Source organism: Anguilla rostrata, chromosome 2 (genome assembly GCF_018555375.3).
Source record: "Anguilla rostrata isolate EN2019 chromosome 2, ASM1855537v3, whole genome shotgun sequence".
Taxonomy (NCBI): domain Eukaryota; kingdom Metazoa; phylum Chordata; class Actinopteri; order Anguilliformes; family Anguillidae; genus Anguilla; species Anguilla rostrata.
In genome coordinates, this window is record NC_057934.1 from 2986811 (window position 1) to 3108677 (window position 121867).

Sequence of the window (121867 nt, forward strand, 5' to 3'; positions counted from 1 at the left end):
AGTGAATTTGCAAAGCCTTTCCCCCTTTTTTTACGCATGGGTTCTGAAAAAGGAGGAGTAAGAAGTGAAGTGAGGTATTTGGAAAGACAGCGAGAAACGCTCACCGGGTCAGTGAACTGAACAGGCTAGACCGTTACTTACCGTTAAGGTATTTCTGTTTGTGTTTGATGCTATCCAGGTTTCTAATTATCAGCTTGTCTAAATGTCGGACGTTAGAGTGGAGGCTCGACTTCTGGCAGTTGGCCAGAAAAGACGCATGAAGTATATGTATGGTTAATGGGCTTATGGGAAAAAAAACAGACTGTGCAACATTGAGAATGGGTAACTTAAACATTACATTTTGCTCATTGGGGAACCTTAACCCACATGTCATGTTGGTCCGAGACAGGGGTGTCAATCTTCAGGCCTGGAGTGCAGCAGTGCCTGCTGGTTCTCCATGTGTTTCAGCACCAGTGACTAATTTAGGTTATTGACTAGCTAAAGAATCCGCACACCTGGTTCTCATGGCCTTATCTGGCCGCTGATCGAAAGGAAATCAGAAATGACAACAGACACTGTAGCTCTCCAGGCCTGGAGTTTGACACCCATGGTCTAAGGGTTGTGTAGCAGGTGCCCAAGACTGCACATTTAGCCTACCACCTGAAAGCCAATGTTACAAAACAATTCTGTTTAGAAAATCTCACCCCCAGCAAGACATTAATTTTCATTTTCACATTGGATTCAGATCAAAACAAAAAGTTATATTCCACAATTCCCAGTTATCAGCATGTGCAGTATCTTTGGATAAACAGTGTCAATAGACTCGCATGATTTTTTCTTTCCTTAATGTGAAGTAGCTCCTAGTCATTATAAATTCCATGACACAATGGGACATCCTCGCCAGAGTACGAAGTTATGCCTACACCTTCAGAACCTATTCCTGGCCATGGGGGACAAGGCCTTCATGGTAAAATAGTTCACGCCAGCTTTTTTGAACGTGTTGTCAAGGCTCCACGTTAAATTAGCACACATGATCGAAGTCACAGAATTACTTTGCTCTCTTATTCTCCGATTGACATGGAACCTTCGGGCCTTCTGCAAGGAGCAGCCTGCATTCCAGCTGAGGGCTGCCATGGTTACGACCCAGCAAACTCCACAGAAAACAGGCGTGGAGAGAGAGAGAGAGCTGACCATAAGTCATTCTCAGAGTTATCGGTCCCTTAACTACGACAGGATTAATCACGTGTGTTATGTAAAAGGAGGCCGTTCTTTCGCGTTGGTCATAGTGCTCTGACTGTACACATGACTCTTCAACTGACGTTCTCCTTCGTCATGCAGAACAATCCAGTTTCGCTGGGTTCAGTCGGAGTCTTCCTAACCCCCCCCCCCCCACGAGGTTAGTCAGAGAGCAATGCACAACTTTCTTGCTCTAACTCAGGGGTGCACAACAATGGCCAATCCATTTCAGGGTTTTGTGCCAACATTTATTTAATTAGCCCAATCATATCTTGATCTGACGTGTATAAGCACCAGCGACAGCCGCAGCAGACTGCATGTGTATCCTAGTGATTTTGCTGTGCTCAAGTACAGGAAAGAAGCAGTGTCTATATCAATGGTAATCTATGGATGTTCTATATCTATGGTAATCGGTTGGAATAAAAACCAGGACGCAGATCGGCCCTCCAGGTCCGGAGTTGTGCAGCCCTGCTCTAACACGAGCGATCGGTTATGGGGGCGGAAAATTAATAATGTAGTTACAACAGATGTGCCTGTGTGGGCTTGCATAATCGGTTTGTGTGAGGGTTTGAGTGCAGAGTCGAAGGAGAAGCACCCTCAGTCGCTTGAGTTAGAGTTTCTGCCCCCCCCCCCCACACGCCGGGGTGTGAGGAATATCAGATGGGCGTGATTTGTGTGGGTCACATGGGTGGGGGGGGGGGGGAGATAGAGGGGCAGTTGGGCATCATTAGTTTGATGAATCCAGTTAGGGATTGGATCCATACTTGGAGGAGGTGGGGGTGGTTCTAAGTGTAGTGGGTAGGTGGCTTTGTGGTTGGGGTGTAGAATATCATTAAGAGTTTGCGTTTGTGGGGGCAACTCTGTTTACTTACTAAGCTGTGCCATTCATCCAGAAGTAAGATGCTTTTTCACACATAAACCCTTTGAGGGAGTGTTAAGTGCATTGGTATACTGCACGCACATATAGAAAAGACACATAGCCTACATTACACAGGGAAACAAGACCAGGTCAAAACCTAGTATATGGCTGGACCGAACCGGCCGACCAATCGTGTAACTTCATCAGTCAGCCACTCAGTCTCAGACATGCAGGGTGTAACTTCATCCCTCACTCAGTCACAGACATTCGCACAGACATTTATAGGGCTGGCACCTATAAATGTTGCGGTCCAGCCAAAAACCACAACTTAAAATAATAAAGGAAAATGAAATCACATAATTTTGTATAAAAATATATCACGAGGTAAGAATGTTAAAAACGTTCATCTGTGGCGATGGGGTCTGCACTGTAAACAACTCATGAAATGCAACCAGATATATTTGTGTGCGGGGGAAAAAAACCTGCGTGCAGTGACATTTTACAGTCACGTGAAAATGACACCCTTGAAAGAGATTTTATTTGGTTGATTTCTCCGTCAGCAGTTTCTTTGTGAATGAACATGAGCAGCATCTCGGCTATTTCCGGTCCTGCGCTCGCGAGTCCCCCGGGGTGTGTTATCAAACAGTAAAACGGTCTGTCTTCTGATCTAATCGAGACGCTGAATTGATGCAAACACTAACCCGGCGTTTTTTTTCTTAACACGCAGCGTGGAAAAACGGCCATGAACATCTCGTAACATCGAAGGAATGTGTTATTAGGACGCAGGTAGAAAACGATTTTTTTATTTAAAAAAAGACTGCAGTGTTTTCACCCTTGCATTGCAGAGTTTACCAATTTACGGTGTAAACTTTTAAAGGGAATAGAGGATTGGGAACAAACAAACAGTCTAAGCAGCTAACTTTCAAAAGCATGCTTGCATTGTGAGTAAATGATTTATTTATTTATTTATTTATTTATTTATTTATTTAGTAATCTTTTTAAAGCTGTTGGAATGTTGCGGTCCGGTGACCCGGTCGGAGGCCGTGAAATGATTATGCGGTTTGCTGAAAAAAAAGACTTAAGCAGCAAGCCACGTAGACCACCGTTCAGAACAATTTCTAGGGTTATCGTTAGGGGTAACAATTTAGCTTTACCCAAATCAGTTCCCCCTTTCAACTGTGTCATTTTCATTTGACTTTAAAACAGGCTACACTGCGTACGGGTTTTTCTTTTTTTTTTCTGGACACAAATATCCTATTCCGTTCCATGAAGCGTGTATAGCGAAGGCCCCGTGGTCACGGATAGTGTTATGTTAATTCTTTCTTCTTTTTTTTCAATGCGAGGCCACTGACCCATCGTAGTTGGTATAACCATGGCCCTTGGGTTATAAAGACAGCAATATACCAAGAATGCGGTAACATGGCAGTGTTAGTGCAATTTCCCGGGCCTTGCTGAAAGCGTGGCACGAGCACAAAAACAGGTAAAAGAAGGGTGTAATGTAGAGGCCAGGGGTGTAGCACAAAATCTATCCCAGGCTTTTTGAGGGCCCTCCCCCCATTCGGGCCCTGGGTAGTCAGTCCCACTCCCCCCCCCCCACTACGACGCCCCTGGTAGAGGCATTAGAGCTGGATGGTGAAGTGGCACCATTTTAGCATGGTTCAGGGGTTAAAACCGCAAATGCGTATTTAAAGATTCGACATCGACGCGTTAAAATCCAGTGGCCTGGCGCACGTAGCCGTTTGGGGCGAGGTACTGAAATGGTTAAGGAGTCTGACGAAAACCAGGCTAATAAACCAGCTAAACATATCCTGAATCTGTAAAGAAAATATTAACAAAAGAAAGGGAGGGATGGTGTGTGTCTATTTTTGTGAAATGTAGACTTCTGTATCTGAAAAACCTGCATCCTTATCTCAAGCTCTTTTATAATGGCAAGGGAGAACGTGTTGACGGATGTTGACAAGTTCAGACCAGGGACAAGAATAAAGATCAGCAGTTGAATCGTGCAAACACACATCCTGTGTGACCTGTTTTTCTTTTTTTTAATGCCCCCTGTGCAGTCAGGACAAAGTGCTACATTTGATCAGGCATTAAGCTGTGTGTGCTCGTATTGGGGGGGGAGTCTGGCATTGTAGTATTTTACCGTTGTTTTGAGACTGGGGTTGACTTACCTCGTGATGAGTCAGTTCATTGGCCAGAACCCAGTGTTGCCAGAATGAATTACACTGAGCCAGGCTAGCCTGGGCAGCCCCCTCGCTCTCTCTCTCACACACACACACACACACACACACACACACAGGCACACACACACACAGGCACACACACACACACGTGCTTCTCCAGGAAACTCTCAGCCCCCCCACAGGAGCTGTCATATGACCTCCATTAGCGCGTGCCGTCTGTGTCATTGTGCCGATACGTTCAGAAAATCGATTAGTGGGTTCGCATAATACACTGATCACACGTGAGTCCTGGCGCCCGATCCGAACGCCGTTCGCTGTCCCCAGACGCATGTCTGGGCCGGGCATTAACGGCCTGCCTGTGTCGGCGTTAGCGAAATGGCTACGGGGTCTGCTGACAGCCACGATGTTCAAGATGTGGAGTCACGGTGAATTCTCGAAGACATAGTATGCTTATTCATACATAGTAGATTCATTCCTCGCGTTGTTAAATCAGCAATGGCCATCATGGTGCTGTTCATTCAATGCTTCAAGGGCTGGTTTGCCACAGCAGTTATCTGTGTATTTTCAGTGAGCTCCATAATGTTTGGGACTAAGAGATACTTCTATTAGTCCCAAACAGGATGGTCAGGTTTCAGTTTGCTGTGAAGTACCTAAAAGAGCATGCAGAGTTCTGGAATAAGGTTTTGTGGACATATGAGATTCACTTGTATCAGAGTGATGGCAAGAGCAATATCTGGAGACCAAAAGGAACTGCCCAAGATCCAAAGCATCCCTTCATCTGTGAAACATGGTGATGGGGGGTGGGCATGTATGGCTGCCACAGGTACTGCCTCGCTTGTCTTAATTGATGAGGTGGCTGCTGATAGCAGCAGGAGGCTTAATTTTGAGGTGTACAGAGGCATCTTATCCGCTTAAGTTCAAGCAAATGCCTCCAAAACTCATCGGATGGCACTTCATCCTACAGCAAGACAGTGATCCCAAACACACTGCTAAAGCAACAAAGGAGTTTTTCACAGCTCAGCTGGAAAATTCTTGACTGGCCAAGTCATTCACCAGATCTGAATCCAATTGAATATGCGTTTCATATGCTGCAGAGGAAAGTTAAGGAAAGTAACCCCTGAAACAAGCAGAAGCTATGTATGGCTGCAGTACAGGCCAGGCGGAGGATCACCAGAGAAGATACTCAGTGTGTCTTGTGGTGTGTGTGAGTCACAGTAAGATGGTGGTGTCAAAGTGCCTCTAAAACACGTATGAAATGTACAAATATTCCAGTAAATTCACTAAATTAACAACAGATATTTCTTATTATTGTGATTTCATCGGGCTCCCTACTTATCCAGAGTCTTCAAGAAAGCCAGATCAACCTTGAAGACCTCAAGTTTGCATGGATGAAACCTTGGTGTGGAGCTCTTTGGTTGACATCGTTGTGCTGTGGAACGTGGACGGGGGGGTGGAGGGGGGGGCGCATGGATGGATCGTCACACGCAGATGTTTCCAGCAGCTTCACGCTTCGCACCGCGGAAAGCTGGCGGACCGCGAGGGATTCGTTTCGGTGGAATTCTTTCTGAGAGATGGAATGCGTCCCTCCAACAAGAAACTCCTCTCAGGAGCGTGGCAGCCCTCTCATGATTACCCGTTGCCGAGACGACCTTAATGCCATTTTTCATACATAGAGAGATTTTCACCACTACTTTCCTCCCCCCAGGCCCCTTTCTCGAAGGGGGGGGGGTGGCGGGGGGCTTCACGCACCGAGCAGATACCCCCAGATGTGTCCTCTTTGACTCCTGCGTATCCTGTCCTCTCATTGATGTTCTCGGTCCTCCTGCCGGGCGTAGGCCTTGCCGCTTCTCTGCCCTTTCTCTGTATGCGTACTCCGCACGTGCTCTTTTAAACGCCGCGCTGGGCTGGACCAATGGGCAGGCGGCGCTCGTGTGCGCGGTGGCGGACCGTGTGGCGGCGGCGGCGGTGGTGATAAGCGCACAGGCCTCAGACTGCTGCTCAGGAGAATATATCGGAGAGAGAGAGAGAGAGAGAGGGCAAGCGAGGCTGAGCCTAGCTCTGGGGCTGGGATAAAGAGACAGAGCTTTTTTCTGAGGTCGGAGAGCATCTCGTACAGAACAGGAACGGGGGATGGCAGAGAAGGGGCGGGGGGGGGGGGGACGGGGGTCTATTTGTCAAAGTGGAATTAGCTGTCAACCTCTGTCCCAGGGAATTAGGGACACAGTGACTGAGAACTTCGCTTTTATTCGAGCTTCGACTTTTTGCCGGTGGGATTTTTCCTCTCGCCGCGGAATATATTTTACGGGGAGCCCTCATCACTCCGCATTAATTCCTAATTCCTCAGTGGTTTTTATTTAGTGTTATTCATCGGTCCTCATGTAAATTATCTGTCCCCCTTTGAGGTCTTCTGTCTGCACTCTTCTGATTTTCAGTCAAGTTTTTTTGTGCCCCTGATGATAAATGTTAACGTCAAAATGTGCATTAATTCTGCCTACTGACAGAAACATTAGGCTCCTTACAGACAGTATTACTGAAAATATGAACTTGAGGCCATAGATGAGCAAGTGTTGTAAGCTGGTTAACTTGCTAGCCCACAAATGTGCTTACTGTACAACACCTGCCTTTCTTTCAGTCCACATTTTCAGAAATCTGCAGCCGATTAATGTAACATTAATTACTGACTTTATAGTCCTATACTGTATGTGTCTTGTACCTTCGTATTGTATGAAGCATTGAAATCTAAAAGGTGTTTTGGGGAGATTTCCAAGAACAAGGAGGAAAACCAGTGATTCACGTTTGGGCAAAACTAAGGACTAAGCAGAGATAACTGGGGATTGAGTCATGGGGCAATGTGTTCTTTACGCCTCTGATAGAGATACTGTATGCTAGTGAGATCACATATATGTGCAACTCATATGATGTTGTTCACCGGGAGCTCAGCTGTGTAAACTGTCCGCTAACATGAAACTTGCAGGGTGCGCTGGCATTCAGCAGGTGCTTGGTCAGCTCATTTCGGGGATGCCCCTTTCTGGAGTTAAAATGTTACATTTTATATACGTGTGTGTATGTTTACTGACATAACTAATCGGTATTATCCATGGTTCATAATTACTAATATTGTAGTTTAGATCATCACAGTAAAGCATGTTGAGCATATGAAAAAGTGCTTTATAAATGCAGTGATTAATTCATTAATTTATTCACAGATGGGAGGGGCCCAGGCTCTCTCTCTCTCTAATGCAAATATAACTTTATTAACCTTATTTGGGAGACCAGTGGACCTAGTGATGATTGGCTGAGTTGAAGGTAAACACCCGGTGATGTGATATGAATGTTATAAATGCTCTGAGGGACTGCCCCTCTGTGTGACCTGGAACACTGTTCCCAAGAGTTCTATCACTTTCAGGACAGGAAACTTGACTTTTTTATTTTGTCCACTGGCCACAGTGGCTGGTGCATCCCAAAATCCATTCAGGCAGTTTCACCGTTTCACCAGACAACTGGATATTCAGAATAGAGCAGGACTTCTGAATGATGGGTGGTTACCTGCTAAAAATCGGCTGGTAGTGTAGACAAACCTATCAGCCGCAAATAAACATTCACCAACATCTGCCTGGTGTTAATTTCTCACCCTTTCCTGTTAAGCAGGAGTAGAATTTCTCAGGGTGTGTCCTACCTCCTACCCCCCTGTCCTCCCTTTAAACAGGTCAGTGAACTTCTACCTCTTACCCCTCTGTCTTCCCTTTTAGCAGGTCAATGAACTCTCTTCCTGTGTCAGCTAACATGTGTGCAGCCTGGCTGTGTAGTGTCATGCTTAAGAAACTGAGCGCTTGCAACTGAGAGGTTGCAGGCTTGGTTCCCGGCTGGCGGCACAGCCGTGGTTTCCGAGGCTGAGCTAGGCACCGCACCTGGTTATTTCAGCAAACATTCAGCCGTTTAAGTTGGCTTGCATGACATAAATATATGCTGTGTAAGTTGCTGTGGACAAAAGCACAAGTGAAATGCCTAAATGTAATGTAACCTTTCAAATTTATACCTGTAGATTAAAAATACAGGGCATATAGAGGGTTTTCACTTTGCCCCTACCGAATTGGAAACTCCAGCTCTGACCTATCACGGATCAGACTTCTGTACACAAAAAATTCAACCCAGTGGTTTTATTGTGTGCTTATTGTGCTTATTAAGTAATTACATTGCTGTCAGAGACCGTAAGGCCACTGCACTTATAAAGGGAATTGGCTTGTAAAACACATTGGCACTAAACTGAAAACTGGTATAGTTTTAGAAAATGGCTTGAATGTTAAAATGCATTGCCTTTTTCCTGCTGCAGTGTATTCGCAAGCAGTACATAATTTGATGGAAAAAAACTTGCATTCTGAGTGTCTAACCTGTGCCCAGTTTACTAGCAATGATATAGCTACCAATTTACCACAACATTTGAGCTTAGCATCTGCTATGTGATTGTAATGACTGCCAAAGCAGTTTGCGACTGCATGTTCCCATCCAAGCCTGTAACTCACTGGATCCTGTTTTCACTAGAATTACTCCACATATTCTCTGAGTGCTGAACCTGATTTTAATGTTTTCTTTAATTGTAGATGAAATTGTTGTCAATTTAATGTTTAATTTTCAGTCATCATGTTCATTTTTATCAAATTAGAAACCATTAGCTGGTGTCGTTTTTCAATATGGTCTTGTGTGGCCTTATCCTGTTAAAACCAAAGTTCTTTTTACTCTTTTGTATTGATTCACAGTTAATTGTCTTTGTCTGTAAATATTTTATAATTGAGTGTGTTTTCCGCATCGTGCCATGGCGATTTATCCTCATAAGGTAGTGAGTGCTGTTGAGTGAATGGAGGCGGGACACATTGGGAGCCCTTTATGCGTGTGTGTAATCAGCATTATGTCCCTGTTTATGTATTTTGCAGCTCATGGGGGGGAGAGGTGAACCTGGCTGGGGACACGTGGCACCGAAACCCGATTTATTTATCGTCTCTGCTCTCAGATGAAACATTTCTAGCGGTTTCAACATTTTCCGTTTTAATGTACAGAAGCCGAGCGAGAGGCAAGAAAGAAATAAAGAAAAAAAAATCAATAGAAGTCCAGGAGGGGTATTAAAGTTACTGCCATCCTCTTACAGCTGAACAGAAAAAAAAGACAATTATCCACCGAGATGACCTTTTCCTTCATAGATGTGACAGGTCCCCTTAAAAAATACACCCTTATCTGAGATTGGAATCTCCAAAGTGCATTATATTTTTTATTTATTTATTTATTTTTCTTTCAATTTTATTTTATTTTTTACTGTTGTTTGCTACCCTCAGGTGAGGGCATTTAAGATGTTAGTTAATGTTACAAATCCTGTGTAAGCACCCACTTTTTTCTTTTAGATATAATGAGTAAAACAAACAAACAAAAAAGATTAAATGAAGTCCAAGGTGAAAGCGCTGAGTTAATTTAATATTTAAACGTGCTTTCTGAAACTTTCGAACGATTGCAAGTGAGGGAGGATAAGTTTACATTCAAAACTCCAAGCAATGTGTTACCTCCACAATTTTTTTACTCGTGTCCATATTTATAATGGCCAGTTGTTCCCTTGGCAACAGCGTTGTCTGTCACTCCGGGAGGTAGAGAAATGGCGGTTCCATGAGGCTTCCCGCCATTTTGTTAATGCTCTCTGCAGCCTGCCACCTGAGGTGCACAGTGACTGTACAGGAGGAGGCCCCCGCACTGTACCCCAGGGGTGTCCTGTCTTACTCGAAAAGGGCCATTGTGGGTGCAGTTTTCTGTCCCAGCCCAGCGGTAAGACACTACTTACTATACTTATCGAGGCCGTGATCGAAGACCACGATTAGTTAATTAGTCGAAACGGTTCTCGTGGCGCTGGGCTAAGGCAAAAACCCACACCGGCCCTTTTCGGGTAGGATTGGCCACCCCTGCTATAGTCTGTGCAGGCAGGTGCCTGACTGACCAGAGGTGGCGCTCTTGTGCAATAAGGCAGAGAATACACTGCTGTCTACTGCATCCCTCCCTCCCTGGGGCACATGTCCGAATCTGCGCACTTGTCTACTATTGAGTATAGTTGCCGAGTACGCTGAACAAGAGCGTTTTTAAGTCTGCAAAATTTTCTGTAAATCTAGTGTACTTAAAATCCTGGGATGATATACGTATTTCAGGGGTTTCGCTGAGTATATTCAGGAGCATACTTTTCAGTGGGCCCTGATTGGCTGGGATGTGAAATCCGGACCACTGTGTCTTAGTAGACTGGTGTTGTTGGACGTGCCACCCTGGAGGACACAAGCTATTTTTAAAAAGCTAACAAAGTGTTTCCTGTTTCTCATCTGAAGGTAATTCCTTGGCATACAGTGGCTGCTGCTTCCTCGATATGTGCTTGAATTGATACGATGTTATGTGATGAATTACGTACATCAGAAAACCTTCAGTGGGGGTCTCGCTAAAAATAGCAGAGCATTAATGGGACATAAATCTTAATACCGTACGCGATGTGTAATGGAATAAAAAAATAAGACCCAGGGACTTCTATCAATCCTCTCTTCCTGTTCTGAAGCCGTCAAAGCCAAATGCTCATTTCTTATTTTCCTAATTATGGGGGGATCTCGCTGTCTCCCATTGTTTGCAGAGGGACTGCTGCAGACCTGATCGTGTTAAGTGTGAGCTTGATTGATGACTACAACTCTAAACGCCTCCCCCGTGGTATATTTTGTGGCATAAATATAGACAGAGACTGACTGTAAAAAGCCGACAGAACTGAAGGCATTATTGTATTTGTAGTTTTTTGCCTCTTTTTCACAACCACAGCTACACTGAGGGTGACGGTGATGGTGAGTGGTGGGGAAGGTGTTGACAGTGTTGGTAATGATCGTGACGATGGTTACTATGGAGACGATGACAGATGACGACAAAAATGGTGATGATAACCATAAAATGCACACTGACAGTGGGACTACCTGTAGCACGTAATCAAAATCGGCTGACAATCGTGTAATCACCGTTGTATTCTACTGATTCCCATTTTCATTATTATTGTCTACACAGTAGTGTGAACTGTCTACACAATAGTGTGAAATTATCACTAGAAACAAAATGTAATTTCACACTATGTTTATTCAAAGAGTCTCATTGGAACCTTCATGACTGTTCCAGTGACCCAGCCAGGTGACTGAAATTATTAGGTTTCTTTTACCTTTAAGTTGCAAAATACTGGGCTGTTTTGCTGTCATTTGTGATTTTAAAATGTCTACAACTTCCGTTTCATTAATAGTTTTACTTGGCCAGATGTACCTTTTTCATACGGGACTTATTCTGCAACATAAAATTTACAAACCTAACACACACACGCATCAGAAAAATGCACTGTATTGACCAGTAATATCAATGGCAAAAATGTCCTTATTCTGAATTGTGTGTGTCACAAAATAATATAAATCAATAAATAAATAAATAACTTTTATTTGTATAGCGCCCCCTTATGTCCAAGATTGTTGAACAGAGAGCGTGGATACATATACATAAAAGGATAAAACAACCATGAATACATTGACATAGCTAGTCATATACACTGGTACTGTATAACTTGTGCTAACACAAATCCTATATTCCCCTGTGTGTGTGTGTGTGTGTGTGTATGCATGTATGTGGCCATATTTATGTGTGTGCATGTATGCATATATATGCGTGTGTGTGATATAGATACAGGATATGCTTTCAGGGGGCACTAACTGTAGTGCTTACGTAGAGGCAGCAGGGGGAGTGAGTTGCCCACACTCGGCTACATGCACACAGAGACAGTGCCCTCTTCTGGCCAGGCTAGGAAATACATCCACAGCCTCTGGCGCTGCAGGGGGGGGCAGAAAGTGCACTGGAGTCCCATGGTCTGAAATAGAAGCAGGGGTTGTTCAGCTAGCGCACACTTTTAAATCTGTATCAAAATAGAGGGAGAGGAGAGGAGGGAGGGAGAGGGAGAGAGAGAGAGAGAGAGAGAGACAGATAGAGGGAGGGAGAGGGGGAGAGAGAGGGAGAGAGAGAGAGACAGAGAGTGCAGGCCTGCTAACTGCCGTGGTGAGACGGTGCTCAGCATGGCGTCGTGGTTGAGACCTCGCGATGCCGCGCGCCTCACACTGTGCGACTGCAGCTGCTCGGCGCTCTTATGTGGCAGTTTGCTCCCTTGTGTGGCGGTAATACGCCGATAAGTCTACGTCAGAAGGCCAAATAAATTAGCCGTGGAAAAAGACATTCCGTTTATTTAGATCTGGCGACGTAAGTTCCCCCCCCAAAAAAAGAATATCCTCGGCACTCCTTTTCTGGGGCTTTGAGTGGTTGCCTAGTACTCACTGATCTGGTCATGTGACAGTACTACGGCCTACTTGAAACTGCCATGGAGGAAGTAAGAGGCTATCGGGTCCGTTTTTGGTCAAGAGAAACGTGAACAGCTCTTGTTTCATTTAAATGTGTAGAGCCCACCATCTGGTCTTTATCGCGTGTTTATCTTTGATTTCGCTCTTTGCTAAAGCAGCAACTCAGTGTGAAGTGTTTTCTTCCATTCAGCATTTCCTGTCTGGATTGTTACATTAAAGGATCTGAGTTTTTTCAGTTAAGACGGGAGTAAAGATGAAAATCATTTGGTTCTTTCTTGCTGGAATATAAATATTAAAATATGTGACTCAAAATCAGAACAACTGCACATAGGCAAATTCACATCGTTGTGTTACACTGGGCTTTAGCCGTTAGTCTGGGAAGATGAAACGAAACCAGTCAGCGCCATTTTGAGGATTCGCAAACTTGTGTTATGAATCCTCTCGCTGTCCGTGTCCACCACCAGCCGAGATAAGTCTTCTGTGCTCTGTATTAGCAATAACTGTAGGATGCACCTTTACATTGCAGCAAATCTTAAGAATTGCACCGTGCAATAAACATAACTCACAAGTGTACACACGAACATTTATTAATTTACCAGAAGCTACATATTAATCACCTTTCTGCCGGTCGTAAAGAGATCGCAGTTCTATTTCCACGATTCATGGGGAGCAGCGGCGGTAATCACACTTCTGCCCGCGCGCTGTATACGGCTGGATGACATCATATATAATACAGCTAATCTATTGATGCTTCTTTCCATCGCGCGACCTCCATGCGTTACGACCGTTTTTTTTTCTTCTTCTTTTTTTTTTTCCTCCCTCCCCTCCTCGGTAACGCGCGCGTTCTGTTACTTGCGCTAATCTGCGTGACCCTGACACCGATGATTACGGGGAATATGGATAGTTGGCGACGCGGGGCCGAGGGTGCGGGAGGGCGTCGGCGGCGCGGCGGCAGTCGCACCGGGCCCCGCGCGGTCATTAGGGAAGCGAAGCAGGCCAAGGGAGCCGGCTGGAGCCTCGCATACATCACTCTGTTTATCGCCTCTCCCTCTAATTGAACGGTTGATCACAGAATGATACCCCCATGTGCTGCCCCCCCCAATCCCCCCTGCCACCCGCCACCCCATCCGGCTGCCATTGGCTGCCGTCTTCCCCAACCCCCCCCCCCCACCCCTGCCCAGCCCCACCGGCTCTGAAAACCGCTTCCATTAATGTGACAAGCCTCCCAAGATGGATTACCCTTGGCCATATTGCCCATCTCCTCCAATCAAGAACTACCCGTGTAAATTGATTGTTCTAATTTGCTCTCTTTATTATTATAATATCAGGACAAAATAACACACACAGCTCACTGTCAGCTCGGCGCAAATCAACCATTAGTTATGGGAGGGCGGCCCGATCGCCGCTTCCCAGCCAGTTGAGACAATGGATGCGAGCGCTCGTCCTAATCAGGTCTGCAAACTGTCCTCCATCTCGGTGATGTAGCATCTAATTATCTCCACTTCAGCGCATCACAGAATGAAAAGGATGAGCATCGATTTCGTTTTTTTTTTTTCTTCTTTCCGCTCTGTGTCGTATTCCGTCGTCCGTCCGGAGCTGGGGCCCCATCTGAATATGGGTGGGGGTGGGGGGGGGGGGTGGGGGTGGGGGCGGTGATATCAATCCAAATTACACAAATAAGCATAGAATTAATGAACTTTATAGTAATTACTTGAAGTCAATTATAAACCTAAAAAATATATATCTGTCTCCACTCTGTTATATGGTTAGTTAATTTATGCTACTTTGTATCTGCCTATATTAATTTCTGTTTTTAATAAGTAGCATAAGGCATAATTCATAAATTCAATATATGTAAAATTAAAAAACTGAAATTATTTTTTACCAATAATGATAATTATTTAATTTTAAAGTCTCAGTTGACAATTAGTGTATTTAACACCATTTTTTAAAATATATATTGTTATATTGTGTACTTAACAATGTCCTGTGCAATTTGCCCAATATTGTAGAATGATAGGATTAAGTGGAATCTTTTTTTTTTTTTTTTTGCTATATTAGACATAGGCCTAGTGCTATTCTTTGTTCTTTACCACCGTCTGTGAGAGCTGCTTTGAAATTGCTGGTTACATCACACCAATAACATTGAGAGTTATTATTCTCTCCTATATTATTGGTGGGCAATATTATCTTGAGCAACATATAATAATCTCATCTTGCTGGGACCCTAATGCAGGTTAAATGGTGTCTTGTAAGTCTGATAAACGCTATGGCACGTCCCGCTTCACACATTAAGCAGTCCTGCTTACTCAGCAGAAGTGCGAAACGCGCGAAGGCGGATAGGCGGTTGGCGGCTACACCGCATGCAAATTACCGCCGGCAGCTCGCGGTAATGTATCCCCGAAGCCCGCGCGCGAGCCGGCTCCAGTGACGTCCATTTCGGGGAAACTGCAGTTTCGTCATTTCGTGATCAATCCCTGAGCGTTTTTATTACCGCATCAGGGGCGCCGTTAAGGGCGCGCAACATGTTTTTTTTTTTTTTTTTCAATAGGGTCAGCCCTGCGTAAATGGACCACAGTATAGAAGGGTTTAGTGTGGGTGGAACAAACCACATCTTCTTTTCCCATTATATGATTGACTTTCTTTTACATTTTTAGTGCTAATGTTTTTTTTTTACGAAGTGTTACTTCATGTATTTTCATTTAGTAATTAGCTGAACTTGACTAATGCATTGAGAAGTCTGTACAGAGAAAGGCCATGTGAGAGAGAGCAAAAGGGAGAGAAAATATGTGAGTTGGAGAAAGAGAGCAGGTATAGGTGTATTTGTGTGTGAGAGAAAGAATAGGTGTGAGAGAGTGAAAGGGAGAGAGAATGTGTGAGAGAAAGAGAGTGTCAGAGGTGTGTGTGAGAGAGAGAGAGAGGTGGGGGGGATCTGAGAGGGAGAATGTGTGCTTGTGTGTGTATAATTGAGAAGGCGGGGGGTGGGGTGAGGTAGAGAGAGACATAATTAAATTCTGAACAGTCTTTTGTGTTTAGATGTTTCTCTGTGCGTCTGATGGCCTCTGGTGCTGGAGTACATGGAAGAGATCCATCCACTCACTCTCCCCCAGCAGGGCCTAATGTGACCTTGAGCCCTACAGGAGAAGTATGCTGCAGACTGCCACTAGTATCCCCCCCAACCCCCCCCCCCCCTCGCCCCCCCACCTCAACCCCCCAACCCCTGCTGTTATCATTTCATCAACCCCATCCTGGTTCTGTCTGACCTTGAGTGCCAGATTTTCAATCACAAGGAAAGCGCTTTTTTTTTTTCTTTTTTACTGTTCGTTCCGTTTTTTTGTTGTTGTTGTTGTTTAGTTTTTTTCTCTCCCTAGGACAGCCTGTTTCACATGTCTTCTTTGACTAGCACTGACTAAGACAGTGGGATGTAGTAGCCTTTTTTTTTTTTTACATTCATACAGGGATTAGCCAAATTGAAATCCCAGACCAGGGCATCAGTGAATCACCTTAATGTACTGCTGTAAGCCCTCCCCAGAAACAACAGCTCGCAAGTGAGCAAAAAAAAAAAAAAAAGAAGCTATAAATTTAAGTTATGAGTCACTTCAAATATTATCAGCTTAATCATCTTGACTCTATTACTGTACTTCAAACCAAATTTTCAGGTGCACCTTGATTTCTAATCTGATAGAATGAATAAGAAAAATCCTCGATGAAGCTGTTCTCTACCCAACTGCCTTTGCCAGTCTCCTGCTATGAAGGGTACGTTTGGCACCAAATTCATTCAGCCCTCGCGCATGTGACCGACAGTATATCTTTTTAATCATACCGCGTTCTGGCAGAGACGAGACTCTCGTGTAGACGCTCGAAAAAAAAACCTCTTTAGCGGTTTGATCCTTGACTGCATATGGCGCCAATTAACATCGCTGGCATCCGAGGTGCCAACGCTTTAGCTTCTGCATGCTTTTTTACATTTCTTTTTTTTTTTTTTTTTTTTTTTTAGTGAGAGAGGCAGAAGGATAGGAGGAGAGAGTGAGTGAGAGAGAGAGAGGGAGAGTTAGGCAGAGAGAGAGAGGCAGAGAGAGAGTGAGTGAGAGAGAGAGGCAGAGAGAGGGAGAGTTAGGCAGAGAGAGAGAGAGGAGGAGTGAGAGAGAGAGGAGAGGAGAGGAGAGTAGGAGAGATAGGCAGGAGATGAGAGAGGGAGAGAGAGAGGAATCAGGCAGAGAGAGAGAGAGAGAGAGGGAGAGTTAGGCAGAGAGAGAGAGAGAGAGGGAGAGAGAGGCAGAGAGAGAGAGTGTATATGTATGTGTGTATATGTATGTATATATATATATGTATGTGTGTGTATGTGTGCATGTATATAATATAATTAGTTTAATTCAGTTAATAGATAAGTATTATGTTCCTATCATTTGTGCTGTTATCATTGATGCTGCTTGTCTTCTTTTTCCTTTTGATTATATATTCTTACTTAGTTGATTGCTGTTGTCACTACGCTTTGGCAATATGTATTTTTAAATATGTCATGCCAATAAAGCATTTGAATTTGAATTTGAATTTGAATTTGAGAGAGAGAGAGAGGGAGAGAGAGGCAGAGAGAGAGAGAGAGAGAGAGAGAGGAGAGTGAGAGAGAGAGAGGGAGAGTTAGGCAGAGAGAGAGAGAGAGAGGGAGAGTTAGGCAGAGAGAGAGAGAGAGAGGGAGAGAGAGGCAGAGACAGAGAGAGAGAGAGAGAGAGAGAGAGTGAGAGTGAGAGAGAGAGAGGGAGAGTTAGGCAGAGAGAGAGAGGGAGAGTGAGAGAGAGAGAGAGAGAGAGAGAGAGAGATAGAGAGTGAGTGAGAGAGAGGGAGAGAGAGAGAGGGAGAGTTAGGCAGAGAGAGAGAGAGAGAGGGAGAGTTAGGCAGAGAGAGAGAGAAAGAGAGGCAGAGTGAGGGAGAGAGAGGCAGAGAGAGAGAGGGAGAGAGAGAGAGAGAGAGGCAAGTGAGGAAAGGGCGAATAAACATTACGACTCTGCGCCGAGGCCAGAGATAAACTCGGAGGATGTGCTGATGCAGCCGCTCTTCCTCGCCCCCCAGCTGCACACTTTTAAAACTCCGCCTTCCCTCCGTTTCCTCAGATTTATGCGCTCGCGCCCGCCGCTCGGCGACGCCATTACAAGTCGGAGTTTATTGGGAAACGGTTACATTATGCGAAGTGTCTAACAAATTGCTTATGCCCCTGTAATTGGGTTACAACAGCCGCTCGCTCCCATCGGTGAGATTAGGCAGGCTAGGATCCCGCCCACCGCCCCACACCGCCGGTAATTCTATTTGTCTTGCCTCAGTCTCTCTCCCCTAACAACATGTCTCACACTGTCTCCTTGCCAGATGTCTGTTGGTGAAGCAGGCTTGTTTTTTTGGCCCCTGACAATGCAATTACAGGCCCGCCAATTGCACTGCCTGCGCATTGAGTACCTCCCCTCCCCGCCCCCCCCCCTCCGCCCCCACCCCCACCCCCCCCACGAATGAGCCTGATTGATGGCCGGCCCCACCAATCCGCCGGGGTTATTTCCAGTGTGTGATTGGAGGAGGCGGGTGGAACTTCCTGGCTGCTGTGCTTCTCGAACTGTCCCTCCTCGCTACACTCCCTTCCCCCACGCCCCCTCATCATTGCTGCAGATTAACGCCAGTTTACACTGGGGGGGGGGGGGGGGAGGGGGTGGGTGAGGGGTGATGGTATGGGTGATGGGTGGAGTTGTGAGGTTCAGCCAACTACTTGAGGTTCACCTGAATCCCCATTGGCCTCAAAGACATTTTGGCATTCACCATACAGACTTAACCGTACAAAAAAAAATTAAATACAGATTACAGGAGAGAATCGTTACCTGAGTAGAGAGATGTTCTCACCTGCTGGTGTGTGATTAAATGTTGTGTGAAGCGTGTGGTCAGATGCATTGGATGCAGACATTCGTTTTGCGGGTTGTCCACTTTTTGAGGAGGTAAAATTATACCCAAATATCGTTTCAGTAATATTTGACCAGCCAGCGTAAAAAAAGGAACACAGTTCTGTAAAAGACGAGCACACCTATAAATTTACACCTTAACACTGGTCTCATAGCAATTATAACGCACGATCATCAAATTTTATTTTAATTCCTGCGGTTGGCATAGGCCCCGGTGCAGAGCAGTTTTACATAGCTTTCATTTTTTTATTACGTGTTTATGCAGCTGTTGGCTTATTTACTGAAGTGGCTCACTGTGTGAAGTGCTTTGCCTAACAATGCAGCAACAGTCTTCTAACCTGAGATGTGAGACCTAACCAGGAAGTCTCCACCGTTCCCAGAACACCTCGCAAGCCAGCAGTCGGTCGGCTAAAAAAAAAAAAACCTTGAGACCCCACTGCAGAGCTGCAATAACCCGATATTGGTTCCATCTGTAATAAATGGGGAAAATGGATGGCTTGTCGAAGTGAAAATAGCAGGGACCACTTCTTAGTCAAACAGACCGGGGGAAAAAAAAAAAAAAACCTGTCTAATTTTGACCCAGATAAATTGAAATGCAGAAGGCGCTGTACGGCACTGAGCCTCTCTGACACCTACTCTGCTTCCACAGCCCTTCTGTAATTAGGCAGCGGTGGAAAAAGATATAATATATGAGTCTAATCTCATTAATGAAATCCGTCCTCTTGCACAAAAGTAATTTTGAGAGGAGAACCGTTGGAGCATTTTGATAATGGTTTAATCCTTTATCGCACCCTGCTGACTGAGATTATCCGACAAAGTAATGGTTAATCAATAGAGACTTAAGTTGTCAGGTGAAACATATAACGCACTAAAAGGGATTGATTGGACAAATTTTCTCTCTTTATGAGAAAGTCTATACTAACAGTGGCAGCGTTAGATTGGTGTGTGGAGGCTTGTTCCTGTGTTCCTGTTCGGGCTAAATTGCGGTCTGAAGGTTGGGTGGTTGGGGGTGGGGGTGGGTGGGGGGTGGTAGCAGTCTGTCAAACGGGAAAGGAAAGAAAAAAAAAATAAATAAATAAATAAACAAGCGAAGGAACTGCTGACCCGCGCGTCTCTTTTGACATTGACCTAATTAAAGTCGCCTGCCGGACCCCTGCGTCCAGCCCCATGCAAAGCAGAATGTTTTAAATGTAAATTAAATGAACGGAGATCTCCAGGTTTCGCCCTCGAAAAAGGCCATGGAGGTGCAAGGGACAGGACGACCGGTCCCTGGCCCCTCCCTCATTAGAATGATCACAGTTACTCAGCTCATTCTCTACCCTTAATAACATAAATTATTTACAAAATACCGATTAAAAAAAAAAATATATATATATATATATGTAAATCTATCATAAATATATATGTGGTATATGAAAATTAGGCTTTCATTATTGGCAGTATGTCAAGAAGTATGCTGGTACAAACATATGTTATTTTATTTTCTGTCATTTCTGTTATGTTACACGCAAAGGATATATAATCTATACATTACATTACATTACATTACTATATAATATGATCATTATGAAATTGTGTCTATTTATAAAATAGAAATGCATGTTTTTGATATGTTGTATACATACCTACCGAGGTAAGGAATAGTGTGTTGTCATATCCAAGTAGTACAACAACCATAGTCGGATATTTCTAGTTCTTAAAGGTTTAGTGAAAGAACACAAATGTTACTTCCTTCCTCTTCTTCAAACTAGAGTTAAATCACAGATAAACTTTGTGTCTTTTTCAATATCTCTGCCTGAGTTGCCTCAGTACATGTTGTAAATCCATTTTTTTTTTTTGCAGTAAAAGCACTTTTATCCCCCGCCCTCCTCTGTGATCCTTAAGGGACCTGTTTTTTCTGACCCATTTTTTTGGTTAACCATAGCAACCAGATATATCCACCTCGCTGTTATGATACCTGGAGGGGACGTGACCCCTGACCCCCCGGCCCCCCCCCAGAGATGTCATTCTCAGCGAGCCAATTACATTTTAAAGGAGTGCTCGTCTGAATGCCACACGCGCGAAATCGGGGAGCAAGCTGGCAAAAATCTGGCAGCTGGTACACCCCCCACCCCCACCCCCACCCCCCTGCCGAGAGGACCCTTCTCTGTCATGTCTGTGACACTTTAAACGTCCGCGCGGACCAGTGTGCCTTCAGACCGCTGAAGAGGAGCACTTTAAATAGTCTGACCCCTTTCTCCACCGGTGACCCCCATGTGTTTCTCCTGAATGGGAGGGAATTGTCTCTTGAAAAAGCCAGATGGCACTCTGGTCATGTCGCCAAGACGAGGAGGACGTGCCCATGCGCCGCGTGCTTTTGTGTTCCAGCCCGACCGCACCTCAGAGGGGTTGGATGTGGGAGGGGCGAAGGGGGTTGTGAACTGCTTGTCGCCACTTCCTGGAGTTCGTCTACTTAGACTTCATAAAATAGAAGAAGAAGAAGGAGGAGCAGGAGGAAGGGAAAAAGCGTCGTTTTATTTGTCATTGTCTCATTTGGCGGGAAGGCGTGTGGTCATGTGCTTGCCCGAGAGCGGCTCAGGGGCGGCCTGTAGCGCCTCCTGTGTTTTTCACGGGAAGTGTCAGGGAGACTCATTTTGTGGTGAAAGAGTGAAGCTGGCAACCCCTCTGTGTCTGCGGCTGACTCTGTCTCCTACAAAACAATTTATATTTAAATGTTGTTCAATTTGGATTTGCGCTAGAAAACGTGTAATGGTGACTCAGTCAAGTTTAATCCAATTTCACATGATTGTGAACATAACTGGGATTGTGTGGTTTGTTAAAGAAAATGAAGCGCTATTAGATAGTAATTCAACAAGTTCAAAAACAAATATCACCATAGGCTCTTAAAAAATAGCATAGCTGTAGATTAAGAGATTACAACAAAATATATTAGACATACAGCACAGTTTAATCCGGGCTCTTTAAACATTATATAGTTTAGAGGAATGTTTTGAATGACTTTGGGACCATCCAGGTAGCAGGTCCTGCTAACCTACTAGTACCTGGTTGTGGTGGTGTGGTCCACAGTCTTGAATGGAGTGCCTGGGAGACTGGTGGGTAGAACTGTAAATTGGTGTTACTGAGGAAGGTAGGGTTTTTATTATTTATTGTTATTTGGCTGTATATTTCCCGCCTCAAGCGGGACATAGCAACTCCAGTGGCCAATAGGGAGCCTGCCAGAAGGTTGCAGGTTCATTTCCCAAGTCAGATGCTGCCATTGTACCCTTGAACCAGGTGGATACCTGGAATTGCTTCAGTATAAATATTTATTTTAAAATTTATTGACATTTGTGAAACTGAGAAAGATGTGTAAGTCGCTCTGGATAACCATGTCTGCTAAATGCCCATAATTGTAATTGTAATGTCTGCCACAACAATGGCAGGTAGCTGCATGTATTCATGCAGGCCTGTGTCTCAGTCTGCACTCTTCCAGTATGGTTGGGTGTCCCAAAAAGTGAGAGAAAGTTTTCAAAAAAAGTAAAAAAAAAAATAAAAAAAACTTAGCTAAAAAGTTCCTGGGATAATCTTAATCAGTATTTGATCAACTCAATGGCAAATTCGCTCAATTGGCTTTTTCATTTGATAGTCAACATTTAGCTAATTGCCGTTGCCACAAATGAGGCATTTGTAAACATAAGATGTGGAAAAGGACATTAAATGGGGGGCTTTGTGAAATTTTATCTTTTCCATCCATACATCTTAAATGGCTTGTGTTGCAAAATGTAGCCATCCCACAAAATGCATGTTTCTGCTTTTAGAAAACTGTTTTCAGCCGTCTGAACAAATATAAGTACTTTTCCTTTCGTGTTTTTCCTCAGCGCATTATCCTGCATCTCTGTTAATGGGGCTTAAGCCTTGTTTTTGTATTCTCCCCATCTTTTCAGTACATGGTTATGGCAAGAAACAGATCATGTAGTACAATTATGTAATGTGGAGTACACAATCATTATTATCCAGTGAGCGACTTCTTCTCCAAAATGAAATCGGGCCATTGCAGAGTGCTCTGTACAAAGCTGGTCTTACCTGACCAGATGCCTAACCTCAATCAGAATTCATAAATTCCCTTTATTATAATAAAATGTCCAGTGTTAATTCAACTCTAAACAGATTTTTATATGAGTCCACTCTGGCCGTAGTGGACTCATATAAACTTGGTAAGAGCTGATTTTAACACTGGGCATATCACTGTATGAGCATCAACGAATATGCTTTGCAAAAAAAGAATAAACTCGGTTCAACATATGAAATATGATAATGATAATCATATAATAACGGTTACCTTTTGAGTGTGTTCTCAAGAGTAATCAACAGCGAATGTTCAATTTGAGGGCCCTTAATATGACCGCTGTGCCACGAGAATCGGCTTTTTTTTTGGGGGGGGGGGCACAAAAGGTCCGGCGCGGGTCCACGTCCTTGAGGGCCTTAAACGCAGGGCGGTGCCAATAACAAAACAGCCCCGACCTCCGAGCTATCGCTTTCCCGAGATTAGGGCAATTTCCTATGCAAATCCCACTCGTTATTGTTGCGGCCTCGTTAATCTCGCCCCCAGAGCCTTTGACAAACCCCCTGTCTGATTGATTGGCCCCTGACAGCTCCAATGTGTGTGTGTTTGCGCAGATTGACATAATCATTAAAGGGTGGGCGGACCCGGAGCCCCGCGGATTTATTCCGAGGAATCCGCCTCCTTTGCTCAACAGCTGAGCTTTCGCTCTCGCGCACAAAAGAGGCAGGCCCTCTCGCTCATCCGCGCGGGCATTAATCATCCTGAAGTTAATTGGTGTGGGCTTTAAGCAAATTTTCCGACGGCATCCTAAGTCACGGCGATGGTGACTGCTGACCCGCTGTCATACCGTGCCTATTGATTAAACGGAAGCGGCTCGCGATTCTGATCGCACGTAAACCTCACACAGAACGGTTTCCGCCATCAGTAGGCTATCCAGGATAGATGGAGGGTAAATATTTCGGCCTGGAGAGAGCAGTTCGTATTGATTTTTTTATTTATTTATTTATTTATTTATTTATTTATTTATTTTTACTCCTTTACCAAATTTGTCCTTATTTCTGCATACCCATATTTTTTGTTTGTTTACTATCCACCTAAAAAAATAACCCATTCACATTACTCATGATATGAAAAAGAACAGCTCTGATTGGATGCATTTTAAATTGCTAAATGATTTAAAATTGTGAGTTATCTGACGAGGAAAAAATCCAACGGCATCCAGAGCTGGGTTAATCAACTGGTTTTTGCTGCAAGATATGAGAGACAGAACTACTGCCTATATAAAATCAATCTGTCCTCTGCAGATCTGCAGATAAAGCGTATGATATTTATGGCCGAAATTAAAAGTAGATAAAGATGTCACATATTAATTCCCTCCGCCCCAGCGCACACAATTCTTCCCCGCGCAGGAAGAGAGCATTATTCTTACCGCTGAATGTCTTTGCAGTCGGTAATGAATTCAAAGCAGTGACCCATAAAATGGAATTTTAAAAAAAGCAATCTTGCGTCGTGGCTTCACGTTATCAGTTTCCCGCTGCCTCCGCGGTGGCGCGCCCAGGTCTCAATCAAGGCGGAATGGGCGCTCGTGACAGACAGCCCACGGTAGGGTTAATTAAACACTTCAGTTTAACACCTTTTCCTGTCATTAAAGGGAACAAAAATACATCATTCAAGCCGCACTTCATCTGGGGAGGGGGGGCCAGACCATGCCCATGTCAGGAAGCCAGGGTGTTTCTGGTCTCCGGTGACAAGAGGTGGGTCTAAATCTTATCTGGTTTATCAATTATTCCTGTGATTACCGGCAGAGATTACTCAAGACCCGAGGCATCGCTCAAATTTATTACCGATCTAGCCATTTACAGTGCGAGGGGGAGGGGCTCCAAAAATTCTACTGAGGTTTACGGTTGAGATGATGCAATCTTCTCCAGTTGAGGCTGAAGTAGCCATTTCTTGACTGATTTCTGTTGTATTTATTACACACATCACAAACGTGTGTTTATTCATGAAGGGAGGTTAAACAGGTATTCATATGTTATGAAACATTGAATCATTTGTGTCTGTTATACATGAGAAAGTCACGTTTTTTTTTTTTTTTTTTTTAAACTGAAGAGCAAGGAAATGTCTGGCACAGGTACACCTGAAGTTCTTCTTCTCTGTTCCAGTCCAATCAGGCTTGAGAATAGAAACAAATCAACCTGCGTACTTTATATGTGAGATGTTGGTCAAGAAGCCTGAAGCATTTCTCGTACAGAAATAGAATATTTATTTTAAAGATGTGGATTTTTTTTTTCTAAACATAAAAAATCATTCATCCACGGCATTCAGTTTGTCTTAATGTATCAATATTGCAGTTTGGTGTTTGGAAGTCCATATTGTTCAAATTGAATTAGACCGAAATATCAAGTGTGACTTTGTGTTTTAAGGTAAGTGTGCATTTCCATTGGAAGCACTTCCTAGTAATTGTGAGACTCTCGCTGTTTAGTTTCATAGTTTTAATTCAATTCAGTTCAATTCAATTGTATTTGTGTAGCACTTTCTACAGAGAACTAAACTTTGAAAGTTTTGCTACAATGCAGGATACTTTACGTAAATGGAGAAGCATTTGCTCTGTGATTAAATTACTGTTGGTTGACTGTTAAATCGAGCAAAATAAATGGGACTTTTAAAAAGAGTATTAAAGGTGTGCGTGCGAGGCTCAGGAAAGGTAGTCTTCTCACTACCTGGATTTCTGGGTGGATTAAGGTGACAGTGTTCAGTCCTGTGCCCGGAGTTGTCAGGCTGGAGGCCGAGAGAGAATTATGAGTCTGATTTGATGCAGACTTGGCGGACATGAGGCCACCGAATAAGGTGTTGAAACATTGTACCAGAAGGAGAGAGACAGTGGAAATGTGAGTTAGTCATTTATATACTAGATAAAAATAAAAAGCAGTCCCCAGGTTTTAGATTTAGAGCTTTGGGTGGATCTGTCTTGTAGCAGACAAAATCTATTTAGCCACTGGAGCTGGGTACACTGTGGGTCATTTCATTTGTTCTCCATTTTTATTGGTTTGTTTTAGCTAGACTTTGCCATCCACTTTTTTTTTTCTTCCACGTGCAATTTTTCATAAGTGCTGTTTTAACTTGCAGACATTTTTTTTTCTTCCTGACGCTTAGTCCTACCACTACACAACCACCACTGCAAACCCTGGGTTTAATGGACAGGTGTAACTTAACCGAAAATGTAGCTGACAGAGAGGTCTTTAAGAGTGCTTTATAGGTTTTGCAGAACGGGCCGCACTGGGGATGTTTGGCATGTTGCAAAATAATAATTTGGGGGCACCCAACAGACGAACCTTAGCCTTACATTATTTAGATTTCTCAGTGCCACAGTAATCAATAATCGTGAACTCTTGTTTACAGTTCCAGTAAGCTTTATTTTAATGGGGCAGTTTAATACCAATTAGCCTACATACATGCATACATACATACATACATAGACAGAGTGATCTCATGACTACTCCTCAGACCAGAGTAATGTTCACTGTGTGAACTGGACTTTTATGTGTTCTTGGCTATGAATAACTGTACAAAATGAGTATTGTACCTTATCAGACCTGTGTTTTGTAGTTGTTCCATTGACCTTTGGAATGCACTTTTGTACGTCGCTTTGGATAAAAGCATCTGCCAGATAAATGTAATGTAATGTAATGCACCACACAGCTCTACCTGGTCATGGTAAATCATACAGTATATATAAGCTCTTAGTTAAATTGTAGCTGGCCCAACTATGTGTGGTAGTGCACTGAACATGATAAATTACTGTAAGTGACCTACTTGCTACAGTTAGTTGTCCAATGTCACATTGAATATATATACAGCATATACTGTACCTTCTTTGTTCTGTGTGGTAGTACCACAACTCTTTTATCAATTCCATTCCCTCCACCAGGATTATTAGCGAATCACATTGTCCGCACAGTGAGCGGTTTAATTCAATGCATTCACTTTGACATTATAAAGAAAAATAGAGTGCTGCCATTTTGCTAAGTTCGTGCTTCAAATTTAATTAGTTTCTTTCTGGCACTACTTTCTTCTGTCATTTTTTTTTTGGAAATATGCTTAAGCTGAAAATCAATGACATCTAGCCAACTGACTATTACTGTTTTAAAGTTAAAATTGAGAGCGTGAACAAGTCTGTCATTTCAGGGATGTGGGGTCTTGCCCGTGTATTGAAGAAGCATTACCACCTTTTCTCACCACATAAAATACTGTTTTATGCTTTCTTAGCACGTCGAAATCTTTACACATTGATTAATAATTGGTGTCACTTTTAACGTGTCATGTGACACTTCTGACTCATCATTGGCAGAAGTAGGGATAAGTATCATAACAGGCGTTCAGCAACTCTAATTCGTTGATTACACATGCAAATTGTTGGGTTTCCATACCCTACTTTATTAATTATTCATTATTTTTCTCATGGTATCTGCATGTTGTTGGAAAATGCCAGGAACCAACACGCAATTAGATTTAAATGGGCGAAACGACGCTCTTGTGTTATAATTAGGCCAGTACATAGCATGCTTTGCTCTGTGGCTGAAGCCCCATTGCCTTTGAAAAGCCTAACTGGATGCTCTCTGTTGGAGAAGAAGGGGGGGGAGAGGGTCATGTGACCAGTGAAGATTCTGCATGCGAATAGAATTCCCAGGCCTGTGCAATAGAGCCAGAGGCCACTAGATAGCAGTGCGTAGTAGTGTAAAGCCTTCCGGACATATTGCAGTGTCACTTTCCAGCAAATTACTGACCGGGCCACCAAAGCTTAAACCAAAACAGAGACAGGGCAAGTCCAGAATCTTGTTTTTTTGTTTTTGTTTTTTTTTTGCCTGTGCTTAATTTTTTTTTAGCACATCGTTTTCACAAGGGAGGAAGAGCGTATTTATCAACGAGCCGCGTTTCTGCGCGGAAACCCGTTAAGAAATCAACAACAACATATGTTTGCTCCCAGCACCGGGCGTTTTAGCTGATCCGACTTAACGTGGTGTGATGAATAAAAGAACACTTCTTTAATATGGGCTTCCAGTGTCAGTCTGCAGGTTCCCATACATGCGTACACAGGCTTAATGTACCTTTCCAAAATCCCATTAGCTGACAGGCTGTTGGAACAGCTTGAATGTGCGAAGCTCATGCTTCGGGGATCAACCCAAACCGAAGACCTGGCACGGTATCAAGTGAACAGAAGCCAGAGCCCTTTCTCCTTAAAAGCAGAAATTACAAAGGTTTCCGCGGACGCTCGTGACATAAAGAAAACGGATAATGTATTGATTCCAGCTGTCTTCGTAATATTTTAAAATTACAATTCGGACGTTCGAGCGTGTCCACCCAACACATTGTTCAAAATGCTGACGCGTGTGCTCGTGTGTGCCTGAGTGTGTGTGTGTGTGTGTGTGTGTGTGTTTGTTTGTGTGCGTGTGTTTTTGTGTGTGTGTGTTTGTGCATGTGTCCACGTGTGTGCGCGTAAGTGTATGAGTGCGTGTGTATGTGGTTACAGTTGTGATATCTTACAAAAAACTGAAATGGAAACTCACCTGTCACTCATGAAATGGCAAATGAGATTTTTTTTTTTGCACGGAGGGAAATGAGGAAAGATCAATCTGAAAGGAACTTTCCACACAAAAGTATTTTTGAATCTGACTATAGGACACAATTAACGGTATGGGTTAATGAGGTGACCCTGGTGAGGGTGGACGGTTTGAATCCTGGATTTCATCCTCTGTTTATTTTTCTGTTTCAGATGAATGTTATTGTGAAAAGATTTTGAATGCATAGATTTTCAGATGAAATCAGTAACACGCTTGTCTTTTTTTTTTGTTTAAGCTAGTTTCACAACCTATCAGAACCTGAATACCTGCTGGAATCCACCCTGGAATAACCACCGCAAGCACTTTGGTGAGAAATTTATTATTATTATCATCCAAGAATATATTTTAGTGCTTGCTAAATGCTATATGAAGGAATATGGAATGAATACTAGCTTGAGTCAGTGTCATGAAAAAAAGGAAACCTAAAACTCATGTAACTTAAAAATGATATCCATGATTGATATAATCAATAATATCACATTGGGATTAATCCTATTTGAGCTGCCCGTGAGGAAAACCTCAGGGTGGTAAAATGTCCAATTTGTGGTTTCAGCACAGGAGGCTAGAACTTACACTGGCAACCTAGGGGGCTGCCATTCCAAATGCCTGCCTAAATTTCGCTGAGCAGATTTGGCTGGTTGGATTGGTCTCCGCTGACCAGCCGAATATTGTACACATATGCTGCCCACTTTGCGCTTCATTTTTTGAGCGGCTGGTTTGGCACAACATTGTAGATTAATTCATTTTTATCACTCGGCCTTTGCATAATGCCAGTGATCACTTTTGCGTTTTGTGCACGGGCCAAGCCATCATCGGTGGTTATTAGACGATGACTTTATCACCTTCAAAATTGGAAACACCCATCAAGGGTGGGCATTAAAGTCAGGTGAAATGATTTTGGTGAGGAGGTTGAATGCTAAATAGAAGCGATGTCAGTGATAACGGGGAGATTTGGTTCTGAAAGTTCACACTGAAGTCGATTCGCGGGGCCCTTTGCAAATAAGTAAACAAAACGTACCTCAGAGGCTCCCCTTCAAGGCCTTGTAAATCAAGCCGGCTGATCTCTCCTTTAGTGAAAGTGTGGTCGTTAACTCGAGTGGCTGAATACATCAAGCGCTGTACTAACTGAACGACTGTGGATTATGCGTCAGTTTTTTTGGCTGAACTTTTGCCGTTATGTTTTTCACTTTGCCTCTTTTTGCATTCTGATTGCTAAAATTCAGCCAACAAAACTGACCTAGGAACCGGTACCCAGGAGTGCTATCAATCTCTAGTCCTCCATTATGCTTTATCTCTGTAAAAATGTTTTTCATTAACCTCACCAGTTTTAATGTTGATATGGACAGTCCTTCTGAGTTTAAGAGAACCACGTGCAATTCCCTCAATGTTGTCCACACGATCACCTTACCACAGATTGCTTTCTTGATTACTTTTGTTACGGCTACAGTGAAACAAAAATTAGATGCTGCGATAAATAAAACAAGATAAAAAAGTAAATATCTATTTTTACCGCCCTCTCAGTCATAGCTTTTTTTTTTGCACGCGTCAGCAGTGACGTTTTCTTAATTATTTTCTTAAGTTCTCTAATTAGGGGACCCGTGCTTCTGTGGTTAATTCGGAATGTCCACCCGATTCGCCAGTTCTGGCGTTGAGAAGTAATGGCCGCAGAATTCAAAAATTCTGTGACAAGCAGTCCCTCCGATCCTGTGCCACAGCTGTGACATATCGCCACGCTAAGCCTCCCAGATTTAAGATCCCATTTACTTTATATTATGCAGGAGGAAGACGACAGAAATGTTAATAAAGAATCTCTGCCTCAAATCATCTCAACTGCAGCCGCCGGCCTCAAGTCATCTGTCATGGAGATAGATGTGCTGAGAGAGAGAGAGAGAGAAGGAGAGAGAGGGAGCATGAGAGGGAGAAAGAGAGAGAGGGGGAGAGAGAGAGATGGGGAGAGAGCGAGAGAGAGAGCATGAGAGAGGGAGAGAGAGAGACAGACAGAGAGAGAGAGGGAGAGTGGGGGAGAGATGGAGAGAGATAGCACGAGAGAGAGAGAGAGGGAGGGAAAGATAGAGTGCTAGAGAGAGAGAGAGAGGGAGGGAGGGAGAGAGAGGAGAGAGAGAACTCGAGAGATGAAGAGGGAAAGGGAGAGAGAGACATCGAGAGAGAGGGAAAGAGAGTGCTTAAATGGTAATACCACCAGCGCCACAATCAAACTACTTTTCATTTGTTTATTTATCTCTTGATACTTATTGAACCCTCTATTAGCCGAGAGATCGTAATTTACGGCTACCACTCGGGAGGAAGTGGGTTTTGATTAAGCCCACCTACAGGCCCACATTAATGTTTTGTGGAGTAAGCACTGTGTTCTGCTTTCCAGAGAACAAAGACTTGATTTCCCCATACGGGGAATCGGCTACATCCTTCCTGATATTTATCTATCCTTATACCTGTGAAAAATGTCAAAACTTTACGCTTTAGCTCTTTTAGGGCGAGTGCACATTGACCAGTGACAACACTGAGAATGTCTTGTTCTCAGTGCACCCCTCCCACCCCCCCACCCCCCCATACTGTACCAGCCAGTTCCTTAGTGGACTTTGCAATATCACAACCCGTTAAAATCTGCAGTGTTCTGTAATTCGGAGGGGCAAGACTGCCACATAAAATGCCAGCGTCCACCATGTCAGTCACGTCGTAGCGTAGCTTAGGGCGATGTTATTTCGATCGATACGGCCACGAGCCGATCTGTCATTTTTTTTTTCAGCGCCGGCCCTGCACGGGGCACAGCGGGATCGTGGCGGGCGGGCGAACGGTGAAATTTTTTGCGGGAACCCCCCGCGATAATAAACGCCGTATTTCTGTCGCGTTGTAATACCGCAGGACGTCGCGCCGTAAATAGCGAGCTGATAATAAAGATAAATAACAGCGGTTTCCAGCCAAGGCTTCAGAAGTGGCAAGAGGAAATGTTTGATTAACGCCGGAGAGACGTTTCGGAACCCGAATGGAACATCACCCCCCCCCCCCCCCCCGCAAGCCCATAAGTCTGGATAAAGGAAGAAATTTTAAAATCGTCTGCCGCAGAAACTTATTCGCACGGGAGGGCTGTAATCACCGCTGCTAACAAAGTTAGCGAGTAGACTGGGATCTGAAAAGACCCGTTGATTATTCCAAACTCTTTATGGCGGGAAGTGAAACATTTTGTATAATTCAGAGATATTTCATTTTTCAATTACGCTCGCAGGACCTCGCGCAAATGAGCTAGCCCAGTACATGTTGTGCTCTGGTTTTTGAAAACGACTGAGGGTAATTTTCTCCCAATGTGTTCTAAATCAGATCAAGGCCGACGATTATGCCAAATTGACAATAATATATTGTGTTAATTTAACTCTTGTAGAGTTTATACAAGACCGAGAAGGAAAGTGTATCAGAACTGAGCTAACTTTGAATTTTGAATGCTTTACTGTGTATGTACTGTACACACAATGAAAATGCAAATATAAACCAAAGGTAACTGTACACAAAACTTCTAGAATCTGTTTCTGTTGCTGCCTCATTATGTCTATATCTGGCACTGTTCAAGGTAGTTTTCGATACGTAGTTTTAAACAACTATTTTATGCTTGTTCCTCCTTTCTGCCTCAGCTTTGAATGACCAATCGTATGTGTGTGTGTGTGTGTGTGTGTGTGTGTGTGTGTGTCAGCGCTCATTTGCTGAACAGGTGGACTTGCAGACACTCATTCGACCAGTAGGGGTCACTGGTGAGCGATGAGACTCTGTTATCCTGGCCGACTGAAATGCTTATCGTTGGAAACACTAGAACCAATTATGCTTAATTATTATTGGGCTCCACTTGACTGCAGGCCAAAGTCGGCACGACAACAGTGGATTCATTGCCAGTCCATCATTTCACTAGAGCGGTGCTTTAACAGGATGACTCACACAGCAGTCTCCTCCAGACAAGCATTTCTGTTTGTTTTCTGATGATTTTGCATGGGCATTTTTCATCCTTTCATACATCTGATTCCCTCCTGTCTCCAAGCTTATTTCGACATTAAAATCGGTTGCAGTTTTGCAGTCTTTTTTTGTAATCTCCCATTTCCATCAATTCACGGTAAATTTATTTTTTAAAAAGTAAAGCCAGAAATGTCCTGCGTATTATAGGGGTCATAAATTCACAGGCGGTGACACACTAAACTTTTTATGTGTAATTGCATTTGCATTTTCCCGCCTCTTTCCCGTATTTATTTATTAAGCTTTATTTAACCGGGAAGGTTAACGGCGAGCTCGTTGCCTGTTTACTCTGTGATGATGGGGATGAAGTGGCAATTGTGAATTTGAACTTTATAGGGGAAAGATTGGGTTGCCAGATTGAGGTCTGGTAATCAATGTACAGGGTTCAAAGCCCCCCCTTAGAACCCCTCCTCTTTGGATGAGCACCATGGGATCTTTAATAAACAACAGTGAATCAGGACCTTGGTTAAATCGCTCATTTAAAAGATGGTGTCTCCAGCAGCACTGCTTCCAGTGTATTCTCATCACAACTGTTCTTGGCCCAGAGATCAGACGGTTAAATATAAATTATTCATTTTATGCTCCAACGCATTGTTTTTTAATAACATATAATGAACTACTTGCGCTTGTTATTGGTTGGTAATCAAACAAAATTTTGTTGTATGTCGTGTTGTGTGTTTGGTCAAATTTAGGTAATTGGACGTCCACCGTCTGCTTGCTTCCATGTCTACTTCCATTGCGCTTAATATTGCTTTCTTTAAACGATCGAGAATAAATTGTTTGTTTGCCCTCATAAGCCTTTATTTACAAGAGAAAAACGAACAATGTATTCTAGATCAATTAAAGAATGCAATATTGTGTCCGATGGAAGCAGACATAGATAAGAGGTTATTTCCAAAGCAATAATACAAATTCCAACCAAACCATGCCTCTCTTTATATGATATGCTTAAAAGCTGCTGCTACACAGGGTTTAGCGAGCAATATAAAAGTAGTAAAACATACACAAAGAAACCAGGGGAGGGAAATAGATTCACATTAATGAGTAATAAGAACCTTGTAGATTTTCACCTGTGAAATTAATGTTTCCAAATGGTTTGAGGTAAAAAGTCACCCCGAGGTGTAGTAACTCTGCCTTTGTGGAAACGTCTCCCTTCCTTCCTCCCTCTCCAGCTTCTTGGTTATTATTCTCTTAATATCTTGCTGTTGTTGAAAATTTATTTTTGAGCAGTACACTTTCAGCCCGTTCCTGGGTGGACGGGCTCCAGCAGAAGGCATTACGGATTCGTCCGTCGGACATGGGAAACATTCAGCCCGGCTATACAACAAAATGTTTACTGTTAGATATGGTGGTGAAGGATTATATCCGATCCCACTTTACTCATGTGAGCTCAGTTAGCGTTGAGTTAATGCTCAGCATTTTACTACTTAAGTTTCTCATTTTTCTTGAGGTCTAAAGCGTATATGCAGGACTGTAGTGTCCAATTTGTTAAACACAATAATTGTCTTTGGATACTGACAGTTTACATCTTGAAGAGAGAGAAAATTTTTTTTTTTTAAAGGATTGCAATGTAAATATTTTGTGGGGAAACTGTTACTTCTTGAAACCCAGTTAGTATTTGTCTGATTATTTGTATGTATACATTATATTTAATACATCCAATTCTTCTACTACTACTACTACTACTAGTAATAATAATAATAATAATAAGAAGAAAATGATTATATTATTATTTTAACATAACATAAGATAATGACTAGAACAGACCATTCAGCCCAACAATGCTCACCATTTTCTTGACTAAATTAGGGAAATGTTGTAATGCATCTTTCTTTGGTAGCCAGCCATCAATAACTGCAAGCAGTTATCATCTTTTTTTTAATATTGGAAAATATGTACCTTCAGAGCCTGCATTTTAAGTGATATCGTTTATATATTGATCTACATGTATGCTGTCAGCAGAAGTAATTCAGCTCAATTCTCATTGGTTGCACAAGTTCAGGATGTTCTTTCACAGTCACTTCCAGTTAATAAAATTGTGCCTTTCTGATTGGGTCATTTTTTACCATACGTTACATGTTAACCCATTGCATTGTGGATGAAATTAGCATATTCGTTGCAATACAAAAGGTCAGCTGGGAGCTTATCATCTTCAGTTGAGCATGTCTAGGCTGGTGTAACCAGCTTAACACCTACCAGAGCCAGTTAGATACAGAAGCTAGCTGGAAACCAAGCTGCATTTTCTTATGCTAGTGTAGCCAGCCTTAGCTTCTTTAAACCACGCGCAGCTTTGAATTGAACGATTTGAATTGATATGCTAGTTGTATTACACTACGACAACTGCTTGATCACTCCCAGCTAGCTACTTCCTCATCCACTCTGTCCTGTTTTTGCCAGGGGATGAAATAGCTACGGTCAGCACGTAATGGCCATATGTTATATAATTACATCGATTTTGACAGTTTTTTGTTGTGAAGGGTTGATCTAAAAATGTTTGTACATCTTCATACATCTGATATTACATAGCATGAGGGTGGCTCAGATTGTTCCAAGTAAATGGTTGGTAAAAAAGTAGATGGCCTAAGACAAGTTCAAAGCTACTGTATAATCCTTGAACTGCTCTTTTAGATTGTTTTCTTCAAAGGATTTTTTTCTCTCATGGTAGTGCACAAACAAACAATACACTTGAATTTCTGGACACAATACAATCCAGTAAAGTTTTTTATAATTACCATTTTTAAGTTGTTTGAGGATGGGTTTTCAGATATGTTGAAACCTGATGACCAAAAACGCTTATTTTCCGAGTGTTCCAGAGTATCTTTAAGTGACGTACTTGGATTGAAATTGTTTGTCTGGTAATCATCGCGAGTTTAAAGTTAATCTATTAAACACAGCAGGAGCATTTTATTGCCTTTTGGCCTATATCCCCAAGCCATTACACAATCTATTGGAGCATTAAGACGGGCAAGAAACTAAAGTGAAAAAGGGGAATTTATTCAGAACTTTTTCTTTTTCCAGGTTTAGATTCAAAACAAGAAACAAAAAACGGAAAAGGCCACTTTTCATCCACGCCGTCGTCCTTCGAATAGGTTTTGTGAGGACATATCGTCATTAATGGACCATTCAGTCGCGCGGTCAGATTCAATTTCTGACATGTTATTGCAGAGATGGAGTTCCATTAACACTCATTGCTTTTCTCCACCAGATGCAACTTTAGGACCACCCTAAGAATTTGAAGACCGGTTGTTGTTTTTTTTTTTTATATACATATTAGTCACGCATTTTGAGAATGGGCAAAATTGGCCCTTGTGCTCACGCGGTAAAGAGGAAATAGGAAATATGGAGTCCGTTACTGGTTTCCTTTCTTCTTCTTTTTTTTTTTTTTTTACCCCACTATCAAATGGTGGTTTAATGAACAAAGGAAAGTGGAGTCCTTCAATGTTATTGCCACCAAATGTATTGTGTTGGTTAGTCGTGCGCACGAAACTGAAAGGGACTTAATTGTCCAATGAGGTAGAACTCTAATGGCCAGTACAAAAGGATCCTTTCTCATTGAAAATGTAAACAAGAAACTAGAAACTTCTAAGGCACAACTAGTGCTCAAGTTAAAAGCTGACTTTTTTTGTTTTCAATTTTGCACGGCTCTGCAAATTCGTTATCACCGATACTTTAAAATGGCGTCTCTGAGACTCTGAAATCTAACAAAATACAATGATTTGGAAACAGCAGGCCTACTTGTAGTGGGTCACATGCGGCATCCATATTACCTTCATGAAAGCTACACAGTGTGTTATAATCTATTTCATAAGCATACATGTGCTATAACAAGCTTAGAACAGCTTGTTTTCACAGGAAATATGATGTATGCCTGAAATGTCATAATGCAAATCGGTGCATAATCGGTGTCATAGTCTTAGATCAACTGTTGTTGATAGTAGTGTGAATATATGCTAGGGTTGCAGCCACTACATAGCGCTACTGACAAATCTTCTGTTGTAATTCGTAACATTTATAATCTCCGTGTGAATTTTCAGCTGTTGGAAGAGTCCAAGAGAGTCCAGGAAGAAAAAAAACACAGATGAAATGAGAAACTGCAGGCAAAGATGGAGGTAAATTTTTTTTTTAAAGACAACATTCCTGTGAAACCTCTTGCAGTGGCACACAGTGAATGAGTCTGCTGAAACAGGTTTGGTGGCTAAAGACACTACACTTGTATTTGCGGACAGCTTACTTAGCCGCAGTGTTTTTTGTTTACTCCCAGCCTCATGAAAACATTATGACATGGGCCTGATAAAGAAGAAAAAAGTAAAAAGTTAGCCATCTCTCTGAGGAAGTTCAGACATTAGACAAATTGTATTTGTCCTAAAACCTTAATTTTGGTTTTATAACCTTTATTAACACTCCGTAGTTTCCTTATAATTCATTAATAAGCAAACACAGCACTGCTTAAAGGATTACATAAGGCACACTATATAAAATGATATTCTTAGATTATTTTTAACATGAACCTTCTTGAAAATGCATAGAGATTGATTGTGTATAAGTGATCTATGTGTTGTGTTATTAAGGTGTTATACATGCTTTATAATGGCTTTATAAATATACTTTGCGTGATGTGTGACCGCAGTGAGGTCCAGATTGTAGCAACACAATGGCTACAGATGGGCTAAATATTTGTCACCAATGGGCAATAATTAATCTGCTCAAAATTTATGATAGCATTTATTCCACATTCTAATGATTCTCGCATTAAAAAGCACATAAAAGTTACACATTATTGAAACCACTCCATGCCCTTTTCCTCAAATAAGTTTTGTTCTCTTCATATATAGTCCACCTGCATTATAGCCAACTTATACCCAGAACATAAAGCTAGCTAGCTAATAATGAACACCATATATTAACATACTGATTATTAGCAAGTTACATTAACATATAACAGGCTAAATATTTAGCATCAGCTAGTTAGCTAACTGGCTGAAAGGGAGTCTAATTCTTCCCTTAAGGTACTGGGGAAAGCAGTAAAAAAGTTATGGCCGTACGCAGTGTAGGGCCAATAACAGCATAGCTCAATTTCACAACTCTGTGGAGTCGTTATGAAGTAATAAAATTCGTATAGAAAATGAATCATATTCATTAACGTACTCCCTTGTTTGTAAGCCCGTTCTGTTTTGTTTTTTTTGTATAGACTTGCCTGCTCATTAATATTTAAACAGAAAAAAAAGCATTCATCAGCATGTATGTTTATGCATTTATATAATGTTTTCAACTATAATTCATAAACCAGTGTATTCTCTGCTGCAGATGGCCATGCTTCAAAGCTTCATATGATGCTGGCTACTTATGAGCCGTTCAACTGTAGTCTTGGCTTCTACACTGTCTGGGACATGCAGTAAAAAAAATCATAAATGTGTCCCTCTGCATTAGAGGATACAAAGTTCTGTTTGGATCAGCGTTTACTTTGTATTATGCATTTTAATCAATCAACCAATCAATCAGTCAGTCAGTCAATCAATCAGTCATCACTTAATTAAAAGAAGTGACAGGTGTTCAATATGAGCGAACCCTGAGGAAGAGGACACCAGTACACCCTGGGCGAGCGGCCCCATAAATGCTGAAAACGTCCACCCGAGCACCTTTCCCTGGGTTTTTTAATTTTTAATTTTCCCCCCTCCGAGGCGGTTCCCCTGGGGTCTGCTGTCATAAGAGCCTTCAGCGTCCTCCGGTCCGATCGGCCCGTCCGTGGCAGGGGGGTCCCGCCGGTCCGGGGGCCGCCAAAACTCGCGCCCGTCATTTGTATGCAAGGCTCGTCTCCACCATGAGAGAGAGAGGAGGGGGAGGGGGGGGGGGGGGGGGACGGAGCATGATCGGGGAGGGGGGGTGGAGGGGACAGAGAGAGGGGGGGGAGGGGGGGGCGCAAAGACAGTATTTTATTCACGCTTGCCAGTATTATGGGGCTGAGAGAGAGATTCACATTATCGTAATGTGAAAGTCAGCGCAGTGCGATGATGATGCCCCGGAGCCAGCCCGCTGATTGGCTGCCGAGCTGTATTTATAAATGGGGTGCCAAGTTCACTCTTAGTTCAGAGCGGGGTCTCGCCTCGGCGACCGCGTTCAGCCGCTGAGCGATGGCACCGCGCACAATCGATCCTGCCTTAACTTCGGTCAGCGGCCGGAAAAAAAAGAAGAAGAAGAAGAAGAAGAAAAAAAAAACGATTAGAGGCACTCAGCGCTCGAGCGGAATTTGGGCATTACTGACCGTTTTGAAAATATTCGTTCATTGCGCCGTCAAAAAAGGGAGTTACACTGACTAAAGACCGACAGGCTCAAATTGTGTAGTAAATATAAATGAGAAAAACACATCAACGCAAAGGAGTGAAATGTGTCCAGCGATAGTAACCCCCCCCCCCCCGTGAGAAATGCGTAATGCCCTCATAAGAGGGGAATTCATAAATGTCGGTCTCTTATGTCTGTTAATAACAAGTGACGCGCTGTTATGTTCCAACTGAGAAAAAAAAAAACAACCATCGCCCTATTACGGATTACGCAAGTTGCCCTGGGTATTGGGTTGGAAATCGTATTTACGAATGCTTGTGAATAACATGGCTACTGGCTAGCACTGGCTTATGTACCAATGAAACACTCAGGCTCCATCCAATTAAGACACGGCAGAGAAGGTGTGGATTTAGATGAAATTTCTCCTGGCAGAGCTTTATGAGAGTATTTATGTGTTTTCTGGAGTCGTTCCATAGATGGATGTTCTGGCTTGGCAACATAAATAGACTAATGCGATATGTAAAACAAGTCCATAAGCCTTCCTGCTGATCACTGACCCTGAGTTCTGGAACTGTTGGGGGTGTCGGAGCATGATGATTGCATTCTGACTAAATAGAGCATGGCAGTTTTTTTTTTTTTTTTTTTTTACACAGTGCCATCCTGAGCCTGTGATCTCAGTGGCAGGAAGCGATCGGCCTATCAAACCCTGAAGACACGTCCTGTGCCTTTCCTTCCCCCCAATGAGGGAACACAGATTCAATTACATGGCAAACAAGCCTTCATCCTAATCACACACTTACACACGCGCACAGAGAGGGCAGAAATAAAGAGAGGGGAAGAGAGAGAGAGAGGGAGAGAGAGAGAGAGAGAGGGGCCCACGTCTATGAGGCTGAGGGCTTGTAGGAGGGGAAGCTGAGAGGGGAAGAGACTGCGAGGGGGAGAGAGAGGCAGAAGCGATCGGCGGCGATGGCTCATTATGTTTGTAACGAGGCCGGTTAACGCCTGCTTGACCGTTTCACCCGGCTCCTGCCGGCGAAGTTTCATCAATTACGCGCGCGACTCCGCACGCGCAGACGCAAACGGGCTCGCGAACGCGCTAACGGGCTCGCGGCTCGCGGCTGGCGGCTGACGGGAGAGGAGAACTCCCGGGTGCCCGCGCGGGGGAAGTGGGGGAGGGGGGGGCGGGGGGAGACCCGGACGGTTTGGCAGGACGTGGGACGCGGTGTGTCCTGACGAGAGCCGCGATGAGCTCGCCGTGTAACCGAAACCAGACACCGAGCGTCGTGCGATGGGGACTGCGCTCTATTCGTGGTCCTACTGTGTGACACCACCGACCGTGACAGACTGAAAGCTAATAGTTACATAGAAACCTTCACATGGTCCCCCCCTTTTTTTTTTTGGTCTGTCATGATGTGAAGTCTCGCATTTATGGGTGCAGTCGCCTCCAGTGGACGTGGTCAGAGCTTCACAAGCCAAAAAAAGTACCGTCATCACTTAAAATGACTTAATAAAAGCGATCGGCATGTGGCTCAGCGTTCCTGCTAATTGCTACGCTGCGAACACTGGAGGAACGGCTGCAGAAATATGCCTCAGCACCTGGAATTAGAAAATATATATATATATAAAATAAAAAGAAAAAACAGTAAAAGTAATGATACAGGAATCTGTGGTGCTGTTCTGTGTCCCACTGAACTAGACTCAGCACTTTTTGTCACCTGTTTGTGGCTGCTGATATATTATTACCTTTAAGTTTTTGGAGTGATGCAGAGCTGCAATTAGAGCTGGTTAATGAGAGAGGACTGGGCGAGCCCGCCTTTCTTCAGCAGATATTACCCCCGGAGATTAGCCCCCCACCCCCACCCCACTGCACTTTATCCCAAAATCAACTTATTTTTTTTTCCCTGACTAGCATCTTCTTCCCCCACCATCCCCCACCCCATGTTTTATTTGCACACAGTTTTGTGCAGAGAAAGTTTCGGTGATTGGTCGGTCGGGCCGTCCACTTCGGCCACTGTTTTAGCACGGGGATGCGACCCCCCCACGATCTGGTGTCCCATCCGAAACGGGCCGGTGCCGACTGTGGCTAGCAGCCTCGCTGGGAAACGCGTAGCCTAGCCGTGCCCAGGGAGGGAGGGATTCGGTCAGATGGGTCTGCCGTTCGCCGTGGCTCTCCAGTGACCTCTGCTGGTCAGCCGGGTGTCAGCGGTCTGGTTGAAGTGCGTTCTTCCGTCTTCTGGTTTCGCAACCTCACCTTATGTACTGTAGAGTGAACAGACACAGAGGTTTGAGATCAGGTGTTTTGGAGGATAGTATGTTCTTGCCTGCACTCTTCCTAATTCACTGCAGAAGATGTGTGAATTAAATTGCATTCGCCAGCCACACAACTGAATGGAATTTGGAATTGTATATAATTGGGAGAAAATGGGGGGGAAAAAAAACATAAAAAGAGGGGAAAATCTTAGGCCACTGTTGTCTCAGAAATAAATGAAGTCGTCCATAGCGTTATATTACAGGGATCTGTGTCTCGTACCGCTGTGTTACAGAGACGACGCGTCTCAGCCTCTCTCTCCGACTCTCTTCGGCCTTCCGCTCTGTCTTACGGAAAGACTCCATAAGAGCCCGGGAAGCCCCGGCGATGTGATGAGCTCGCTGTTCCAGCGCGTAGAACGCCTGCCGTAAAAGACGCGCGGCGGGGTTTAGCCCAGTGGACGGCCGGCGGGACCAGCCGATCTCTCTTCTCATCCGAGGAGAAGTGGGGAGGAATTTCGCCATGCTCCCCCCCCCCCCCCGAAGGGCTGGAGGAGGAGACAGGGTGCTGAGCGCAGCACACCTCGTGGCGCAATAACAGATGAGCTTTTAATTGCCCCCGCGGAACACCTCTCCGTCTCTGCCGCGCCCGCGCTGGAGGAGCTGGCCAGGTTTTCCGCCAGATTGCATCATGTTATCCAGAGCGCCTCGGTGAGCCGCACTCCGCGCTGAAATAAATAAACAAATAAATAAATAAACAAATAAGCACGACAAAATATCGGCATTCAGATGTTTTAATAAACAAACTGCAACAAAAAAAAAAAAAAAGGGGAGAATCCAAAAATATTGATCACATAATTCCACTCGGTGTAGCTGCGTTTTAATTGTGGCCCAAATATTTACACCAATGCCAAGTAAACACGGAGTTATCCTGCAATCGTCAGTGCTTATGGGAAAAATATTCTATAATGTGCAATTATTCCACAGGTAAGGAAACTCTGGCGTCATATCTTGTAATGTTGTGTAAAAAAAATTAAAAAAAAGACTAGCTGAAATAGAGTCATAAATTAGCATCGTAGATTAAAGACGTTCAACCCAACAAAGTACATTACAAAATAAGAAGATTTCTTCGTTTATACACTCCTTCCCCATATGGCTACTGTCACTGCAGCTCGTACAGAAATGTTAATGTTGACCGTGCTAAGGTAGTGGAACAGTGCAGGGTCGTTTTAAATTGTGTTCAACCTGCTTCTTCACTACATCCGAGAAGATTTTTTGTATTTTTTGCCCCGGTTTGCAGTGAAGAAATGTGGTATACCGTAGCTAGGCAGGCTGCATTTTGGAGGCTGTATCAGAAGGACTTTCTTGTGAGCGGTGGTATGTTCAGTGGTGTGACTTTCAGGAAAGCTGTGAGACAATTTTAGCCCGTGGGCCCTTATTTACAAACGTTTCCAATTTGCAATTCATACACATTGAGGGAAATGCTTAATTTCATGGCCGTTATTCAACTCAGTTCATTAATTAAGGAAAAAAAAAACTGCTTTCTAATCTCCACATGCCCACCCTCTTGTTCTTGATGAGCTTTCTTCAGGAGTAATTGAGCCTGTTAATTAGATTGAATTAGAGTATAATTATTATGGTGCCCAAAGCCTAGAGAAAATACATTTTTCACAAGGGTTCCACTCAAACGTTGTCATGACTCCTCGCAGTGTATACCCTCAAACCGTCTTTGATGTCCCAACTGCCATTTACACATAAAACGGATTAAATGGCAGCGCTTTAATTCCCTCCTTTGCTCACCATGAGAACCCTTTTGACATTCTCTCTCCCCCTCCCTTTCTTTCTCTCTCTCTCTCTGTCTCTTTCCCTCTTCCTCTCTCACCCTCTCCCTCCCTCTCTTTCTCTCCCTCCATCTCTCTCTCTCCCTCTCCCTCCCTTTCTCTCTCTCTCTGTCTCTTTCCCTCTTCCTCTCTAACCCTCTCCCTCCCTCTTTTTCTCTCCCTCTTCCTCTCTCTCTCTCTCCCTCCCTCTCTCCCCCTCTCCCTCCCTCTCTCTCTTCTTCTCCCTTTCTCTCTCTCTCTCTGTCTCTTCCCCCCCGCTCCCCGGTCTGGCACAGGCTGCAGTTTAAAGTCGTGTATTTCAGTACAATTAAGCGCCCTTCCCCTCCTTCCTGCTCACACTTCATAGTATATTACTGGAGGAGCGCATTTGTCTTGTTTATACCCCCCTTGCAGTCGGTGGTTTATCCTTTGCTATATCACGTTTTTATGACCTTTCTGTAAACCGCCGTTTGTCAAAAGATTGCCTCGGTTTGAGAAATGTGGATTGTTTTGCTCCTTCCGTTTCGCAGACATGCAAATGCAGGTGCAGGGAAATGGGAAAAAACAAACATGCATGCGCATATGCATGCATAAACATGCATACGCTCACACATACAGAAACATGTATGCGCTCACACACATGCAGAAACATGCATGCGCTCACACATACAGAAACATGCATGCGCACACACATGCAGAAACATGCATGCGCTCACACATACAGAAACATGTATGCGCACACACATACAGAAACATGCATGCGCTCACACACATGCAGAAACATGCATACGCTCACACACATGCAGAAACGTGCATGCGTACACACACACAAACATGCATGTGCACATGCACATCAATGAATATGAGTATGTAACTATGTCCACACATACAGTACACACACACACATAGCTTGTCAGTGTGAAGCTTTTCAACACAGATGGAATCCAACATGCTTGGAATTCCAGAGACTTATAGAGTAAATATTCAGATACACGCGTTTTGTTTTTCATACAGTAATTAAGAATGTCCGGTGAAATCTCATAAGGATGTGTCTAAACAGCAGTAATTAGGAGATGCAATACTTGCTTACACTTACAGACAAAATGCCTTGAATTTCCACTGAACTGATCCCATGTGGGACCGTTCCTGTTGTCTATTATGTTTTTGTAGACGATTAAAAGCTTATACATATAGTTATATTCTTAGTATTACTCTGCATATCAGTGCATCGGTATGAATTGAATCCCTATAATGTAATCTGCTCTGATGGGGAGAAACAGCTCAGATAAATCCTTGCTGTGCCAAGTACGCACCCTTGTCATGCAAACTCTCCCTGCCAGCCCTCTGGCCGATGCCAGTTATGCCCTCAGCGTGGCCCGCCCCGCCCCTCCCCTCCCCACCTGCCCCCCCCCCCCCGCCCCCGTCTGGCAGTAGCGGGGCGTGATAAGACCGCTGGACCAGCGGGGGCCGAGATTCACGGGCGTATTTCACCGTAAAGACGGACGGACGGTCGGACGGACGGAGTTGGCCATCTCCTCTCTGCGCCTGGTCTGAGCCTGAGACTAGGCCTGAATAATTCAGCGGCGCCATTACCGCCGGCGCCCTGTTCTCCTGGATACGGCGGGAAACGCGCGGGCAGGAGGAGGAGGAGGAGGAGGAGGAGGAGGAGGAGGATGATGATGTCGTCGTGACGACGGAAATGAAGACGGCGGCGGGGGAAAAACGTTAATGCGGGGGGGGGGGGGTTGGGGGGGGTTCGGGGTGCAAGACATTTGTCCTGGAGGAGCTCGCCGTTGATTCGCGCAGCTAAATCTTGGGAAATGAATGGATGGAGCCATTGTGGGTTGTGTGTGTGTGTGTGTGTGTGTGTGTGTGGGCGTGTGTGAATATATTATATATATATATATATATTTAAATATGTATAAAAGTGGGTTTCTCCTTGGTTTGGGGCAGTGTGCTAACTGCTGTTTCTGGGCTGCAACATAAAAACAGCCATCAGGTTTGCTCATAAATATGTAAAGGAGGAGGAGGGGGAAAATAAGGCTTGTAAATCATGGTTTTATGAATATGAGGGAGCCAGGGGGAGATCTATCCCTCGACTGTTTAATAACGTTTGGGCGAAAAATTAGGCTTCTGATGCCACTCTCGCCTCGCCTCTCCTTTCCACGGAGAAACGCCGGGAGGGCGGGGAAGGAGGGGGATCGCCCGAAATGAGCCTGGCGCTGGGACGGGGGGGCGAGGATCTGAAAAACCCGCGCGTCTGAGCCGTCTGCCGCTCGCAGCCGGAAAGCAGGGGCGGCAGTGTGGTGTAATGGGTAAGGAGTCGGTCTCGTAACCTGAAGGTCGTAGGTTCGATTCCCAGGTAGGACACTGCCGTTGTACCCCTGAGCAAGGTACTTAGCCTGAATTGCATTCAGTATATATCCAGCTGTGTAAATGGATGCAATGTAAATGCTATGTAAACAAAAAAAAAAAAAAAAAGTTGTGTAGGTTTGAGGTGCACTCGTACCCTTAGTAGAAGGCCAGGTTGGTCAGTTGTTACTCAACGGGAAAATGTTCCCTCCACGAGCTCCTCAAGACAGGTGTCTTTCAAGACGGGTCTACCCAGTGTATTTTCTACGCCACTGTGTGTACAGGCCGTACTGGGCCACCAAAGTCATGGCCCGCCTCCCTAATAAATAACATTATTAAATAACGCTATTAACATTAAATAACTTGTTGTTATTTAATGTTAATGTTAATAGCCACAGCCGAGGATGTGATTCAGGAACACGGGCTGCTCTCCCGGCGCCCCGCGCATCTCTCTGAATCTGTTTGGATCATTCCGGCGTCGGAGGAGAAGTGACTGATGTTGGAGTGATTAATGGCTCTCTCCTGAATGACCCTCAAGAAAAGTCAAACGTTATTGCATCACAGAGCGGGAAGTCTGTTGAGCGGAGTAACGTCCTGGGCGGCCGGGAAGGCCCCGAGCGGCTCCATAACTTTGTCCCAATTACCGCCAGACGCATGAACGCGTTTATTAAAACGCACAAATAAACGCAGTCATAACCGGGTCTGTTACTCGGGCGAACGAAGGAGCTGGGCTACGGGTACCCTCGGTTGTGACAGCTTCGTGGAAGTTTCCACGTTGTCGGACGGAAGATTTATTCAGGGGTCCGAGCGCATGACAATAAAATAAATACAGAGATTTTTTTTTAGAACGTATCCAACACGGACCGCCAACTGACAACTTAACTGTCAACATAACGTACTACATCTCGCCGGGAGTACGGAGAGAGTAATTTAATATTCTTATACAATTTCAAGCATCTAAACGAACAGCGCCTCGATATTTCAGCTTTTGGCAAGGCCTATCAATATGGCTTCGGCTGCTGCAGTTTCCTTGCAGGAAAAAAATGTGAACGGAATGCAGCCTCCTTCAAAACAAAAGTGATTCATTCTGATATTAGTTGCTGTTTATTAAAAATCGGCTCCTGATGCAAGCCGCATAAGCATGCAGACGGAGTGGGGAAGAATAATATACAAATTATAATGCTATTCCATCTCTTTAATATTTCCTAAATTGCACACCCACAGCTCTTATGAGGATGAAAGAGATGTTCACATCTTTATAGTATGCTTAAATGCAACCTTATTCAAGTGATTCATAAAAAGATCAAATTTCTTGTATAAATTATACAATGTGATAATCAAAGCAACCCCAATGCATTCCAGCATTAGAGATAAAAATAAATAAATAAAAATGACAATGTGACATGCGTCTAGGGTTTGAAATGGAAATCAGATTGATATAAAACAGAATAAATCAAAACAGATAGCTTCACTGGCCTGAAACGCGAATAGATTAAAAATCATCATTTTACTCATGCAGGTCTTTAGTTGAGTTTCCCCCCCCCCCCCAACCCCCCATATCACCACCACCCCCCCATTTACCGAATGTTGTCATTTTTCCTCCCTGTCATTTCCTTTAGACAGAAGGGGAGCAGTTTACCATATGATAACGTCTTGAGACAGAATAAAAATGAGGCGGGCTTTAAAAAAATAAAAAAATAAATAAAAAAACACGTAAAAAGAACTGCTTGGATAGAGGAGGAAGTGTGGACAGGAACCCAGGCTTAGACAACAGTGTAGTGGAATGAACAGCTCAGCTGGGAACAGTGCAGACCGAAGATCAGCATATGGAGACAAGCAGCAGTGATCAGGGGGATCAGCAATGCAGAAGACCCGACACGGAGTAGTGGCTCAGATGGAAGAGCGGGGTTAATGAATGGGCAGCACGGATCAGGAGCGCACAGCTCCAGTCCTGGGGTGCCGGTGTGTTTTCCTGGTTTTTGTTCCAGCCAAGTAACCTGGCGTAGTTTTCTAAGCAGATGTACACACCAAGCGTGTACACACTGCATTCACGTTGCAGCGCAGTACAATGCCTCCACCAAGGGAATTTGCAGTGTCTGCTGCAGCATCTGACAATTAAAATAAATAACTTTTTTAAAAATTTAATAATTAATAATAGAAGCTGGCACAAAATCCTGAAACAGGTTTTCCGTCATTGTGCAATCCTGGATTAGACGGAGGAAAAGTAACCGTAGACAAAAGAATAGCAGAGAGAGAAGAACTTAATAGGCGGAGGGAACAGTTTACCGAACAGCTTAGGAGATCAGCGTCGATGAAAGGAAAAGCTTATACAGGAGAAACAGCGTGTACACAAAAGCACAGATCAGAGAGAATAACAGCGCTGAATCTGTGCAGGCGAGCGTGAAACCGACTGACTGTCAGCTCGGATACATGAACCAATGCTCGGCCGTTTCCTAACGCGAGCGGTTCCTCCACTAAAGCTTGCCTGAGAAGCACCGCCTGACAGGAGTCCCTACAATATTAAAGCTTTGGAATAACAAACAGTGCAACGGAGCACCAGACATTAAAGTACGCAGACATCTAGGGTTCCCAGAAAAAAAAATGCTTTACACAATCGGTCATTTTACACACCCCTCTGTTTCTGCAAAATCTGAATATTTTTTTATTTTATTTCTGGAAAAGAGACAACCTTAGAGCTTACAGCGGCAGCATAAACCTTTTATCAGACAATATCTGTGAGAATTAAGAACAGGGCTCTATACATGGAGGTAGCTGTGCCTCTCTGTCTTATGAGCAATATTAGGTAAGTCAGCTACAGCAATATTATAGCTAAAGCTGCAGCTATTTAAACAGACAGAAGTAAAATTTCAGCTTCGGATGCAGAAGTGCGAATGTCGTCTAGGTCAACAGAGCGAGGCTGAAGTGGGGCAGGTACGGGGCGGTGCACACCTGTCCGTCCGCAGCGCCTCAGTTTGCGTGTTATTTTTCCCCCTCTGATCCTGACCTTCTCCCCGTTTCCTCACGTCCCAGGACCCCCCCCCCAGCTTAACGTGCGGTCAGGGGGCCGCAGTGTTATCCTAGGAATCCGGTGTCATTGACCCTGGGACCCTGCCGAAATCCCCGCTCCCCTTTGAGAGAGAGGGGTACGGTCGTAAAAGTGAGTGACGGAATTTCGATATCGAGAAACGCGTACGTGCGAACGTGTCCCGGCGAGCGTTAGCGAAAGGTTTTGGCGCGGAGAGACGTTTGACCGTTGACTTCAAAGAAAGCTATCGCGCGGACCCATGTCCACTAGCTTTGAAGTGATAAGTACCGCCTGCTATGGCAGCACAATGATCAATTGTGTAAATGGCAAAAAGTTTGTGTGTGTGTATGCAGTGTGTGTGTGTGTGTGTGTTATGTGTGTTTAGGAAAGGGGTGTGGATTAGTCTTGGTGGATTTCTCTGTAAAAACATATTAGGACAATCATACAAAGACATAAATTGACTGATGACTGTTCATCATACAAAAAAAGATCAAACCATAAATAACAAATGCACATTTCTCGAGACCAGGAAAGGACTGCCAAACGATCTTTTTGACCCCCTCAGTAAAATATAGCAAAGGATTTTAAATGCCAGCATATACAAGGGATCTCCATCTCTCCTGAACGTGAAATTCAAACATCCAGAGGTTTACGACCAGGTCACGGGAATTTTACTTGCTGCACCCGACCTTTTTTGAGAACACGCTTTTGTATCAATAAGAAGACTTAGCAGAGCTGTGCCACTGCACCTGTTCCACAGCACACATGCAAGATTAACTATTTTTAAGTCTGTGCCTCTGACACATGTTAAATGTAAACGTGGTCCGCTGTGATTCTCCAAAAGCCCTGTTGAACATGTGAAATTTTGATGGGTTCAGGATTATTATTAGTTCAACTCTAACAGAGTACATAAGTCCAGTGGGGAACCATATGTACTCTGTAAGAGTTGATACAACACTGAATATTTTACTGCGTCCTCCAAACATACAAGCACAGGACACATGAGACCTTGAAAAACTTCGTAAACCAGTCTGTTCTGATACAGTTGCCCTCCGCTTTGCAGGACGAAGTTAAAATGACTGACCTATGAATGTATAAAATACATAGGAAGCAAAAATATATCTGGTATGTATAAAGCCCAGTCTGAATAAATAATTCTTACATTCAAGACATGTAACTTATTTGGTAATGTTTATTAATGACGCTTAATCGGGGCTCTAATTTAAATGAACTGTGAGGATTTAATCGTGGGCAGGCTGAGGGTGTCTGTTTTTCGGAACCTTTGCCTGTAACAGGACTCTGCTGGGCGGGAGCAGTACCCAGCGATGCCGAAGCTTCGAAACGCTCGTTGGTTTTGGACGGCTTCGCTGGCGAGAGCTCTGTTTAGCAGAGGGCTTCCGGCCAAAGGAACGAGGCTTGTCGAAACCCGCCACCCCCCCCCCCCCCCCCCGGCTCGTAAACAAACGCTGATGATTACATTTCTGTTTGGATGGGCATCGGACGGGCACGGTGGCTCAGGACTGCCCTTCTAAGCCCCGCCCACACGGGCTCCGGGGTGATGAGCAGGGCAGTTTAGCTTGACAAGGTGGCTCTCCGATCTTTGAAGGTCACAGTCAAGGTCATAGAACTAGTCAAGAGAAAGGACCAAAATCTCTTGTATGTGTAACAGAGGTAAAGACTCATGGGAGTGCCTGATTTCCCCCCAAAATACCAGAAAGATATTTCAGTCACAGGTGTCTCACAGGCTAATTGATGGATCAGAAGGTGTCACCTGATCACAGTCAGTTGACACATTTCATAATCCCCACCGTTCAGTGACACTGACGAAAACTCAAACTAAACAAAGACTTTGGAATGGGGGGTGGAGGGGTGGGTCAGGGGAGGAATTTGGACTGTGATGGTTCAATGTATCCGTTTCAGTTTCGGTCCATCAGAACGTTTGATCTCGTGGTGAAAATTCAGAGACCCCCCCAAAACCCCCCCGTACGACTGGGCCCAGTTTTGACCCGAATCGGGTGTCTCAGGGAGCACCGGGGATCAGGTCATGTGTCGGGGATCGCGCTCGGCTCGGCAGCTGATGCAACACGGGCAGCGTCCTCCGCGACTTGGGGGCGACCCAGGAGGGATATCTGCGTCTTAGCGACACGTTTCCTCGGTGAGCGAAGGGATAACACTAACGCGCCGCTGTTATCATTCCGTGGCATGTGTCTGAGGAAAAGCACTCCAAGCTGTTTAAAGAAAATCAATGTTGCATTAGCTTCTGCGGTGTCTTAATACTAACATTTCTCTTTTTTTGAAGGGAGAGGGGGGCGGGAGGCGGGAGGCGGGAGGCGGGGGGGGGGAGGGGGTTAGAGCTGAAAAAACCTGACGTTTACTGACTGCGACTGCGACTGCGACTGCTCGTGTGCGTTCGCGTGAGGAGAAGGAACGGCGCATAAAACGCACGCTTTATCCAGCGCGGAGACAGAATTTCTCCAGCGCCTCGAGCTGCTGGAGGATCGATGGCAGCCGGAGGGAAATGGATGAGGCTGTTTGACCCTCCAAACAAACTGGCGCAGAGCTGTCTAACCAGGGCTCATCGTACAGTTAATCTAGAAAACGCATTACTGACAGCGCAATTACCCGTTTACACATCACATCATACCGGTTGTGTTTAATGCAGCTAACCTTAGCCTGTATATGGATTTCAGTTTCTTCGATGTCAGAAATTTTACTGTGCCATGGTTTTCCTCCACCGTGAACTCATTTTTATTTATTTTTTTTTGGATGAATACGCAGAGGAAATGTGTTTAAAAAGCTCAGTTCCATGCAGAAATCTATGAGTGCCTCATAAAAAAAAATAATAATAAAAATGGCTGACCGGAGTACTCAGTACTCTTGTAGACAGGAAGTCCTTTAATTCTTTTAACTCAACCTGGGCTTGCCAGCCAGCCCTGTGAAAATTATTTAGACATACAAAACATACAACAACAACAAAAAAAGGTGATAAATCTGCGTTATCTCCAGGAGAAAAGAAAAAAAGAGAGAAGAAGGAAAGAAACGAATCAGCCGCGGGGTATGGGAAAGGTCCGGTCGTGCCTGTTAGAGGTGTGTTTGTATTTGGGGCGGAGTACGGCGTGTTCCCCCGCTCAGAGGGGTTAACGTGTCACGCCCCGGGGCGGAGATTGAGTTACAGCGGGCCGAGCGGAAAGGTCAGGCCCGCGCCGCCTCGTTCGCCCCGGAGCCGGGCCCCGCTCTCCAGCCAGGGAGCGCCGGGTCGTTTGAGTGAGTCCGGCCCGGTGGAGGCCGTTTGTTTATCGGTGTTGTTTTTTGAAATGCTGGGCAGGAGCGCACCCCGAAGCGTATGTGATACCCCCCCCGTAAAGACCTGTACCAAGCAGTTCAGCTTCTTCTCAAAAAAAAAAAAAAAAATATGGAAAATGAACAGCAGGATTTTATGCGGTCTTTTCAGCATAATGTGATAACATGCATTTTTTTTGGTGTATGCTTTACTTTAATAATGGAAGGTTATGTTTTTATAAAGGTGTAAAAATCAGCATTATAATCATTTTTAAGGTCTGTGGTTTTCAAGGCCAGATTAAATATAAATGAATTGTTTTGGTTCTGTTTCTTTCTTATTTTGCTTTATTATTTTCTTCCAGGTGTGGCCTAACAGAAATACCCGGTTTAGTTTAGCTCAGGTTTGGTACAGTTATTGCTCATAGTGCATACATGTGTGTAAAATAAGTCGGTATACCTTAACTGCTCAGATCTGAAAAATCAGATTTCACACCTCAGTTGCCTCACCCATCGTGTCTACATCCGATCTCATAATTTTACATTCATGGATTTTTGGACGTGTGTAAACAGCCTAGCCGTAGTCCGTAAATACCTGAACATGGTCGCTGCTTCGGGTTGATCAACTTTCCACTGAATTATCAGATTTTTTTTTTTTCTCTTTTTTTTTTTCTTTCTCGTTTTCAGCTGGGTATTGGACACGGGCCGTGGGTTTTTATTAAATATTCTCCAGCGCAGAAGTGGCGAGGCGCGCCCATCGCAGGTCTCGGGCACGTTCGTTTGCCCGCGTCAGTCAATAAGGCTAATAACCCTCACTCGCTCCTCTCGCTTCTGGAATTTATTTTTCTTCTTCGGGCGCGGATCTGTAGATCTGTCGGCCATGACGGCGAGTCCGCGGGTGTGTCCAGCAGCGTCCTGTTGGCTAAACGCTTCTGTTGTTCTCGGTGTGTGTACGATTACGTTTCTTCTAAACAGGATTCCCGCCTGCATTTTGAATAAATTAGGCTGATAGTTGCCGCTTTTATCAAAGATTATGTGCTTGCACTGTGATCCATAAATCTAAGAAACCCAAATGTTCAGCTTCAAAGCCTTGTTGGTTAACTCTGGTTTAACTTGTTTTGAAAGTTCATACTAAAGTACTGAGCATATAAAGAATATTTGATATGCGTAAATTGTGAAATCCAATCCTACAATTGATTCCATAATTCTTTGATTTAATTTTCCAAAAAATGGCCTGCACCTTTCTAAAAGCTGAAGACCTTTGGCATACATGCATATTATATGTTTTGTGGAGAAATCCACCAAGAATAATCCAAACCCCCTTCCCAAACATATACATGCACATTCTCACTCACACACACACACACACACACACACACAGGCACACAAACGTGCAAGCAAACACAAGTATATACACACACACACACACACACACACACACGCATGGACACGCACACACATACATGCAGGCAAGCACATACACACACACAAACATGGACACATGCACACATACACATAGGCAAGCACACAGACACACACACACACATACATACATACATACATACATACACACACACATGCTGGCTAGCACAAGTATACCCACACCACACACACACACAAGCCAAATGATAGAGAAATATTTTATGTCTCAGGCATTCCCCCATTGTAATTCACCCCGATTCGGTGCACTGTGCATTGATTGGAGATTGAATTCCCCCTTCAAATGATCATCCAGGGTCCTCCGTCTGAGGCTGACATGAGCCTTGAGCTTTGCTGAGGCTAAATTATGCTCTGTCTCTCCTCCACCCCTACCTCTCACTCATTAAAGCACAGGTGCTGATACAAGCACAAAATCCTGCTCGCATCACCATCTTTTACCCCCCCCCCCCACCCTCACTCACCCTACCCCGTCAGAGAGAGGCAGGCGGGTGGGCGGGGGGTCAAATTCCCCTCAGTCTCTATTCGAACTTCACGAAGGAGGGCGGCTAGTCAAACAAAAAAAACCCGACAGTCTGTTTTACGACCAGTGTGATACAGGCAACGAAACATTCCGTCGAACGATTTAATTTTTTTTGCTTCTGCTCGTCTGTCTGTCTGTTTGTTTGTTTATTTGTTTGTCTCAGCAGTCGTGGTTGTTGCAGACCTCGTCTTTTTAGACTGAAAACACACCCAGCACAGCTTCCAGGAGCAGAAGCCTGGCAGCCACCTCGTCTTATGTCATCAATATTCTCTTATATAAATGTCAGCTGTGCCATTTTACTTATATCTATTCCCCACACTCCTGATTACATTATCTCCTTGCCTCTCCCTCTCTCTCTCTCTTTCTTTCTTTCTTTCTCTCTCTCAGTCCATGTTTGTCTTCCTCTTTTGTTCTGTCTTTCTCTCCCTCTTTCTCTCTGTCCATCTCTCCATCTCTCTCTTTCTGTACCCCTCACTCTCCTACTCTCTCTCTCTCACTCTATATCTGTCTTTCTCTTTCCTTCTGTCTTGCTCTCCCTCTCTCCCTTTTCTCTCTGTCCCTGTCTCTCCACCTCTCTCTCTTTTGCTCTCCCTCTCTCTGCCCCCCTCTCTCTCTCTTTCTCTCTCTCTGTACCCCTCTCTCTCTCTCTTACTCTGTCCCTCTCTCTGCCCCTCTCTCTCCATCTCTCCATCTCTCCCTCTCTCAGCCCCTCTCTCTCTCCATCTCTCTCTCTCCCTGCCCCCCCCCTCTCTCTCTGTACCCCCCCCTCTCTCCCCCTCTACCTCTCTTAACTCTCCTCCTGGTAATGTGTCAATAGCCTGCCTCCATGAAACAAGTCAATTTTCTGCCGGCTTGGCAGCAGAATAAATCTCTGTGCTTTCCGGAGGAGCTCGGGTGTTTTTAAAGGGGAGCGGGCGCGTGCTCGCGCCCTTGACTGAACGGGAGTGATTTCTCGCCCTGTTGTTTTTTTTGTTTTTTTTTTTCCTCTCTCTCTCTTTTTTTCTCTCTCAGAGAGGGATGGAACGCAGTTTCCCCTTAAACTTGGCTTCCAGTGATGACACCCCCCCCCCTCCACCCCCCCCCCCCCCCCCCGCCCATATCTGTTTCACTCGCTTTGGCTTAAACGGCAGAAGGAGGCTTCTCTCCGACCGGCTGCCCCCCCGGCCGCCTGGGGGCTCCTCTGCTTTTTTAGGGAGTGGATATTGTGTTGGTGATAAATTACCAGTGGTTTGTTGGAAGAAAAAAAATAATAAATAAAATTTTTTTTTTGTTGTTGTTGTTGCTGCTGAAAGAAACGGTTAGATTTTCCCGGGAGTTGATGTAGGGGAAACTGACATCCAATTTCAAAAAATGAAGACGGTTTTGAGACGACAGTATTGTCGAACATATCAATTTCCTGATTGTGTCCTTGTAAAATCCATAGGTTTTTTTTTTTCTGTTATGTTTTTTGTAGCCTTTTTTCACGATAGTGATCAGACTATTTCGGCGCTGTATTCCTGGCCATTCCATATGAACCCCAGCCAATTAGCTGATTGGGTCCTGTTTGTGGATCCTTAACAGATCTACTCACCATTTAAGGATTTACACGCCACCAGATAAAAATTCTACAAATGTGCCCGGCCAATACCAATGTCACGTGACTGACTGTGTATTTTAACAGAATTGGTTCCTCGTAGTGTCACTAAATGGTCCGCAGTCCCTAGGTGTCTGTTAAAATATTAGAAAAACACACAAGCAAAAAAAAACCCCCCTATGTTCAGATTCAGACTGGCCGTCTGAGAATTCGGTCCAATGCCAAATGGTCTGGGGCCCACTTTTCGATCACCTAGTATGTGTGTCATATCAAAATAAGCGCCACTTCAGTGCAGGTTTGACAGTCGCATAGAAACTAAATGAATGACTGTAGCATCCAGCACCCAGCCGTGGTGAAGACCTAATCTGGGATTCATCGCGAACAGGAAAAAAAATGGCTTAAATATGCTGCTGGTGACACCCTGAGCACAGGGAGGAGTGACTCTGTGCTTAACGCGCACAGTTCCTGCGGGTGTATTTCCTGTCTGATTAAAATTGTCAGGGTTTGGTTCGGGAGCACAACAGGAGCCCCCCGTAGCAACAGGGCATTAAAGGCAATTACCTTTAATAACGTGATGTATCGGAAGATCGGGCCGTGGCACCCGCCATTCGCTTAAAAAAAAAAACCCGCTAGCTTTTAATAAGGCTGTATAAATGAAGCTGTGCTGCCTTTGCCGGGCTGTAAGCAGCACAGGTTGTCCCTTTGTTCACCCTGGCCCTTCGTTTTAAACCCAGCGGGCAGTGAATTGTATCCAAAATCAAACCATTTTACAGTTTGCAGACAAAACAGAGCTTCAGAGAGCAGCACAGGTTACAAACACTGGGGGAAGAAAACAAACAAAACAAACAAAACAAAAAAAAACGCGGGGAGTATTTCAAATGAATTGATCCAGAATCTTTGCTCACGCCGGAGCAAGAATGCGTAAATCTCATCACGGGATTGGGCTGCGCACCGGTTTAATTACATCCATCAATAACGTTTAGGCTCATTTAACCCTATAAATGATTAAGACAATTCTGTTGCGCTACTTAAATAATTTACTTGGGCTTATATGTAAAGTGAAGAATTTCTTTCAACTTCGACCATTTACAATCGGGGAGGGGGGGGGGGACTACCCAGCACAATGTTATTTGAAAGTGTTTCATCATGTGACCTGAATGTGTTTGCTCAAGTTCATGAGCTCAGGGGGTTTTATAACCCACCACCAAGGGGCAGTAGAGCAAGGTCCTCACTGTGATGAGGCTTATTGTACCCTATTGTAGCGCTGTGTGTGTGTGTGTGTGTGTGTGCGTGTGTATTCATGTGTCTGCATTTGTGTGTGTGCATGCATGTTTGTGTGTGTGCGGATGTGTCTGTGTGTGTGTGTGTGTGTGTGTGTGTGTCTGTGTGTGTATGCATGTGTGTTTGTGTGTTTGTACATGTGTGAGTGTCTGTGTGTGTGTCTGTGTGTGTGTGCGCATGTGTGTGTATATATACTGTGTGTGTGTTTATGTGTGTGTTTTTGTGTGTGGGTACACATGCAAGCATACATCATATTGTATGAGGTGATATTGAGAGCGGGTTTTAAAATGGATTGGACCTGTATTATGGTGCCCCATAAAGAGTTACATTTTTATTCATTCAGAAACATATTAATGCAAACATAAAACCTGAAACTAATTTTCGGAAAAACTCTTTGGAGAAAATAAGACACTCGAAAGGAACAACGTTGTATTTCAGGGCGAAGCAACTGACCAACTGTGCTGCTAAACATTGACCTTTTCTTTCAATTATGTGAAGGTCAAAGGTCGGATCCCTGCTCCATGCTTTTCGCCCCAGGTTTTCAGTTATTTCAAACAGTGATTCATGAAGAGGCCAGGCGAGATAAGCGCTTCAAATGAGTTTAAGAGCGATGAAATTGGGAAGTTTTGATTTTTATTTGTCATTGCTGTGAAGGGAACGGAAAATTGGGGGGTCACATCGTCAAGCCAAGCGAGGAGAGCAGTATCTGAAACACAGCGCGGTTAAGGGTAACATGCGTTGATTCAAATGTTGTCCAATTAAAACATTTACATATCCTATAAATAGTTTCTTTATATGGGTAGATTTTTTTTTTCCATTTTTATACCACACACCTGGAAAAGAATATATATGATTTTATATTTTTATGAACTTTTATATTTTTTTGTAATGGCAAGGTTTTAAATTTTAATTACCTGAATCATCACTTTTATTAACTGTTGAAATTTAGTAATATATTTATCTTTAATTTTATTTCTTAAAAGTTTTTCCACATCGTGATACTGTTTGTATCCAGACAAAAAATAAATTTAGCCGTAAAATTATGCTCAGTCAGCAGAAAAAAAAAAAAGAAAAAGAAAAAAAGGAGAGACATGATCTTTAATTAAAAAATACAAAACGCCTGCGTGTTCAGACAGGCACGGTGTCAGCATCGGTTAAACAAATTCTTTGTCAAATCCGGGAGGTGACCCGATTCCGATTTCTTATTCATACGCGCCCGGCCTCATAAAGACATCAAACTAAGAATACACGAGGGGTCATTATTGTCTTTGCCCGCCGCTAACCCCCGCCATGATGAGGCTAATTCCTGTTTCCTGCGCGGGGGACACACTCGGGGGAGAGACTCGACTCAATGGCTCCCACTTGACCTGGGCCGCCCCCCTCGCCCCCCCCCCCCTCCCCGCGGGGGGTCCGAGCTGACAGCTGAATGGGAGCGGGGCTAATGTCTTCACGAGCCATTTTCATAACAATGGCGGCATATGCTGGCGTATGTGTCGGCCCCACGGACGTGGCAGTCGCCATATTCCGCCAAGCTGGAGCACCAGGTGCTTCATATTAAACCCGCCGATTGGCGACAAATCATTTACTGACGGTGAAGGATGGCCTTCGCGGACCGCGCGGCCCCCGTAGTCTTGGAGATCGCTTCGTTTCGCTCTGCGATATTAATGTTTTTCAGCTAGCGCTCGCATAGCTATTTTGCCGTTGTGTAACTTCGGCGAAAGGATCGAGGCAACAAAAAAAAAAAAAAAACGAAAAGAAAATTAAAGGTCGATTTAAATTTGAATATTCTTTAATCTAATTGCTCCATCGCAACTTAACTTTCTTTTTTTTTTTTTACCCCTACGAGAACTCAATTACAAATTAATTGGCCTACAAATGAGATTAAACTCGTTCATTAATAAACTCCGAGCGTTCTCGATTCAATAGACGAATTGAGCTCATCTAGTTTAAGTGGTAACAACGTTGCACTGGGAAAAAAAAAAAAAGTCTGAGAACCGGGGCAAACGAAAACAAACAGGAAAGCAACGCAGAAACCAAAGAAGTTTTCTGATCTTATTTAAGTGACTAACTTTTTTTTTTTTCTTCTCCAAGTCATCCGAACGGGCCGTCCTAGCGGAAATCCCCACCCGCGTTTCGGCATCTCTGGGCAGGAGGGAGGGGCGTGAGGTAGCGGATCCGGCTAGCGGACCTCGGGAGTCTGTGGCGGCGGCCCGTCCCGCTCTCTCCATTATGGAAAGCGGGTCTCCGCCTAATTACTATTCAATAAACTCCCGTTAAATTAACAGCTCAATAGGCAGTAACATCTGCTCAATGCGTGCGTCGGGCCGCCAAATCGTACATCTTCCCCCCCCCCCGAATCCTCAGCCTGGCTGACGTTCCCCGTCTCTGGTCTCCCCGAGAGAGGACGGGGGCCGGGCTAATTGAAAGCTGGCGTCGGCGTCTGGGGCGACAACCGAGGCCCGCTCTGACAGCGTTTAATTATTTAACTCTTCCCCGTGCAAATAGTTAATTAGTTTGACTCGCCGTTGTGGCGCGGCCCGGGCTGTGGGCCGGTGGTTTAACCTGGGCTGTGGTGATTTCTGCCTTTTCTGCTCCAGAGCCCCCTGTGCTGCTTTTAATGGGGGGGGGGGGGGGTTGGAAAGGTTTCAATCTCAAGGAAGTGAACCGTTCTTTTAGGAATAACAAGAAACGCTTCTTTTCCAGTGTTGACAGTGGGAAAGCAGTAGTTGCCTGATGAAGACAGGATACTTTCCCTACCGATGTTCCCATATGTTTGCACCACAAAACCGCACAGATTTGCAGAACTGAGGACAAGTGCAGTGTTTTAACCCTTTCGGGTCCGTGCACTGAACTTAACGGCCTGTATTTCAGTCAACATTCGTCCGCAAGTTTTGTCTGCTCAGTTTTTAATGATCGCCGAACTCACCGAACGCTGAGCTCAAAAACTGTACTTAAAAGAATAAATTTACCTTTTAATTGTTAGTCGGATTTCAGGGCGAATGTCGATTGAATCCCTGCAAAATAATTTAGCGTTAGGTTCCTGCTGGAATCTGAGAGATAAAAAACAAAGGCCTGGCATCCCGTGTTTCCAGTTGCCTTTGGCCTTTGCCACTGATGCATGCGAGTATTATAGCAGAAGTTTTTGCCTTCATTGTTCTCGGTTGCTCGTGAAGAACCATGTTGGTCTCATTGTCTTCAGATCTTTCATTCTTCATGACTCAGGAGCGTCATTGATGACCTCGTCAAAGTCCGCTCAAGACTAACTGTATGCACAACAAGAAACACTCCGCGCAACACACACATATCCTCACACACACACAATGGACAGCACAAAGCATATCATATCCAACACGCTACACACACAAGCTGATATCCACACACACACACATCAGTACACAGGTAAACCCACAACCACCCACTGTTCCTACACACCTCTTCACACACACACCAGAACACAGTCACTCTGCACACCACTCTTCAGCAAACCCAACACACCACACATACACATATCCACACTCACACACGCACACACACACACATATCCACACACACGCTCTCTGACACACACACGGACGCGAACCACACCTACAGTACAGGAGAAGAGGCTGTGCTTGCAAATGGCGACTGACACAAAGAGGTCAGCTCATTAATCTGGGGCGGATAGAGCTCCCTTCAGTGTCTGCTGTGGATTTCACTACAGCACTGCAGCCAGTCAGGTGAGGAGAGCTCTCCGGGCGAGCAGAGGAGAGAGAGAGAGAGAGAGAGAGAGAGAGGAGAGAGAGAGAGAGAGAGAGAGAGAGAGCCTGCTTAAGACTTAGAGAGCGTCCACCACAGCCTGTCACTGCTGCAGGAGAATAGAGAAAAGAGTAGATGTAAGGGGGGGGGGGGGGTGTGTGTGTGTGCTGTGGTGATAAGAGTCGAGAGTGGGTGCATAGGACATGGTGCCCTGTGAATTGGTGCTCGTGGGCTGTCATGTGACTGAGAACTGAGAGACTGAGACTGTGGTGGCATGTATTGTGAGTGTGTGTGTGATGTGTGTTGTTGTGGTGTGTGTGTGTACGTGTAGTGGTGATGTGGATGTGTGTGCTGGTGGGGGTGTGGTGGATGTCATATGATCACGTAAAGGGAAGGGCTAACTGATGTGTTGAGGGCATGCGTGAGGTGTGTGTGTGTGGGTGTGTGTGTGTGTGTGTGGTGAGGGGGTGGGGATGTTCATTAATGACTCACGTTAAAGGGGAAGGGCTAATTATAATGTTTGAGGGATGCGTGAGTGTGTGTGTGTGTGTGTGTGTGTGTGTGTGTGGTGAGGGGGTGGGGATGCTCATTAATGAATCACGTTAAAGGGGAAGGGCTAATTATAATGTTAGAGGGACGCGTTCAGTTCCTGAGACAGTCCACATCCGTCACTCTGTACTCACCTCCTCACCTGTGATTGATAGAAGCACCTGCCCGTCTCCCCTCTGGATACGCTGCTTGTTTCAGGGACGCTTTGTGAATCCCACCCTCTTTTCTTTGTGTGTGTGTGTGTGTGTGTGTGTGCAGGCATGTGTGTGTGTGTGTGTGTGTGTGAGTGTGTGCGTGTGTGTGTGTGTTTGTTTGTGCGTTTCATTATTATTTATTTATTTATGTTTTGTCCTGCTAATTTTAGATATCACCCATACTGACAATTAGTTTTCTGCCTGGATTGTTTCCTTTTTTCTTAAGCAGAAATAAAAAAAAGAAAAAGAACAGAAACTACAGATTATTTAAATTGCAGCGCCTGGTGCAACACGTTTCTGTCAGAGGGATCGAGTCATCAATAACAAGCAGCTGCGTACTTTGTCCTTATGACAATTTTTTTGTTAATTACTCGCACTCTGAGTGCTTATTGAATAATTTCATTTTCCACTGGGAGTGTCGGTGAATGTCGCTGCCGCACATACAAATGCAGATTCGGCAATTCATCAAAAAGGGAAGGATATTTGGCGTGACAACTATTGTCGTAGTAACGGCGTCTGGGCAAAATGTTTTTTTTTTTTGTTTTTTTTTTGTTAATAATTCAGCAGAATTGATTCACAGTTTGGGAGGAATATCTTAGTCGAAGTATCAGTAGGAACCCAGTTAAATATTATCAAATGAGAGATAATCAACTCACACTCCGTGAATTTACAAGGGGGAACAATAACTCAACTCAAATTAGCCCTCTCGCTACGTCGTGTGAACATAAACGCTTATAATTTCAAGCAGTTTTATTTGTCATTTGGAGAGGCTCATTTTATTGTACGCCAGTGTGTGTGGTGGGGGGGCGGAAAGTTAAGTAAACTTTGATGAAAACAAAGGGGCCAGAATGAGCCAAATTTGGACGAGGCTTGCCAACACACTGCTCGGGAAATGAGGTAATAAATCGATGGTTTACAACTTTTAGATTTAAATTAGGCTGCAGATCCCTGTACAATAACTTTCTTGCAAAAGAGCTGATGTTAGTCATTTCTGACTTCCTAAATTCCCGCTGTTAAATATTAATTCATCGGGATTTGATTTCCCATCTGGTCTGTCATAGTCCAACATCAGAAGAGGGCGAAACTACAGATACATCCACTCAAGTTTGGACACTGTAGTTCCAGGCCCACGGATAGTTCCGCGACCAAATATTGTTGCAGCACACAGTACTGCATGTAGTACTAAACAAATAAAAATTTAATTCATTTTAAAGCACAGTGTTCACTGAAAAAAACAAAAAAATAAGTCAAAATCTTAATAAGCACTCTAGTCGTATATGTAGTCTTATTTAAATCGTATTTCTGTCACTTTTTAGCTAAATAAGACAAAAAGATTGCCAATGGGATGAGATATAAATTTGACTCATTTCAATATTTGCCAACGAGGTGAGACAATTTCACTTGTCAAGCAAAAAATAACTTAGCTAACAAGCTAATATATTCTATTTGTGAGAAAGAAATAAGATTTTAAGTCTCACTACGAGAGTATAACTTTTTTTGTAGTTGCAGCATTCAAAATGGTGCCCAGCCAGGTCCTGTAACTGATGTTTATTAGGGACATGCACTCAGGGTGGGCATGGCTAACATGGAGCATCACAGCTTTCACTGTCACCTGATTCAGCTCCCTTCTGATTCATCTCCCTTCTGATTCAGCTCCCTTCTGATTCATCTCCCTTCTGATTCAGCTTCCTACTGATTCAGCTCCCTTCTGATTCATCTCCCTTCTGATTCAGCTTCCTACTGATTCAGCTCCCTTCTGATTCATCTCCCTTCTGATTCAACTCCCTTCTGATTCAGCTCCCTTCAGATTCAGCTCCCTTCTGATTCAACTCCCTTCTGATTCAGCTCCCTTCTCTCCATTCTGAATATATCAGCACATGCGTAGTGGAGGGGAAAAAGTCAAATAGGGACAGGCTTAGCAAAAGGAACTGAACTTATCTGTGTTTAGGGGCTTTGTGCTACTCAGTGCTTTCCGAGACCATTCATCCATACACGCTACTGCTGGTATTCGTAAGACCAATGAGCATTTACACTATGCAGAAGGTGTGTAGTGAGAATGAAGGTAAATTAACAGCTTATATGAATTAATCATTTTGTTTTAGCTGGAGGGTTGGGGTTAGGTGGAGCTTAGTATGCTCACCCCAACTCCATGTCCCTTTTTCAACAACAGCAGAAAAAAAGTTTGTTATGAAATTATTGAAATTGTCCATACAAAATATACAATTCCATTGCAGCCAAAATATAGCCTGCAAATGTATATATTTATAATATATAGTGATGTAGAGAGAGTGGTGTGTGTGCGTGCATCTCTGTGTTTGCAGGGTCACAAAAGGACACATCACAAATCCCCAAAATTGGTAATGGGAGGGTTATATCGATTTAAAAAAAAAAAAGATATACTGTTCAGCAGAGGCAAGAAAACGGCATCCCTTCATAATAAAAATATAAGAGAAATATAAAAAAGAGGGAGAGAGAGGGGGAGGGAGAGAGAGAGAGAAAGAGGGAGAAAGGGAGAGAGGGAGGGAGGAGGAGAGGAGGGAAGAGAGAGAGGGAGGGATGGAGGGGGTGGGAGAGAGAAAGAGAGAGAGAGGAATGGAGGGAGAGAGAGAGAGAGAGAGAGAGAGCGATCGGGCGCTCTCTTTACGGCGACTGGCTGGGCTCGTGTCACGGTGCTTCTCCTGGGGTGTATTCGGCAGTTTGTTTTCTCCATATTTCTTCTCGGGTCTCTCTTCTTCCAGCCTCCCCTCTTGCGCCCGGGGAAGTCCATAAGCTGTGACATTAGAAAAACCGCTGTCAGATTTTGAGCGGTGATAAGTATACCGTTTGACTGGGAGCTACTTGTTATCTCTGTCCTATCATAGACACAGAGACAGCCGAGGATGCATTTTGATAAGTGGGGCGCGAGCCGGGTAGAGAAAATGGAGGAGCTTACTTTTCAGGGCGTAAACAGGAAGAAGAAGAGTTTAAAAAAGCGTTTTATTTTCTTAAAAATATAGGCCTTTTGTGGACCGTGTGACACTAATGAAGTTTAACCTTACGCATTTTTTTGTATTTTTTTTCTTTTTTAGACCTATTAAAAATACTATATAGCTGAATGGGATTGTGTTGGAAATGCTATTTTTATATGAGGCATAGTGATAGTTTGATATTTAGCATTGAAAAAGATGAGACATCATTTTTTTTTTTTTTGCTTTGCTTTGCTTGTTCTTTTTCTACATTATGTGTGTCACAAATCTTGGATCCTAGAACAAACCTGTCAAATTAAAAGCCCTGAAAGTCACAGGGCAGAAAATAAAAGACCGGACTCCCTGCAGTATAATTTTGCCAAACCTCCAAAAATGATGTTGTTTTTCTGGAGGACTATTGTAAGTGGCCCTGCAATGGATTAGTGATCTGTCCAGGGTATATTCCTGCCTCTTGCCCAATGCATGCTGGGATAGGCTCCAGCCCCAGCACAACCCTGACTAGGAATAAGTGGTTTAGAAAATGGATGGATGGATGGATGTCTGGATGGATTATTGTAAATGCAGGCTGTCTATGGAAAGCTAAATGGCTCGAAACGCAGGAAGTGTTATGTGAAAAGAACTGACCAATAAGAGCCGCCCCTCCACTGAGTATGTGAACGTGAATATCAGTGGACCAATCGGAAATAGGCTCTGGCTTGATCAGTGCATTTCACTCAAAGCCATTTTACTTTGCAGTCTGAATATGTGCCTCATCATTTGGGCCGGCACTACATAAGCGTGGCTTTCATTAATATTCTTAATTATGTTAATTTACCTTAATGGACGAGTTCAGCATGAATAATGCCAAAATAAATATAATAAACAGAACGTTGACACAATGTTGTATCCATGTTGTCATGCCCCTAGCCTCCAATCCCCTTGTGTATTTAACTCTGGCATTTGATTGAATACTTGACAGGTGTGAAAATATTATTGACCTGACAAGATGCACTCCCTTCCCATGTTAAGACCAGACATTTTGCCATTATGATTAGGATTTTTCAATTGCTTTTGTCTGATTTCGTGCAGTTTATGGGCTGCGTAATTGACATAAAAAAAATAAAGAAACATTTATCACAAGGGTGTGCCAAGGATTAATGACAAAAAAGCATATCACTCATCATTAGATGGTACTTTGTGTGCTCAACTTGACTGTTCTGATATGGGCTATTGTCCAATTCCTGTCTGCTGGTCCAGCCACACTGTGTGCCAATCCATCCATCTATCCATCCATCCATTATCTAACCTGCTTTTTTTGGGTCAGGGTCATGGGGCGGGGGGGGGCTGGAGTCTTTCCCATTGGGCAAGAGGCAGGAATGTACCCTGGACAGGTCGCGAAAAACCATTTCAGATGTATGCCAATACAGCTGCTGCCTGTATCAAACCCCAAATAACCTGATCTGTCCTCCCACTTGTTTTGTTTTTTTTTTTTTGTCTTTTTATTTTTTACTTCCTCTTTCCGCTCAGTTTTTCTCCTGCTCAGGCGTTTCTTCATGCCCGTCTGGATAATTACGCCTCTACACCACCAGGCCTCTCTCCCCTGCCTATTCAAAACGCTGACGCTGGACAATCTACTAAAATATTCACATCTCGCTTCTACTCACTGCTTGACTTAACATGGCTCAACCTGCCAACAACGTGCCTTCCTCTCTACTGGGCCTCCTGCGTTGGTTGCCAGTCACGGCTTGGATTCTGTTTCAAACTCTGGTCCTGGTCTCTGGGGCATTGAGAGAGGCAGCTCTTGCATTCCTAAAAGCTGTCGTCAAACCACGCACCCCCGTCAAACCGCTGCATTCTGCGACCTCAGACTGGCTAGCAGCTTCAACCTGTTGGAGATGCGCGTTTTGGGACAGGGCTTTTTCGCGACTACTGCCCCCTAGTGGTGGAATGAGTTTCTAACTGCAGTCAATACATCGGAGTTCAGTGGCCCCTTCCTTGAAACAGAGAAAACCATGTTCGTCAAAACTTGTTCCTTGGGTCTTCCGACACATACCTTTATCTTTCTCCTGCTACTGGTCTGCGATTGGCTGATTTTTAGCCGCTCTAGTATTTCTAGTACTCTTTGTATTTAAACTTACAGCTCATTGCTACAGATTGGCTCATTCAGTACAGCTCTTATGCATGATGATATGTCTGATACAGTGTTCTTCACAGTGATATTTAGTTTTGATATTGTGTCTAATTCTATATCGATACTATTGTTCATCAAAACGTATTGTATGCGCTATGTTTGTAATGCAGTAAGAGTGTTTGCTAGATGAATAAATTCAAAAAATGGGAATAGAAATATTATCAGTAGTTTGAATGGAAAGAATATTCTTCCCTGTACTAGTTTGAACAAAGTAGGTGGCTCCTTAAAGATTACTTTATTAGGCTCTATCAAATGCTTTCCTGGAGTTCTATGAGGGAGGTTATCTCATAGACCCATCATCATCATCATCATTTCAAGAGCACCAGAGTGGGAAAATGGTTCTGTGGTGCCAATTAGAGTTGAACATCAGCCCCGCTATATGTACCAACGTGTTTATAGTAGTGTTTATATTAAATTAAAAAACTATGTCAGATTACCATTCCAGTGCATTTAATACGAGCAGCCCTGTGGCCAGGCCCACAGGTCGCTCCGTCATCTGTCCCTGGACCTCGAAATGAGACTCAAACATCCTTTGATGCCCCGGCTCAGTTTTCGGGGGAAAAGATCGGGTCCCGTTCCTCCCGCACACTCCCGCCCGTCGCCGCCCCACATCCATTACTCAGCTAATTGATGTATGGGTCTGTGTGGCTCCCTTCAAGACCGAGCCGACCGGGGGAAGATCCGTCAGAGTGAAATATAATCCGTTCGGAGGCGCTCGTGTCAGCGCTACGGCTGTCGAGGCTGGGGAGGGATGGAACGCGTGCAGCGCTAACGTAAGCGTTCGGAAATCCAGAGATACGGTAACTGCGTTCGTCCTGCAGTTGCAAACGTAAAATAAGTATCGATGTTAGCTCTGGTCACGTAATTCCGTGAGCGTTTTAATCACCATGCTTGTGGAATTTTCTTTAATGGTTTCAGTGCAGAGGTGTGTTTTAATACAGTAGTTGTTTTGTGATTCATAAAAGATATTTTTTTTAAAGAAACAAAGAATGGGAAAGGAACCTTATGTGTTGGAAAGCCTGTCCAACTTTATCGCAGATGGGTTTTGAGATTTCAAACGCTTCCATGTGCCACTCCACCGTGTGCGGCAGGGAATGAAAGCACTGGTACGATCAGACATTCGCATTCAGTGCTTTAGGGTAGACCCACCGTGATGACAGTGCTCGATATGGAGGGGGCAGGACACTGCATGCAAATGTGGTGTCAGCCAAGGGCTAATCCAAACAATTTGGGCATCTTTCCAAGTTCCTGGGGATGTAAATAGACACGGAGGTCACATCAGATCATTAATAGTACTTGACCCCAGTGGCAGTAGGGGGGGTTTGGTCATGATAGAATTACATGAGGAATATTTAATTGACGGTTTGAAAAGGACAAAGAACATTTGTCAAGGGGCTCTGGGGCCTGGACATGCGGACCGCAAATTAGATCTCGACCATCTGAAACGCAAGAGAAGAAGATGATGATGATGATGATGATGACGGTGCTCTCGCCGTGAAATCTGGATTATGAGACTAGAGAAGAAAAGGTCCTCGCAGTGCATGGTAAAGACAACCCATGAAATCTGCAATACGCCCATTTGACAGATGAGAAATGGAACAATGTGCCTTAATGGAGTGATTTCTGCAAATGGCTGACAATCAGAGATTATATTAATCTAACTCAAGATGGTACAGGTAGCGGAATTTCGGGCCAAGGTATTGAAGAATAGCTGAATCTGAAATTAAACACAGCAACCTTGAATTTCCATCCTGTTTGTAGTTCCCACAGAATAATGCCCAGAAAAATTCATCGCAAATACACCCTCTGAACTGTAGTCTAAATATTAAATAAGTGCTCCACTTAACCTAGATTTGTATCCTGAAGACAAACCCAAGAATCAAAACTGAAAATAGATCCAGTATTCAAACTCGAGATCAGGCTAGGAATTACAAAATATCAGGCACTGGAACTAAGTGTGAGCCACACTGAGTTATATCACAGCCCCTGGGCTTGTCTCCATTTTGAATGATGAATTTAAGAAAGTGTTCATTTGGTTTGTTGGTCGTACACTACCGTTGTTTAATTTCAGAGCTGGCCGATGTCAATACTCTGCATTTCTATATTTGAAAAAAGTGACAGTTGCTTAGACCGCCTCTGTCACAATTGAGGCCAACCCACAAAGCGAGAAGAAGGCAATGACAATCCCACCATAGACATAGACTGTGACACTCCAGTTCTCTGACGACTGTGTCTTCGGCTGCTTTTTGCATCGTACCGATAGCATTACTCTTCTCTTTCAGCAGGGCCGAGAGCTTCGGCGGCGCAGACAATGCGAGCGGTTGATTTATGTTTAACCTGAACAGACAGGCTGAAAAAAAGATCGCTCCGTGCCCACGTGACTCCGCCTCATTCATCACGTCTTAATGCCATCAACACTCCAAATGCTTTATTTATAACTCACTTTCCGTCCCCCCATACTCGAGCGTAATACAAAGTGACTCCACACAAAAGTTAACTTGATCTCTGCCATTTCCCTCTATTCTGGAAAGACTTCATATATATATATATATATATATATATATATTTTTTTTTTTTTTTTTTTTTTTTTTTTTTGAAAGGATCAATTGAAGCAATGCTTTTTTGTTTTTGTCTGGAAATAATATCTTGGTTTCCTCTTCTCGTTCCGGAGAAGATAAACTTTGGAGTTGACCAGGGAGATAAACTGGGGGCAAAAAGCATGATATTTCTTTTTATAAATAAATCAAACGCTGTTCAATGGCTACTGTGTCCATTAGGCGAGTTGTAGAGAATGGTCATTGAGTAGTTCTTTCATTGAATATTCTAAAGTGTAAATGCTATTGGTAATCTGTAATCCAGTATGTTTTCTTTGGGAGAAAAGCCCTGCCAATGTGCCACACTTTCTTGTGTTTATGCAAGACATGAATCCCTGTTGATTGGTCAATCTCAAAGTTTATTTTAAAAATGAAGAGTGTGTCTTCTGTTGACAAATTTGTTTTGATTGGACAGTCCTACCATTTTTACAGTCAGTTTACAGAGTTTACAGTCAACAGTCCCAACATCTGTGGTCCTGACATTGTAGAACGTCTCCAATGCCTGTTTGTTTCACATATACAATTGAGAATTATTAGTTTTGGGTTTTTTATTTTAATTTATTTTTCTTTACTTCATTTTGGGACAGTGTAAGCATGGTGGGAGCTGGGGCCCAGCCCTCTTGGTACAATGCAAGTAAAGAGCAATAGCATGCCATGGGCAGCTTTTAAACAGCAATGCAGCTTACAGCTGAAATAAAGAAATGTCTTGGCTGCTTCAATACGTTTCAGCATTTAGCAGAAGCTCTTATTCAAAGACACTCACAGAGATTATTATAATTTTTTTTTTTTTTGCCTACAATACATTTATAGAGCTGGATACTAACTGAAGCAATTCAGGTTAAGTTCCTCGCTCAAGGGTACAGCGGCAGTACCCCAGCTGGGAATCAAACCCGCAACCTCTGAGTCACAAGCCCGACTCCCAAACCGTTATACGACACCACCCACTCCGAACAGCCTTCAAATTCAAAACTTTTTGCATTTAAGTCGCCCTTAGGCATAGGCCTTGTTTTAGGAACTGGCATCCATTGTGTTACCAATGCAGCACCTCGTTTCTTCCGTTTGTTCCAGGAGTCTGTCATTCCTTCCGTTGTTACTTCCTGTTAGGAGGTCTAAACAGGTTATTGGAGGCCAACTTTTTGTTGTTGGGAGAAACATAGCTTCATATGTGAAGCCGGCAACTGGGGGTTTGAGGAAAAACAGATCCGTGCAGTCTGTTCGTCTGGAAAGGACGGCCTTTTCAAAGTCTTCATTCTGAAATGCTATGTGCCACCTCAAAATACGTAGCCTGTCAATTCACGTTGATCTCGAATCAGTTCATGTTTTAGATGTGATTTTATACTTAGATGTGATATTATACTATTATTCTGCCGCTCTTTTAGGGAGGTACCATGGCTCTTTGGCGCTCTATAATCTTCTAGTCTTCTACAGCGTAAGACCTCAAGTTTATAAGTTTCAGTGACAAACCCTGAGAATCGTCAAGCTGCTTGACAGGCCCCAGCACTCCTGACCAAACTTTAGGGCGTGTGATTCGTGTAAATTAAGACGTAGTTTTTTTCCCCACATTTTGAATCTGTTGCCTTCCGTGCGGACGGACACGTTCGTGCGTGTGAGCTTCCGTTTGCGCTGTGACTTCTCTGCGTGCCGAAGTCTGAAACGCGCAGAGTTCGCTGCAGCTGCTCAGTCGCTGTCTAAATCCCTGGGACAATGCCACAGTTCTTGGATTTTGTCGCCCTACATTAGGCGTTCTGTGCCGGAGCACCGGATGACCCGCTTCACCTCCCTGTCTGTCGACTAAGCAGCTGGAATGACAGGAGTTCGGTAACGCGCAGCTTTCTCTTTTTCACGACTTCACAGAGTGCGGAGAGCCGCAAATGCCTGTCGTTCCACCGGCCGAAGTGAGGGCGGCGCTGTTCGGACATGGTGCAGGCCCCATCCGGGAACAAAACTACTCCACCAACTATTCCTTCCTGGGCCATGTCCACTTATTGGTTGTAGTCTAGCGGAGCGTACAAATGACTGGGCCCAAATGGAGTGCACACAGACGTACGCCCGTATGGCTGCTGCCTCGTCCAATCAGCGACAAGCATTGGTGAATGTTCACAGACGTGACCGCGGCTGCATTGGCGGTGTCGTTCGTGCTTTGCCGGGACCCTTTGGGCGTGACACCCTTTGAAAGCCACGTGCGTGACAAATGTCATGGATGTGGTGTACACGGGCTGCCTTCGTCACATACGTGTTCTCTGCGTGCAGTGCGAGATTAAAGCATGGCCAGACTTCCTGCCAACACGGGGTGGGGGGGGGGGGTGATGTTGATTCTCTTTTTTACGACTTCAAATGCTGGGGTCAAAATTCTTTGGATGGTGGTTCCTATAATATGCTGTGTTTGTATGTAACTTATACTCTTGAAAGGCGGTCAGATATTGTGGAGGATTGCCATTTGTCACCAGCACTGAGATATTTCCCTTTAATCCCGAGGCCTAGACTTTTAAATTATTTTTTTTTTATAAATGCTCACTTCAGTGACTTAATTTGCAATTCAAGATAGTAATCTAATCAGGAAATATATGTGTATCAATCTTTCACTACTCCAAAACTATTGAGACTTCGTGTGATATACAGCCAAAACATAAAGAGATATAAGCTATCACATTGGCCAGGTACTGTACTGAAGACTAATAACTTGGAAGATGAACAGGACCTACTTTGGCTGAATTCGCAGGCCTATATTTTGAGTGAAACTCTCAAAATTGAGTTTTAAGGTTAAGTTAATTAGAATTTGAAAGCAAAGGGAAACGAAAAAGTTTGAATTATTTTGCTAGCCGTCCTCCCACCGTTACATTTTCTGTCGCGCTAGCTATTACCAGCACGTGGCCTCCCATATCTTTGCGTATTACAGTGACGCTTTGCCATTCACAAAATATAACGCTTTACGCATGCAGGAACCAACGACTGAACAATGTTTTTTTCTTTTGAACGGTGATTTGCTATTGTGTTTGCCCAGCTCCATAATGACTTCGTGTAACTGGGAGGGATGAAATAACTGACCCAATAAATCAAAGATCACAAAAGCGAAGTCAAATAGGCAATATGATCTAAATTTAAAGCTAACCCAAATTAACCTCGACATTGTTCCCTGTAAGTCGTAAAATATGAAGGAAATTAACGTTGTTTACCAGATGGCTACTCCTTAAAATAAAATGATTGATTTATTCCATTACAAATACCGTATATACACCCACAAGGTAGCTTAGTGCTGTCACAAAAAAACAAAATATATAACAAAATCACGAATTCCAAAACTGATTGTACCGCCTAAATAGTGCGCTTAAATCAATATTGATGTAGTGGATCTTGGCTTGGACGTAGGCTACTTAAACCCTGGAATGGTAGACAGCCAACACAGGTTAATAATTGGATTATTATTATTATTATTATTATTATTATTATTATTATTATTATTATGATTATTATGGAGCTCCCTTTTTGCCAAACAAGATAGAGGACATGTTTTACATTTAGAAACATTATAGTTACGACGAGTAGCACATATAGCATATAGCACATATAGCTAGCTATAACACGGACACGTTCCAGAAGAAGTGGAACAACAACAACAACAACAATTATTATTATTATTATTATTATTATTATTATTATTTATTTGTTTATTTATTTATTATTATTATTTAAGATTATTATTATTATTATTTAATAAGTTTATTTTAAAACATTTGCACTCGTGTAAAATTTTCTGTTTCACTGTGGAAAGTGCTTATTTCATCATTAAATATAGCTACTGAAATGTTTTAAGTTGGCGCATAGGAACACCACTATGTATGGAACAGACGTGCTGAAAAAGATTGAACGACAAACGAAAGTTATACTTTTGTAAGAAAACTGCACCAAACTGGTAAAAAGATCTAATTTCGGCCGTGAAACCAGATCTGGCGTGACCTGGAATCAGGTCTAAATTCTGGAATAAAAATGTCATGTCAGAGTAGCATAAAAAATGATAAACTTTGGCATTGTGAATGATTTCGCGTAGATTATTTTTCACAGCTGTATTGTAAGAGTATAAAAGTATGTAATTAATCTTTCAAAGCCTTTGTTTAATTTATGACATGCGTCTATATAATTTAGCAATAGGCCACTATGCGAAAACTAGTAGTGCCATTTGCCATGTGTTTTAAGGCCGGTCTGTGGTAACATGCGAGTTACTATTAATGTATAGCCAACATGCTATACAAGCCACTTCCCGTCTACTTTATTTTACAGGTGGCTATAAGTTTAGTGTTCAAATTAGTTTTACTATTTTACTGATTCTAGGAGGTTTTGCTGTATTAATGCGTCTTTAGTGAAAAGCTAAAAGTGAATTGACATACTAAATGTGTGGTGCCTATCCTGGATTATCTAGGCTAGTTTATACATTGCTATGATTTCGTGATTTATATTAAATGATACAGTTATCGTCCTTGTTATTGATTTATTCTTGCAGTTATTTACTCTCTTGTTGCCTGGGTTCATAGTGCCCTGCTGTTCTCGTCCGATTAATTTAATTATTAATTTTATTTAAGACATACACATATGTTAGGTTAATACATTAGGTTACAACCGTCTCATTCGTTAACTTCTCACGCTTTTGCAAAAAAAAAAAAAAAAAAAAAAAAAACTGGATTTTGCACCTGTTAACGGAGAATTGAACAGTCACTATTTATTTAATTCACAGGTCTTGCGACCTTTTTTGACGAGATTGTCGATAGCGCCTCCAGTGTTAATGCGCGCGCTCTCTCTCGCTCTCTCTCTCTCTCACTGAATATGTACGGCGCAATTTAATTTTGTATTGTTGTGATAAAGTATATTATTTTAAAGTATATTAATGTCCTAACAGACAAAAATAGCAGTTTATGTACTAATGTTAAACAGCTATAACATCCCCTCAACTTAACTGAAATGTAAAATGTCCAATGTTGATGCAGCTCTAACAGAGTAGGCTACATATGAGTCCAATAGGGACCACATGTACTCTCTAACAGTTGAGTTAGAGCTAAATATTTTACTATGAAAGGGAGCTTAGTTTATGAACGGTTTTAATCATTTTTTCAAAATGAACATGTTATTTGAGCAACTCGTTAGAGTAATATCGTGAGACTATTATTATTATTATTATTATTATCCGCCATCATCATGTTAGTGTACACGTAGGCTATACGTGTGTCCGTCTGTCTGTCTGTCTGTGAGGTTGAGTTCATGTATTGATGGTCATTTGTATGGGTCGCTTAGTCTAGACTAAGTAGACAAGTACATTGTGTAATATAGTATATGTCTGCATTTAAACCAAAGTCTTTTATTTGCATTATTCTTCATTTAAGGATAGAACACTTGTATCTGTAGTACTACCTTAAATGTTAATTTTTTTAAACCGACAAAAGCTACATTATACACGTGTTCACAACATTGCAAATAGCCACAAAAGGCGCGGTAATTAATATTTAAAATTCTAAACGATACATCCAAGAAATGCGCTCATTTGCACTGAAATGTGGAGTGAAAATTATATGTAGGCGAAAACTCTGATCATCGTCAGTATTTATCAGTTAAAGCGCCGGAATATTAATATCAATACGGTGGATATGGGCGCATATTCACAACAAAGACCAGAGGAACGAAAAAAAGCAAGGACACGAGCAGCAGGAGATTTTACAGCAGATGAAATATCTTACTGGTGATGTAAGGTGGCCCTTTGCACTTGAATTATGGCACAGAAGATTTAGCTGAGCTGAGGGGCTCTCTCTCTCTCTCTCTCTCTCTCTCTCTCTCTCTCTCTCTACTCTCTCTACTCTCTCTCTCTCCGTCAGAAGTATTAGCAGCCTTGATATACTACCTGACTCTGTATTACATTGATAAAACATTGGAGCCCATCATCCGCAAAACTCGCTGATAATTCTGTCGAAGGTAGTGGCCAAACATAATCGCCAGATTGCCCTAAACTGTATGAAATCTGTTTGATCCATGAACGTGTTTTGAAGTGTGAATCTTGAATTAATTCGAACGCATTTTTTTCTTTAAATTTCACCTTTATGTGGCGTAAATGGACCCAAACTGAGACATCTTGAAATTCTGAAGTTGTGTTTTTAAAAAATCGAAAACTTTTTTTCTTAATCGAAAAAAAAAAACTATTATTATTTAAAAATCGAAAACGCAATTTATTTTCCCGTTCCTGTTTACACACTGGAGCAATGGTGTATGGCCAAGCGACTAATTTAGAAGAAAATGACAAGAGCATTAAGCAGTATAATTCAGCAGGACTCCTCCTCCCGGCCATGCCTTCTAATTAATGGGGCTCCTTACTTGCAAAAGCCTGCATTGGACTGCAACATAGCCAAAGAGTGAAAGACGGAGGGCGAAAGTGCCACTGGAGATAATTGATTACCTCCCAATCAACAATAACTTGTTAGTAGTAGTCAATTCCGGCGACTCCTTGGGCTTCGACATTTTCAAGGAAGTACCACTCTCTGTCGGATTGCCACACGTCGTGGAGATTATTTCCAGAGGAACCCGGGAGTGGGAAAGTCGAAATGCGGGACTTCATATATATTTATCCATCCCTGCGACAAAACTACCACAAAAATGCTGTTTGATTTAGTATCTGTAATCTAACGGCTTTTCGAGCACCGCCAAGCTATTTTATAAACATATTTTTTTTTTCGTGCTAGATCAAGTAATATTTTTGTTAATATTTCTCAAAGTAAGTCAAACTTAACGGTGGCAAATTATGACATCGAAGGAGGACGCGAAATGCTCTGCCGTGGAAGAGAGAAGGCGAAGTCCCCTGGATCATCTTCCGCCGCCGGCGAATTCCAACAAACCGCTCACGCCGTTCAGCATCGAGGACATTCTCAACAAACCGTCGGTTAAGCGAAGTTACACGATTTGCGGGACGGCGCACCGGATTTCCTCCGCGGAAAAGCACCCACTGCCGGGTCTCCCCTTGTCCAGTCGGCCTCTCCTCTCTCAGACGTCTCCCCTATGCGCCCTCGAGGAGCTAGCCAGCAAAACGTTCAAAGGACTAGAAGTGAGTGTTCTTCAGGCGGCTGAAGGTAGGTATTCGCGAAAGAGTAATTAATAATGAAAAAAAGCTAGAATTCCAGTAATTTAATGTAATGAAATAGCATACAAGATTATTATCATGATTTCTCTTAAAAAAACATGGACATGGGAAACGATTTCAATGAACCGTTTAAAAGTTGTGCACAAAGATTTGTCATGGCAGTGCATTAATCTGTCATATGCTTTTATTTCCGAACAAATATTTTATATTATTTTTGTAAGTTATATTGTGATAAATGCCTAGCGCTGTACATCAAACAATGGATGAGCATTTACATACCTCATTCCCATTAAGCATATTGATATTTTCTCTAGGCCGGCATGATCCATTTCTGTAGCCTAATTCTTAATAAGAACAACAAATGCTATGATATTTAAAAATAAATAAGACGCGTTGTTGAAATAGAAAATTGGACTGAAATGTTAGTTCAGGCCTTACAGTCATAAAGACAGAAATTCCACTGATGTCAGCATAAAATCTGCGCAGAATAAGAAAACACACGGGACGTATGTACCTGGGTCTGCTTGCGTGTGAATTATAATTGCAATATTTTAGAAATACTCTATATATTTAACTCCTAAAGCAGTATTTCAACCTTAGTCGGGGTCTGTTCCTAATGAGTAAAGAAGACTGCATTTATGAGAGCACATTCATGTGGAATTCATGTGACGCTTTGCTTTGTGTAATCACTTGGAGCGTTCTCTTTTATGCTCGTGACAGGCCTGGACTCGAACCATACAGACCAGGAGTTGTTGGAATATTAATATGCTTCTGTGTGAATATCTTTGAAAATATTAACATAATTAATTTGATGACATGTGCACCTTCACAGGGAGGGACGGAATGACATTGTTTGGGCAACGGAACACCCCCAAAAAACGAAGGAAGTCAAGAACGGCGTTCACTAATCATCAGATCTATGAACTTGAAAAAAGATTTCTATACCAGAAATACTTGTCTCCCGCTGACCGAGATCAGATTGCCCAGCAACTAGGGCTGACGAATGCCCAGGTCATCACATGGTTTCAAAACCGCCGAGCCAAACTGAAGCGTGATCTGGAAGAAATGAAAGCCGACGTGGAATCGGCCAAGGCGCTTGGTTCAGTACCGTTGGAGAAAATGGCCAAACTGGCCGACCTCGAGAAATGCGCCAACGGAACACTGGGACATTCGAGGTCCGAGTCCCCGACGTTATCCAGCCACGAGCAGGACATCTCTAACAAACTGCGATTGTCTCCGCTGTCCCCTTACACTGACAACACAACGAGTAAAGAATGTTCGGAGGACGAAGACGAGGACGTGGAAATTGATGTCGACGACTGATTGATTATTGTTTGAATGACTGTTATAAGGACAGCAGCAACAACCATTATTATCATCATTATTGCTGTTGTAGCTCTTGCAACGGTAGCTGTTGTTAAGTGATACAAATATATTGAATTCGCGATAACGTATAATAAACAAAAGTATATAACGGCAAGCATGAACGGTATAACGGTATGCGACGACAGCTACGTCAATCATGTCATCAGCATTTAACCAAGGACGTGGTTTCCAGTAAAAGCAATAAGAACATTTTACAAAACGCGTGTCTAACAAATGATACTGGACTTCAACTCACATGTGCGTGTTGTAGTTTAAGCTCTCTCTCGCGCGCTCTCTCTCTCTCTCGCTAGCTTACGCACGCACACACACACACACGGAGAAGAGAGCGACAAACACACTAGTGAGTACAGACAAGCACACACAAACACGCACGCACACACACGCAGAAAGATTCATACAAACACACTCATTTGTTAGTAACCTCATTTACTGTAGTATTTTATTACGTTCATTACCCTTCCGCATTTTTCGACTTTTGCATGTTATGAAAATGCATGTTTTGTTTTATTATAGCATTTATTTATTTCAATTTTTAGCTTCAATTTATGTCATATCGGCTATTTACTTTTAATCCACACTTGGTTTTCTCATGCGTGTGTCCGTGTGTGTACATAAGGTGTTTACCTATATATACATTTACACACCGTATTCCTTATTTATACAGCATTGCATGAAAGGGAAATAAAATCACAACAAAAGGTTTGCGTTTGATAGACGAATGTATAATAAAATTTCAGACAAAGGCATCGACAAAATAAAATAAAAAAAAACGTCAACTGCAGTGATAAAAAACTGTCTATTTACTTTAGGTAGGATTAGATTCATCTGTTTGAATACAATAAAGTAATTTACATTTTAATAGACTTCCTATGTTTTGTATGCCTGTAAGTGCCTTTTGAATACCAGGACACTATTTAAAACCAATGTAATGTGTATGTATATAAAATGAAAATAAACATCGCTTTTCTCAATATTTCTCGCAGTTCTTATAGTAGTAGTAGTAGTAGTAGTAGTAGTGGTGGCGGTGGCGGCAGTAGTAGCCTAGTAGTAGCAGTAGTAGCACTGGTGGTGGTGGTACAGAAAAAGAAGAAGGTACGGAAAAGGTGGGCCACATAAACACTACCCTAATATAAATAATAACACAATAAACATATGGCTATTTTCAACGAAAAATATAAGGAAAAGTATAATTAAATACGGCATTGTATTTAGATTAATCTTATCGACTCTTCTGAAACCGAAAGATAAAATAAGGTAGTGTTTCCAGTAAATGTTTTCCAACTGAGGGAATTTTAAAGTGGGTTTTTTTTAATCGAAGTTAGCCGAAGCTGAGCGAGTCTTCAAAAAACCTGCTTAAAAACAAGCTACCAACGCGCTTTATTCTATTGTTTCCACTTCAGAAGAAATACAAAACATTTTTTTCCCGTCTCAGCATCGTTTATCCTTTCACATTTTAAAGCGTAACCTGCCTTCTTGACCCTGCAACGTGTGTTTTCCTATTCTGAATGAAATTTATGTGAGAAACACAAATCTGGTACGGGGAGGAAAAAAAGAGAAGATGCCACAAAAAAAAAAAAAAAAAACAACGATTTTGGGCCAGTTTCTCTAGGGCTATATAATCCTTTTTTTTTTTTTTTTTGAAAAGGGACGAGGCTATAATTTTTAGCGTAAAGCATGAAAACTGGGGACAAATGAGCAGTCTTCCCTGATGTGACAAGTGACAATGGGGCATGCACAGCCTCCCGCCGTTCTCAATACTGAGACAAGCGTGTCCCACCGCACAAAAAGGACTCGAACGTTTGGAGGCCATATGGTTTTTGAATTTTCTTCACAATTTTCAGTCAGTTTGATGGATTGAGTTAACCCTCCTTTTAAACTGTTTAACTCCGTTTTACAAAAGCCATAATGCACACATAGGCCGTCTCTTCGCGCGGGCATCTGTGCCCATTAATGTCGACTCTTTTCTTCGTCTTTTTAGCACGCCATTTTAAACAAGTCCATGAATTACAATGAAACTCACTCTTTTTATATAAAGCGCTTGTCTTTCTCCCTTTTCTGAGGGCTGAAATAATATGGTTGACTTTTGTCCAGAGATTTTTTTTCAAAAAGCGCCAGATCTTGCAGCGAAAGTGTTTTTCATGTTAAGTAGGCGAAGTCATAAAGTGTATAAACAGTGACATTTATGCGAGTGTCTGCAAAGGGGGAGTCTTTTGTTTACTTTCTTTTTCACTCCACCTCTTTCTCCTTTTTATTTCCTTTGTCTTTTGTGAGTTTAATGAAGCCGAAACATGTGTGGAAGAGTAACTGAAAGAAAGGATAAACGACTGCTCTCTCTGATCAACAGAAGGAGTCTCATTTAACTTCCAGCCTCTCGAGGAGGAAAGTCGCGGCACGCGGACTTACACTTGTACCGAAGGCTTGTATGTGAGCTTGTGTGGACACCTTTAACGGATATGTTTGATTACCTTGGTTTCCTTTGTTTTCTGTTTTCTAACTAACAATTCGGCTTACTTGAAGCACATTTGGACACGTACACGCGCTGGCGGCACTGGTCAAAATAAATTCCAATAACAAATAGGACTCCACATACCCAACTGTATAAACCCAACCATAATGACAAATTACATCTACAGCAACCATTAACCATTTATTATGATGGTGGTGATGATGATGATGATGATGATGCTTATTATTATTATTATTATTATTATTATTATTATTAATGATAATAATAATATTAATAGTTTTAATAATAGTAATAATAATAACTACAATAACATTATTATTATTATAAATAATAATAATAATAATGATATTAATAATTAATTATTAATGAACGTATTATAGGCCTAGTAGTAGAAATAGAAGTTAGATTCGTTTTTGTCAATGCAAACTCCAAATGATTTTTTTTGGTCAGCAATGCTATATGTAATGTTTCAATCCTTTCTATTTTTTAAAATCACATTTGTGGCTGATAGGCTACTCAGCTTTTTTTTCTTTGTAAGTCTGACAGTGCAGGCGTTTCCCTGGTTCCACTGAGAACAGAAGTCTGACGATATTAGTTTAATCTTACCCATTTGTACCACAGAAGTCAAGTAGTGAAAGTAAAAAGAAAGAAAAATAACCAGTTGCACTTTATTAATGCGTATAACATCGAAATTGTTTTTGTTATTATTCTCGCTTACAGAAGAGGTAAAAACATACGCCAGAGTAATTCTTTAAGATGGATCACGTGAATTTTGACCAATAGATAGTAACGTTATTTTATTTGCTAACAGAAAAAAAGTTGGATAGGCCTACTAGCCTATACTAAGTTGATACGATAAAGAAGATGTTTCTTGTGATGTTATTTTGTCAGTTGATTTAGGACTGCCCATAACTTATGCATGGCCATACTAAAGTGAGGTACAGCGAGCATCCAATTTTCACTTTTCAATAGCCTGCACGTGTGTGGGTGCGCGCGCACCCACATATTGCCACCGAAATGGACCTCATTTTTATTTGGGGGGTGGGTGTAATATTTATCCAATACATCGCTTCCTTATATTTTCAATTGTTTTGAAGTTGCTGAACCACCGCGCGCTAAATCACTCCATCCACTGCAAATATGAGACCCGGACGCTCAACAACATTTATTATATCAGTAAAGGTTGGGGCAGGCTGAGATCTTAGATTTCAGTCCCTTATTTTATGGGGTCTTGTCAAACGTGGCAACGATAAGTAATACTACAATCTGAGGGACCAGAACGTGGTAATTAATCCCAAAGTCTTAAGTGTATTTCAGTTCACGAGGAGAAAAAAAAAATCACTAATTCAATCGTCCGGAAAATTGAAGTTTGATGCATGAGTCCCTGCTGAAACAATAGGTCGCCCCCTCGTTCTCTTTTCCTCCCTTTCTCTCTCTCTTTCTCTCTCTCTCTCCCTCCCTCCCTCCCTCCCCTCTCCTCTCTCTCTCTCTCTCTGGGCATCTCTTTTGCGATACCTGTTTCTGTATGAACAACTCTCTGGGCATCTCTTTTGCGATACCTGTTTCTGTATGAATAAAACAACGACGAAACTTAACTGAAATAAGATCCACGATATGTCAATTCCATAACTTCAATCTAACTAATTTTATCTAACATTTCCTATTATCTATCCGCGTTATCCTTATACACGTTTGGCCTAGTAGACTTTTGTTTTTGAAGCGCTTTACATTTTCACCTCACTAATCCAGGAGTATATTGAAACGCTTGAGGTCTAGTTCATATTTTACCTAAGATGGTTATAATAACATTGATAAGGTATAAGTAAGGTCTTGACTTGGAAATATGATTGTAATAGTGTTTGTTTTTGTGAACAACATTTCTAATTAATGAATGGCTGGACATTATGGGAAAGATGGCCGAGTTGTTACCGTTAAAAAAACCTATCGACTCCGTGGTAGACGGTATGTCACTAAACTGTATGATTTGAGGTGAAAATGAACTAGATTAACCTAAGGGCGGAGCTTGATTGATCACTAAATAGGATAAATTTGAAAGTTTAAGTCACAACGTTCCTGTAGAGCCTGTTAATTCTTCAAACTTCAATTTTACGGGCGATTGAACTAAGCATGTCCCTGACAAAATTGATATATGTATTAATTTTCTTTAACTGTTGATTAATTACTCTCCACTGAAAGAATTATATTGAACTCTTTGCCTCGAATTTGCATATTAATCAAATTCTAGTTGATAATTCACACGGAGAAGTGGATTTAGGGGGATTGTGAAGCATAACTTGAAAAATATATAGAACCTTAGATTTCTCCCCCTCCCTTGCTGCTGAGCCGCTTGTCTAGTGTATTAAAATCAAAGATGCAGAACGAGTTAGCCTGGCTATTTGGTGAAAACAGAAATTGCCTGTCCAGTTTTATGATGTGCCCGTGCTGAGCAGGCAGATCTTAATGTGTCCTGTCAAAATGTCAAAGATTTAACGCGGATAGAGGCTTACTCAACGCGCAGCTTATTTATGTGTGTGTGCGTGTGTGTGTGTGTGCGTGCGCGCGCGTGCGTGTATGCGGGTGGCTGGGTGGGTGTGTGTGTGTGCGCCTGTGCTGCGGAGCGCATGCGCGCGCGCGTGCGTTATGATTATTGTTACCGTGCGTTGGTACAGGCTTCAGTGTTCTAATAGCCTCGGGGTATGCTTGCCAGAAAGCCAATTTAAAGCCTATCACAACAATTTTATTAGTATTAGACGTCTGCGAAGACCGAAAACAAAATAAAGAAACGCAAGAAAATATGAACGCCTGTTCCGGCTGTTTGCATTTGTCCCCCTATTCGTTACAGCAAAAACACATCGCCTTATTATATTGGAATGAAATTCCAAACCAAGCCCTCTATTATTTCCCCTCATTTTACGTTTTGGAAGTTTTTATTATTTATGATATATACAAAATATGAACTAGTCTATCTGACATTTTTTCAGAAAACGCGTGGAATGTAATTAAAGTCCTTATTTGTGTAAAATATTTGTACGAATGACACATCTGAAGTAGTCGCCACCAAAATTATAATTTCGGTTTTAAATAACAAGTAAATGTGAATGTGAACACAAAAAGGGGGGCGGGTGTGTTAACCTGCCATGTGATCACAGAAAATATGATCACGTTCAATTAAAATGTGATTTCATTTTGGATTAATATTGTGAATTTACACCCGTGGATTAATAAAACGAAACAATGGGGGCGAAGGAAGTGTCCTTCTAGTCATTACACATTTTACAACGTCTTAACCGATACGCACATTTTACAGGTCGAAGTTAGAGAAGAGGTCAACGGTCGCAAAAATTTAAGTTGTTTCGTTTTTTTGTGTTGACGTTTTGGGAACACTGGCCGCTTAACGCCGGGGCCTTTCCCCACGACAGTAAACTGTGCGGTATACTGAAGGTGGCAGCAACCAGGAGAGATGGAGAACTTACTGCACTGCCTTCTTTTTATTATGTTGTGACCCTGCTTTTTGATCGTTTGTGGTTGTGCCCTGTCATCTTTCTAGACATTTCGCACAGTCCACGAGCCATTTCAGACATGTCGGTTAAGGTTATTTGAAATGCAGTCGAAATTCAGAGCAAGAAAAATGTGTTGACTTAAATTAGTGGATGTGATGAGGAGTGCAGTGCCATAATACTGCAGTACTCCATAGAAAAACAATAGAATTATCTTTTGCGGATCAGTGTTTCTCGGTGTGTTTCTTGTTGTTGTTATTGTTTCCATTACAAATGCAACTGCTACTACTACTACTACTATACTACTGCTGCTACTGCTGCTGATGCTACTACTACTACTACTAATAATAATAATAATAATAATAAATCAGAAGTAGGTTCTGGACCATTATGAATTTAAAAGGTACTTTTTTTATTAATACATAATGCCATTGAGTTCTTCCAAGTGTCTGTAGTCTGCCACCTGGTGGAAGATGGACGAACTAACATGAACACCCCGACGTAGTGAAGTTCATAAACTCGAGTCAATTCCGTGTGGTCTGGATCTCTAGTAAATTAAAGACGCCTTTTGACGTGGTACACAAATCAGGAAGGTTTAGGAAAAACCTCGACAGGTGTATTTGGCACATTACAGGGGTTCTAACGATTAACTCAGCGTCACGTGTATTTTTAGAAACCGGACCCAGAAGGGTTAGGCCTAACGAAAAGAAAAACATTATTATAGGTCTGCTGCGATTGTGCGGTTTTTTTAAATGAGTAAATAGTTAATATATCAATCAAGTGCTGAGTTAGGAGCCCCGATCTAAAGCAGGCTGAAGTAGGCGATGAGGTGGGTTTGGGGAGGCAAGGACAATGGGAACTTGGGGCACCTTCATGAATTTGGAAATGTTAAACTTCTGCTTGTTTCTAAACGCGAAAATTCCTCGCGGGACCATGTTTTGCCGTGATAAAAATATAAAATAAGACCGTTCAATCATGGCTTCTCCACTTCTCCAGGACCGTCTGAACATCCATCATGTATCCTTTTCTACAAATTGCGATGACTCACAGTTTAAATGTGCAGCCCAACCCTCTCTGGTGTTTTGAATAAAATGTGCCCCCATTAAGATAAGAGGAGTGACCTTCACTTCCAGCTCGCCCTGATACAATGCCCAATTGCGTTCATTAAAATCAGCAGGCCGAAAAATTGAACGCAGATGGAGATAGACTGACCTTCACACACGTCACCTATACAAACGGCGTCTTTGAGGCCACGGCTGTGCACGGTGGATTGACCCAGGTTTTACTTTTTATGCCTGGGAACTCATTGACGAGAGGACATATCTCAAGCTTATGCAATACTGCACCTGGGTTTGTCTTGCCGTATGTTTGCACGTACAGTCACGGGACGACTGTGGCCCCGCGAGTCACAATGACCAGTGTATACTGGTTAGAAAACCAGATCTATAGCTCGTTAGTTGTTCGTTCAATTCCCAAGTGACGCGTTGTTGTCGTACCCTTGAACGAGGTACTTAACCTGGATTGTTTCATTAACGTGTCTAGTCGTAATGGCCGAGTTGCAATATTTGGCTCTACAGAACTCACGGATCCGCCATAGTTTATGGATCTAGTCAGGTGAATTATGTGTGAAGGATTGACATAATTATCCAGACCTTAAGAAGCTTTGAAAGAAAAACAAACCTGGCTGCTTTTTTTTTTTTTTACCAGGGGCATATAAATAGGCTATATATATATATTCTCCCCAAATATTATTTTTTTGCTCTTGGCAATTGTACTGTTGTGTTAGTGTAAAATAATGTAATTTTCCCATTTTGGGCATACAATATAGCTTACAGTATTGCCTAGTATGGTTTATTTCATATTGCTTTCTTTGTTATTTTAGGGTGTGAAAACACACACAGATCATTTGTTGCATGTTATGTAATCTAAGATACGATATGATATAATATATTATTTGATTATATCTTAGATTATATCACGTTGCTTATATCAATTGAGATATTGTGACTGTGTTGAACCAGTTGTTTCATTTTTTGTCCCATTTCAGACAATAACACTATTAATGTGATCAAACAAAACTTAAGTGAAAAAGACCTAATCAACTGAAAGAAAAACGTACAGATATAGGAATGTGCACGTGAGAAAATAGACCTTCTTTCAAAGGGAAACAAGTGTGTGCTACGTCGAATCGTAGGATAGATTCTGCTTATTTATGTACTGCGGGATATTCACTTGGATATTCATTCGTGTGTTTGGTGCAGCTGTCGTCGCGGCAAACGTCTATAATGAGTTACCACGCGCCACACTAAGCTCTTCGTGATTTTCATATTTGCAAATCCTTCCCTTCGCCCTCGTGGAAGAGTCGTTTAACAAAATCTCGCGCAACAATTGCCATATTTTGGTTTTAAGGTGCAATGCCCTCCTTACGCACTTATGGGTGAAAACTCACATTTTAATGTCATCCGATGAATGTGGTGCAACTGCCACCGCGTGGCAAAATAGTGAATTGACACCTCCTCAATTAATTAAAGCCCAGCCGTTTTTTTTCTTCCATGGGATCCATGTGTTAATATTGAAGATAAAAAAATGCAGTATTGTATGTTTTATTAATACAGAAATAACCGTGTCTAAATAGAAAACTGGTTAACTTTGTATTACACCAGTAGGGGGGGAAATAGGAAGATATGATTGCACTCACGTATCCAGAATCAAATCAGCCTCCATTACCAGTGAATGCATTCAACTGGAATGTATCCGGTATTTGGTAATAGCTTTCCCTTTCACTCAGTATCTTGCTGTATCAGAACTGTACTGTATTGTAGTCTTATATATTTTTTAAAAGAACAACAAGTCACTGAATGCACCCAGCTATTTTGTCTTTATTCAGTTATTCTGCTTGAAAGGTCATGTGAATAAAGTATGTCTTGTGTGAACTTACTGAATCAACAAGCTGCAAGTAGTCAGACTGCAATCAGAGCACGCCATGCACTCTGGCTCCATCTAGTGACAAGTTCTATATCGCAACTGCATACACTATAATAAAAGCAGTCAGTCGTCTTTGTAATTGCATTGTTTACAATGTCATTTAGAAAGCTACTTACTTTTTATCTCGTGATGCAAGAGTGACGCTTCCTGTTTCCTAAAATTAGGGGGGTGTTGGCATCGTGTTTAATTAGTGACTCCTTGATTTCAACCAATAAAACTCCATTGTTATGGAAAGCAAGGTTATTATATTAGTTTATACAAATAAATGATTGACAGAATCTATTAACTTCAACCATTCCATACTTTTAATTTTAATTGCAAAGTTTAAAAAAAATGTGACTCAATGTTGCACAACTTATGGTGAACACACTATTGAGTCTTTAATAACCTGCCGTTCATATAGTTTGGGACAAAGACATATTTTCCCCACCATTTCAGGGCACTAAAATGTTTAAGACAAATGGCTTCACGGTCAGATTACTTAGGTGTGTTCAATTTCTTCCTTAGTGCAGGTATAAGAGAGTTTTCAGTGTCTAGGTCTGATTCTAGGCTTTGGAGTATTGGTGTCTGTCAACATGAGGACCAGAGATGTGCCAATGAAAGTCACGGAAGCTATTAAAAGGCTGAGAAATAAGGGGGAAAAAACTGTCAGAGGCACAGGCCAAACCTTAGGCTTACCAAAATGAACTGTTTTGGAACACCACTAAGAAGAAGGAAAGCATAGGTGAGCTCAGTAATCACACAGGGCCTGGTAGGCTAAAGAAGATGTCTACTGCTCAAGACCAAAGAATTCTCACCATAATGAACAAAAAACCCCAATCAGCTGTCCAACAGATCAGAAACACTCTTCAGGAGGCAGGCATGGATGTGTCAATAATTACTATCCGCATTAGACTTCATTAACTATTGAGGCTACACTGCTAGATGCAAACCACTAGTGAGCTGCAAAAACAGGATGTCCAGGTGTCAGTGTGCTAAGAAGTACCTAAAAGAGCCAGCAGAGTTCTGGAATAAGGTCTTATGGACAGATGAGACCAATATTCATTTGTGAATTGGTGTGATGTAAGAGCAAAGTATGCAGGTCAAAAGGAACTGCCGGCGAGATCACAAAGCATGGTGGTGTGGGTGTTATGGTTTGGCCATGTATGGCTGCCACAGGTACCGGCTCACTTGTCTTCACTGATGGTGTAACTGACAGAACAATGAGTTATGAAGGCTGGGGAAAGTCAATGCTTTGTTCCTTTATTTACGTGCAGAGCACAGTCAGTAGAATCCAGTGACCCAAGTATTGCCAAGCCTTAGTTCAGTAAGCTTAACTCAGGGACTGGGAGAGGTTAATAATGCCCAAGGCATTCGAGGGGTAATGTGATTAAAATGGGTAATTTAGGAGTCTTTTCAATGTCAAAATGGGTAACGTAGGAGTCTTTTTAATGTTAGTTGTAATTGCATTGCGCTTATAGCATCTTTTTATAACACATTCCGAATGACAAGAAAAATATTTAATCCTCTCCCCTTCAGCTTGGCGGGACCATGCACCTCTGTGATTAAAACCCTATTCTCATTCCATCCCGTTCGTGCCTGCCACCGTAATCTTCGCCGCGGGAATTTGCGCGAACTCTACGATAGCTGCGTTTTTAGCTCGTGTAGCGCTTGCCTCCATTCTGGTCCGCGATAGTGTTCCGGCCCTGGCACGCGACAGAGCGGCGGTTGGGAAGCGCGCACGCGCACTGCGCGCGCAACACAGCCGTCTGCTCTTTATCTTAATCTGTCTCCGCCCCCACAACCCCACCGACAGGCAGATCCACTTCCAAGTGGGCAGGAGGAAGGCAGACAGTGATTAAAGCTCTCGGTGGACTGCCTCTAATGCGCCAGCCTCTCAGCCATCAGACTCTGGCACTTTTATTGTCATCACAGAGATGCAATATCCTGTCTGAGCAGCTGGCCAATAGCCTTGAAGCAGTGTCTGAAATTTGGGGGAGAACCTGTCACAGGCAATGGGCGCCACCACTGGAGCCCTTTGCAGGTTACCTATCTAGGTCTTACTTCCAGTTTATTGCATTTGCACTGACATTTGTTTTCAGTGGTCCCACTAATTTAGGTAGGAGCAGGCCACAGCATTGACACTGGCAGTCTGTTTCACTGAGAGACATGCATTGCTCTCTCTCAGTTTATAACATATACGTTTGGATGCTGTGTGGACATATGCATGTATGCATCCTTATGGGAAATTTGACTAGAGACGCTGAAGCAAAGCTCAATAAATTCCCTACTTTGAATGTGGTTGTCGAGGGAAAAATGTGTCATGTATCCTTCTTCAGATTTCCTATAAACTGGGACACGGGGAATTTGCTGATCGACTACGAGAGCAGTGGTTTCCATTTGGAGGCCATCTACAGTAGAATATCTCCTTCAAGGACAAAACTATGGTTGATGACAAGACAAGGTCTTTCACTACAGATGTGGGTTTCATTTCAACGGTAGTGAAGACACGGTCACTCTGTTGGACCAATTAGTTTCGCTTAGTCAAACGTCAAGCCTCACAGAAATCAAGACAAATGTATGTCAGTAGGCTACTGCAAAAAAGTTTTTAGTCTTGTAATGAGACCTAAAATCCTATGTTTTTCTTCCTCAAGTAGAAAATATTAACTTGCTGTAAGTTACTTTTTGATTGTCAAGTGAAATTGTCTTACCCCATTGGTAAATCTTAAAATAAGTCAAACTGTCTCACCTCATTGGCAATCATTTTGTCTTATTTATCAATAAGTAAATATATAAATAATTAACAAGAATAAATAAGATGTGAAGCCTTAATATATGACAAAAAATACTTGTTAAGATTAGCTTGTTTTTTGGTTTTTGCAGTGAGAAAAAGAATACTCCAACACAACTGAACCACCTTCAGCTTTGGTTGTATTTTCGTTTACCAATCAGCACCAGGAAGGAAGAAAATGATTTGGATTTTTTGTACTCCAGTATAATCCTGCAGCCTCTATTCCGAACTCAGTTCTACACAGGCTTGTGTTAAGGTCTGCTATACCGTTATTTTGAGAATAGCCTACTGGTAACATCACGTGGAATACAAAAGAGACGGCCCTCCTTTGAAATTGTATTTGTACGTTTCTGAATTAATGTATCGCTAAGGCGAGCTATCTTTCTACACGCGCTCCCCTACACTGCAAAATGATTGCTTTTAAATTATTTACGGGGCTGTGTTGTGCGTAGCAATGCTTTCGAGCAGTTAAAGACGTGTATTGGAGGAGAGCACTTATCGGTTTTCTCGTCCTCGTTCCAAAATAAACGGTGGCGTAACTGTCAACTCCCCTAAATCTAATCTGCAGGTACTTTACTTTGTTGATCCAATTTATTTGGCCAATTCCTTCCTCTTTTATCAAGCAGGGTTAAGGCCTTCTAATGAAGTCGACCAGCTCCAACTGCCAGACCCCACGCTGCCTCTTGTTGGGTGAGCGAGAGAGAGGACCAGCTTGGAGAGGGTAATCTATCTCCATCACTTGAATGATTATCCCCATTAATCTGCCATAAACTAATAACATAAGCAACATTCCCCCCACCTTCATGTTTGCCTGAACTTCATTAAGTCTTTAGTACATTAATGTGTCTTACTTATCGACCTTTTGCCATTGGCTGCTGCAAAGTCAGCTGACAGGCATCTCCCTGAGGAATTAGTTGGAGGATCGAGACAGTTTTTCTTTTATTTTCTTTTTTTTCGCAATACTTTCTGAGCAGAGTTTATTTATTTATTTATTTTTTGGTTCTTTGGACGTGAACAAAGAAGCAATTGGGCGATAAGAGGAAGAGAGGAAGATATGGAGAACGAGTGTTTAAATTGAATTTAGCGAGTCAGACCTTGGACGGGTCCCTGGCAGTCAAGGGTTTAATTTAGCTGATCAAGTTATAAACGCAACAAGGGCCAGGTAATCAATCTTCAACCTGTCAGCCAGACAGGCAGTCCTCCTAAGCAATAGAGACTGCCCATAGCGAGGCTATCTCAATTCCCTCCCAAATTGACTGCTTCTGTGTTTCACTGATGTCTTACAAACGTACTGTTCAATTAAGCCCAATGAAACGCGCCCTCCCACTGGGAGGCCCGCAGGCATTATGGCGTCGGTGGGTATCATTAATGTACATCACACCCGCGAACACATTTTCCCCGAGTGGGGCGGGCTCACGTAGCGCTCACTCAGATTTGGCGGTTCCCATTTTGATGGGGGGGTTCCAGTGTGAGGACTTCTGCTTGTGACTGAAATAATTGTCAGTTCTTCCACAGGCAGAGTGTGACTTTTCTGTGCACAGAGAGGGGCCTGGAACCGTCGCAATTTACTGGGTCTCGGTGAATTGACCGATTGACAAGTGTGATTATCTGAAATAAGTGTTTGTTTTATGGGGTCCCCCCCATCCCTTCCACTGTCCCTGGTGTGCATGTGGTGTTCGTGTGTGTGTGTGCTGTATGTGAGGGCATGTATGTGTGTGTATTATTACAATAATATGTAGGTCAGTTTTCAAATTAAATCTTGCTTGAAACATTTCAATATATCAGAAAGGTTTTGATATTTATCACCCATCTGTATGTGAAAAATAGCAAATTGTTACTTTAAAAAAGTTACGTTTATTCTAAATAATTGTATATTGAAGCCGTTAGAGTATTGCATTTCTTCCCCTCAATATTCAGATTTATGGTGGAGAGCACTGTTTGTGGAAAGAGAAGAAACAATTGGGACACAATATCGTAATGTCCATTTGGGAATTAAAGCACCAGATCTCAGAATAGCTGCTTTCCACCCCCCAATAGAAGGTTTCTGTGAGTTAGAAATGGAACCATTGGCTCATGGGTAAATAAGGGCATTGGGGCTTCTATATCACAGTCTCTCATCCAACATGCCCATGCTATACAGTCTTAAAATGTTTTAATCTCCTTGTGTTAGGAGATGTCGTTGCTGATGGATGTTGCCTTGGCCCTTGGTCCTACAGCGGGTCTGGGCATTTTAATTTAAGTATTTATCTATTACTTATGTATTGAAATACTATCTTGCTTATTAAGTTTAATATAATTTATAGCAATTTCCTGTTGAAAGTTTTTTAATTATTTTAAATTATTTTTTCCAGCAGAATTTCTCTATAGATTAATTAAGATGATAGTAATATTTCTAATGCTATTATTATGAATCATATTTACACAGCTGTGTAATATGCTATAATTGCATAATAAAATAGGTTAGCTACACCTTATGCATTAGTTAAATGTGTTGTTTTAGTGTTTTCCCTCAGTAAGGAGCCAATTAATAAAATTACCCATCATGCCCATAAAATTATGCATCATGTTTGCATCTGTAGATAAATTAATTAGTACCATTAACCAGAAACAGAAAACAAAACATAAAATACCACTTGCAAATTTTGGTGATTGTGTGTTTTGAAATTTTGACAGCAAGTTTTAAATCAAGATTCAGAATGTACTTGCGCTGAAGCAAAGGCAAAAGTTCTATTAATTAGTTATATACTCACCATCGCGCAGAGTCCGTTAGTGGAGACATATGACTCAAACCCACAGCTTTCGTCCATCACATGAGTTCCATTAAAGTCAAGTGTGGGGCCCCTGGGACTAGGGACTAGCTTTGGCACCAGGCAGGCTGAGTCTGTGTTGTACGTTTGGGCTTGGGTACGTGTTTGTTTTTGGTATGGGGTTCAGCTTAAATGAGCGTAGTCGGGGGTGAGGGATAACCGGGGAAACCCTACCTTTTGAAAGTCTCCTTGACAACAGAGGTATTAGTTATTGGGGTGCTGTTTTGGGGAGACAAGGGGGTTGAAACAGAAGCCAATTACCCTGGCTCTCCATTTTTTCATTCTCCACTGGAGCTTGTTGTTGCAAATGTATAATGGCGCGGTGTTGCCTCGATATATATTACAGTGCGATGATCATGAATATATTTATGAAAAACAAGTTTTGCATCATGAATAAAATCAGCGCTGTAAAAAGGAAAGGTGTAACAAATAATTAAAAAAGACAAATTAGACCCCCGCGCAAGGGGACGCTTTGATTAATGTGACCACACAGCTTGGAATGCATGGAGCCGTTTATTCAGACGTACGGAGAACTTTACGACCTGCACAGGCATTATCGTATCGCTTCGTTAATTTGCGTTATTATTCATTCGCCAAGATAATGCCCTTTACCCGCCGTGACTCGATTTCACTACGTAATACCGGCCCGCTATGTTTTTAATATGCAGGAATGTTTCATTAAAGTTTGAAGCGAGAAGCGCACAGTTCTCAGGAAATTATTGTGCCCCTTTTGATCTGTCAACAACGATGTGTGGAAAATGGCTGAAAGGCTTACAAGAGAAGGGTGTATGTGTGTGTGTATAAGTGTGTGTATGAGTGTGTGTGTGTGTGTGTGTGTGTGTGTGTGCATGCATGTGTTTGCGTGTGTGTAGAAAAGAGGTGGTTTAGAGCTCAGCCAGAGTTCCATTTGAAATTTTCCGCCCAAAATTAGTGAACAGAAGAGGAGGCCAGGATGTTAAAAAAGCAGAGCCCTCTGTTTGGTAATGAGAGAGTCCATAAGCCGGTGGGCACTGCCCAGTGGCACACTGTCCTGGGTGTCCTTGGCACACCCAGTTTTTGACTGGTGCACCCAAAAAAAAGGTTCCACCCCCTCAGACCACAGTCACAGTCTTACTGTCAGTCCAGATTGAACTCAGGTAATTTCATCTGCAATTTAATGTAGAAAAGTTTGGTCAAGGGTGATTTCGGGTGCTCTCTTGACAGTCGAAAAAATGGAGCATATTACCTTGAGTAATTGCTTTGGCATTGTGAACAATGCAGCATCAATTTCACTCAGGTACGATGTTACCCGGAAAGTTAAATGGTTGCAATGGTTACACCCCACACTGCTATAAGCATTAATATTGAATCACAAAGGAATCACATAAATTATGTGCCAGTTACTATATATAAGATTTTATTTTATTATTGCTGTGCCCTGAATGTAGACTGTCATATTAGTGGGCAGAGTCCAAAAGAACAATAAAAAATCTAACTGAAAGTTATTGAAATGATATTCATACCTTAATGGCTATCGGTTTTCAGAGGAGTTAACAGTGAATGTTTTTGGGGAAGGCATTTTGAAGCAATCCAGAAACAAGTGCAAAATTTACTGAGCCACTAAAATGAGTCGCCCATAAAATGAATTCATGGTCAAGCTTTTTGTGTCACCTATTTCTACTCTTTCTCTCCTGGGTTCATTCCTGATTTCTGCTACAAAAGTAAAATGCCCGGTGTTAATTGAACTCTAACAGAGTACAAGAGTCCAATATGGACCATATGTTCTCTGTGAGAGCTGATTTAACACTGGACATTTTACTGTGTACTATATAGATATCAATGTGGAGGTCAACTACAGTCTGGATTACCAGAAGTTGTCTTTCCATCATAATCTACATCAGATGTGTCATGCCGTTTTAATTGATATTATTGACACATTCTTAGATGGGAATTTATATATTGTCATGACAGAATACCAAGCATCACAGGTATGTCCAATGAGTTCAAACACAGTTCAGTGGAATGTATATGGTTTCGTTATTAGGCTAATTAAAATCCAAAATTACAAATGAATCACACAAAATAAATACCAATGTTACCATGTCAATAGTGTGCAATAGTGTGTCAATTAATTAATAGCTGCCAATTTTTGCAGTACTTATTTAGTTACCACAAGTGTACTTGCATAAGTAGCATATATGCATGTCTGTTTATTATGAAGTGTGACTGTGTTCACCACTTTGTAAAGTAGTTTTAACATACTTTTGTTTCCACATGAACTAAATGTCCTAGGGGAAGGCACAAAAGAAACGGGATTATTTTTCTATGTTCAGTGTAGTTTCTTTTGGCCTTTGCTGACAGTACTTACCAATGTTATCCCACATTAGTATTGCAAAGAGCATTTGCATTCAGTATAATTTTTTAAATGTAAGAATCAGAGAAAATCTGAAACGTGACGAGATTTAACACTTGACTCCGCGCACGAAACGCAGATTGCAGTGTTTTACCGCTGTTGCATATAGATTATGCCCGCTGTATGTGCAGCTTTGTTCATTGTGGTGAAACGCGGGTCATTATCAAGCATTATTGCCTTGAACCGATGGACGTGGTGGAGGGTCAGTTGGGGCGGGGGCAAGCACAAAGCCGGTATCGGACTGACTGAGCAGCTGAGGGAACTCGTCTCTTTGCCCGGCCCTTCCTCTTCACTTGCGTCGGCACCAACATTAATCATTGTGTCACAGCTGTTTTGTATTTGCTGGTAGTCTGTCCTCTTTAAAATGATCGGGACAAATTAATTTGTTGCCGTATAAGACAAGAAGCCGGCAGCGTGGCAAGGCTGAGGCCAGTGGAAAGCAACTTAATGCAGCTGCAGGTGTAGCCTACGAGATGTAAAAAAAAAAAAAAAAATTAAATTTCGATAAATAATTCAAGCGCATAAGAAATTAAAATTCTCTGTTTAATTATTGAAGACACATTCGAATGTAAAGATCAATATTATTAACAGGAACTCAAAGTTTACGGTGTTTGTTCGCTCGTTTGTTCATTAGTTCTTTCGTCTTGTTCGTTGATTTATTTGTTCACTGTTTCGCCGTTTAGTTGTTCAGTCATTCAGTCAGTCAGACAGTCACCATTGAGGGAAACTGACAGGAAAATAACAGGTAGCTACAACCAGATAGACTTGTCAGATAGGTAATATTATGATAAAGAGGGTGATATAAAGTCCAATTTAAAGACTCAATTTAGAGTAAGGCCGACCGTGACATTATTATTATTATTGTTATTATTATTATTATAATTAATTTGGATTAGTGTGAATTTAGGTAAAATAGATTACGAGGTTGAGCAAATAAACACATCATTAAGGACAAGTAATGCTTTTGAAGATACTTACACCAGCCAGAATTAGGCTGTGAATAGAACCATAATTAGTTGTTCAATTTAAGATTTTCATGTGATTATAACATTTTATATATTTTGTTTTTACATTTAATGTCACGTAAAAGGTTTCTGTCTCTGCTTATGAGGACCGCGCGAAAAGCCCAAATATAAAGTACTTTTCTTTTAGTCAATTTTTCTAAAGATGCATTGGTTTATAATTTAAATGTAGGCACTATGAACCTCCATTGCGTATCTACCAATCTACCAATTTTAGACTTTTTTGCTAAAACGTCTTTCAGTCGTTTTCCACCCAGTTATCTATGCAATGACTAAAAGTAAACGATATAACCAAACACACCAGTCCCGACCTTAAAATAGGTTCAAATGTTCTCGAAGCTCACTTTCATAGTGATCTCTGTCATATTAACAATAAGATAAGATTGGATATTCGCTGTTCTTGGTTGTTGTTGTTTTTTTAATACTAACTGTTTTTGCTTGTTTGTTTGTTTAAAATAGAAGAAGTTTATTTCACACAATCACATTCTTCACCTTCACTCTCATAAGTTTCACAGTTTCAACAGTTATTGATACAATTATCAATTATTAATTTATTGTTAGCAATCTACGATCAACGTGACTTACGACTTGAACCTCAATTGAAAAAAAAAAAAAACAATACCACAAGTAAGATATTCGTTGCTGCGTTAGATTCGTGCATTACACCTGGTTTGAAGTTTGATCTGAGGTGTCAGATTTGGTTTAACTGCTTTCAGATGATTTGTCAACCTTAAGTGGAAAAGTATCGAACTCGTATAATTTCGTCTTGCTTTTCCGTGTCCGTGTAGACAGGTTTTATATACCATACCCTATCTACTTGTATCTCGTGTCGAACACGTTGTGAGCGACCTTTTTATTGATTTATTTTATATTTCCATTCGTTGCCATTTCACGGGTTGTTTTTATCAGATGTGAATGATAAAGGAAATGAGCATTACCGATAGCAGAACTTCGAATGAACGGATGAAAAGACGAATGAAAGCTGGAACGTTTTGGTTACACGGTTTGTATTTTAAGGTATTTTGTGAGCCAATTTTCATTAACGGTGTTAGGAGCTCGGAGATTAAAGCCAATTAGGTCCCGAAGTTAAATAACGCAGCCTGGTATCGGCCTGTCTGTTTAGCGTTTTGATTGATGTTCTCTGGGCTCCAGCGGGCAAAAAGTGAAGAAGAAAATAAATACATGGAGTTCATTTGAGCCCTCGCGCGCACACGTGCGACACTCCAGACGCACTGAGATCGACTGCAGCTGGACCAACTCGACGTGTTTTGGGCTACTTCTTTTAAAGGCGAACGGCGCGGAGACCCATTTGTATTCGGGGATTCGAGTGACCATGGATCAAGCTGGAGCTCATCTCCACCAGACTCAAGCGGAGCCTATAAATTTCGGGATCGATCAGATCTTGAACAGTGCGGATCAGGGGACCTGCATGATCCCCAACGGCAGGCACCCAGAGTCGGATTGGGGTTTAGGATGCATCGTCGGCAGTGCTTACCAAACGATGGCCGGCAACTATAACATCAGCAATGCTGGGGGATACAATAGCAACTCGTGCAGTGGCGTGTCTTTTAACGGTTCCTACAATGTGAATATGGGTATGAACGTGAACGGGAGTAATCCGGCCGGAGTGATTCGCGTGCCAGCTCACCGTCCACTAACTAATGCTCATTCATCTATACCCACGAGCATGAGTACAGGGCCAAGTATTGGAACCGTGAACACCATCAATAATCTCACGGGATTAACATTTCCTTGGATGGAGAGTAACAGAAGGTTTACGAAAGATAGATTTACAGGTAACAGTGACTATATGAGTAGTTGCAGAAATTTGTTTGCCACGGTCCGTTTTTTATTTTTATTTATTTATTTTTACAAATGGGAGGTTTACATGACAAGTGTGTGTTTCAGGCAGAATTTCGACTTCGAGCGAAATGCTTAGCCTATGTTTTTTGCTACGGCAGTTAGAGTTAATATTGCGCTTGCTTAAAATAGATTGGGAAGACATACAGTACACGGAGTTCATATATAGGCAACGCATTAAGAAGTGTTTTGATTAGGTTAGTCAAAAGTCACCCCTAGGATACCGCCTCTGGATAACAGGCTACGTTTTAGAAAGCATAAAAATGCAGTAATGCGCGACAGAATGCCACGTGCGCAATATGGAAGTTGCTAAATGTCTTCAAACCTCACGAAGTAGTGATTGGGCGCCTGAAGTCCACGTACTAAATTATTACAAATCCCTAAACTTGATTAAAAAAATTACTCTGCCTCATCTCTATTCTGCGCAGAATATATATTTTCTTCTGTTCGTAATAAATCTGTAACGTGGATTTGAAAGGGCGTGAGCGAGGTAATTTAATTGATCTCTACACTGCCGCGTGTTTACAGCCTAATAAATAAATCGGGTAATCAGGATATGCTGTTCCAAACTTTTCTTACTATGCATTTAAAACAATTGGAACATTGCAGTGAAACAATTTTATCAACACACTTTAGCTGTTTAGCGTTGTTTAACAATCTCTAACTTCCGTGATATTTGTTGTGTCCTAATGTACAGGCCTAGTTATTGCTAAAAAAATATGTTTTCCTGTTACATATGCTCGCATATGCATAGAGGGAAAAATTTAATTACCTTTACGTTTAGCTAAATTATTGTCCAGACGTTCAATTTCTAGTGTGAGCGCAATTGTACTAAAGGTATGCGACATATATATTAAAATGGTATAATACAATGTTATATAGCGGAGTATACGCTTCAATTATGTATTATGTATTCGTTATTTCAATCGGTGTTCGGTGTCTCGAGATATATTATTTATGTCTTTTGGGACGTGAATTCCTTCGTGCATTATATTACACGAGAAAACGAACGGGTAAAGGAAGGCAATATGATAGGATATTCAATATAGGCTACTGTCTATATTGTCTACATTAGCTGTTTGAATAGCCTACAGGCCTACACTAAAGTTTCTTTAGGAGGAGAATTAATTTATATAGCTTCCGCCTTATTATTACAAGTGCTAAATAATGGTAATTATTATTATTATGCCAATGATGATGACGAAGACGATTTTATTGGTCGTGGCATTAGTAATGATGTTACTGCTGCTACTGCTACTACTTCTACTATGACTACTACTACTACTGCTACTTATTATTATTATTATTATTATTATTATTATTATTATTATTATTATTATATATAGCCAAATGCTGTGCTTTGCAAATCCCCCTGCTTCCGATGTAATTTAATGCTGCCGTGCTGATTTTTGGCGTTTGCCTGGGCTTTTTTAAATGTTTTTTTTTTTTTTTTGTCTCCCAATCCAGCGGCCCTCTCACCATTCACTGTAACCCGCCGAATAGGTCACCCGTATCAGAACCGGACACCACCCAAGAAGAAAAAGCCGAGAACGTCGTTCACGAGACTCCAGATTTGTGAGCTGGAAAAGAGATTCCACAGACAGAAGTACCTGGCGTCCACAGAGAGAGCGAGCCTGGCGAAATCGCTGAAAATGACCGACGCGCAAGTCAAAACATGGTTCCAAAACAGGAGAACTAAATGGAGGTAAAGTCTTGATGAAGTTAATGGAGGAAAAAAAACTAAATAAAAAAATGAAGATTAAAAGACAGAAACTGAAAGGTGGTAGAGTACAGATTGGATGCATTTTGCTTTGAGTAATGATGCGCTTTATTTGCGCTGAATTGATTGGCCCTTCTCAATCTGTGACACATATATTTGGTAAAATTCAATATCTTTGTTATTGTTTAGCAATATTTCAAGTGCAAATAACCCGAGAAAAGACAAAAAAATTATGATGATATATAATTATCCAATGCCAATAATGATAACGGAGACGATAATTATTATTGTTACTGGTATTACTATACTACTACTACTACTACTAATAATAATAATAATAATAACTATAATTTTATTGTTTAAAATAATAATAATAAAATCATTTATTATTATTCGTAGTAGTAGTAGTAGTAGTAGTATTCGTTAAATAATGAATTACTGATTGAATAAAACATTCGAAAAATTTAAAATGTATATTTAATAATCATATTAATATAGTGAAAGTTTGAATAAGATCTGAAGCTCTGGTTCATCTCTCTCCCCTCCACCCCCCTGTCTCTCTCGTTTTAGACGACAGACCACAGAGGAAAGGGAAGCGGAGCGGCAGCAGGCTAACCGAATCCTCGTGCAACTCCAGCACGAGGCTTTTCAAAAAACACTGAACCACCCGGTGAACCCAGACCCGCTATGCCTTCACAACACTTCCTTATACGCCCTTCAAAATCTCCAGCCTTGGACTGACACCTCCGGGAAAATAAGCAGCTTGGTCTCCTGTGATTAATAAACCTACCCGATGCCATATTTATTCAGCACTTTCATAAAAATTGTACCCAAATCTTACATAGCCTACAGTTTTATTTCATTTGAAGAAGGCATGAACCGGCATGACAATACTTGCCTAAAGTAATCTCAAAGTCAAAACAAACACCTACACAACTGCAATCGAATTGACTCAAATATAATACGAAGGTCTAAACAGAAATATAAATATTTGTAATACGTTGTGCCAGTGTTGCGTGTTTATTTCAATAGATACACAGCTATTTGAATGTACGGTTATGTTACTGAAACTGAAACGGAAAAAATATGTCATATTTACCATTAATATCATCAATTTCTATGACAAAGTTCTGTGATCTCTATCTTCAGTGGGGAAAAAAAATATTTAACAAGGATGGATAACAACCTGGTGTGCAAACCCCAGGTTATACATAACTGTTTTTAATGTTTTTAGTTTGTTCTCAATTTAATTTCAATATAACGTTTACTTTAAAACTCAGTGAACTTGTCAGCAGTAGTTTTTATAAATAATTAATTTTTTAGGTTATTCAGTCATATAACTTAATTTAGACTAGTTTTATTTCATTTTACCTAACTTTTTGATTGAATAACTATGATTTAATAACTATTTTTTACATTTAAGTAAGCTCAGAACTCATAACCTTGTGCAAGTAATGAAAAGATATAAAGCTGCTTTTAATGCTTAATGAGTTTTTTGGGAATACCTATTAGCAAAGGTCATATAAAACATCTGCCAAACCGGTCTGACATTCATTTAGAAATATAATTTCTACTGCACTATTACCAGTTATGATTTCTATCACATTGCGTGTTCACAGACCAGTATTATTAGCAGTTTGGGGGGGGGGGGGGGGGAGAACATTTAGGGTCCATTTTGTGAAATTTTGTGTCTGACACAGTAAAATGTTCAGTGTTTAATGAACTTATAGAAATAGATATACATTTGCTCTGATATAGAACAAGTGATACCTGTGGAATGCATATAGACCATTAGAGAGTTTAACTGACTCTTGCCCTTCTCACTGTGTAACCTTGGTAACATGGGGTGGGGTGAATTTCTACACCCAGGAAAAGGGGCGACATAGCTCAGGAGGTAAGAGCAGTTGTCTGGCAGTCGGAGGGTTGCTGGTTCGATCCCCCGCCCTGGGCGTGTCGAAGTGTCCCTGAGCAAGGCACCTAACCCTGAGCAAGAAACCTAACGCCTGATTGCTCCCAACGAGCTGATTGGTACCTTGCATGGCAGCCTTTCACCGTTGGTGTGTGAGTGTGCGTGAATGGGTGAATGAGAGGCATCAATTGTAAAACACTTTGGAAGAAAGCGCTATATAAATGCAGTCCATTTACCACACAAAAGCAGATTGAGATTTAATTGTGACAATAGAAAGGATACAGCAAGTTCTTCACAACTGCCATTTGAGCGTCCGAGAGATTGTACCGGTTATAGTATGGAGAATGTTATAAAATGGCCAGTTTGCATTTTCACATAACTTGCATATGGAAAACAGTGGAATCAACTGACCCGCATATGGAAAGCAGTGGAATTGACTGACCTCGTCCACCTTTGTCATGGTTTCCATTTTCTTACGCTTAAGTGGATCCTTAAGAGGAAAGGAAATGAGACCTTTTCTCTTGTGCCTTCATGTCCTCTTAAAGTAAGAGGAAATATGTTTTATGCACAACTTGCACAAGAAGAAAGAAAAAACATGCACAATCAATGTCATCTTAATATGTCCATGAGAACAAATGATTTAATCTCTCAGCAATTACAGCTTGTGATATATTACATTAATTGGGTTGTACTTCTTTGGAGAGCTTATGGAACAATGCACAAGTAAACAGTCACAATATGCATAGTCAACAAAAGCAAAACAGATTTGATCTTTATTAATGCCCAGTAATAATTATGTGACTGAATAATTATAATTTTTAAAATATGCATTTTGATGTGCCTTACCTCAATTCTTCATGAGTAGAAATTGCAATATTTCATCAATGGTGATACGATTCAGCTGGTGGAAACATTTGCCTAGACAGAACAGATAGATATGTGTTTGTGTTTTTATCCATTACAAGTTTATAGTGCAATAAGTGATTTATAAAATGCACTAATTCTAAAATACAGAACTGCATTTTTAGGTTCTAATTAAATGCAAACCAAAGTGCGTTGAATAAACGCATAACCACAAAGACCAAAAAGCATGTAAAGACATATTGTAGAAGCACAAGCAATTGTTTTTATCGAGGTGAAAATGCAGCCATCTGCCAAGATGTCTGTATGAGAATCCACTATAATTTCAATTTCCGTCAGTCTCTGAGACTTTATTTACAATGTGACTGGTGTTTAATTAGCTGCCTTGAAGGATTACAAATATTGAGTGACAGCCAATAATGTCAAAGCTATCCAATAATGTAATAACATATAATTAAATAAGATGCGGAGGAAACATAATAACTAACAAATAGCATAATAAATGAATCAATAACACAATAATCACAATTTCCTGGCCAACAACATAACTTTTAATCAATAAAACAAGAAAAACTTTCTGAACTGCCGTGTTATTTGTAAATATGTTATTGACTTCTACAGGGTGATTCCGTCATAGTAAATTGTAACAGTTTATTATTTTTTTAAAATCCCACCATTTACTATTTAAACATAAATCATAACTCAAGTAATGAAGCAAAAAAAAAAACATGCTGCACATTTTATGACCAAAACTGCAGTAAGTTTTTAAATTTGTGATTTTTTCCTCCTGCAAAGAGTCTTGAACAAACAAATAAACACCCCCAAAAGTTACACACCCACCTCCCCCTTTATGCCTTATGGAAAAACTGGGATTTGCATATACGCCCCAGAAATGCAATCACTCCTATTCAAAGTCGTGCACAAACAGCATGCTGAGTCTGGAAAACAGCCTCCTGCCGCCTGCGGGATGTACACTTTGCCGAAATCATGAACCCAGCGGGACAAAAGAGTGAGTCCAAAGAGGAGTGGAGTGCAGAAGAGTGAGACCAGCAAGGGGTGCAGTACAGAAGAGTGAGACCAGCGAGGGGTGCAGTACAGAAGAGTGAGACCAGCGAGGGGTGCAGTGCAGAAGAGTGAGACCAAATAACAGTTTTATGCACAGAGCTTTTCCTGTCAGGAGCTTCTGTGTGGTACGCAGAGGCAGATTGAGTTATATAGAATACCACATATAGAGAGCTGCCGAAAATGAGAACAGTTGTAATGGAAAGGTGGTTATGGAAGTTTGGAAATGCTGATATACTGTATATTATTGTTGATATACAGTAATAGTTCTAGAGTAATATATGCATTCTGAGGTGAAGACTGGATGCAAAAAAAAATTGTAGTTATTTTAATGACTAAGAGGCGCAGATAATGAATTATGTAAAAATCCTTCTCAGATAAACAATGATTAGAATATTGGCATGTTTATTATATGCTACTGGGATGTGGCAGCTTCTTTTGAATTATTATTTCATTGCAAACATTATGACAGGGGTTGGCATGTTAACCACCTTAGAATCAATAATTTTTCATGCTATTATTTTCCTAGCATTTTTACTTCAAAGGCAGCAAATGTTATATTACAATATGCTATTTTAAAATGTCATAAGACAGACAGACAGACAGACACACACACACACCAAAACGTTGGGTACTTCAGACTTAAAAGTCCAACGTTACCTTTTATTCAAGCAATCTTCTACATGCAATCATGCCATGTTTCCACAAGGTGGCTACATTGACCATCGTTACACCTTGCTTATAAAAAAAAAATTTCATCCTGGTTATTATAAAATATTCATTACAATTAGGCCTAACTGCATTCCGCCTTCTCTTGGCTAAACGTCGCAAAACCGTTTTAGAGGAAAAAAATCCGTTCAACGACAAACCAAGGATGTCAACAAGAAAACTAATACGCATGCATATCAATACAATATGTATGTCAGGCAAACTGAAACCACTTTTTTCCCTAACAGTCATTCCTGAACGCCTGAATAAAACAAAACAAATATGCTAACGTTACCGGACCATTAACACCTGATGCGAATCTATTTATCACCTTTTCCAGGATCACACACCGAATTTTCCGGAAGTCTGTTCGAAAAATGTAAGCCAATCATATAGCATTGACGTCAACGACGACGTCAACTCTATTTCCGCTTCCTGCTCCTATACGTCAATACTGGCGGCATTTTTAGTTGTGGAAGCTACAATCAATACAGACTGTTTGCGCTGTTGTTTCTACAGTCATTTTGGACATGGTAAGAAAACGTAGCGAGACTACTTTTAAATCACAGTATTTGTTAATCGTGTGGCAAGACACAGAGTTGTTTCGCAGAGTTTTTAACGTTTGCCCAGAGGGCTGTCTTGTTAGCAAAATGTGGTAGCTGTCATGCCTATCTAACGCTGGCTCTTAATTAACGTTTTGTAATGTAATGTGAATTGAATACAGCTCAATAGACATTAATTAGACGTTAAACATAACTGTATTTCCCGTCCATTTTTCAGGATGCAGGCGAACTTCTGGAGAATGTAAGTAGCTATCGATAGTCTTAACTTTTAGCGCGCTAGCCAATTAACTTTTTCCCCCCATCAATTTATCGTTTACTGTGTAGCTTGCTAGCAGCTCTACACATGGGTATTTAGGTGGTTGGTGAAAGGCCATAGACTTTCAGCGACGGGGTTATAATTACTTTTTTTTCGTTGCATATTACTTTGGTACAAGGCTAAAGCTTTAGCCAAGCAGACGTCGGAGTACCAGGGCCATCTGCCTTCGGATGCCCCAGCCGGCCGGGAGTTGCCGGAGGCCGCGCGCGCCGAGCTGCTGGATGAGTGCGAAGATCAATTCTCGCAGCTTCAGCAGGTGCGTGCCGTGTGGATACAGAATGACCTGAAATGGCTACGACGGTTAGAAACGTGCGTCCGGTCAGAATAAATTACTTGTGTTCAATCGTTATGCTGTGGTAAAGGTAACGGTTCGCGTTTTTTCCCCCCCTGCAGCTTCAAAATGAAATCGCTTTGGCAGAGACCGAGTCAGTTCAGAACCCAGCCTTTCAGGTCTGTAGACATTTATCAGTGCAACCAAACCCGAAATGCATTTCAGCCTACCCTGCACTACACACCTTGTCTATAAATATACATTGATGTAAGCCAAGTAATAATAATATGGCCTAAACGTTTGATTTGATTTGATTTGAATTGAATCAATTCGGTTTTTACCTTCTGTTCTGCAGACTGTGAGTCGGGCGAATGCTCTTACGGCTGAACTTAAGGAGTGGCAAGAATTACAACCAAAATGTAAGTGTCCTTAAGTGGATAACAGTGCGTCATATCTCTGGGTGCCTGTCATTGAGTCATTCCTAATGCGTATCAGTAATCCCAGGAAATCGCAGGATTATATTTAGATTTACTGTTTTTTTCCCCCACTCAGTGCTGTCTTCAAATCCTGAAGTTTTGCTCGCTGTTGGAAAGGAGGAGGTATGTGAACCTTGTGTGTTGACCATCACCTTTTACTTTTGATAGAAACAGCTTTTAAATACAGTCATCAAGAATTTGTTTCCTCTTACATTTTTGTAAATTTTTCATAAACTTTTTTTATGTTTTGCAGTTGTCAAGACTGAACAAGCAACTCGAAATGGTTCTGTCCTGCTCGCAAGCAAAAAGGGACAAGCTGAAGGACGTTTTAAAAAGGTTTTTCACAATTTTAACAAAAGTAACCTCTGAAAAGAAATCTGTCTGAATTAAGATAAACAGTTTATGTATTCCAAAAACAAAATTCTTTAACCCTTTTATTAGTCGTACACACAAATATTTGAAAGAACTGAACTGTGTACTCTTGTATTGGACGATTTTGCATAGCCATTTTTTTTTTAAGTTTTATTTTCCTTCATTCTTCCCTCAGTGAGCAGGAGTGGCTGGAAGAGAAGAAGGAGGTCCTGAAGGCTGCTACAGAGAGAGTAACTGCCCTGCAAGATGAAAGTGATCGATTGTCTGAAAAGGGGTACGCGGCTTGGCGATGGATGCACAGTGCAGATGGACAGTTTAGATGCCTGACAAAGGAAAATAAAGCTCTGTCTGTGTTTATGGGTGGTACAGTCCCAGAACCACTGTCTGAATTTGGACAAAACAAAGCATTCTTTAAAGGATAGAGAACCTTGCATTCCTTGATGTATAATTGAAACACGACTGCTCTTAGTGTTCTGCAGGACATGAAGAAGAAAATTCAGCGGGTGAAAGATTACCATGACAACCTACTGGAAACGCTGAGTGACCTCCTGGAAGAACACTTTCCGCTTCCTCACCAGGAAGGAAATGCAAAAAAGAAAAGGAAGGTTGGTTTAGTTCTGGCATTGGTGCTGTGCGGGTCTGCTCCACTGTGAATAAGAACATTTTTAATGCCGAAAGCATTTTTAACAAATGCTTTTAATTTACTTGTTTTTCTTTGTTTTTTGTTTTTTAAGGATTTGCTCCCAGAACCAAGCGTGGATCTCATTTCATTGCATGACATGCTTGAGGTAAGCTGTGTGTGTATGTGCGTGCATGCACATGCATTTGTGTGCATGCATACGCTGGAGAACCATTTCTCCTCGGATTTTGCTTACTGTACGCATGTCTAGTGATGCCTTGGCCAGTCAAAAACATGCAAGCGGGTGAATAAATGGCACCTTACTGAGTGGCAAAACATGCATTCAGTTAACGGGTGGCATTACAAGAATACACTGGCCTCTGTGTCTCTTATAAGTCCATGCCCAGGGGCAGGTTTGTATATTGTGTGGGGGAGGTTAATGTTACATCTTTTATTTTTTCATCACTGCATGCTGTTCAACTAGTTACTTACATCACCGTTTTCTGTTTGTGTAACAGCTTCTAATGAACAAGTTACTGGAGAGCCCGCATGAACCCTATGTAGAGATCAACGGGACATTCTGGCCACCCTACACAGAGATGCTGCTTCGGTATGGAATCGCATCAAGACACCCAGAAGACTGTTTTAAAATTCGACTAGAAGCCTTCTATTAAGCTGGTTGAAACGGTGCCTCTGTATAGTTAGTGTGCCGTGAGCCCTTGAATATGAGTGTGTTTTCTCCATCTTGCATTTCAAGATGAGTTTAGTGCATGTATATGCACATTTATTAAGGGGGCTTCAGTAGAACCCTTCAGCATGAAGAGTAGTATTACTTGGTTCCCAGGTGTTTAGACTGCTGAAGTCACTATGCAGGAGTGCATGCTGGGACCTGTAGTTTCAGGCTTGAGCCTGGGCTGTCCACAGCTGACCGTGGCCAGGAGTTTAGCTGCAAAACACAAGCTGGGGTTTCGGTTGACCAGGACTCTGCGGATTACTCCCGATGGCGCGCTAGGTCGCCACAGCCTAGCAGTTTCCCCGAGTGGGAGCTGTACCTCTCCAACAACTGGTGTTAGTTTTTGACTGTTGTGATTGATGTGTGCTCTGAACAGAGAAATGGTCACCAAAGTCTGATTTTCCCCTCCCCGATATCTGGTGCATGCAAGCTTCCCTGTTGAGCTGTGCCAGAAGTACCTTCCTCCATCGTGTCTGTGCAAACCTGACCTGTGGTTTGATGAGAAGTGGGGCTCAGAGTTGTGCAGTTCAGAGGAGAGCCATTGTGCTGATAGATATGTATATGGTTGGGACATTTCAAATTGGGGAACAAAGGAAGGGGAAGAATATAAATAAAAAATATTTTAAAAAGACAACCGCCACCACACAGGTGAGTGGATCAAAGGGATTGCACACACTTCAGCTACTGGTCTGGCTGGTGGGTGTTCGGTGCCTCTGGGGGCACTATTTGAGATTCTAAAAGGGGGGAAAGAATCGGTCACCAAAATTATTAATAAAGTAATATTGTTACTCTGACCTGTATTTGGAATCAACATGTTTACTTTCTGTTTAATATGTATTTATTTTCATTGATGTGTAACCTTAATTCATAAATCTAGCTTATCTAGCAGTTGCTTAATAAAATATTATTTTATGAATTAATGGACAATCATCTCCCCCAAACAGTGGAGTTCTTTGTGCGAGAGTGTTGTCCTTATTGAGCATGACTCATTTCAGTACATGTAGAGGATTCCTGGGTCGATAAAAGGTTCTGTACATAAAAGCAAATGATCGGATGCATTATGGGGCATAGAACATACATACGTTAACATGCTGTTTGGAGGGCATTCAGCAAATTAAAAAATTATGCGGTAAAATCTGTCGCAAATGTACGAACATACTGTATAACCGACATGGAGATACTGAGATGGCTGAACTTGAATAAGTTGGCAGGATAGCACACATTTGCTGTGGATTGAGCAGTACTCCATGAATGAAAACATGTTTATATTTTCACTGGGAAGTTATTGGATGTCAGAAACGGTATACCGCTTTGGATTTATACTAAGCTTGCAATAATATTTAAAAAAATAAGACCAATAGATAGTACCACCTGATGTATTTGAAATGCAATTTAAGCAGTATAAATGCGTGTTTTTGTTGGGTAATTAGACCTGGCTTTGCTTTTCCAATGCATGTTTTGTGTGAAATGTCTGTTTTCAATTACATTGATAAATGTGTAAATTTTCATTAGCGACCAGTGACGAAGGTCGATATTCTCTTTCCATTAATAAAACAGATTTGTCTGTCTTACATTTGTAGTTGTTCGTATAAAATCTGCATCACAGGCAAAACATGGCCACAATATTTTTGCATTTTAAAAAAGCTTTCCATATCGCCACGGGGTGTGCCTGCCCGCTCTGTCCGTCATCAGCGATTGCGCAACATTATTACGTCTACATAAAGCATGTCATCAGTCTAATAAATTCATTTGAGTGATTTAAAATTGAATACAAACGACGGATTATTTGCGGCCAAAAATTCTTCCGACGTGCAGTTCAATTTTGTTTAGACAGACTTTTGTATTAAACGCAGTGAATAGTTATAAGGCAGTTTGAGCCGCCCATAGCCGCCGGTATTTAGCTACATTACATTACCAAGCAGGTTTCTGAGTCCCCAGCCTGGATAGTGTTCCGGTTCCGGGTGCGTCCCGTTTTCTGCCATATTTAGTGCTGTATCTGCCTTCACGCGTTTGTACTGTAGTTACGGTGCCCCGGGGAATGCTCTTCTTTTTAGTACCTCTTACTTAGGCACGGTTTTTAAGGGTAAGGTTAGCGTTTCGTTGGAGAAGTGTCCTACACCGGCAGAAAGATGACGACAAGATCGGAAAGGGAAAAGGCCCAGAAACTCAATGAGCAGCACCAGGCCATCCTGTCCAAAATGCTGAGGGAAGAGGACAACAAATACTGCGCCGACTGTGAGGCGAAAGGTGCGACTGTTCCGGGAATCCCGTGTGCCTAGCATGGTTGCTAAACATCTTTCACATATGTCGATATCTATAGCTAGCTATGCAACAAGTGAAAATATGGTTTCGAATCTAGGACAAATCTGCCACATAGGCTCGTTTTGCCAACTGGCGGATACCCACGCTATTCGGTGTCACATCTGTTTTTAATTTTATTTTAGCTAAATGGAAAAAATCTAACTAGCTAGCGGGCTAGAGTGTGGTGACGTGCTGCTTTCTGGAATAAAGTGTGCGAGTGGCGGTAGCTGTCACTGAACATTGGGAAGAAACTAGCTAATCTAGCTAGCTACTTTGCTAACGTTAGTTACCATGCTCTAAGTCGCAGTGTATTTAACTTAACGCCTATCACCGGTGGCCGGGTAGACCATGTCAGCACACTATGTAGACTGTTTTTGCGGTTGTGCAGATGACAGTCTCTTGGACTGGCTAAATGTGTTCGTAAGTTATCCATTTTGACCACTTCCAGCATGTATCCGATTTCTGCAGGACAGGTAGGCTAGACTAGCCACCCCAGATACCGTTTGTATATTTGATCGCCAGGTGTGGTAATTTGTCTAAGTTATTCATGTGCTTTTAGGAAAATACCCAGTACCACTGGAGTCCTTGAAATGCTGGTCGCAAAAGCTGTGTGAATTCAAATCATGGAATTAATCACTGACTCAAAATAAAGAAAGGGATCGCCATTGTGTAACAAGCTAACCGGTTAAGTTGATCAATACAAGGACAAATCATACAATTCCAATCGAGTCTCACTGGTTTTTTAACCAGTTCTGCTTATAGCAACAGGGAGTTTCCTGAAATCGGACGTAGGCTATTGTGCTTCTTCTTTCATTACACGACTTTCTTCTCGGGTATATATGGCCAGTTTTGATGCGATTGAAATAGACTTTAATTAAGGAAGTCATGTGGCTTTTGTCCATGAAAACGCAGAGGGAAGAGGGACATTCAATATTTCCGCCATCATTCGGGAACTGTGCCATCTTGGCCAACGGCCCGTGGTATCAGTGGTAGCCTACTGTGCTCTGTGTGTTAACAGTGTGTTGATGTTTGTGCTTTCACGTCGCTGTCGTCTCATTTAAATGTATTGCGTCGAAGTGCTTCATTGTAGGAAGTTGGTACCACATATTTTATAGGCTACTCCCACCGTCACTGCGTCATCATGACAGGAAGTTGCCGTTGGATACGCCAATTACCAGTGCTATGTTTGTGTGCACAATATCCATCACTACAGTATGCTCCTTGGTCATCCTCCTTAATGGCTTTTCAGACTATGCATCAGATCAGTCCTGGACGGTTGCATACTCTGCAGGCATTTGTGGTTTCCTTTCAATTAGTGGCCTGTTAAGACTGTGACAACAGGCTGTGAGGAGGATACTTTAGCAAATCAACAAACTAAATGAATCACTGGCCACCTTCCAGGGTTCGATTCTGCCACTTGTGCTTTAGACGGTGCACTGTAGGCTTTACGATAGCATTAAGTCAATTTTTCAGGCACTCCTCTTCAACCGAAGGAGTCGGCATTTTAGTTTTCATCACGAGGAGGGGTACATCCTGTGCTGTTGAAAGTGCGGTCTGTGTGATCATGCGGTGTCGACCAATGACATGACAGGCCGTCAGCAGTGGACCACTGAGAGTACAGTACAGTCCAGTCCAGCTCTGCGTGAGTACGTCTGATTGGCCATGCTGTGTTTGCCTCAGGCGAATTAGTGGTTAGTTAATGGTTGTTAGTCAGAGCCAGTTCTAGGCAGCATAGGTGGTTGCCTGGGGCCCCATCTGTCCTGGGGGGGGTTCAACGGGTTGGCAATTGCTATCTCCTGCACGCGCCACCCCCCGCCCCCCCCCTAGTCCGCGATGTGGCCTATAGGGTGGCAGTGAGGCTTCAGCTATGTCTCCTGTTAATATTCCGCTCTCTGGTCAGAAAACTAATTCCCGCACAGCTGCATATGGTTATTATTATTATTTTCATAAAACCAGTGCAGTTGACTCATGAATCTGGAGAGCTGTGTCCCCGTGCCATAATTATTTCTCCTCCTTATTGCTTATTTATTATAGTGCTGCTCTTTCATGCAGTGAGCAGCACGCTTTTAATTAATTTCAGAACAGTGCCGGTCTCAAATCCACCATGTCTGCCACTATGCTCGAGACATAAAACATTTTATCACTGGGTAATCTCAATTTTGCGATCGGAACTGCAGGTTTCATCACTTAAGACAAAAATACATATATAAGAAGAAGAGATATATAGGTTAAATATAAGGCTTTATTTTGAATAGGGCTATTGGTTATGTATTTTCTCAGAAGGAATCCTGGGGATAACCATATTCTTTATGCCATTAAAACACCAAGCGTGTCACTTCTATGCCAGAGGAGTCGCGGAGTTCGCATTCGTTGTCAAGACGAGCCCAGTGAATGCCACTGTCCAGGAAAGTGGACTGTGCACAAGCCTATCGATTGCCAGAGATTAAAAGCTGCCCGTTTGGACGGACTGCACCCCCCGTTCTGGTCTCATTGATCTGGCGGCTGACCTGCTGTCTAGAGAAAATATTTTCGAGGTCAGAGTTCAAATCCAGAAGAAAAGAAAAAAAAAAACATTCCAAAAGAGCAGTCTATTTGATGAAGAGTGCCACACTGGTCAAGGTACCTGATGTCTCTGGGGGGGGGGAAAGATGGTACTTCGGTGGGGGAAAATGTAGGTCTGTGTTCTCGTCCAGAGGGTTCATGGGAAAACAAAGCAACACCTTCCCCATGCACTGTATATTCATGAAGGTTAGCATAGCTTTGTCAATGTTTGTGTGAGAGAGCGAAAGGGTTAGCACTAACCTGCTGTGAGAGCATAGGTTAGCATAGCTTTGAGCTTTGTGAATGTTCATGCGGGAGCAAAGGCTAGCATACCTTTTGTGAACATGTGTGCACAGCACAGCACAGCATACAGACACCCCCCACCCCCCCGGTGCCTGCAGTCAGTCCGCCGCTCACATGTTTTGCATTCTTTTAGGCTTTAGCGGCGCTAACGTCAGACGGTCCTGGGCCCCGCGGGCGGGGCCCGAAGCAGCCATGGTCAGTTGGGGTTTAGCTGGGAAGGCCCGGGAGGCCCGGCGCCCAGCTCAGCAGCCCCAAACATTGCACTTCATTACATCTCTCCATTCAGCAGACGCTCCTATCTGGGGCAACTTACACTGATCACTTTTTTAAATGTTTTACAATTTTTTACGGGCCCAATCCATTAGTCAGCTGGTTATGACCAGCTCAGGCAAGTCTTGCTGAAGGCGCCACCAGGAGGGACATTGCCCCCAGCCCCCAGCCACCAGCCACCAGCCATCAGCCGGGTCATTTCATCTGTGGCTGTTCAGTTTCCTTCCTCTTCCAGACACTTATTATGAGCTTGGTTCCCTACACACTATACTGCACTGCTGACAGCAGTAACGAGGGAGGGGTTACTATGCAGACAGACACACACACACACACAGGCATTTCACACACCAGCTTTGGGTTTTATTTATTTAAAAAAAAAAAATCTGTTTTCATCAACCTCTGTCACATCTTCTCTTTATCATTCCGCCAGCTTTTCCCACTGAGGCACCCTGGGCTTCCACCTGAAAGGCGCAAATTCAAAATTGCCATAGAAACGGTTGTGTGGAAACCCCAGTGTAGGCACGCAGGTTATGCAGTGCACACCCCTCTCTCTCTCTCTCTCTCTCTCTCTCTCCCTCGCGCACGCACCCTCGCACGCCCACGCGGTGTTTTCGCACACCTCTGTTTGCAGCCGCACGGCGCTCGGGGAAGGACTCTGCCGCGCTCTGTGCTGCCTGGACATGAACGATGGTTCGTTTACGCAAGGCGCTGGGGAAGAGGCCTCGGGGGGCCTGTGCAGTTGTGTAAGCCATGACTGGGAGGGAAGGAGCTTCAGGTGTGTGTGCGTGCGTGCGTGTGTGTGTGTGCGTGTGTGTGTGTGTGTGTGTGTGCGTGCGTGCGTACGTGCGTATATCTGTGCGTGTGTGTGTTTGTGTGTGAATGTGTGCATGCAAGTTGGCCTTCTCAGAGCTCTGCTTTGTAATCTGCTGTGCTTGTGTGCCAAGCTGTGGGCCAGAAAGGATTGAACTCTGCTCTGCGTAGGGGGCGGGGGGGTTTCTCTAGCATCTGCCCCCCCCCCATGTGTCTGTCATGTGACGGTCATGTGGTGCTCAGCGGCCTGTCACATCCTGTCCCGCTCAGTTCCTGGTCTGCTCTGTGTCCTGTGTGTGAAAGCTCCGCCTCCTGTGTGTGAAAGCTCCGCCTCTTCTCTGCAGAGCCCTCTCTGCTCACCTGACTGGCCATGCCATCCTCTGCCCATTCAGAAGATGGAAGTCCATCCTGTCTTGTGTGTGTGTGTGTGCACGCCTGTGTGTGTGTGTGTGGGGTTGGGCCCAGTGTAGTGTGTGTGTGTGTGTGTGGGGTCAGGCCCAGTGTAGTGTGTGTGTGTGTGTGTGGGGTCAGGCCGGGCCCAGTGTAGTGTGTGTGTGGGTGTGTGTGTGTGTGTGTGTTGGTGGGTCTGAAGGTTTCAGGCCCAGTGTGTAAAAGCTCATTATAGCCGGACCTCTTAACGCATGTACAGAATTGGGCCGTTGTACCGGGTGACCCAGCACTGCCCGGGGTCGGGGAGGGGGGGGGGGGGCGATGGCCTCAAATGTGTAAAGCCTAACCCAACTGGGAACAGCAAGGCATGCTGGGATCTAACGCAAGAGCCGTTCTGTATGGGCAGTGTGGGCGAGTTTGCCGATCACACCCGCCTCCAGGAGCATGCTGGGACATTTTTTTTTTCTTTTTTTCTTTTTTTTTTTAAAAGCACAGCTTGCTTCCGTTTTTATTCTTAGATGTGTTGATGAAGTGCAGCTCGCTGACTAAAACGAAGCTGGCGCTCATGCCAGACATGCTAGCGTTACGGTTGTGTGTCGTAGACTGGATTCCATCGTGGAGCGGGGGCCAGTGTGTAGCTGTAGTGCAGGGGTGTCCGGTCTCATCCGAAAAGGGGGCGGTGTGGGTGCATGTTTTTGTTTTATCCCAGTGCTGAGACACCTGATTCTTCTGATCGATGTCTTGATTGAAGGCCTTGATTAGTTAATCTGCTGAATGGGGTGTTGTAGCGCTGGGCCAAAGCAAAAACCTGCACTCACACCGGCCCTTCTCAGGTAAGATTGGACACCCCTGGCTTATTGGTCCAGAATCATTTTGGCTGGACGGGCAGTAGGCTCGGGGGTGTGTGAGTGTGACAGAGACTGATCCAGGGTCAGTGCTTTTGATTGGCTGTGGCTTGTTGAGCTGGTGCAGACTGATCCAGGGTCAGTGCTTTTGATTGGCTGTGGCTTGTTGAGCTGGTGCAGGCTGATCCAGAGTCAGTGCTTTTGATTGGCTGTGGCTTATTGAGCCAGTGCAGACTGATCCAGGGTCAGTGCTTTTGATTGGCTGTGGCTTATTGAGCCAGTGCAGACTGATCCAGGGTCAGTGCTTTTGATTGGCTGTGGCTTGTTGAGCTGGTGCAGACTGATCCAGGGTCAGTGCTTTTGATTGGCTGTGACTTATTGAGCCAGTGCAGACTGATCCAGAGTCAGTGCTTTTGATTGGCTGTGGCATATTGAGCCGGTGAACACAGGGGTGCCTGCAGGCTGTAATTCCACCCCTGCTCTTCCGTCATGATTTTCCACTGGTCTGAGGGCCATGGAAAGAAATCGATCACCACCGTTTTCACCCTGCAGACTTTGACACTGAGGGTTGGAAATCAAGTGGCCAAAACCAGGCTGTGTTTTTGAAGCTAGCTTTCTTGTCTCTTTGAGACGCTAGTTGCTCACTAGTGCCGGTGCGGTTGGCTCCAGTATAGGTGTTTCAGACACCTGTCATTGGCAACAATGGTAAAAAAAATAAATAAAAATTTTTATTGTTCGCCTAAAGTCTCACCACGTGCCGATTTTCTTAAGCTATTGTATTATTTGGACAGGAATTTAGTATTTTGTAGATGAATCGGGGACACTTTGCTTCACTGCCGAGTCACTGCATCTCACATGCTTAGTGGACGACCCGAACGTCATGCCCATATAAGGGTCCCCTTTCATCCTACTCTCTTAGTCCTTCATCCAGCAAGGGGTTCTTCACATTCAGAGCGTAGGTTGAGCTACTCTTGCTCTTATGCTTGTTTTTCTGTTTGTCTGTAGGTGCTTTCAGGAACCTTGCTGTACGTTTTTATCCGCTAACATCTTTGTATCTGGAATGTTTGTCTTTTACGGCTGCGGCATGGGTGAAAGCCCAAGCCGGATTTTCCACTTTGTGGGACAGTAAAGTTCATCTTGAATCTCGGATCTTGTGAAACCGCTGGAGAGTGTATTGTGATTGATGAAACTTGCAGGTGAGTGACTGAGCGATTGAGCCGCTCGATGTGACAGGACTGCCGCAGAAAGGCTGGCGTTTCGGGCGACTGCCCGTCCCAGAGAAACGTTTCCGTGGCCGCCGGACCGCTGGGAACCTTCCGGAAGCGGCTGACGCAGCACAGCTGTTCCTTGTTGGCACACGCGCATCACTGGCAGCAGCGTCGCCTCATTGGTGGTTGGCACTGCCTGACCCCCGAACATGTGACCTGGCCGAGGTCAAATACGATTTCCCCTTACAACCATTAAGACACTTGTAAGCGTAATATTTTCTTATTAGTCCAGGGTTTTAGGTTATGCGAAAGTTTTTTTTGTATTCAAGCTATTTTAGGTTTTTGTATTCAAATGTACAAATTTAACCTGAATTTTCCCAATCTGGTAACTGCTATTATAACCTGAGCTTAGATCATAGTGTGTTCTGTGCTCGAGCACATTCAGGAGAACTTCGGCCACCGAAAACAAGAACTGTTGCTTGAAGGTTTTGGCTTTGTCATTTTTTCCGAATGGCTTGGTTGTTCAATCTTTTGGTTTGAATACCGGAGATTTTGGAAAACCTGTTATGCGGGGTGAGGTTGCGTCCCTCCCTCATGTCCTCCATGGTTTTGTCTAGTGCGGGCGTTCCGTAAATACCTGTGTGACGTTGAGAAATCGGATTGTTAGAGGCCTGCCCCACTTTAAAAGTTGACCACTCTAAATCTGAGAACTTTTTTTTTTGTTCTTTGAGAAAGGAAATCTGCGTAAGCGGGTGTGAGTGAACCCGTGTCTGATGTCAGCGCTCTGGCTAATCCTTCCTCCCAGCTTTCATTCTTCGAGCGACTGTAAGGAGACACTCCCGGTAACGCCGGTTACGGTTACGCCGTCCGCTCGCAGAACCGAGCTGCCCAGACGCCCGGCCGTGACCCACGCCCTCGCTGTTGCCTCGCTCATTGTTAAATGTGAGCACCCCCCCTCCGTGGAGCTTGGCTGTTCCTCAGTCTGAGGGTCACACCTGGAGCCCGTTTCTCAGCCTTCTGTCAGCTCCTCTTTTTTTTCCCCATGATGCATCGGTCCTGAGCGTCTGTGCTCTCCCTCACAGTCGTCCGGACGGTCTGGTACCTTGAAGCGCAATTCATTCAGCGCTGAGCATGATGGGTAAACAAGCCTGCCTGTCGTAGGCATTCAAATGAAGGAAGAATTGTCCACGGTCAACTGATTAAATAATTATTATAATTTTTATTTTTTTTTGAAAGGTTGCTGTTCACTATTTTCAATGTATAGTATTCTTTTTCTGATGATGCATTTTGTGAAGGCTGAGATATGAGGCCTGGGCATAATTGTCAAGTGGATAGGCCTTTCAGTGCATTCTCACCCTTGCACACAAAAAAGTTGAGGTTCTCTGCACCTTGACCTAATGATCGATAATATCATTTTACACGGAGTGCAAGTTAGACTAATAGGCCTGTAGCTTCCTCATTGAGTGTGGTCTGCTTTCATGAATATGATGTCATACTCTGCTAGCTGTTAGAGACTGGATAAAAAGAGACCTGTTGGCAATTTACAGCATTTCATTCTTTTGAGTACTTTTGGATATCGGGTTTTCCATGCTTTCTTAACCAGAAATGGGACATTTTGTTGCCCAACCCTATCAGATTTTGCTGTAGGGCTTTTAGGCTCACAGATTTAAAAAAATGCTGTTCATTTTGTTTTCTCCTCTGACCTTGTGACCTGGAAAAGGTGAACCTAAAACAGGAAAGGGAGCTTTACCTTAAAAATCCTCTTGTGCTCATGTTTTATGCTACGGTCATGCTTGGCACGCATTTTGTTTGACTTGTGTGAGCAAATATTTCAGGAAAGAATGGCAAGAACATCGTACATGGCACGTTGCCAGACAAGGTTGCTATCTAGGAGGGGATTTGCTTCCAAAAATTATGTTCCAAGGATTATGTTTGTTTCGTATGTAAAAATTTTCAAGCACTTTTACATTTCATGTCTTCCCAACTCTCTCCATGTGTATTCTGAAATATAACACCTTATTAATCAGTGCTTTTCTTACTGAGTTATTTAGAGGGGCGAGGGTTCGTATGCTTTATGCTGTATTTATGTCTCTGCTTTAGCTTGTGAAACCTGTATTGCGGAGTGTAGCACAGTGTAGGACTGGCGAACCGAAGGTCGCAGTTCGATTCGTAGACACTGCCGTTGTACTGAGCAAGGTAAGAAATTGCTCAGTATACCGCTGTAAGGATACAAAATGCTAGTGTTGTAAGTCGCTGAAAAGATCTGCTAAGCTGTAATGTTTTGTAGCGAAGTTCACCAGGCTGTTTCTTTGTGGAGAGAGAAGATGGCCGTTTTGTGTGTTCTCATACGGCCTGGTTTCTTTGGGCTGTGTTTGGAAAGGCCTCATTCACGCACCTGCTCCCTTAGCCCGGGGGAGAAATTAAGAACTGCGTTCGGTGTCATAACATGCAAATAGCATGTGAATTTGCGCTCTTCCACCCTGGCAAATATCTTTTTTTACCCTTTCGGCTCCTGGAGAACCTTTTTCTCTCAGGTTCTGGAAATTGGGGGAATTGTGCACGTTACTGACCTGTGCTGTCAGGTGGTCCTTTCAGGGGTGTTCCTGGGGGAAAGGCCGTGGGCAGGTAGAGGGACTCCGATGCTGAATGTCGTTTCTTGCTAGGACTGTTGGATTAAGGGGTATTCACCTTTTTTTGATTTGTCTGTGTCTGTTGGTGCTGAGGATAAAGTTCAAATGAGAATGCGCTCCATCACACAGTTTTACTGCTTTAGCCTACAAAGTGTGCTCACGTTCCCTCTGCAGCCACTAGGTGGAGACAGATCTGTAGCAAGGAGAGGGTTTTGAGGGAATATGCTTTTCTGAGATGTGTCTTTGCTCGAGTGAAATCTGGATTAATTTATTGAACGCATTTCCTAACGCAGGGGTAGAACAGTTGGTACATTACAAGCGTTTCAGAATGCCATACTTGCGGCTGGATGGGAAAAGAACTGGATGGAATCGGAAGTGGGAGCAGCCTAATGTGGGAAACAGCGACCAGAACGGCTGTCCCTTCTGCTCTGTACGCTGAAGCTCAATTAGCCAGACCTTTCCTGTCTGCGATTGGTTCTGAGTCATAGGCCCAAAACCGTGCGCCTGTGTGTGTATGCTGTGTGTATGCGTGTCTGTACGTGTGTGTGTGTGTGTGTGTGTGTGTGTGCGCGCACACACCTCACGGTTTTGGAAGTGGGACATTTTCCCGTTTTCCTGTGAAGCATCTTTGTGACAGTGTGTGGAAAAAGCAGATGAAACGGGACTGAACTGAATTTCGGTTTTCTGCAGAGTAGGCTGCCCCCCTCCCCTCAGTGTTTATGAGAGAAGCACTGCCTCTGGGAGGGACCTGCACCCTCACCTTAATGTTCCCAGGAAGAGAAATCGTTTCCAGATAGTGTTGGAAATGGAGTTTTAATTGGGCTGGGACAAATATATCACAGTGCATTAATTTTTAAAATAAAGGATGCTCACTCTTTCTCTCCCTCTCTCTTGTATTTCTCTGTTTCTGTATATACGCCTACACACACACACACACATTCATTCTTAATGGACATACAATTTTGTACCAGATGGCTATCTTGAGAAACAAAATGAATGGATGTGTTTCATTAAGAACACATTGCGAGCCGCTTTCAGGTGTGTGTGTGTTCTCAAATGGCTGAATAATGGGTATTCAGAGGTGGAATAATGGGGAAGAACTCCAGCCTTCAGCTTCCTCTCCTCCTCTCCCCTTTCTGCGCTGGAGATGAAAATCTCAGTTCGTAAACACGGCAGTCTGTTAAGTCACGTCCACCTCATTTCCCGTCCTCTGATGGGCCGGGCGGCCTGAACCGCTCGCTGCTTCACCCTCGGTGCACCAGGGGGCGCTGTGGGCATGTGCCTGAATGCTAGCGCTGAAGTGCAGCGGTGATCAGTGGGCCCCAGCCGCAGGGAGTGAGAGAATCGCTGGATAGCTCCTGGTCTCCTGCTGGCTGTTTACCCGCAAAACAAGCCCTCCCTGATCCTGGCCTGTATGCCCACAGTCCTGTCCTTCAGTGTCCGGCTTTGCAGCCTCTGGCTTGAGCTCACATCATCGGCTGGAGCGTCCAATGGGGGCGGGAACGCTGCTCAGAGACGTGGGGTTACATTACCCCCCCAAAATCTCTGTTAACGGGAGTAACGTGTGCCGCAATCTCTGATTGCACATGTGACTGCCTGACTGGCACGCTGAAGGATCATCTATTTTCCCACAATGCATTGTGTTGAGGATGGCCTATTTTGCTGCACCAGATGCTCACCTCTTCCCAATCCCTCTGAATAAATGTGCTCTTCCCCCGGCCAGACGGAGAATAATCTTGGCCCTTCTCTAAACAACGTGTTCCTCTTCGAGATGGTCCCTTCGGTTACCAGCTATTTATCTTCCTAAATGGATGCTGTCTTCCTGTCAGATACGCACCTTTGTCTTCCTTCAGAGGACGTGTGTCGCCTGTTCTTCATTAACTGGTCTACTTGCCGCTCACGTCACGTTTATGACCCTGGTGTTAGCGTGGCGTAGTGCTAGCGTAGATGCATCCCGTTGTGAAAACTGTGTTAGTCCCTGTGAAGGAGACTCCGTGTAAGTCTGCCAGATGTGCCAGATGCATAATGAATGCAGTTAGCCGAAAACCCTGGGTCCTTTCAGGATTCTGCGCGAGTAAGAGATCAGGCAGATTTGCGATATTTGTTTAGGAGTTTTTATTTCGGCTGACGGCTCCCTCCTGCACATTTTTATCCAGGAATTGGGCTTAAGAGGCGAACTCCGCCGCGTGGGAGACGTGAAGGGAAGGGTTCGGAGGCCGCGGAGCGACACGGCGGGTGTGTGGATTTGGGATGCAGCAGACGCCGCTCTCCGCTGGGTACTGAACTGTGCTGGCCTGCAGACTGAGCGTGGGGATGAAGCGCTGCTGTGTGTGTGTGTGTGTGTGTGTGTGGTGTCTCTGTCTGTCTGTGTGTGTGTGTATGTGTGAGAGAGAGTGTATCTGACAGCGCACCCACAGATGCTCAAACACGCCCCTCACATCCTGCAACCCCCTGGCAAAGTGTCCCTGCCGACACACACACACACATACACACACATTTGTACGCACACGTACACAACCTTACACTGACCTCCCCTGTGTGGCCCCTGGCCCTCGTTAGAGCCCCTGCATGCTACTCTCCTCGTTTGACTGATGTCAGCCCGTTTCCTCAGAAGCTGCCCGTGCATGATTCCAGCACTCATTACAGGCTCCTGTTTGACACCCTGATGTTTCCTCAGGAATTTTCTCCCGTTTCATTAAAAGAAAAGAAAACTTCATTACCTCTCTGCCTCTAATCTCTCCGCTGTTTCCTCATTACTCTTCCCCCTCTGTTTGCAACCGACAAAATTCTAATCATCTTAGATGTGAATTATTAATATGCGTGCGTGTGTGTGTGTCTCTGTTTGTGTGTGTATGTGTGTCTGTGTGTGTGTGTATGTGTGTGTCTCTGTTTGTGTGTGTGTGTGTATATGTGTCTGTGTGTGTGTCTCTGTTTGTGTGTGTGAGTATATGTGTCTGACCTGGAGCTGTTTCTTCTCTCTTTTGATGATGAATGTGAGTTGGGTTGCTGGGCGTAGAGACTGGCGGTTATGGAGACATGCAAACGCTCCTCAGGCTGCTCTTCCTCAGTGCTGTTCGCCGCCGCACGTCGCATTTCAGGAAGCGGGTTCGGGGGGCGAGGAAGGCCCTGATCCCGCTCCAGGAGGAACACTGAGATCGGGAGGTACCGGACCTTATTACCCCCCTAAACTCAAACCCAGCGCCAACACAGCGTCCCGTTCTGTCTGGCTGTGACTCTGGGGTTTGTAACAGAGGCCAGAATGGGCTTAACCCTTTACGGTGTGACATCACAACTGAACATTCTGATGCTGATGTAACAGTCGCTGCTGGTGACAGCAGCGGCATTCTGGAACGCTGACACAGAACTTTGAAAAAGCATTCTGAGAAAGGCTACTCTCCCAAGGGTTCAGGGCCAAATGGAAGAAGGGAAGCAGACGTTTGTTCTGAATTCTACTTTTATTAGTTCTACCCGACAACTGAAGGGAGCTAGCCAGGGGGCAGCTCCACACCTGCGGGCCAGCTGGTGCTGAGGTGCTCTGTCCCTTGGCTGGGCGTTTCTCCGTTTGTTAGCAGTTCATGTAGCTTAGCCTCCCCGGTGCTAGCGCACGTGCCGCGGAGCTGCAGAGAGGGACAGGAAGTGATGCGCGTGCTGACTTTGACAGCAGTCCTTGAGACATTGTGGCTGTGAAGCTCATTTGAAACCCCACAGACGGGGGGTGTGCGGTGGGGGGGGGGGTCTCTCATTGCAGCGAGCTTGGCGCCGAATCCCCCCCTGTGTACCCCACGCTCATCCCGTGTGTAACCTTCACAAAGACGTGTGATGAATGTGTCGCCTGGCTGTTCAGAGCCGTCCGCCTGATCGATACTGACAGCCCAACAGATGCTGGGCCGCTGCTGATTAAGAGAGGCCCTGGATGTGCCCGCGCGGGTGGAGGGGCCGGGGCGGGGGGCAAGGTGACCGGCCCCCGAATCGGCCCCTGACTGGAGGGGCCCCGGATCGGCCCCTCAGTGGAAGGGCCCAGCAGAGCAGCTCTGGGTTCGTGGGTTCGGTGGAGCGGGACTGTGCAGGTGGGGTTTTTTGGGTGTGTTTCTCCCCCCTGGTCTAGTCCTGTAAGTTCAGTTCAGGAGCTCAGGGAATAAAGAGCTTTCCCCAGCAGCGCCCTCTGCTGGCTGCTGCCCCTTTCTGTTTCGTAGCCTGCTAGCCGAGTCGCGCAGACCCTCGGTCCACCAGAGGGGGCGCTCACGGGTGACAAGCCGAGGACAGCCCAGTGTGACCTCCCCTCTTTGGGAAACGCTACAGCCAGTTAAGCCCCGCCCTGTAGGGCTGCTGGCTAATCAGCGCTGTTTTGTCTCTTGTGAGGGATTAGTCACTGCCGGTGTCAGATGGGGTTATTAAGTAACAAAGTGCGAATGTG

At 43.0% G+C, this 121867-nt stretch overlaps 4 protein-coding genes across 29 annotated transcripts in view; all 4 read left to right on the forward strand.

The window, feature by feature from the left end:
• Window positions 1–2603: 2603 nt before the first annotated feature.
• On the forward strand, window positions 2604–99269 carry LOC135243619 (T-cell leukemia homeobox protein 1-like). 24 transcript variants are annotated; one of them, XR_010326728.1, is made up of 6 exons: window positions 2604–2704; window positions 2802–2860; window positions 2952–3015; window positions 28458–28529; window positions 36268–36342; window positions 98013–98149. XR_010326728.1 is itself a non-coding variant. In XM_064315576.1 (3 exons), the coding sequence occupies exons 1-3, from the start codon at window positions 96019–96021 to the stop codon at window positions 99044–99046; spliced, it is 912 nt and encodes a 303-aa protein (XP_064171646.1). In that variant the 5' UTR covers window positions 95383–96018; the 3' UTR covers window positions 99047–99269. The 24 variants fall into 24 exon arrangements, 1 of the variants encoding a protein (XP_064171646.1); XR_010326742.1 differs by lacking the exon at window positions 2952–3015 and adding an exon at window positions 11388–11430; XR_010326732.1 differs by lacking the exon at window positions 2604–2704 and adding an exon at window positions 11388–11430 and having other exon boundaries at window positions 2713–2860.
• On the forward strand, window positions 74425–77716 carry lbx1b (ladybird homeobox 1b). The gene is made up of 2 exons (XM_064315666.1): window positions 74425–75348; window positions 76192–77716. Exons 1-2 carry the CDS (start codon window positions 75024–75026, stop codon window positions 76680–76682), a joined length of 816 nt encoding a protein of 271 aa, XP_064171736.1. The 5' UTR covers window positions 74425–75023; the 3' UTR covers window positions 76683–77716.
• A 3936-nt stretch (window positions 99270–103205) lies between the features above and the next one.
• On the forward strand, window positions 103206–107082 carry cenpk (centromere protein K). The gene is made up of 11 exons (XM_064315815.1): window positions 103206–103338; window positions 103586–103609; window positions 103803–103940; window positions 104078–104134; window positions 104311–104374; window positions 104508–104554; window positions 104685–104767; window positions 104979–105077; window positions 105273–105408; window positions 105538–105591; window positions 105941–107082. Exons 1-11 carry the CDS (start codon window positions 103336–103338, stop codon window positions 106094–106096), a joined length of 861 nt encoding a protein of 286 aa, XP_064171885.1. The 5' UTR covers window positions 103206–103335; the 3' UTR covers window positions 106097–107082.
• An 870-nt stretch (window positions 107083–107952) lies between these two features.
• Window positions 107953–121867, forward strand: part of LOC135243756 (stromal membrane-associated protein 1-like) — a 55241-nt gene continuing 41326 nt past the window's right edge. The window contains exon 1 of one of the 3 annotated variants that reach the window (XM_064315793.1): window positions 107953–108402. In XM_064315793.1, the coding sequence (XP_064171863.1) occupies window positions 108285–108402 (118 nt within the window). In that variant the 5' untranslated portion in view covers window positions 107953–108284. The remainder of the gene's footprint in view (window positions 108403–121867) is intronic. The other 2 variants (XM_064315777.1, XM_064315785.1) reach the window with 2 other exon arrangements.

Coding starts and splice junctions, on each gene's coding strand:
- lbx1b (XM_064315666.1), top strand. CDS start 75,024: ATGACATCGAAGGAGGACGCGAAATGCTCTGCCGTGGAAGAGAGAAGG. Junction 75,349..76,191: donor TGTTCTTCAGGCGGCTGAAG/GTAGGTATTCGC, acceptor GCACCTTCACAG/GGAGGGACGGAATGACATTG.
- LOC135243619 (XM_064315576.1), top strand. CDS start 96,019: ATGGATCAAGCTGGAGCTCATCTCCACCAGACTCAAGCGGAGCCTATA. Junction 96,482..98,012: donor TACGAAAGATAGATTTACAG/GTAACAGTGACT, acceptor CTCCCAATCCAG/CGGCCCTCTCACCATTCACT. Junction 98,251..98,835: donor AACAGGAGAACTAAATGGAG/GTAAAGTCTTGA, acceptor CTCTCGTTTTAG/ACGACAGACCACAGAGGAAA.
- cenpk (XM_064315815.1), top strand. Junction 104,375..104,507: donor GCAAGAATTACAACCAAAAT/GTAAGTGTCCTT, acceptor TCCCCCACTCAG/TGCTGTCTTCAAATCCTGAA. Junction 105,078..105,272: donor GATCGATTGTCTGAAAAGGG/GTACGCGGCTTG, acceptor GACTGCTCTTAG/TGTTCTGCAGGACATGAAGA.